Source organism: Acanthochromis polyacanthus, chromosome 24 (genome assembly GCF_021347895.1).
Source record: "Acanthochromis polyacanthus isolate Apoly-LR-REF ecotype Palm Island chromosome 24, KAUST_Apoly_ChrSc, whole genome shotgun sequence".
In the NCBI taxonomy this organism is placed as follows: domain Eukaryota; kingdom Metazoa; phylum Chordata; class Actinopteri; family Pomacentridae; genus Acanthochromis; species Acanthochromis polyacanthus.
The window spans coordinates 103101-247279 of record NC_067136.1 but is presented as its reverse complement, the minus strand read 5'-3'; the positions used below and the strand labels follow the sequence as shown (position 1 = coordinate 247279).

Genomic DNA, 144179 nt, shown 5'->3' with positions numbered 1-144179 from the left:
TCACTGCGGCTTCTTCTAGCCTGCGGTTCTCACTGTACCTCCCGTCAGGCGTGATGATCCCGAGTCTCTCTATCGGCTGATCACCCGTGCTGTGGATCCTCGGTCAGAAGGGCTCGTCCTTTTCCTTCCCCAATCTCTGCAGCTGTGGACCCTCGGTCAGAAGAGATTCGCCCTCTCTTCCCCAGTTTCCACTGAAAGGCTCTGGCGGTTGATTCTAGGTGTCGGTCTGGACCCTCAGAATCTTCTTTTGGGCGCTTCTCTCTTAGTCGTAGTCAAGCCCTGCCCAGGGACGCCATGTCGGTCAGTATCATCTGACAGGAGTCCCTTTTTAGCGTCTGTCTTAGTCGAGCCGTGCCCACCCAGGGACGCCATGTCGTTCAGTATAGCCTTCTTTAACCCTTGCCTCAGGTTAAATCAGGACCAGCTCTCCGTTTAAAGGGTTAGATTCTATCTGCCTATTAGTATTCCACCTAACAGGTTTCAGCAGAATAATTAAGCTGGTGTCGAGGAATACTCGCCTAGGTCCTAACTGTCTTCTTCCAAACGTCTTACCCCTCTTACTCCAATAAATACTCTCTTACTAAGCAGCCCACCTAAGTAGTAGAATTGATTTATTGACCACGTTTGTTAACGACAGCTTTCCTCTTAAAACTGTGGCACTTGTTGATATTCCTAGGTTCGTTTTAGAGGTTTGGAAAACTAACCTCAGGGGTAATGTTTAAATAACTAGTTGGATTAAAGTAACCTTTAAGAACCATTAGATTTAATGCACACAATCAACTTAACTTTTTACCACTTTGCAGAATAGGTGAATCATAATCATTTCATTAGACTTCTCTTTAAATGCAATATAGCGTTTTATTAAGCAAGTTTTAGCAAGGGCACAGCATCAATTCATGATTAAACAATTTAATTATTTCTGATTATTTCAAACTAAACTAAACTAAGCTGAGCGTACCTAAGAATCTTCTCTAATTAGTAAATTTAGGAGAGAGAGCGGACAGCCAGGCCTTAGCTGTCACGCCCGGTCTTCACCTGCGTCTAGTTGAACTCCTCCGTGGACCAGCAGACTCGGTACGAAGTCTTCTTTGTGGGCAGAGGGTGTTCTTCATAGGCAGGGGGAGTGGAGAGGTCCCGATAGCCAATCGTTGGTCTGGCAGTTATCTTTAGTAGCAGCTGGAACACAAGTGCGGGCGTCTCAGCTGTCTTCTCAGTCGGATGGTGGTGGTGGAAAGCCCCCGTCTCATCAGGCTGCGGTGGGTCACTGGGTCTTCCAGCCCCTGGAGTGGAGCAGCCCTCTGCTGCTGCCTCCTGTGCCTCTCTGGATGCCATGGGTGCTGTCTTCTCTTCATCTCTTTGGAAAACTGCAGACCTCTCAGGACTCTCCTTTCAGCAGAGTGTGGTCCTCGCTTGTTGAACAAAGTCAGAAAAAGACTTTGCCTCCAACGATGTTCTCAGCGATCTCTGGAGCCTAAGTCCTGCGTTGTCTTCACGTCTCTTGGGCAAAAGGGTCCGGTGTCGACTCTTCAGAACTTTGGCGATGCTCTCCGGCAGCTCCGGCGAGCAGCATCTCTCCCCTCCGGGGGAGAACTCCCAATTCAGTGTCTCTGACTCTCTCTTTTATAGTGTCATCCTCTAATACACACATCTCTGGCTAGGTACGCCCCTGACACCGTCTAACTCATGCAATCAACTTGTTATCACATACATCAGTAATACAGAAATCATGTTTTTCCAACAAGTACACAGCATCCACCTTCCGTTGTTAACACACACACACATTGCTTGAGACATGTTGCCAAGACCATATTTGGCCACAGGACTTCCTCAATGTCCTCCTTTCTGCAGTGTCATGGTGACTTCTGCTTTTTGCCCTGCACACAACTCAGAACAGCACAGATTACTTCAAGTCAAAACTCACTTAGTTACACTGAATCACTTCTTTAAATCATTTTTCTTAGCATGATCAAATAACTTATTTTAAATCATTCTCTTCTATAGCAATCATCATTTCCAGAATATATATCAGCCTATTAAAATCATTCTTGCATCAAGCATAAGCATAATCATGTGGTTAACTTATATAGTTTCTCATTTTAACTTTTCATTGGTTTGCTTAAAGCTTTTATTTAGGTGGTGGTTGCTCCTGGGATCTCAAATAACTAGGCCCCACTTGACAACTGCAATAGTCTAAAATTATGTGAAAATGCATTTATATAGATTTAGTGAAATAAATAACCTCTGCCTCATTACCTCTAGAAACAGGAAACACACTGCAGCTCACTGACAGTAAAATAATTAATCTCTCTGATGCACTTTGAAAACAGAAGCATACAGAAACATAAAGAAGCCTGGAATACTTTATGCTCTCCTGCTGTGTGGTTAACTAGCAGATATAACTGATGAGAGGTCTGTTAGAGTCAGACACACACACAGGATGCTCACTTCACTTCATCAGTCATCTAGAATACACCGTACGCAAACCAATCCTGCTGCAGAACCTCCTCACCATCAGGACCATCAGTTGCTGAATTTCTCCCTCAGGTCTTCGGTTTCTAGACTAACAGCGCTGAGCTACAGGGAACATCTGGACACATCTGGGCAGTGAGGGACATCTACATAGTATGACTGACCAACGGTAGACCTGAATTATTATAATCATTATGAATGTTTAATTTATTATTTTGGGCCTCAAAGACTTTTACACACACACTTACAAATAAAAAATTAGATGAAATGAAATTTTGAAAAAAATCTTTGACAAAAGGGCACTTTGGGCATTAAGGGGCAAAAGGGGCAGATGCTTTAGCCCCCTTTGTCCCCCGAACGTGCCTGCCAGAAGATGGTAATAGCTCATATACAGAAATGTGTAGCACATTTAGGGTAATTTATATTATTCTGTATCTGGAACTCTGACTGCATGTGTACGTGTTCATACACCTGTGCAAGAACACTGCCATAAAAACATATATGATGATTATTTTCCACTGAGTATAACGTATGAACGTTTTTTTTTTACACAATCTGATATGTTTCCATGATAGCAACAGCAATGATGATGATGATGATTATTAGCACTATTATTATTGTTATTATTATTATTATTACTATTACCTGTATTATTGTTATTAGGGTGTGAGCATCGATTGGTGCAAAGACCCTGTTTGAAACCTATGGGTTTCTTTTTCTTAATATTCTTTCTTTGGCAGACTTTTCATTTGGACTTTTGAACGCCTGAAATTACTTGAAAACGTGTGAAACTTTGCACACTATTTATATCTATGCACGGTGTGCATTGTGTGCTGCTTTTTTCTTCATAATCTTTTTCTATTTGCTGCTGTTACACCATAAATGGTGGGAAAAAAGGTTGGTAGCAGTACTACCTGGAGTACTGATGTAGACAGAAACAGAAGCAGCAGCTCAGAGTTCATGGAGGACTTTAGTGGTTAAACTCTTCTCATCTGGATCAACTTTAACTTCTCTCTTCTTTCTTCTTCAGCTCAGGAAAAAATCACAGCTGAAGTTGGACAGAATGTCACTCTACCAAGTCAAGTTCCCAACAACATCAGTGTCAACAACATCAGAGCTGTAGAGTGGAGCAGACCTGAAATGGATCCAGAATATATTCTTCTGTACCGAGATGGACGCTTTGATCCAGACAACCAGCATCCATCTTATAAGAACCGGGTGGATCTGCAGGACAAAGAGATGAAGGACGGAAACTTTTCTCTGATTCTGAAGAATGTGACGATGAACGACACTGGAACATACGTGTGTCGTGTTTTTGAGAAAGGAAAGATTGAACCCATCAGCAACATCACCCTGGAAGTTCATGTATCAGGTGAGTTTGTGTTGAGAGTTCAGTTTGTGTCTCTGATGAAGCTGCTTGGTCTCAGATCAGATGTTTGTGGTTTATAAAGATGTTGCTGATGAGACTTTGGAGAAAACAGCTGATCTGACTGATGTTCAAACACCTGATATCTCTGATATTTCTGATATCTCTGTCTGTAGGAGACAAGGGTGGAATCACTGGAGATGGAGGAGACAAGGATGGAGGAGACAAGGATATAAACACCAGAGATGGAGGAAACAAGACGGGAATCATTGCAGGATCAGTAGTGGGTGTGATACTTCTTCTTCTTGCTGTGGCTGCTGCTGGTTTTCTGATCTATAGACGATGCATGAGGCAGAATGGACACCACCAAGTTCCTCCTGATGAAGCAGCAGCTATAGAGATGTTACCAGTTCCTGAACAGCATCAGAACCAACCAGAGCTTGTGTAACTTTGATGGAAGCAGCAGCAGCAGAACAAAGAGAATCCAGGTGTGGACCAACCATGTGGTCTCTCCTTTAACTGCCACCTTATAGTGGTGGAGGGTTTGTGAGCTCAGAGGATGCTGGGAGCTCTGCTGTCTGGAGTTCAGCTCCTGCTAGGGTTTCCCATGACAGACTGGTCCCAGATGATGAGCCAGACTAAGGGCAGTTTTTAAAATAGTTGAGGATTCCTCCCTGGAACGTTTTAATGGTCGTGTAGAATATTTTCAGTGGTCAGTTAACAGACTTTTAGAAACAGATCCTGAACTTTCTGAACCCGGAGCGGGGAGGTGAGTTTGAAATGCATGCTGTCTTTCAAATGAATCATCATAATTACTCCATTTATAAGAACCTAAAACTGTCAAAACAGAAATAATCACCTGAGTTTGAACTTTAAGATGGTCCTTGAACTACTCACCCATCAGGATATGTCAACAAATCTGACACAAAAATTCTGGTATTTCATGAAAACAGGTTAGATGAGTAACAAACATAAAGGATGACAATAACTAATATGAATAACAATGACATAAATAATACAGACTCAACTGTAATAACAGTGATATGAAAACTACTCAGAGTTTAGATCTAGATTGATCCTGTGGATTGTTGCTGCTGCTGCTGGTCTTCATCAACTTTTCTGTTGCTTTGTCTGGAAATAAATGTGTTCCAAAGCTCTGCATGTTAGAACCTGATGAAATGTTGTGGATGTAAAGTGTTCTGTCAGATGAGATCAGAAGCAGATAGAAAAGTTCTGATTGTCCAGAATGAAGCAGAACTGATGAACAACTTTAGACTGAACTGGTTTGAATGTTTTATCTGCTAGCAGCTCTGATGATGCTCTGAACTGTTGTACAGGATAAGCTAATTTGATAGATTTTGTATATTTTTTATACTGCTGAGTATTCAGTGAGTTTGATCTTCATACTTTATCATGTTTAGTTGTTCATCTGCAGATAAATGTAGTCCAGTGAAACAACATTGTTACTGAACTGTGGTGGAGGTTGAACAGAATAAACAGAACTTATACAAAATATGTTCATACTATAGAATACAAATAATGAACTCTACTGCTGTTTTTGCACTTTGGCTTTGATTCTAAACTGTCTGATTCTCTTAGTTCTTGTCCTTGGACAAAAAAGTTGAATCGAACCAGTGATCTGTGGTTCATTATAATTTCTATGTAGAGTTTTAAAGCTGGTTTCTTCTCTGCAGAAGTGATCATAAAGGTTGTTTCTCCAGATTCTGATCCTGCTGCTTCATGTCTGACTACAACCTGTTGAACTGGTTCACAACAAACTCAGACCAGGAGTTTCTCTACAGGATCAGTCCACAGAGATTCTAGAAAACCACTAATAATAGAAGAAGAAACAGCAGAAACGTCTGATTCCACTTCTCTGCTGGTGGTTGAACTGACCATGTGTGACTGGTTGTTGTGTTTCTCCATAGATCTGATTAGTGTAGAAAACATCCAGACTGTAGTTTACCAGAACTTCCTGCTGCTCTGTAGAATCTGTTTCTACAACCAGAGACTTTAGAGACAGTCTGTCTGAACACAGATCATGTTCCTCTGGACACACCATGCTAAAGATAAAGAGAGTTTAGGTTTATTATGAAAGTTTAGTTCCTCTTCCTGTAGTTCAGCTCTGAGTTTTGAACACAAACAACAAACTCTGGAACCTCATTAAATGTTTTGAGTTTCAAATGTGGATGTAAACTTTCTGATTTGTTCGTCTTCCTGTCTATTATCTTCTTCCTGATCTGATTTTCTCTGTCAGGTTGAATCATCTTCTAAAAACTGTAAATAACCAGAGATGAATGAAGACAGAGAGCAGCAGCCTCCATCTTTACTGAGCAGAAACCACAGCAGGAACGTTTAACGTTGCTTCTTTCAAACATCCACTTACAGAGAATTCATCAGAGACCAGATTTGCTGCAGGTTGTCTGAGTTAAAGACTCAGAAAAGGTCAATTTGATTCAACCTCATTTAGAACTCTGCCTCATGAAGCAGGTCTGTCTGAAAGGACTTCTATCCCAGAGTTAGACTTCCTGTGAACAGCAAGTCTAACTCTGTACTTCCTCTGCAGCACAGCTCACACATCTGGACAACAACCACACAAGCACCACTTAAACCACAAAAGCCCAGAGTCACAAAGAACGGATCATCAACACATACATGCAGTTTGTCTCCATAAACCATCAGTGGAGCTTCACTGGACCCCTGATGGAGACCTACATCACCCACAGACACACAACATGAGTCCACAGACACACAACTCTAACACACAGACACACAGAATGACTTCAGAGAACCAGTCTACAGTAAAATCCCCACCAGGAGATAAAATGACTCCAGAGCCTCTAAATGAAACTCTACAGGACGTTACTCAGAGGTCTCACAGCGCCCTCTGGAGGCTTCCAGCTGCTGTTACACATCTGCTGTAGAACTCCATCAGACACACTGATGGATTATTGTTTATTTGTTTATGATTATTTACATTTTGTAGCATGCAGACAGATGTTTAGGGATGTTCACATGAAGGTGAATAAGTATCCACACTGGTGATGTCCTGGTAGACAGCAGGACAATCATTGCTGCTATTTACAGTAAATAAAGAACATTAAGTGGGTCAATATATAATTGTGGGACTTTTAGAGTTTAAAAAATTCTGGAAATATTTTTTCTTCAAATATATTATTATTTATAAACATTGGCCCCAAATTTGCTGATTTCAAACGATAAAGCCGTATGAGCCGTTATAACGAAGCTGAAATTACGAAGCTTTTATCGGGGCCGTGTACCGTAATAACACGGCCGAAATTCACAATGGTGGACATCTTCGACAATGCGACCTCGCAAGGCTTGACCGATATTTTTATGGATTAGGTGGTTTTAGTATATGTACTTCTCCAGAAACATGGTCCTGTAAGGGTTAACACATTATTTTAGTCAACTATGTTATGGACAAAAACTGTAAAGTTTTAACTTTGGGTAAAAGTCAGATATTTAAGCAAATCATTGTTCTAGAAAGAATCTGTGCCCACTTACAATTTTAATTATAATCCACAATTATTAAAGAAAATGCACTTTTTTTGCATTAAAACTCCTAATTTCACAGAATGCAGTGAACAGTCCAGATACTTTCTCCTAAACTCCTGAGATTCATGACAATTTTCTTGATTAAATTATAGTGAGCTACATGTTTCACAGCTACCAAGTCTCTAGGTTTAGGGAACAATTAAATTTTTTTATAAACATAATGGTATCATAGTTGACAAAAGTGACACAGCTGACTGGACATGAAAATATTTAATGATTTATTTATCAAATATAATCATGAACTATATGAATTATTATTGTATGTTAGCAAACTGCATATTCTGTCTCTTAGTGGATTTAATTAAGACCTTCTGATATCATTGTGACATAAACAAATAACACAGACTCAGAGTAGTTCACATGGATCACTTACAGTTTTATTAACTTACACAGACACTGTAAACTAAAACAGTGATCCTAACCTACAAAAAACAACAACGGGATGAAAAACTGCTCACACAAAAAGCACTCTGTAAGCTTTTTTGAAAATACTGTTTTTTGAGCAAAAACTAAAAGTGTATAACACTGAGTAAAAAAGGGTGCTCTGTTGTGTCAAAACATTTAACAAAATAAGTGTGCTGCACTGTTCCAACATTTTCAAAACAAAACAGTGAAAACCGTTATATCCTAACTACACTAATACAGTGGATAAGGAAAGTATTCAGACCCCTTGAAATGTTTCACTCTCTGTGTCATTGCAGCCATTTGCCAAAATCAAAAAAGTTCATTTTATTTCTCATTAATGTACACTCAGCACCCCATCTTGACAGAAAAAAACAGAAATGTAGAAAACTTTGCAAATTTATTAAAAATAAAAACTGAAATATCACATGGTCAGAAGTATTCAGAGCCTTTGCAGCGACATTCATATTTAACTCACATGCTGTCCATTTCTTCTGATCCTCTTCCAGATGGTTCTGCTTCTTTATTGGAGTCCAGCTGTGTTTAATTAAACTGATTGGACTTGATTAGGAAAGGCACACACCTGTCTATATAAGACCTTACAGCTCACAGTGCATGTCAGAGCAAATGAGAATCATGAGGTGGAAGGAACTGCCCAAGGAGCTCAGAGACAGAATTGTGGCAAGGCACAGATCTGGACAAGGTTACAAAAGAATTTCTGCAGCACTCAAGGTTCCTCAGAGCACAGTGGCCTCCATAATCCTCAAATGGAAGAAGTTTGGGACGACCACAACTCTTCCTAGACCTGGCCGTCCAGCCAAACTGAGCAATGGTGGGAGAAGAGCCTTGGTGAGAGAGGTAAAGAAGAACCCAAAGATCACTGTGGCTGAGCTCCAGAGATGCAGTCAGGAGATAGGAGAAAGTTCCACAAAGTCAACTATCACTGCAGCCCTCCACCAGTCGGGGCTTTATGGCAGAGTGGTCCGACGGAAGCCTCTCCTCAGTGCAAGACACATGAAAGCCCGCATAGAGTTTGAAAAAACACATGAAGGACTCCCAGACTATGAGAAATAAGATTCTCTGGTCTGATGAGACCAAGATTGAACTTTTTGGTGTTAATTCTAAGCGGTATGTGTGGAGAAAAGCAGGCACTGCTCATCACCTGCCCAATACAATCCCTACAGTGAAACATGGTGGTGGGAGCATCATGTTGTGGGGGGGGGGTGCTTTTCAGCTGCAGGGACAGGACGACTGGTTGCAATTGAAGGAAGCATGAATGCGGCCAAGTACAGAGATATCCTGGAGGAAAACCTCTTCCAGAGTGCTCAGGACCTCAGACTGGGCTGAAGGTTCACCTTTCAACAGGACAATGACCCTAAGCACCCAGCTAAAATAACAAAGGAGTGGCTTCAGAACAACTCTGTGACCGTTCTTGACTGGCCCAGCCAGAGCCCTGACCTAAACCCAATTGAGCATCTCTGGAGAGACCTCAGAATGTCTAACCAACGTTCACCATCCAACCTGACAGAACTGGAGAGGATCTGCAAGGAAGAATGGCAGAGGATCCCCAAATCCAGGTGTGAAAAACTTGTTGCATCATTCCCAAGAAGACTCATGGCTGTACGAGCTGAAAAGGAGCTTCTACTCAGTACTGAGCACAGGGTCTGAATACTTCTGACCATGTGATATTTCAGTTTTTCTTTTTTAATACATTTGCAAAAATTTCTACATTTCTGTTTTTTTCTGTTAAGATGGGGTGCTGAGTGTACATTAATGAGAAATAAAATGAACTTTTTTGATTTTGGTAAATGGCTGCAATGACACAGAGAGTGAAACATTTCAAGGGGTCTGAATACTTTCTGTACCCACTGTATATCATTTAATAAAATTGAAACTGAAACTCTTTTATAAAGATATTGTGGAAACATAGTTGACATGTGATAAAGCCACACTTGACTCACACACTATTTTATATTGAATAACTCAGAAAGAGGAGAAAGAATTGTCGCACTCCTCCAGCCCTCTGATCTGGCTAACTGTGCTCAGCTGAGGAGCTCAGCTTAACTCTGTGTACAATCACTGCAGCATTTAAGCTGGCCTCTCTGCACTACACTCTGCCGGTTCATTGCTCCATATCCCACCATCCATGCTACGATGCACTCAGCTGTCCCCTGCACTCCGGTCACCACCTCTTGCACGCTGCTTCCTGGACACAAGCTTCCCGTTGGACTTATTATCTGTTCCCCTGCCCTCGTCACGTCTCCTTCTGCTCCCTCCATTCTGCCCGCTTCTGCCTTCCTCCCATGGACACATGAGTCTCCTCTCCCCTGTTAGTTTAGTTTCATTTAGTCCTCGTTTCGGCCAACTAGTCCGCCCTTAGTGAGTGTAGTTTGTTTAGTTTAGCCCCCTGTTCTGTTTAGTGCCTGTGCCTCCTGTATGGAGAGCTTTTGTGTTTCGTTCCTTTATTAAAACCTTATTCATTTATCTACCTGCCTGTCTATTGCCTGCTGCTTGGGTTCACCCGCCCCGTTGTATGACAAGAATAAACCTTGGAGTCTTCCAGTCTTTACTTCAGGAGGAAATGACATCATGTGGAGCAGGTCATGTGATCTGGAACTAACAAACTTCTTTGAGAGGTGTTTTTATAACGGGGGACTTAGTGGAAAGGGATTTCTGGGACACAGATACAGTTTGTTATTTTCCATATAAAATGTGATATCTTGTCAAAAAAGAAAAATCTGTCATGATTATCCAATCCTTATCCAAGTTTTTACATTTCAGTGTGTTATTATCAAAGTTTTTTTATGTTGTAGTCCATATTTCATTGGGCTAATGTCTAGATTGTTACAGTTTTTTACATTGATATCAAGGCGTATGATGGTCTTGATGTAGTAAAATCCAGATGTTTGATGTCTAGTGATTGGACACAACCCTTTGGGGGGTTTTCTGGGCATGACCAACTGAAAGGAGACCCCAGGATGAGACTCGATCTCTCTGGAGGGACTACATATCTCATCTGGCCTGGGAATGGTCAAAAAGAGTCATTCCATGTCAATTCAACAAATGCTTGTTGCACCACTTTCTCAGATCCTCCCAAAATTTTTTTTGGGCTTTATTTGGGTAATTTTATGAACAAATGCAAAGTATTATGGTTATAAACATACAGTATAAGCAGTAATGATCTAATCTAATACCCATAGTCAGTCCAAACTTAATCCTCGCCTATGATTTTAGGGTTTTAAACTACTAAAAAAAGCAATTTATACTCCTTTTACATGGTCAGAATTTTTTCCCCTTCCAAAACTTTTACCCTTCTGGTGAGAAAAGTATAGAAATGAATGAAAATAAAAAAATACTGGACTGTGGAATTTCCCAAAATATCCTTATTATTTCATGGGCGACTTTATTTTGGGTTTTTCATGCCTCTATTTTAGGACTTATTCTTGTGAAAAGACATTGAAAGAATGAATTTTCTTCTTTACTAATGAAAGTTGCATAAGGTAAAAGTTTTAAAACATTAAAATAAAGCTTATTTATTGATTTATAGGCTGTTGAACTCAGGTGTAGACCCAAAATAGCCTAACTTTAGGCATTAAAAAGTGCATGTGGGATACATGGTACGCGGTTCAAATTTTTTTTGGAGGAACTAGTATGTGTGAAGTATGTGTGAACTTACTTTCATATTTGTTTCTTGTGCCAAAGATGAGCAACTGCTGAATCAATTTACTATACATTTTGATCCTCGTTTTTGTTTTTAGGAACCATTTACATGACCAACTAAAGATGAAAGATGAATCTGAAGCATCAGCATCGTAGTATAAGTTACAAAGGGCATATCTGAAGTTAATTATTATATAGACATTGTTTTTTCTTTCATACAGTAACTGAATAAGAAGAAATGGCATCACTCCCAGACTGCATTCTCAGGACAGCCTCGGTATCGTATTTGACTTATCAGCTGAATTTGAAGATTTGCAAGTGAAATTCATGCACCCAAAAGGTCCCAGCAAGAAGTTCACATGGCCTAGAAAGGATGACGTAGTGTGGGTGCCTACAGCCCACATCCTCTGTCCAATCACTGCTCCTTCAACACGCCGTGGTGGACAGTACCACATATCTGGTGCAGATGATGGCCTGATTTCAGAGAAATTCAAGCAGTTCAAAGGACAGAAATAGTGGTGTGATAAGTTGGGGACAAATTACATGTTTTACATGGGACCTAAGGCAATATAACTCATTTTAACTGCAATATATTAGTTAGAATTCCTAAAAAAACGCCTATAAAACATAGTGCATTTCTTGGTTAAATTGGCCATGAAGGATTCAAGAAACAATGTTGATACTTCAGATATCAATTATTCGGATGTTTATTGTTATACAGACAAAGTTTCATGTTTCTACTCCGTGTCCCACATTGGTTTCTGTGCCAATATATGTATGGTGTTTTTCAGTCTGTTTCATAAATAGGCATCGTTTTGAGGTCTAAGGAGACTAGCTAGCTCTTGGATATTTTTAGGTTAGAGAGAACTTTTAAGGTACTTTGAGATTTTTATAACATATGAACCTTGTTACTTATTAAAATTTGTGAAAAAAATGCCTAAATTCTTGAAAAATGCCATTTTCGCCAAATTTTTAAATTGCCCTGTACCACAGAGAAATGGGTATATTCATTCCAATTTTTTTTTCCTGCTCTATTGTTAAGGTGTTTGAACCCTTCAGATCACTTGTAAGTCTATATCATCAGTCAGTTCCCAGTATTATCTTCCTAAATCAAGCCTTTCTACCTAACATATCAATTTCCGAGTGGAAAAATAGGGATTTAAATATTTTATAACTTAGCAAATAGCAATCATATGATGTTAAAACTTTGCAAGTAATCTATTCTTATGTTGGGATAGTTAAAAAAAAAGTTTGGAGATGATCAGAGGAGGTCATGCAACAAAATTTCCTCAGATTTGTTGAAATGAGATGGAATGACTCAAAAGCGTTGTTGGGGAGATGTTCCCAGGGAATGACCTCCTTCATCCCTGGACAAGAGGACTTAAATGATGGACTGACTGACCAAATGTATGGAACAACAAGCCTCTGTGATCAACAAACTTTTTTGTGCTTTTGATGTGAAACCAATGAACTGTTGGAATTCTAAACCTCACCACACATCCCACTGATACTTCTGTACTGAACTAAATATTTAAAGTCCCCCAGTGGACTTCCATGTCCACATTCAAGAACCCTTGTCTCCATCCATCCATCCTCTATACACCACTTTATCCTCATTAGGGTGGTGGGGGGTGCTGGAGTCTATCCCAGCTGACTCGGTGAAGGCAGGGGACACCCTGGACAGGTCACCAGTCTGTCACAGGGCTACATATACAGACACACAATCACACTCACATTCACACCTACGGACAATTTAGAGTAATCAATTAACCTCAGCATATTTTTGGACTGTGGGAGGAAGCCGGAGTACCTGGAGAAAACCCCCGCATGCACAGGGAGAACATGCAAACTCCATGCAGAAAGATCCCAGGCCCAGGCCGGGATTTGAACCGGGGATCTTCTTGCTGCAAGGCGAAAGTGCTAACCACTACGATACTGTGTAGCCCTTGTCTCTAAACAATGTAAACAAAACATTCCAGAGTTGTCTGAACTTGTTCAGGCCTGAAGAAGAGAAATTACACTAAGAAGGCATAAAAAGTCTTAAGAGCCTTCTGCCCGCATCCTCAAGATAAAGTTCACCCAATCACTGTCATGGAATTTCATCTGATTTCAATGTTCCACATTCAGACGGAGATACAGAATAAACTATTTCTCTGAACAGCTGCACCTCACAGCTTCATCAGAATCATCAGCAAGTGACTTTACATTGGTGTTCATGGATTAAAGTGTGGCTGTTGTTGGATATTTGTACCAAAGTGTTGATCAGAGGAAAAAGAAGAAAAAGAAGACGGTGAAATGGTCACTGGAACATCTGCGTTATCCTGTTGTTTGGTCTGTTCCTCTGAAGGTGAGTTAATCATGTTCATACATTCAGATCTAATATTCAGGAGGTTGCTTTAAAAAGACACATTTTAGAAACTTGGACTTTTCACCTTTGCGTTTTCTGAGCATGTTGATGATAAAAACAGCAGCGTTTGGTTTATCAGTCAGTCATCAATAATCAACACATCTCATGTAACCAAGAAGAGGAGGAGATATCAGCCCAGGTGTGTCCTCTAGATCTCAAAAGTGAAATGATTATTGTCCTCCTGTACTCATGAAAATGTGAAGTCACTTGATTTCCAAGAAGTATGGAAATAAAACTCCGCCCTTCAGATCCCTCAGTGTTTACATCAGCGCCGCTTTTCTCCCGTTTCTTTACGCTGCTGCACCTCACGGCTTCATTTTAAATATCAGCTGTAAATGCCGATAAATTTCTGATTAAACTTTGTTTTGTTGTTGGATATAGTTCTCGGTCTAAGTGTTGATCAGAGGAAAAAGAAGAAGACGGTCAGATGGTGGCTGGAACATTCCTTTTGTTCTCTCTGATCATCTGTTTCCTGGTCTGTTCCTGTACAGGTGAGTTAAACATCTTCGTATTTTTAGAGGTTGTTTAGTAAAGAAAAAAATGTAAAAACTTGGTGTTTTCTCCTCTTTGGAGAAAAGACTTTAATACAACAATACGTTTTGAATTTGTGGGTGTGATCGTTGTAAAGGCTTCTATTGTTCATCGTAAACAGTGAACAGTAATAATGAACAACTCTGACTGCCTCTTTTTATGTTTAAAGGCTGTGAAATGTTTCTGTTTGTCCAGATTTCTGCTGTTTTATCAATCAGAACTAAACTGTTTTAGTTGTATTCCATTGTTCTCAAGTGCTCAGCAGAAAGTTAAAAGGAAAAGCTGACATTTGCTCCTGAATTAAAGACTTATAACATAGAATGGATGATTTAATGCTGTAATGGCAGGAAGATCAAACATGGATGTTTTAAAGGGAAACACATTTTCACTTTTAATGTCCTGGAAGTCCAGACAGAAGCAGAATCAGCAGCTCAGAGTTCATGGAGGAGTACAACAGAGAACAAATGATGACTAATTTCAGGCGGATTCTGAGTCTAAATAATTTAAATAAACAGGATGTGACTATATTTTCAAGTGTTATATATTTAAATGTTCTCATAATTCATTAAATTGTGCTCTGATATCACAATAATCCCATTCAGACCAACTGATTAAATCCAATCTGCTGATTGTTATTGTTGTTATTGAACTGGTCCAGAGAAGGTGATGAGTTCAGCAGAAATATGAAACCGGGTAAAACCCACTGATAGGTTCTGAGGGAAAGGAGGCAGGGAATTGTTTTTGATAAAGGGAGGTTGTCAAAGTTTTTCACCACCCAGTACTGATGTTTATTTCATGTTCTTCTCTCTGTAGTTTATAACACCATGTTGAATGGATGGTAAAAACACAGCAGTGCTTTGGTTGATCAGTCATCAACAATCAACACGTAACCAATCAAAGCAGGAGGTATCCGTCTACGTGTGTCCTCTAGATCTCAAAAGATAAATGATTAATGTTCTCCTGTACTCGTGAAGGCTGAAGTCATGAGATTTATAAGAAATAAAGAAACTCTGTCCTGCAGATCCCTCAGTGTTTTCTACATCAGCGCCATATTTCTCCTGTTTCTCTACACAGCCACACCACACAGTTAAATACCAGCAGGAAACACCATTAACTCTTGTTTTCTGATTAAACTTTAGCCTAAGTGTTGATCAGAGGAAGAAGAAGAAGACGGTAAAATGGTGGTTAGAACATCTTTCTGTGTGATCGTCTGTTTCCTGGTCTGTTCCTCTGAAGGTGAGTTAATCATGTTCATACGTTCAGATCTAATATTCAGGAGGTTGTTTTGTAAAGACACATTTTAGTCCTTTTGTCTTTTTGTTCTCTGAGCTGCTGAGTCTCCAACAGACAACCCAGTTTCTGGAAGTTTCCTTTAACGTTTTCCTGGTTGCACTTTTTATTCTGACATCATGTTGTGTCAACCAGCTCCAAGGAGTTGATTCAGGTTATAAACTGTGACGTTCCAACAAACAGCCTCAAACCATTCCAGCTGTAAACGTGTAAAATCTGGGCTCAGAGGGAACATTAGTTCTGGAGTTAGAACTTCTTCAGGAAGGAGGTCGTGTTGATTTTAGCGTCATTTTCTTCCACCAATCTGTGGATCAATGTTAGAAACTGTAGAAATAATGTAGCTGGAGTCCTGAAAGTGAACATTGATGTGAACATCTGGTCTCCAATGGTTCAACCTGCTCTGATAGAATAATACAGACCAGTTCTATGATGGTGGACGTCTGCTCAGAACCTGATTCCACCAACAGAAAACCTTTATTTTCAGCCTCACAGGATGATTTGTTTCCTGTCATTTGGCACCAATAGGAGCTTTAAAGTGGATCTATGGTTCCAGTCAGACACTTTATGAGAAACAAACAGTAAAACTACATTGTTTTTGTATTAATGTCCAATATGAGGACAGTCATTGAGCAGATCTGATGGTGAAACCGCTCCAGTAGAGTTCTAGAAAACTGTTACTGGGCTGAAAGAAAACCAGGATTTATAACTCAGAGAGCTGCAGATAATCTGATAAAATGTGGTTCCATAAATAATAGTTTATATGTTAGACATAGTTTTACTTGTCTCTGATTTGTTTATTTAAATCTATTTTGAACTACCTGGAGTACTGATGCAGTATTAGAAGGTTGGTAGTAGTACTACCTGGAGTACTGATGTAGTATTAGAAGGTTGGTAGTAGTACTACCTGGATTACTGATGTAGTATTAGAAGGTTGGTAGTAGTACTACCTGGAGTACTGATGTAGACAGAACCAGAGGCAGCAGCTCAGAGTTCATGGAGGAGTTTAGTGGTTAAACTCTTCTCATCTGGATCAATTTTAACTTCTCTCTTCTTTCTTCTTCAGCTCTGAAAATCATTCCAGCTAAAAAAATCCCAGCTGAACTTGGAAAGAATGTCATTCTACCAAGTAAAGTTCCCAACAACATCAACGTCAACAAGATCACAGCTGTAGAGTGGAGCAGACCTGAAATGGATCAAAAATACATTCTTTTCTACCGAGATGGACACTTTGATCCACACAACCAGCATCCATCTTATCAGAACCGGGTGGATCTGCAGGACAAAGAGATGAAGGACGGAGACTTTTCTCTGATTCTGAAGAATGTGACGAAGAATGACACTGGAACATACGTGTGTCGTGTTTTTGAGAAAGGAAAGATTGATCCCATCAGCAACATCTTCCTAGAAGTTCATCTATTAGGTGAGTTTGTGTTGAGAGTTCAGTTTGTGTCTCTGATGAAGCTGCTTGGTCTCAGATCAGATGTTTGTGGTTTATAAAGATGTTGCTGATGAGACTTTGGAGAAAACAGCTGATCTGACTGATGTTCAAACACCTGATACCTCTGATACCTCTGATACCTCCGATACCTCTGTCTGTAGGAGAAAAGGATAGAAACATTAGCGATGGAGGAAAGAAAGTTAAAATCATTGTAGGATCAGTAGTAGGTGGGATACTTCTTGCTGTGGCTTCTGTTAAACACCATTTCAGCTTTAGTATTTTTGTAAAACCTCTCTGTGTCATTCTTCCTCCTTATAAACACATTGTAGCTGTGAAAATTCTCCACGTTCGCATGCACCGTTTATACAAACTTGGTGATATAATCCTTGAAACTGGTGTTAAAACACCTTCACTAAATTTAATCGTTTATGTGGAACATTAACATGGAGGGACTAAAATAAATACAGCAACCTTGGTAAGATGTTCATTTTTACCACATTTATTCTATCACTTAAATCAAGCAGATATTAGACCATCTCTGAATATCTGTTTTAATTATTTGATTAATTGGGTTACAGTTGAAATCGTATAGTAAAAGATGGGTCTTTAGATAGAAATATTCCTAGATAATTTTATTGGCATTCCATTTTATATCACACTTACGTGCAGTTTCAGCAGAAGGTGTATGGTTGAAAAGTAGTATTTGGGTTTTAGAAATATTTAATTCATACCCTGCATACACACTGTATTTATCTAAAAGCTCCACTAGTTTGGGTAAAGATGTGTTAATATCTTGAAAATACAACAATATGTCATCTGCGAATAATCCAATCTTCTGTTCCCTTTCATTGATTAAGATCCCCTTCAATTCTTCTGTTTGTCGTATTGCCTGAGCCAATGGTTCAATATATAACGCAAAGAGAATGGGGCTCAATCCACAACCCTGCCGACAACCTCTATCGAGTTCAAACCGATCTGTCAGAGATCCATTCATTTTTATTCTTGCAGTTGGCTTTTCATATATTGTTTTTATACCCCGAATAGCTTCTTTTGTCAGGCCAAATCTCTCTAATGTTTGACATAAGAACTCCCAATTAACCCGGTCAAAAGCCTTCTCCACGCCAAGGCTGATCAAGGCAGCTTTAATTTTTTATTGTTTATAGTATGAACAACTTGCAGGCTTCTTCTGATATTATCTTGCGTTTACCTACCAAATATAAAGCCTGTCTGATCCTCATCTATGATATCGGAAATAAAAGTTTCAAATCTTTTGGAAATGATTGAAGTGTATAATTTATAATCTACATTTAAAATTGAAATTGGCCTACAGTTGGCACAGTTCTCTCGATTTTTATTTTAATGATATTATGGCTTCTTTCCATGATGGCGGGGTCCGACCTTCTTTATGAATATAGTTTAACACTCTAAGAAGGAGTGGTTGCAGTTCTTCCTTAAACATCTTATACCACTCACAAGGAAAACCATCAGTACCAGGGGTTTTGTTGTTTGCAATTTCAGATTTTGAATTTCCTTTTGAGTGTCTTGATCTTTTCCTAACTTGAATCTGTCTTCTCGTTCCTTTAAATCTTTAATCAATCTATTATATGCTTCAATTCTAATTTTCTTAATATATGTTGCCTTGGCTATTTATTTTTCTCTTAAGCCTGCCTTTAGCGAGTCCCACAAAATTGCTGGGTCTACCTCGTCGTTGTCATTTTCTTTCATAAACATCTTAATTTCTTGCTTGACATAGTTAACGACTAATTGGTTATTCAGCAGTCCCACATTTAGTCTCCATACGATATTTTTAGGGCTATTCTCTAAATTGATGGTTAAATAAACTGCACTGTGATCAGAAATGTCTGCTACCCCAATCCTACATTCACTCTTTCTGTGACAGTCTCCTTGTCTCATTATAAAGTAATCTATTCTTGAATGAACCAAGTGAGGAGAGGAGTAGAATGTGTAGTCTTGTATATTAAGATTAAAGTTCCTCGAGAACGAGATACTGTGAGATCGCGAGATTCTGCGAGAGTGACGAAAATTCAACATGGCGGCCCCCAGCTGCTAGATTAGAAGTAAACAAATCGCCGTTTTCTCGACTAATTTATATTAAAAAAAACAACCTAAGTAGCCTGCTCAAGATCGCAGAAGTAGTGCTAAAGGCGGAGGACCTCGAGAGATTTATCGACGACTGCTTCATCCGGTGCTCGATGGAAGAACCAGCCACCCAGACCCCAAACCCAAACACGAGGAAGAAGGCCGACTCCGCGACTGACACACAAGACCTGCAGACCACGGATATCCAGGTAAGTGTTCTCGAATCTATTAATAAAAACTCGATATCCTTGGTCTGCTTCACCAGGAGATTAAGGACCTGAAGACAACCCTGGAGTTCACTCACCAGCAGATTGAGGACCTGCAGAGAGACAACTCGGAACTCCGGTCCACGCTGACAGCCGTCACTTCAGAGGTGAGTACACTTAAAAAAGAAAACAAAACCCTGAAGGAGACCGTCCTGGACATTCAGTCGAGGAGTATGCGGGAAAACCTGATCTTCTCTGGCATCGCTGAATCCACACCGGATAATCCAGAGTCTTTGGTTAAAAACTTCATGGTGTCAGCGCTTAAAATCCCTGCGGACACGGTTAAAAACATCACTTTCCACCGCATCCACCGGATTGGACCCCGAGGAGGAAACCGCCCCCGTCCTATCGTCGCAAAGTTCGAGCACTTCCAACAGAAAGTGCTTGTAAGGAGCAAAGGACGGGAGCTGAAAGGTACACACGTGGACAAAATTGTTGGTACCCCTCAGTTAAAGAAGGAAAACCCACAATTCTCACTGAAATCACTTGAAACTCACAAAAGTAACAATAAATAAAAATTGATTGAAAATTAAATAATCAAAACAGCCATTACTTTTGAATTGTTGATTAACATAATTATTTAAAAAAACAAACTAATGAAACAGGCCTGGACAAAAATGATGGTACCTCCATAAAAGATTGAAAACTATTTGACCAGAGTGACATGATTAACTCAGGTGTGTCATTTAATTGACATCACAGGTGTTTCCAAACTCATAATCAGTCAGTCTGCCTATTTAAAGGGAGACAAGTAGTCACCCTGCTGTTTGGTGAAAAGGTGTGTACCACACTGAACATGGACAACAGAAAGCGAAGGAGAGAATTGTCCCAGGACATCCGAAAAAAAATGATAGACAAACATCTTAAAGGTAAAGGCTATAAGACCATCTCTAAACAGCTTGAAGTTCCTGTGACAACAGTGGCTCATATTATTCAGAAGTTCAAGACCCACGGGACAGTAGCCAACCTCCCTGGACGTGGCCGCAAGAGGAAAATTGATGACAAATTGAAGAGACGGATCGTTGGAATTGTATCCAAAGAGCCCAGAGCAACCTCCAAAGAAATTAAAGGTGAACTCCAAGGCCAAGGTACATCAGTGTCAGATCGCACCATTCGTCGTTGTTTGAGCCAAAGTGGACTTCATGGGAGACGACCAAGGAGGACACCACTGCTGAAAAAAACTCATAAAAAAGCCAGACTGGAATTTGCAAAAATGCATGTTGACAAGCCACAAAGCTTCTGGGAGAATGTCCTTTGGACAGATGAGACCAAACTGGAGCTTTTTGGTAAGGCACATCAACTCTATGTTCATAGACTCAAAAACCAAGCATACGAAGAAAAGAACACTGTCCCTACGGTGAAACATGGAGGAGGCTCAGTAATGTTTTGGGGCTGCTTTGCTGCATCTGGCACAGGGTGTCTTGAAAGTGTACAAGGTACGATGAAATCTGAAGACTATCAAGGCATTCTGGAGAGAAATGTGCTGCCTAGTGTCAGAAAGCTTGGTCTCAGTCGCAGGTCATGGGTCTTCCAACAGGACAACGATCCAAAACACACAGCCAAAAACACCCAAGAATGGCTGAGAGAAAAGCGTTGGACTATTCTAAAGTGGCCTTCTATGAGCCCGGATCTGAATCCCATTGAACATATGTGGAAGGAGCTGAAACATGCCATTTGGAGAAGACACCCATCAAACCTGAGACAACTGGAGCTGTTTGCTCATGAGGAGTGGGCCAAAATACCTGTTGACAGCTGCAGAACGCTCATTGACAAATACAGAAATCGTTTAATTGCAGTGATTGCCTCAAAAGGTTGTGCAACAAAATATTAAGTTATGGGTACCATCATTTTTGTCCAGCCCTATTTCATTAGTTTGTTTTTTAAAATAATTATGTTAATCAACAATTCAAAAGTGATGGCTGATTTTGATTATTTAATTTTCAATAAATTTTTATTTATTGTTACTTTTGTGAGTTTCAAGTGATTTCAGTGAGAATTGTGGGTTTTTCCTTCTTTAACTGAGGGGTACCAACAATTTTGTCCACGTGTGTACGTCTTACGGAATGAATGACCAGTTTCCCAGAGAAATAAACGAGAGGCGCAAAGTTTTATACCCCATCATGAAAGAACACAGGCAGAAAGGTAAACGGACTGCACTAGTTGTAGACAAACTATACATAGATGGGCAGTTATTTCGGGAAACTTCCATTACCCCCTGGCTCTTCTAATAATAATAATAAGAATGATAATAAAGACTTAAACACTTAGTATACCACTTATTAATTTAGTTTAGAAAACGTAATTTAAAAAAAAAAAAATCAAAATCACATGAATGTAAATATGTCACCCTCCCTATCTACACTCCCCACTGGAGAACCCCCTCCTCCTCCTTTTCTGTCTCTCCCTCTCTATATGTTTCCCTTTACCCCTCTCCCCCTCTCACACACTCACTCCCCTCATTTTCACTTACACTCTATGTACCCCCCATGTTTATTGTGCTTCTATGTCTTACAATGTGTTTGTTGATAATGTTTCAGGCAATGTTGTGCTATTATATAATGTATATATAGATCCTGAGTTGCTATGTGCATCGCTCTCCAACGCCCACAGCTCACAGACAGCAACAAACAGCTCACAGGGACACACACAGACGATACTCTATGTTGCGATTTATTCAATGACTGAACTTCTCTCTCTATGTCCAAGTTAAATATTGTAGCCTGGAATGTTCATGGCATACGCTCACAAACAAAAAGAGTTAAAATTATGGATTATGTCTCTAAATTAAAAGCAGATATTTTGCTCCTCCAAGAACGCATTTAGTAGAATCAGAAGAAAAATCTCTATTAGATAGTAATTATAATATCCTCTTTTCATCTTGTTATAACAAGAGACAAAGAGGGGTCTCTATTCTAATCCATAACAGAGTACCATTCACTTTAAATAGCACAATAACAGACTCAGAGGGCAGATATATTATTATCCAGGCAACAATCTTTAATAAATTATATTCAATTGTTAATCTGTACGCCCCAAATAATGATGATCCAGCCTTCTTTCATGTGGTTTTCTCCCACTTAGCAGACTTATCTGCTAACTCAACAACCATTATCGGTGGCGACTTCAACATAGTATTAAACCCGTCACTAGATCGATCTCATAGTCCAATACATGCAAAACAACCACAATCAGCAAAAGTCATGCAGGATTATATGAAAGATTTTGGACTAGAAGATGTCTGGAGACTCAAAAACCCAACAAAGAGGGACTATACTTTTTTCTCTCAGGTGCACCAAACATTTTCAACAATTGACTTTTTCCTCTCAAATAACTCTATCGCACACAAAGCTATTACTAAAATTCACCCAATCATTATCAGCGACCACGCACCAATATCTCTCAGCCTGCAGACAGATTCCATCCCTAAACCTCCTCAGACATGGCGCCTAAACATCTCTCTACTCGAAGACCATGAATTTGATCGAATAATAAGAAGTGAGTGGGCAGACTTTCTAAAAAACAATGACTCCAATGATGTATCTCCATCTTTACTTTGGGAAACTGGAAAGGCCTTAATCAGAGGCAAAATAATATCGTACTCCTCGTACAAGAAAAAAAAGGATCAACAACTACAGGAAGAAACTGAGGAAAAAATTAAAGAACTTACAGACAACTATGCAATAAATCCAAGTGATCCATTATGGTCTGAACTACAAAATGTTAAACTAAAACTCGATAATATCTTATCAAAGAAAACAGAGTTCCTATTACAACAGCTGAGATATAATAATTTTGAACACAACAATAAATCAGGAAAATTTCTTGCGAACCAACTCCAGCGCAATAAAGAAAAATCCTTCATAACAGCAATTCAGGATCCCTCAGGAAAATACACTCAGTCACCCCAGGAAATTAATCAGACTTTCTATAACTATTACCGGAGTTTATACTCATCTACAGTCAACCCAAACGAAGAAGATATTCATAACTTTCTTGACAATCTAAACTTGCCCGAATTAACATCAGATTACAGAGACACACTCGATGCTCCATTGTCTATCAAAGAGTTACAGTGTGCATTAGACAGTGTGCCAGCAGGCAAGGCACCTGGTCCTGATGGCTTCCCTACTGAATTTCTTAAACAATTCTGGTCAATGTTAGCACCCCTGTTCTTCAGGACAGTGACAGAGATTAAAAATAATGGTTATATAAGTTCACATATGAATACAGCTGCAATTAAATTATTATTGAAACCAGACAAAGACCCTACACTTCCCTCCAGCTATCGACCTCTGTCACTAATCAACACTGACATCAAAATTATCTCAAAAGCACTCGCCTCTAGGTTGGAGAAAATTATCCCGTCAATAATCCACCATGATCAAACAGGTTTCATAAATGGCCGACACTCCACCAACAATATCAGAAGACTTCAAAATCTAATCTCTCTGACACAACACCACAATAAAGAAGCTATCGTTATGTCACTGGATGCAGAAAAAGCCTTTGACAAAGTCAGTTGGTCTTTTCTCTTCGCTGTGCTTCGCAAATTTGGATTCGGAGAGTCGTTTATCCAGTGGATATCAGCCCTGTACTACTCACCCAAGGCTACAGTCACCACTAATGGAATCACTTCACAAAGTTTCAGTCTGCAAAGAGGAACGAGACAAGGATGCCCACTCTCTCCTTTATTGTTTGCGATTTTTATTGAACCATTAGCAGCAGCTGTACATCAGAGCAGTGATATCAAAGGTATCTGTGCTTTGGAGACTGAACACAAAATTAACCTATACGCAGATGACATTTTACTTTACCTACAAGAACCGAAAACCTCAGTGAAGGAAGTATTTAACCTCATTACAACCTTCTCACATCTTTCAGACTACTCCATCAACTGGTGAAAATCAATCATATTACCTTTAACAGAAAACTCATGGAATCCCACAGTCCAAACCTCGAACAATTCTATTCCTACTGGCAACATCAGATATCTGGGCATAAATATTTCCTCCAAACTCTCAGAGCTAGTTCACCTGAACTACACCCCACTTTTGGACAAAGTCTGTGATGATCTAAGGCGATGGAATAACCTCCCCATCTCCCTTTTGGGACGATTAGCTACGGTTAAAATGAAAATATTACCTAAAATCAACTACCTCTTTTCCATGATTCCGTTTAAACCCACATCAAAGTGGTTTCAATCGTTAGACTCTGCCATTGGTAAATTCTATTCAAAGAACAAAAAGGCTAAAATCAGTCTGGCCACCCTCCAGAGGAATAAATCAGAAGGGGGACTGGGAGCCCCCAACTTCATGTATTATTACTTAGCCAACCAACTTCAGTATATCACCAAATGGATTCATCCACATGTAGAATATAACTCCTGGCTGGAACTAGAACAGTTAGATTGTAACCAGATCAAAATCTCTGACCTGCCCTTTATCACTTCTGCCCTTAAACATCACTCCTGCTTCAAGAACCCAATGATCGCCTCCACCTTGTCTGCTTGGTGGAAAACATTGGAGGTCACAGGCTCCCAATTAAAACCCAGCATACTGTCCCCAATCTGGCATAACCCTGATTTTGCAAACAATAAAAGAGCTCTTTATTTCAGGACGTGGGCAGAGAGAGGAGTCACCCACCTCCACCACCTTTTTGATGATAACATATTTAGGACATATACAAACTTATTCCAAACATTTGAAATAAGAAATGGAAACTTCCTCCATTACCTACAGGTAAAGAAGACGCTTACAAGTAGAATTCCATCGCTTCAGTCTAATCCACAGCCAACTGATTTACAGCCACCTGAATTTGTCAAATATATTACGAAACTGTCTCCAAGAAACAAAAAGAACCTCTCAAAAATTTATAGTTTACTCTCAAAGACAGATTCTATTCACCTACCAACTCATTATGGGAAGAAGACTTGTCCAAGTCCTTTGAGTCTGATTTTTGGACCCAGATCTGTGAAAACACATTTAAAATGACAAAAAACACCAACTTACAACTGATCCAATTTAAGGTTCTTCATAGAATGCATATAACCCAATATAAATTATATAAAATGGGCTTCTCAAACTCAGACACATGTACTCAATGCACCCAAAACATGGCTGACACATATTTTCACGCTCTTTGGCTATGTACACCTGTCTATCAATTCTGGGCACTAATCACACAGAAACTCTCCGATATTTTGGGCTGTGGGATTCCACATTCCCCGTACATTTGCCTAATTGGTGACCTAACGCTAACAGCCTTACCGGTTATCCACTTCCCACCCACACTTGCAGCTATCGCCATTGCCAAAAAAACTATTTTAGTCAACTGGAAAGATAAGAAAGCCCTCAACATCATCCATTGGCTGAACCTCCTCACAGAACACATTTCACTGGAGAGAATGTCTGCTACCTGGAAAAAACAATTGGACTCATTTAAAGAAAAATGGTCTCCATTTATTAATTCGTTAAATATTACCCTATAGCTCCTGCTTGTATGTGGGCGTATGCCACTGCCTCCATTATTTAAAAAAAATGGTAATACCTGTTCTGTCTGTGCGTATGGTCTAACTTTCCTCTGCTTTATTTCAGTTTATTAACACTCCAATTCTCAAAGATTGATAGCACCATGGACTTCAAGACCGTATGCATGCACCGGTGGTGTCCTTTCTCTATGGTTCCCGGCTTTGCTCTCTGGCTCTGCGGGGTCGGGGTGGCTTGTGCCCCTCTCCCTGGTGTTGGACGTCTCGGGTGTCTCCCCCATTGAGCTCTGGGTCTGCTGGGTCTGCACGCTCTCCCTGGACCTCGGGGTGTCGGCGGCTGATCTCCTCTGGGGCGCCTGGCTGGTCCTGGGGCTTTGGGTGGGTCGACCCCTCCGTTACTCCCCTGTCCCTTCCTGCTCCGCTTCCCTCCTCCTCCCTCCTCTCCTGCCTGCCCGCCGCTCCTCGCCCCTCTCCCTCTCCCGTGGGGGCCGGTGGCTCTCTGTGGGCGGGCGGTCTGGTGCGGGGGCTGGGTGTTCTCTCTGGGGGGTGGCTCTGGCCCACCTGGGCACAGGTCTTGATCCTGGCCTGCGTGCCCCCACTGGAGTCCAGTTTCTGCTGGCTGGGGGCCTCCGCCCGGGCCTGGTGCTGTCCAGGGGTGTGGTGGGGTGGGTGGGGTCTCGGGGGCGCTGCGGGGTGGGCGCCCTGCGTCCTTGTCGTACTGGCTCCTGGGTGGGCGTGGCGGCTCGCGGCCCTCGCTTCCTTGTGGCGCGGCCTGGTCCCCCCTTCGGGGTGGGGTGCCGCGTGCAGCAGACCTGTGTTGGGGCTATGGTGCCTGCCGGGGCGCTGCTCTGATCTGCAGCTCCCGGGGGGTTCTTGTGCCGGCTGGGCCAGTTGGTTCGTGTGGGCCCTCGTGTGGGGTGGTGGGGTGCGGGGGTTTGGTGAGGGCCGGGGCGGGTGGGGTTGGGGTTTGGGTGGCGGGTGGGTCCTCTTGCCCCGGGCTGCCTGGGTCGGTTCTGGCGTGCTGGGGGTGTCGGTAGCTGCGCCCTCTTGTCTTCGGGGTCCGTGTGGTACACGGTGGCCCCGGTTGCTCTCTGGGGGCGCTGCCCCGTGGCTCCTCAGCCTGTGGGGGGGTGCCCTGTCGGCCTGGCACTGCATTGCTGTGATGGCTGTTCTGGGCTTCGGGGTCTTTCACACTTGCATGTGCATGTTTGCTCAGGTCCCACCAGCTCCTGTCGAGTTCCGCTGTTGAGCAGTGATGGGACCCGCCGGAATGTGCTGAGACTCTCTCCAGAGTTTAATCTCACACTAAACCCTCTCTCCTTTTCTCTAGTATCTTCCTCTAGTATCTTCTGGCCTATTCCACTCTATACTAACATGACACCCACAACTATGGTGTTCAGTACTGTCTGGCTAATTATTCACTTATTTATTTATTTATTGTTTGTTTGGTTTTCTGTTCTCTTGTGTATGTGTTTGTTTGTTTGTCTTATTGATGGGTAATTATTCGTTGGGAATAACACAACACCGGATATTCTTCAGCTGTAATAGCACCACTTGCTAGTCCCTGTCCCTGTCCATCCTCTCTCGTCCTGTCCACCCTTTGTTTCCCCTCACATCACCACTGAGGTGTAGCACTGCCCTCCCTGGCTCTTAAATAGGGTAATGTAATAAAAAGTGTCAGCTTAGCTTTCAGGGAGGGCTGATGATGGTCACACGCATGCACCAAATAATAAGATATTTGGCTGCAAGACTAAAATATGCATTAATCTCATAAAGTGTTGACACCCCTTCCATGGAGTTAAACAATGAGAATAAATGCAGACAAAAACCAAAAAAAAAAAAAAAAAGATTAAGGTTCCTCCACACATCCACCATGCCAGTTTCCTCCAAAGTTCTGTTGATTAAATTTGTGAATTTTTTTTTGCTCCTGTTGTTACTTGTCGCATCCCATTTCAGATTTAAGACCATATTCCAGTCCCCTTCACACACACAAATTCCTTCAGCTTCTGCTGTCACCGTATCAAGAAATGTTTTGTAGAATGAGAGTTCACTTTCAGGTGGAGCATAGATGTTTACAAGCGTAACAAGATTATTTTCCACTTTACCCTCCACAATGGAGAATCGGCCCTCTTTATCTTTTATTTCCTTCAAATTATCACATTTTATTTTTTAGAAATCAAGATTGCTACACCCCTTCTATGGTTTTGTGAATATGAACTGTAAAAAATATTATAGCCAAATTTAGTGAGCTTCTCATGTTCCTGGGGCCCTAAGTAGGTTTCTTGCAACATTATGATATGCATATTGTCCTGTCCTATCTTCTGCATCACCCTTGCTGGTTTGATTGGATTACCTAATCCATTAACGTTCAGTGACATTATTTTAAGTTTGTAAGTCTGCGCCATACACAAAGAAAAAAGATTCAAATAGGTTGCTTGTCTTAACTAACACATAAATCTCCACTTCAAAAATGAACCCCAAAATAAAAAACAGAAGCAAGACTAAACTTTGAGTAGAACAATAAACAAAATGAATAAACTCCCAAACTGGGGCAATCAATAGTGTCTCATTTTCACCTCTAATAGGTGAGGGGGGAAGCCTCCCTGTTATAATAGAGGGCCCCCACTTAGAACCAGTGAGTAACTCAATGAGTTTTTCCACTAATTCTACCTTTGGTGTTTTAACTCATTCAAGTCAGGCTAGATGGAGTACAAAGATAACATAACGACAACGCAAATCAGTGTTCTTCACTTACAAACGATCCCAAAACTCGTTAGATCAGATTATACTTATTCTTTATGATATCCGTGTCTCTCCACTCGGTCCTCGCATTTCAGGTAGCAGTCTTCCAGTGGAATTCCTGAAGACATTCCGTGCTCGCTTAGCTACATCCCTCTCTCCACATCGGTAAACGTGTTGCCAAGGAGACGTCTGCTCCAGGCTTCAGGGCAGCGGCGTGCTGCTAGTTGTTTCTTCGCCGGGATGGTCAGCAGGTAGGAATCCCCTCTGACGCAAATCCTTTTCAACTTCCTCCGCGCTGTTGTACATCAATGGGCCGGTGCTTCAATGAATGCGCATCCGGGTATATGGAGTCTGGAAGCGGATTCTCTTCTCTCTCAAAACTGCTTTGACTCTCTTATAAGCTTTGCGTTGCTGGATCACATCTGGCGTGTAGTCGTGGTCAAACAAGAGAGTGTTTTCCCCAATCTGAATCTTTCTTTTCCAGGCGTTTCGGAGAATGGCTTCTTTTACTCTATACTGTAGAAAGCTCACGACTATTGATCTCGGGGGTGCGTTGGAGCTCAGTTTTGGCCCAAGTGAGCGATGTGCACGGTGAATTTGAGCGTCGACTCCCTCATTAATCAACTTTTCATTCACCAATAACTTTTTCACAGACTGAATCATGGAAGAGCCCTCAATTTCCTCACGTACTCCATGTATCCTGACGTTGTTGCGTCTTGCTCTCCATTCCCTGTCATTAGCTTTCTCAATTAATAGTCTTTGTCCTTTAAGTGTATCTAGAAGTACTTCATTGGCAGCAGCTGACCATCTTTCCAAAACGTCAATGCGCAATGCGACCTCCCCGAGTTTATTGTCATGTTCTTGTAGCGTTAGCTTTGTGGTACCTAGCTGCTGATTAACCTCTTGTCTAAACTCCATTAGCTCCTGTTTCATATCTCTTTTGAACTCTTCTTTGAACGAGGTCAGGTCATAGTTGAGCTGGGTTTGAAGGCCACTTATCTGGTCGCTTGTATCTTTTAAGCTTAAGTAACACGTCATGACGAACAAAAATGTACCTGACAACCATGCTTAAAGTACAACAGGAAGTCCAACATTTGGAATTATGTGTCATATTTTGGATAATAGATAATGGATGGATGGAGTTTGGACGATTTTGGACCAATTTTTGCATATTATTAAAAGCTATCAGCTCAAGCAGGGTAACCCTGACAGAGATGAAATTTGGTCAGGATGTCCTCCAGGCATGGGTGGTCAAAAGTTATCAAAATGCTCCACAAAAATCTGAGGGCATGGAAACGGTGGCCAATGGAATTTCAGAAATTCACCATAAAACAGGAAGTGCTGTATAACTATCCTCTGCATGCTCCAATCTGTCTGAAACTTTACATGTGTGATCAGAGTCCAGCCCTGATTATTTCTACAGACCAATATACAGTCACAGTGATAGCACCACCTAGTGGATGGGTTGTCATGAAACAGGAAGTGAGTCTAAATAGATTGTACATGCTATAATCTGATTCAAACTCTACATGTTTGATCAGAGTCCAGCTTTCATCACATCCATAGGCTGAAATACACTCTCAGTCACAGCGCCACCTGGTGGACATGCTTGGATTAACTGATCAGCAAGGATGATAGGACCCGTTCAACGCTGCTTGCAGCTTTAATTTGACTTGTTTCTGATTTCTTTATTAAGATCTGTTTAATTTTTTATGACCTTGTTAACAGAGAGTCCCATAGAAACAGTGTGTTGGGAATGTTGGTAGTAGTACTACCTGGAGTACTGATGTAGTATTAGAAGGTTGGTAGCAGTACTACCTGGAGTACTGATGTAGTATTAGAAGGTTGGTAGTAGTACTACCTGGAGTACTGATGTAGTATTAGAAGGTTGGTAGTAGTATTACCTGGAGTACTGATGTAGTATTAGAAGGTTGGTAGCAGTACTACCTGGAGTACTGATGTAGTATTAGAAGGTTGGTAGCAGTACTACCTTGAGTACTGATGTAGTATTAGAAGGTTGGTAGCAGTACTACCTGGAGTACTGGTGTAGTATTAGAAGGTTGGTAGCAGTACTACCTGGAGTACTGATGTAGTATTAGAAGGTTGGTAGCAGTACTACCTGGAGTACTGATGTAGTATTAGAAGGTTGGTAGCAGTACTACCTGGAGTACTGATGTAGTATTAGAAGGTTGGTAGTAGTACTACCTGGAGTACTGATGTAGTATTAGAAGGTTGGTAGCAGTACTACCTGGAGTACTGATGTAGTATTAGAAGGTTGGTAGCAGTACTACCTGGAGTACTGATGTAGTATTAGAAGGTTGGTAGCAGTACTACCTGGAGTACTGATGTAGTATTAGAAGGTTGGTAGTAGTACTACCTGCAGTACTGATGTAGTACTAGAAGGTTGGTAGCAGTACTACCTTGAGTACTGATGTAGTATTAGAAGGTTGGTAGCAGTACTACCTGGAGTACTGGTGTAGTATTAGAAGGTTGGTAGTAGTAGTACCTTGAGTACTGATGTAGTATTAGAAGGTTGGTAGTAGTACTACCTGGAGTACTGATGTAGTATTAGAAGGTTGGTAGTAGTACTACCTGGAGTACTGATGTAGTATTAGAAGGTTGGTAGTAGTACTACCTGGAGTACTGATGTAGTATTAGAAGGTTGGTAGTAGTACTACCTGGAGTACTGATGTAGTATTAGAAGGTTGGTAGCAGTACTACCTGGAGTACTGATGTAGTATTAGAAGGTTGGTAGTAGTACTACCTGCAGTACTGATGTAGTACTAGAAGGTTGGTAGCAGTACTACCTTGAGTACTGATGTAGTATTAGAAGGTTGGTAGCAGTACTACCTGGAGTACTGGTGTAGTATTAGAAGGTTGGTAGCAGTACTACCTGGAGTACTGATGTAGTATTAGAAGGTTGGTAGCAGTACTACCTGGAGTACTGATGTAGTATTAGAAGGTTGGTAGTAGTACTACCTGGAGTACTGATGTAGTATTAGAAGGTTGGTAGTAGTACTACCTGGAGTACTGATGTAGTATTAGAAGGTTGGTAGTAGTACTACCTGGAGTACTGATGTACTATTAGAAGGTTGGTAGTAGTAGTACCTTGAGTACTGATGTAGTATTAGAAGGTTGGTAGTAGTACTACCTGGAGTACTGATGTAGTATTAGAAGGTTGGTAGTAGTACTACCTGGAGTACTGATGTAGTACTAGAAGGTTGGTAGTAGTACTGCCTGGAGTACTGATGTAGACAGAACCAGAGGCAGCAGCTCAGAGTTCATGGAGGAGTTTAGTGGGTAAACTCTTCTCATCTGGATCAACTTTAACTTCTCTGTTCTTTCTTCTTCAGCTCAGACAATGATCGGAGTTGAAAAAATCACAGCTGATCTTGGAGAGAATGTCAGTTTACCATGTAAAGCTCCCAACAACAACAAAACCATCACAGCTGTAGAGTGGAGCAGACCTGATCAGGATCCAGATTATGTTCTTTTCTATCAAGATGGATACATTCATCCACACAACCAGCATCCATCTTATCAGCACCGGGTGGATCTGCAGGACAAAGAGTTGAGGGACGGAAACTTTTCTCTGATTCTGAAGAATGTGACAAAGGAGGACACTGGAAGATACAAGTGTTATGTTTATGAGACAGGAAAGACGATTGAACTCATCAGCATTATCGACCTGGAAGTTCATGGTGAGTTTGTGTTGAGAGTTCAGTTTGTGTCTCTGATGAAGCTGCTTGGTCTCAGATCAGATGTTTTTGGTTTATAAAGATGTTGCTGATGATAGTTGGATTGGGTTCATTTTGTCGTTTATTACTATACGATAGTGTTACTTACTTAAACCGACAATTCAGTAAAGAAAAGTTGTATTACCTTTGCTGACATGTTTCGACAGCTTCTGCTGTCTTCTTCAGAGCATCATCTGACGTTTGGTGACGTGTCCTTTTTATCACGTGGTTGGTTTGACAGATCTTTCAGAATCTGTCAAACTGGCCATGCCTCCCGCTGTCCGGTGGTCTCTGGAGGATGGTGTCCCAGGTTTGAGAGAAGATGTAGGCCCCTTCGTCCCGGTTTATGGTGCAGCTTGCCCGAAAGTGAGCCTCCAGAGACCACCAGACAGCGGGAGGCGTAGCCAGTTTGACAGATTCTGACAGATCTGTCAAACCGGCCACGCGATAAAAAGGACACGTCACCAAACGTCAGATGACGCTCTGAGGAAGACAGCAGAAGCTGTCGAAACATGTCAGCAAAAGTAATACAACTTTTCTTTACTGAATTGTCGGTTTAAATAAGTAACGCTATCATGTTGCTGATGAGACTTTGTAGAAAACAGCTGATCTGACTGATGTTCAAACACCTGATATCTCTGATATCTCTGATATTTCTGATGTTTCTGTCTGCAGGAAAGAAAGATGGAAGAGACGAGACTGGAATCATTGTAGGATCAGTAGTGGGTGTGATACTACTTGCAGCTTCTGTTGGTTTTCTGATCTATAGACACAAGAAGAAGAATCCAGACTCCCCAGATCCTCTTGATGAAGCAGCAGCTGAAAAGATGTTATGAAACAAAGACATGAAAGTTTTTCTGAACAGCATCAGAACAAACCAGAGCTTGTGTAACTTTGATGGAAGCAGCAGCAGCAGAACAAAGAGAATCCAGGTGTGAACCAACCATGTGGTCTCTCCTTTAACTGCCACCTTATGGTGGTGGAGGGTTTGTGAGCTCAGAGGATGCTGGGAGCTCTGCTGTCTGGAGTTCAGCTTCTGCTAGGGTTTCTATTGACAGACTGGTCCAGAAACATCAAGTCCTCCCAACATCTCCATCATCTAGATTGATCCTGTGGATTGTTGCTGCTGCTGCTGGTCTTCATCAACTTTTCTGTTGCTTTGTCTGGAAATAAATGTGTTCCAAAGCTCTGCATGTTAGAACCTGATGAAATGTTGTGGATGTAAAGTGTTCTGTCAGATGAGATCAGAAGCAGATAGAAAAGTTCTGATTGTCCAGAATGAAGCAGAACTGATGAACAGAACCATAAAGTGAACTGGTTTCAATGTTTTATCTGCTAGCAGCTCTGATGATGCTCTGAACTGCTTTAAAAAAGTAAGGTGCAGTTTATATCATGTATTTTATATATTTTATACTACTCAGTTTGATCTTCATCCTATATCATGTTTAGTTGTTAATCTGCAGATAAATGTAGTAAAATAACATTATTTGTTACTGAACTGTGGTGAAGCTTGAATAGAATAAACAGAACTTCTACTGATAGAATGAACTGAGTTACTTCACAGAAATGATTGTTTATTTTAGAACAGACTGGAAATAATGAACTTTATTGCTGCTTTTTGAACTTCAGCTTTGATGCAATGATAACAAAGGTGTAGCTGTAAAATGATCACAGCCAGACTTTGGACCAGTTGATTGTTTCTGTATATCAGAAGGTTAATAAAGCAGTAAACCTGGACTATGACCTGGAATCAGTTGGATCTAATCGGTCCATAATAATAATGATAAAAGCTAACCAGCAGAATAAATTCCCCTCTGCAGTCTGACTTCAGATCACCATAAAACAGAATTCCTCTGACAGATGTGTGAGTCTGGTTCTGTTCTGGTGTCGTTATCATGACCTGATGCAGCGAGAATTCACAAAGAAACGACACAAAACTACACAAATCTCCTCCAGAAACTAAACAATCCTCTGCTCTACTGTTTTTAGGTTTACTGACTGAAAAAACTCCAGTTTGATGCATCTTAGTGTTCATCTTTCAGCTTAGAGTTCACAGTGGAAACCAGCTTATTTCTGATGTCCATCTGTAAAACACACGACAGCAGGAGATCCCTCACTGGCTTCCCACCACCAGAACAACCAGTGGACCTCACTGCTGACAGAACATCTGAAACCTGCAACAGCCCAGCATCGTCTGCAGCAGCTTTGTGGTCGTTCTTCAAGTCCAAAAGTCAAACTAAGTTCCTGGACTAAATCCATCTGAAGTCACATGATTTTCTAGAACTACAGAAATGAAGCTCTGCTCTCCAGGTCTGCTGTCCAACCACATCAGTTTGTTTCTGCTGTTGACAGTTTCAACACCTGTTGTTGAAACATTTCTTTAGTTTTTCAGTAGATACCATCAGCCTTAGCTCCACCTTCACCTCTAGTGGTTAAATATCTGGGACTCTCCATACTAGTTTTTAGAACTGAAGAAGCTGCTCTGATGAGAGGCAAAATGTCTTCAAGATCACAACAATAAGTCCAGTTTCCTGAACTAAACACTTCACTTTGACAGTTCAGTGTCATTAAATCATCCTGAAATCCTCCATGTGTTTTTAAATGAACTCGTCAGTTTATGGAACTTGTTTTATTACAGAAATAACGTTGAACCTGAATCCCAGAGAAACCATTTTACTGTCAGACAGCTTCAGTACAAAACTGCCAGTAAACAATATTAACGTGCGTTTTCTGATTAAATTCAGCTGTTGTTGGTGATTTACACCAGTCTAAGTGGAAACATTTTCGATGATATTTCTAAACAAACAGTCCATTGACTCAGTTCCAGCAGTTTATTTTTCCCACAAATTAAATGTGTTTGGCTGTTCCAACAATATCTCAGTAACTAGATGTGGCCGGATGGTTTCTCCCTCCTAGCCACTGTGTGGCACTGTGCTATTTCAATCGTCGCTGTGACAGCGGGGTGGTATCCGGCGCCGCTGCATATATATACACAGGTGGGTGGTTTCACCTCAGTCTCATGCTTTCTCTTGAGCTCTCCCCGTGGTGGTAACTGCAGCCAAGCGGGCTGGATCTGGCGTGATCAATCGGGACGCACATCATATCATCGGTACAGGTAATGGTAGTGATGGTCAAATGAAGCCCCATGAATCACTGAGGCTTTCCAGCCCATTGCTTCATTAAAAGGTTCACTACTCGAAGCCTCACTGAAACAGTGAATACTGCCATCTGGTGTTCAAATGAAAATATGACCTGAGCCGAAATTTGGTATGAAGATCTATGCAGTAACAATTAATATCGGATGCATCTATAGTATATGTACGTGTGCATGCATGTGAACACCCATGAAGACTCATGGCTTTGTTCTTAATCAAACCTGCAATAAAAGCAATACAAGAGTTTGCATTTTCATTCATTTTTATTTAAAAATAAAAGTTTCTCAAGTGTGGATGGGTTCAGTCGATTTCTTCGTTTACATAAAATTTCTCCTGCTTTTGAGAACACCCTCTCACAAGGCACAGAGGATGCTGGTGTTGACAGCCATGCTGTTGCTAGTCGATATAGATGCGGATACTGCGTCTTGCAGGTTTTCCAGTATACGAGTGGATCCTCATTCCTCAGAATATTTGCCTCTGCCAGGTAGCGGTCCAGCTCAATCGTTGCATCGGCAGTGGCGCTGGAGCTGCTCCTGCTGGTGGTGACTGATGTGTCCAGGAGCTGCCAAAGCTCACCTAATAACAGTCGCACATAGGGTGAGAAGGTTGGTTAAGACATTCAAAATCACAACACCAACATCATAATAGAGAATACAATGATCAGGTGACTCACCATGATTGGCTGGCGGATCCACGGGGACGGCTTGCAGGTTGGAGGGGGGAGACTCTCTCCTGATCATTTTGACACACTCATTTTTCAGTCTATTTATTGACTCTTGTGTTTTGCCAGGAGTTAGAAATCCAAGTTTTTTAAATCTCGGATCCAATAAGGTTGGCAGTGTGAGAGCACTGACTGATTCCAAGTTGTGGATGTGTTCCTTAAGGCGCCGGATGAGGTTGTCCCCCAGCTGCCTTGCAGTGGTCAGGGTTGGGAGTCTGCAGGAAACTGTATGATGCAGCATTTTCATGAGAGGGATCACTTTTGATCCAGACACCCTCCTCTCGCTAGAGACTTCAACTGTTGCCTGATGGAATGGCTCGAGAACATTCAGCACATCCTTTATTGCTTCGTATTCTGAAGCTGTTGGAGGTGCAACGTCAGTTTTTAGGGAGGCTAAGGCTGCTCCCACTGGCTCTCTGAGCTCATACAACCTTTCCAACATATGGAAAGTGCTGTTCCACCTTGTCTCAACTTCAGTTATCATTCTGTAAGGCTGCCTCCCCATTTCTTCCTGCACCTGAACAAGCCTTTCTTTAGCTGATGTACTGGATTGAAAGAGGGTCACCAACCTTCTGCATTTATGGCGCAAGTCATTTAGCCCAGGCACATCATCAAATGACTTGCGCACAAGTAAATTAATTGTGTGTGCAATGCACACGGTGTGTCTGATGTTTAGCTGTCTGACACACGCATTCATGTTAGCTGCTCCGTCGGTGACCACGCATTTCACTTTATCCGTTATGCCCCACTCCTCCATCAGCTGTGCATGCCCTGCAGCCAGGTTCTCAGCTGTATGGGCCTTCGGGAAATGTTGCACTCCCAGTAAGGAAGTGCAGAGCTGGTCCTCATCACTAATGTAGTGACAGGTCACCGCCAGATACGCATCCATGTTAATGGATGTCCACATATCCGACGTGAGGCTGACAGCTGCAGCCTTCCTGACCTGCTCCTTGGCCTTCTCCTTGGCCTCCCGGTATCTATCCTCCACCATTGACTTCAGAGCCTGAAGGTGAAAATCAGAGTTGTTATTCTACTTACTTAAATAAAAATTACATTTGGCTCTGTTCACACACCTTTCTGCTTGGGAGCACATAGTTGGGATCCAGTGCATGAACAAGCTCCCTGAATCCCGCATCCTCCACAATTGAGAAAGGCTGAGAGTCCTTAATGACCATGCCGACCAGAGCCTCATCCACCAGCGCTTTTCTGGAATCTGTAACATTTAATGCTGCCTTATAGTTGGAGTCAAACACCAGATTTAGTAAATATGCAATAAATAGTTCCTGTTACTTTGGCTTGTCTCTGGCCTGTTGGCAGCCTGGGCATGCTCATGCATGGCTCGATAATGGCGGATCATTGAGGAAGTATTATTGCTGTATGTGAGCTGTCTATCACACACCAAGCACCTCACCTTTAATAAAATCATACATATTGTGACTGATAGTTCACTCTATGGCAAGTATACAATAATCACTAGATTCCAAGAACTTCCCAGTGGGAGGTTCCACACAAACAAACCTTATTATGAGCAGTTTGCTCAAAATACTCCCACACAGGTGAGGACTTCCTCTTTCTAGCTGGTTCCATCTGTGAAATGGGGGATTTGCAGCACAACAAACAAAAATGAAACTGGGGGGAATGTGAATTCACTTTTAAGTGAGTGACTTTATCATCACCTGACACAAGGCCCTGCTGTAAAACTATGTGAGTTCTTGACATGGAAGGTGCTGTAGAGAAGTTTGACTGCAGAAGAAGGTGCACACACCAAACAGAGGAGTGAAATCATTGACAAACTTAATAAGTGACACACATGCACACACAAACACCCATGATTTCACCCAACTCACAAACAGGTGCAAAAGAAAAGTATATATATGTGTAATAGCTCACGTCAAAACCCTAGAATTGGGAAAATAATCTACACTGCTTCTACTCCTAAACCACTACCTCTCTACTTCTCAAACTATTATCTACTATCTCTATTTTTACTCTGACTGACTCTCTAACCGCTAACTCACTCTCTCACAAACCACCTGACAACTCACTACAAACGCCGACACAACCCACAGTGTCCCGCCAGATTTGAAACGCTAATATGAGGAAGCGATACGTTGAATGAACCAATGACGTAACCTGAGCAAACCGAGGCCTCGTTTGTCATCGGTCACGTGATTTCCTCGGACACGACACAAGCCTCGAAGCAAGGCTTCATCTGACACGCCCACTTTTGCTCGAGACACGCCTCGAAGCCTCAGTTCATTTGTCCCATCACTAGGTAATGGGCTTTTCCCCCTTCCCTTTTGTGATGTGCAGCGCATTCAGTGACAGCCTGCTTTACTTTGTTTAGTGACGCTGGGAGACGGGTCGCTCCGTTCAGCGTGCCGTGGGTGCTTCTGTGACGACAGGGTAAGCTATGCGGTCCACATTATGTGATCTGATGTGTCAACTGGTCCCTGATTTTGTGTGGTTGCTGCAGTTTATTTGCTGCTGCTGTCGTTGGATCTCCTCCTCCTGCATTGCTTCTACGCTGCGCCACAGCTAACCGGGTATGTATCGCTCAATGAGGAAGTGATCAATGAAGTCCAGGTGATGTTATTTAATGACAATTCTGCTTAATTGTCTACCTTTACTAGGTTGCAGGTAGACGTGTGGTTCATTGGACGTCATCGTTCCCTGGACTGGCTGCTGTCTCGGCTGTCTCGGTTCTTTCTTTCTTTTCGCCGGCTCTTGGTTGCGGCTCTTGTTCTCGGTCTGTTTGCCGGCTCTGTGATTGGTGCCGACAACTTGCTGTGTTTGACTGTGTTGGTGTGTATTTTCCATTAGGTTTACCGCCAACGTGTGTAGAGTTACTGCATTGTACTTTTTCTGTAAAAAACCTCAGGCTATGAGGATTATCATGCCTCATATGTCACCTGTGTTTTAAAGGTTATTGTGTGGAGTGAGTGAGTGTGCGTGTGTGTTTTTACTGTGTATATTGGTCTGGTCACCAGCACTGCTAAATCAGGAGTACTAATTATTTGTTTCTTTTGTGCAGGTTTGGTGAGCCTCGGTGGCAGTTTAATCCCTGGTGGTGGTTCACGGATCCCTTTTCGTTGGTGTGTTGTCACAGGTGTGATTATTTGGACCCCCTTTTTGTCTTCCTTTTGGTTATTTGTTTGCCTGCCGCCATGGTAAGCCAGCCTGCTCCCTTTATTGTTTAAGTTTAGTACTCCTGATTCTCTCTTTTAAACTGGTGGCTTGCTTTTTATATTTAATGCCATAATTAATAAAGAAATTGTTGTATTTTTGGAAACACCTCTCAGCCCAAGTGATTATGAACCTGTGTGCCTTCAGTGTTTAAATGGTCCTTGGTTGATCATGTTGAATTGAATGTCCCGGGGGTGAAATTCCCCTGGGTGGCGTTGTCGCAATATTTATGTGAATCCTAGCCATTTCTCCCCATTCTCCATTCCCCTTCCCTTAGAGCTCCCCCCCCTCGCCACGCCACATATAAAAGATAAAAATCTGAAATTTTCAGTTTTTTTTTTTCTCATCACACCATTGAAAAAGTTATTTTCACTGAACTTTAATAGATGACTGACCAGGTTTGATGTGTTAAATGACACAACTAAGATTATTGGTAGATAGCCTGATCCAAGTACAGCAGAGTGCTGGAGTTTAAATATAACCAGAAGATTAAATGACCTCATGTTTGTATCTGTTGTGTTTCCTGTCCAGATGTAGATTAATAAACTGTTCCTGTTAAAATGTCTTTCAACCCTCTGAACCCCAAACATCCTTCTAAAGTTAACAGAATGAACGTTTACAACACTGTGAAAAACAAAGAATCCTGTAGAGGTTTAACAAATAAATCTGGACACTTTCTGACTCGTTTGGACACATTTGAGTCATTTTGGACATTGTTTTGGTCATTTTTGGACAAATTCTGAATTATTAGGAACAATTTAAGTCATTGTAGCACATTTTAGTAATTTGGGGTAATTTATAGTATTTTTGTACAATTTTCAAAATAATTTGAACAAATCGTGTTTTTATTTTTGAGTAACTTTATCCAAATTTTGGACAAAGTTTGATTTATTATGGGCATGTTTTAGGAATCTTGGACCATTCTGAATGAGTCTAGACAATATCTGAGTCATTATACACAAATATTAGGAATTTTAAACATTTTAGTAATTGTGAAGAACTTTAGAGTCATACTGGAATATTTCTGTCATTGTGAAAAATATTTACCTCATTTTGGACAAATTCCGAGATGGTTTCTGACAAGTTTTAGTCGTTCTGGACGCTTTTCTAGTGAATTTATCACCATGTGGACATTTACAGCTGCTCTGATTAAACATGTTCTGGACATCAGAAGGTTTCTCCATCTTTGTGTGTTTTTCTGCTCTAATGTCAGTGATGAGGAAACAGTTAGTCCAGTGTTGAAGCAGAGACTCTGCTACCCCCTGCTGGCTGCTCAGCTCTCAGCAGCTCTCTGGTGTCTGAATGAACTGGAGCTCAGTTTCAGACTCTTTTCCTGCAGGCAGAAACCAGGTCTACAGAGTTGTTCTTCATTCAGGGCTTCACAGGAAGCAGCGTTCAGACAGACTTGTAAGAATCATGTTTATCATGACAGCTTTGAGTTTTTAGACACTTCTGCAGCTCTAAATTTTCTGTGATGAAATGCTAAAAACACAGAATCTTTGAAAATAATGAAACAACAATCATGATTTTTTACTGTGTTTATATTGCAAAGGTCTTTTGGTGGAAAATCAGCTGAGATATTTGGCCACAATGATCAGAAATATGAGAATCAGAGATTAAGGATAGAGTTGTTTCTGTTTAAAGATGACTCCTGGATAGAATTACACCATGAAGAATGAAGAACCAAGAAACTCTGAGAAAAGGTTGCTGAAAAGCATCAGTCAGGGCGATATAAAAGGACATTTAAAGTTCCTGAAGATCTGCTGGAATCCAGTTAAATCCATCATGAAGAAATGAAAAGAAGCTGGAACATAAATAAATCTGACGAGAGCAGGACGTCCTCAAGACCTGAGAGACCAGAGAGGGAGGCCACCAAGACTCCTATGACTCCTCTGAAGGAGACAGAGACTAGAGAGGGAGGCCACCAAGACTCTATGACTCCTCTGAAGGAGACAGAGACCAGAGAGGGAGGCCACCAAGACTCTATGACTCCTCTGAAGGAGAAAGAGACCAGAGAGGGAGGCCACCAAGACTCCTATGACTCCTCTGAAGGAGAAAGAGACTAGAGAGGGAGGCCACCAAGACTCTATGACTCCTCTGAAGGAGACAGAGACCAGAGAGGGAGGCCACCAAGACTCTATGACTCCTCTGAAGGAGACAGAGACTAGAGAGGGAGGCCACCAAGACTCTATGACTCCTCTGAAGGAGACAGAGACCAGAGAGGGAGGCCACCAAGACTCTATGACTCCTCTGAAGGAGAAAGAGACTAGAGAGGGAGGCCACCAAGACTCTATGACTCCTCTGAAGGAGACAGAGACTAGAGAGGGAGGCCACCAAGACTCTATCCCAGAAGAAAATTTTCTTGCTCAAGATAGTCTTTTCTTGAACTCTCGTGACAGCAAAGAGATCTCAATTGTAGATCTTTTTGAGATCACCTCAGTCTGATTTATTGCTCCTAAACCCCCTTAGGAGCAAAACTGAGATAATGTGAGACTGATGTTTTGAGACTTGTAGGAGAAATGTAAGTCATAGATGAGATCTTATCATTGCATCTTTATGATCTCATTCTTGTCTTGCTTATTGCTCCTACAACGCCAGGAGGAGCACTCAGGAGTTTTAAGAGAGATCTCAATTGCCTTTCGTCTTAAGATCATCTCAATCTAAACTAAGGCTCCTAAAACCCTCTTAGGAAAAAAAGGAGATTAAATGAGATCTCATCATTATATCTTTATGATTTCATTCATGTCCTGTTTATTGCTCCTAAAAAGTCAGGAGGATTTTTAGCGAAAAAAAGTCACAATTTTTTGAAAAGACAGTTATAAAAACAAGTTTCAACTTTGAACAAAGATACAAAATTTACAAGATTATTGAATTTACAACCCATCAAAAAAGCCCCTGCAACACACATTTGGGTTTTGACCTATCAGTTCAGAACCACTGGTTTAAAAACATGTCAAACAATGGTAAAAAAACAAAAAAAAACAGGACTAGTAAACAAGGGGCAGTTGTAAACACTATGTCTGAAGAGCCAGTCACTTTACTGACCTCTGACAGCATTTATTTATGCGTGCCTTTTTAAGCTTGGCCTCCTCTTCTGGTTTCCAGTTCTCCATCGTTGTACACCGCCTCATGTAGGCGGCAAACAAAACAAGGAAAGGGGCTTAGATTAATTTAGATTTTTTTTTCTAGCATATTCTGTCCAGGGCTGCACAGTGGATAGTGGTTAGCACTTTCACATTGCAGCAAGAAGATCCCCGGTTCAAATCCCGGCCTGGGCCTGGGATCTTTCTGCATGGAGTTTGCATGTTCTCCCTGTGCATGCGTGGGTTTTCTCCGGGTACTCCGGCTTCCTCCCACAGTCCAAAAACATGCTGAGGTTAATTGGATACTCTAAATTGTCCGTAGGTGTGAATGTGAGTGTGATTGTGTGTCTGTATATGTAGCCCTGTGACAGACTGGTGACCTGTCCAGGGTGTCCCCTGCCTTCACTAGAGTCAGCTGGGATAGACTCCAGCACCCCCCATGACCCTAGTGAGGATAAAGTGGTGTATAGAGGATGGATGGATGGATGGATATTCTGTCCACTTGGCTATCTGTAAAATGACTGTACTATACACAAATGGTTCCATCGAAGTGTATAATGAATGAATGAATGAATGAATGGTTTATTTCGGTTACAAAGATTACAGCAAACAATTTTTTTTTCTTCCTTCCCCTTCCTGCCCTTTTCTTCTCTTTCTCTTTCCTCATCCTCTACTCCTCTCTAAAAAAGATGAAAAAAGAAAAGAAACAAGCAAAAGAAAAACCAAACCTTCAGAAAAAAATAAAAATATATATATATACATATATATACATATACATATACATACACACGTGGACAAAATTGTTGGTACCCCTCAGTTAAAGAAGGAAAAACCCACAATTCTCACTGAAATCACTTGAAACTCACAGAAGTAACAATAAATACAAATTTATTGAAAATTAAATAATCAAAAACAGCCATTACTTTTGAATTGTTGATTAACATAATTATTTAAAAAAACAAACTAATGAAACAGGCCTGGACAAAAATGATGGTACCTCTATAAAAGATTGAAAACTATTTGACCAGAGTGACATGATTAACTCAGGTGTGTCATTTAATTGACATCACAGGTGTTTCCAAACTCATAATCAGTCAGTCTGCCTATTTAAAGGGAGACAAGTAGTCACCCTGCTGTTTGGTGAAAAGGTGTGTACCACACTGAACATGGACAACAGAAAGCGAAGGAGAGAATTGTCCCAGGACATCCGAAAAAAAATGATAGACAAACATCTTAAAGGTAAAGGCTATAAGACCATCTCTAAACAGCTTGAAGTTCCTGTGACAACAGTGGCTCATATTATTCAGAAGTTCAAGACCCACGGGACAGTAGCCAACCTCCCTGGACGTGGCCGCAAGAGGAAAATTGATGACAAATTGAAGAGACGGATCGTTGGAATTGTATCCAAAGCCCAGAGCAACCTCCAAAGAAATTAAAGGTGAACTCCAAGGCCAAGGTGCATCAGTGTCAGATCGCACCATTCGTCGTTGTTTGAGCCAAAGTGGACTTCATGGGAGACGACCAAGGAGGACACCACTGCTGAAAAAAACTCATAAAAAAGCCAGACTGGAATTTGCAAAAATGCATGTTGACAAGCCACAAAGCTTCTGGGAGAATGTCCTTTGGACAGATGAGACCAAACTGGAGCTTTTTGGTAAGGCACATCAACTCTATGTTCATAGACTCAAAAACCAAGCATACGAAGAAAAGAACACTGTCCCTACGGTGAAACATGGAGGAGGCTCAGTAATGTTTTGGGGCTGCTTTGCTGCATCTGGCACAGGGTGTCTTGAAAGTGTGCAAGGTACGATGAAATCTGAAGACTATCAAGGCATTCTGGAGAGAAATGTGCTGCCTAGTGTCAGAAAGCTTGGTCTCAGTCGCAGGTCATGGGTCTTCCAACAGGACAACGATCCAAAACACACAGCCAAAAACACCCAAGAATGGCTGAGAGAAAAGCGTTGGACTATTCTAAAGTGGCCTTCTATGAGCCCAGATCTGAATCCCATTGAACATATGTGGAAGGAGCTGAAACATGCCATTTGGAGAAGACACCCATCAAACCTGAGACAACTGGAGCTGTTTGCTCATGAGGAGTGGGCCAAAATACCTGTTGACAGCTGCAGAACGCTCATTGACAAATACAGAAATCGTTTAATTGCAGTGATTGCCTCAAAAGGTTGTGCAACAAAATATTAAGTTATGGGTACCATCATTTTTGTCCAGCCCTATTTCATTAGTTTGTTTTTTTAAATAATTATGTTAATCAACAATTCAAAAGTGATGGCTGATTTTGATTATTTAATTTTCAATAAATTTTTATTTATTGTTACTTTTGTGAGTTTCAAGTGATTTCAGTGAGAATTGTGGGTTTTTCCTTCTTTAACTGAGGGGGACCAACAATTTTGTCCACGTGTGTATATACATACACACATACACATACACATGTATATACACTAAGAATTTTTACACGTTCTGTAACCGAAAGAGGAATAGGCAGAAGCCGAAGCTTATTTTGCCTATCCTATACAATCCCTAGAATCAGCGAGCATTACAGTAATGCATGAAATAGAAGACACAAAGGATAAAAAAAAAACAAGATTTTACTCTGCATTAGCCTTCTTAGTTTTTTTTTTTTTAACATATCAGTCATTTACATTGTACTCTTTTATTATTGTCCCTTTCAGTGCTTTTTTAAAACTCAACAGAGAATTACACAGCTTCAAATCCTCACTCAGTCCATTCCATAATTTAACACCCAGATATGAGACACATCTGTATTTAACATTAGTTCTCACCTTACCCCTTTCAAAGACACTCAGCCCTCTTAAGTTATAATTTTTTTCTCTTAATTTAAAAAATTGTTGAATACATATAGGGAGACTTTTATTCTTTGCTTTAAATAGTATTTCTAATGTTTTTAAGTATACAATATCTAAAAATTTCAAGGTACATGACTCTATAAATAGTTTCTTGGTAGTTTCACATAAAGAAGCTTTATTTATTATTCGAATAATTCTTTTCTGAAGTTTAATGATAGGGCCTATATACGTTCTATAAGTATTACCCCAAACCTCAACACAATATGTCAGATATGGCATTATAAGTGAGAAATACAATATTATGCAGACCTTTGTTGTTCAGAAAATGGCTTGTTTTGTAAATAATACCAATACTTTTAGATAATTTCTCTTTTATATATTCTATATGTGGCTTCCAACTGAGTTTATGATCTAAAACTAATCCCAAAAATGTGGTTTCATATACTCTTTCTATTTCAACTCCATTTAATTTTAAGTGAATTTCACAATTATCCCTAACACCACCAAACACCATAAATTTTGTTTTAGTTTTGTTTAATGATAACTTATTGATATCAAACCATTCCTTTAATCTGATCAACTCCTTTTCTACCGTTATCAACAATTCTTTAATGTCTGGTCCTGAACTAAATAAGTTTGTATCATCAGCAAATGTAATAAATTTCAACTTATTAAGTGCTGTACCAATATCATTCAAATAAAGTATAAATAACTTAGGTCCTAATACCGAGCCCTGTGGAACACCACAACTTACTTTTCTAGAATGTGACATAGTATTGCTAAATTTTACATACTGAAACCTATTAGTTAAATAACTTCTTATCCAGTTTAATGTAACGCCTCTGATACCATAACGCTCCAATTTCTGCAGAAGTAAGGAATGATTAATTGTATCGAATGCTTTACTCAAATCCACAAAAACTCCTACAGCATATTGTTTCTCATCAATAGCTGTAGATACATTTTCCACTAATTCCATCACTGCTAAAGATGTTGACCGGTTATTCCTAAACCCATATTGGTGATCACTCAGTAACTCATACTTCTCTATAAAATCATCTAGTCTATTTGCAAACAATTTCTCAAGTATTTTTGAAAACTGAGGTAACAAAGACACCGGTCTGTAATTTCATAAGATGTGTTTGTCACCATTTTTATAGATTGGGACCACCTTAGCCACTTTCATCTTATCAGGAAATATACCTGCTTGGAAGGATTTGTTACATATATAAGTAAATGGTTTGAGGACAGAGTCCATTACTTCCTTTATAAGTGACATATCAATAGAGTTATCGTCTGTAGATTTTTTACTCTTAAACTTCCGGACCACTTCTAATACATCACTCTCACAAACTGCACCCAGGAACATTGAATTCTTAGTGTTGAATGCAAACTCATAATTATGGTCTACATAATTAATTTCCCTTGCTAAATTTGGACCTACATTAACAAAAAAAAATCATTAAACTCATTAGCAATTTCATCATTATTTTCAATTCTTAAATTGTCATTATTTACAAAAAATGATGGAAAAACATTTTGACTATGATTTTTTATGATACTATTAAGCACTCCCCAGGTACCCTTAATGTTATTTTTGTGTTTTAGCAGCAGTTGATCATAATAGTCTTTTTTATGCACTCTCATAATAGAAGTCAATTTATTTTTATATTTTTTATACTTGTCCTCCTTTTCCTTTGTTCTGTGTATGACAAATTCCCTATAAAGCCTATTTTTCTTTTTACAAGCTTTATTCAACCCTTCTGTAATCCATGGTTTTCCAGTCTTTTTACAATTTGGTCTACATTCGTTCAACGGGCAATGGCGATCATAAAAAAACAAAAAAGTATCTAAAAACGCATTATATGATTGATTGGTATCGTTCACATAAACTTCCTGCCAATCATGATTTATAAGATCTATCTTGAGTGCCATAATTGCCTCTGGTGTTTTTGTTCTAATTAAGTTACTAGTTTGTGTATTTGTTCCTACTTTTAACTTTTTATTCATTTCTAACACAGCAAAGACAGGCAGATGATCACTTACATCAGTCAATAATAGTCCACTAACTATTCTCATATCGATTACATTAGTGAAAATATTATCAATCAATGTTGCAGCATCTTTGGTTATTCTACTCGGTTTTACAATTAACGGATGGAGACTTAAACTAAACATAGTATTAACAAACTCTGCGGTTTTCATATGATCATTAGATTTTAACAAATCAATGTTAAAGTCACCATAAACCAAAATAGTTTTATCATTACGGTTTTCATATAATTCATAAATCTTCTTTTTAAACTGATCAATACATGACCCCGGTGTTCTATAAATGCAACTGATTAATATGTTTTTGAGTCTATCAACCTCAATTTCAATGGTTATACATTCCATCAAATTATCAATAACCATGGTCATATCTCCAATAACTTTACATTTAAAGGCAGACATCGCAAACAGGGCAACGCCTCCTCCCCTTTTATTGCCCCTGTTTTGCCAAAACATTTCATAACCCTCAAATCCATCCTGTAGATCTTTACCATCACTCAACCATGTCTCTGAAATTGCGACTATAGTAAACTTGTGTTGTAGCTGTTGAAGGTAATCTTTAATTTTAGAGAAATTGCTGTAGAGACTCCTACTATTAAAATGAATTACTGAGAACCCCTCCATCTTCACACTGGAATTAAACGTATCTTCTAAATAATATTCACACTTCATATCAATGTTCTGGTAGAAGTGGATCTCTGGATCAAAGTAATTTTCTAACTCATAAGGCCTGTGATCTTTAAGGTCAAAACACTTAGAATGTGTATATTCACACATTTTTACTGTGTCTGTCCCTCACAAGCAATATTTGGCATATACATATATTTCACAACAAAATGTCTAATCTCCCTCCACTATTCCACCTCCCCACCATTTGATTCCTCAGTTTCATTTGTATTGGTCCAGCTCTTTAATGTCTCTGACTACTATCACTCGAGCCTGTTCTGGTGTACCATTTAATCGTATCATTATCTTACAGTTCCTTGTCCAAGTGTCCTGAATCCGCTTTTCCTTTTTCAGGATTCTAGCTTGTCTTGCAATTTCACCATTTCTCTTCGTCAGATGCTCATTTACATATACCCCAGTGCCCTTCAATTTTTTTGCCTGCTTTAACACCTCATGTTTGTCTTTTCGACTCACAAATCACATGATGATATTGGACCTGTTGGGCCTCCTGTCTTGTCTTTGGGGTATTGTGTAGCAGGCAGCTATTTTTTGACTGTCTATAAAAATGTCTTTACTCCTGAAAAAGTTAATGACTTGCTGCTCCAGTGTGTGTAATTCACCTCTTGGTGCATCCTCACCCTCCTTATCACCTGCAGTGGTCCGGGCATAGGTACGGTGGGTTGTCTGAAGTCCAGATATCACCAGGTCATCCATCCTTGTGTACTGCTCCAGGTCCTCTACTCTCCTTTCAAGGTCTTCGATTTTTTTATCCTTTTCTTTAATCATTAATTCATTAATAATAAAAGTGCCAAAGAAAAATTCCACTCCATATTCACTGTGATACAGGACTTTTCTGTTTTACTCATCAGAAGCATACTTAACTCATTTACAAGGAGGGACACGCTATGATGCTGCTTTAGAGTCAAAATTCTGTAGGCAGTAATACAAATGGGTAAATGGATCACAGAAAATTAGCTCCCTTTTTTGCATCATGTGGAGCAGGGAAGCAGGAAACAAAATGCTGGATTTTTTTTTTTTGCCGTCCAAAAAAATCCCAACACACACACACACACACACACACACACACACACACACACTACTCAAACAGTCTTCAGCTGGCTGTAGTATTCAGTTGTTACCTGGCCATTGTCCTGCCTGATGCCTAATATTTTGAAGCCTCCATAAGGCACCTCCACAGGACTGATGTTGTAGCTGATGAAACAAGAGCCAGCCTTGAGGTGTTCAACCACACGAGGAGCTTGTCTCATATCCATGGCATGGCCGTAGCCAGGTATGAGGTCAGCGAGGTCCGGACCTCACCTATTTTTTCCGAGTTTTTTTTTTTTTCGCCAAATATGCCCAACTGAATAAAACATAAACTCATAAAAACTTGAAACCTCTCTGTGAAACGTGCTTGTAAATTGTGCTAAACATCCATGGGCTTTGTGTTCTGTTTGTGCCTGTGTGCGTGTTGCGGTGAAAAGCTGTTTGATCAGCTGATGCACGTACCCGCAAATGCGCCCTGTGACGCGCTTGGCAGCGGGCCAAACCCCGTTCAAAAACTAGTGTTTTTATTATGAGCACTTTGTAGACCACATCCCCGCCCATCTACACCGAGATGACCACAATATATTTTTTTAGATAATTCGGCACTAGTTCGGCCTGTCAGATCATCTGATCAAAGAGTTTAATTACTTTTATCCACAGCAGAGAGCGCGTCCTGCGCTTTTTTTTTTGATGAGCGCCTGGCTCATCAGACAACATACAATGTATGTTGAAGATATTTCTAACCTTTCCAGTGACGACTTGTGCCTGTGAGAGGTCATTCTCAGCCATGCGAAGACTTAAGACATGGCTTAGATCTATTATGTCCAACAACAGACTGACAGGCCTGGCGATGATGCATGTGCATCAGAAAGTGGAGGTGAACCGGGAGAATATCCTTCGACGGTGGGATGCCTCTGGTCACAGGAGGATTCAGCTAGCCTTTGATGTAAAAAGTTGATTTGTTTTTTTGAAAAAATATACATTTTTGTTTGGAAAATGATGATTTCACATCATTAAAAGATATTTAAACAACAAACATCTTGTGTGACTTGTAGCCTAAAAAAATATATAAAAATAAATATTTTTTAAAAACATTGAAAATTTTCGGCGCGCGCTTTGCGTGCGCATCATGGACCTCACCTATTCCAAAATCCTGACTACGGCCCTGATCCATGGTGACAACATCTGCAGCCACACCCAATGTGGTGACGTTGGCTCTCTGCAGCACCTCCTCCTGCAGCTCAACAGAAGTGTTAATTGTAGCGATATTGCCTTATTAAACGTTAATTTAATAAGTATGCACTCGTTGATTGTAGTTTTATTAATCGGGGCACCACCCGGAGTTAATCTACCGGGAAATTATAAATCAATCTTAATAAAAATATTATTAATGGATTGGAAAAATTTTGATTAGTTAATCAGTCTCATATCTGAATGTCGAGAATCCTCGAAAAACATTGACCCCAGTCAACACATATAAACGCAAAAGAGACTGTAATTGTGGTTTAAATGAAAGATATTTATTAACCAATATAATGATAAACACAGGAATTAATACAGTGACAAATATGGAATGAATAAATGCTGTGGGTGTATGTGTGTGTGTGTGTGTGTGTGCGTGGTGTAGGTGCGTGTGTGTGTGTAGGTTATTTATGCTTGCATTTCTAATCTGAGATTATGGCACTGAGTAATCAGACCGTGGAAAAAAAATCGAGGAGTTTAATAATTTGGAACATGAACGACGGGTAAGTGATCAAACGGAGTGATTAATATTAAATCAAGCTATTATTTTTGACATCAACCATTAGTTTAGATCACACGTCAGCTGGTCTTACTTTGCGTTGGAGAAGAGGGATCACACGAAGCTCAGAGACTGGGACGGGTTGCTGTGGCAACGGCCCTCGTTGAGTTCGAGAGTCGGCTCGGGAGCTGCGCTGTTTGGCTGCTATGGCAACGCTTCGTCGTCCTGTCTACTTCGAACCTCGCGTGTCCTAGGGGTCTGGCTTGATCCGGTTCGTCTGGTGGTCAGCTGGCGGTGGCGAGGGCTGAAACAGCCGGCGTCCTTCTGGGTTGATTTTGTCAAAAATAATTATTTGGAGGCTGAAGGCTCACGTTCTATTTCTGCCGGTCAGGTATAGGTGAGGGCCGAACAGACTGGAACTCTTCAGCGGGGAATGATAAAAGCGACGGAACAGAATCGAATTGGTTCCTATCAAAATTAAATCGTAAATAAAACAAAATTGTAGATCTGGTTGTTGGAGATGAGCAAAAATATCTATTCTGAACAAAAAGAAAAATTGAGTAAGAAGTTGTGGTTAACAGAGAGCCAGCCTCTATAACCGCGAAGTTTGGAAAGTGGAAAAAGAACAAACAGGGCGCGCCTAAAGAAAAAGGAAGATTCGCTTAGCGTAGTTTAAGATCGTAAGGGTCGAACAAGGCGAAAAAGAGGAAGAGGGCGAACAAAGAAACGTGAAGCTTCTTATAGTTTTGGCTAGAGGAGGAGGGTACCTAGGAGTTTAGGCGCGAGTCTGACACTCTGGGGGTCCCCCTCCCTGTGGGCTCCGGATGGGAGATTAGAGCCGATCAGATAGTGAATTAAAAATATTAAAACGCGCAAACAAAACGATCTGTTTACTCTGTCATAATCCAGGACACTACTTTTAACACAACCAAAGTGTATAACACGATAGAACATTCTAGCTACTAAAAATATGTGAGTTATTTGTTTAATCATAGGTTTGTGTACTCTATCTAATGATTATGTGGGTCACAGTGTACATAAGACAACATGGTGTACATAAGGAGGTAAAGAAACAATTTCCAACTCTTTTCGACCTGCATAAAACACACTTTTATGATTAATTTCAGTGAAATCCTTGATAATGTCATGGCATTCCGACGTCAATAGGGGGCAATGTTGAGCTGTGGAAGAAATGGGTTAGGCAGACAATAAACTTTCAGAATTAACATCTCAGGACAGAAATATGCTAGAGACGTCGGAGTTGGACTAACATGTATAACAAATTATTATTTCAACTTTGATATCTTCAAAATCACAAACAAAATTTCAGAAGCATGATTTTTAGAAAGAGAGTCCTTATTGGCATCAAACAGACTGAGTGTCTTTCTGCAGCCCTCCCGGGGTGACGGAAAGGTCCTTAGATATTTATGACTCTCAGTATCTGATCGTGAGGGAGAGAGACTGCATGGCGTCTGTGAAGATGAGTTCAGTTAATCAAAGAATAGGAACCAAAAGGGAATAAACAGTCCTTTAGATGCAAATTTAGGAAGGTGTGAAACATTTGTGTCCCCTTCCACTTCTCTGCAAGGGGTCTTAGTGTCTTCTGTGAAGGTAGGAATACAAGAAAACATGCAAATACAACAATCCATGTGAGAGTCTGAAAAAGGGGTTTTCTCTGGTCCGGTCACAGGTCACCGTAAATGAATTTTACGAGGGTTTTGGTGGAAGGTGCAGATGTCTCTGAAGCCATAAAAATCCACTTTGGGGCTCTTAGTTTGTTTGTTTAAGCTTTCTGAGAGGAGAGAACTTTGTTTTTCTTGTGGGATGATGTTCCTGTGGAATGTCTGGGGCCTCTTGAAGCTGGATGTTGACTACATAATCTTCAGTATTTATTTACAATGAAGAAAATAACACAACTAAATAAAAAGCATTAAATGAAAGGGCGTGTCCAAACTTATACAGGGTGACACAAAAAAACGAGAACTTTTTAACAATCCAATAAAACCAAGAGTGATGGAAGATAAATATTTTATTCATAGTAACTGAAACCTTTACACATGACATTTAGGAAACAATGATGGAATTTTCATTTTTTAAAAATGACTTCCTGTAGATGGCGTCCTCCTGTACGAATGCATTCTTGAAATCTGCTGCTGAGATTCCTCATTGACCGCTGCAACATCTCAGCTGGAATACTGTGAATTTCATCCTGAATTCTCTGTTGTAGCTCATCCAGAGTTCTTGGTCGAGTCGTGTACACTTTACTCTTGAGATAGCCCCAGGTAGATTTCAAGAATGCATTCGTACTGGAGGACACCATCTACAGGAAGTAATTTTTAACATGATCCAAAATTATCCAAATGTATTCGCTATGGAATTTGATAGGAACATGTATTTGGAAATGTTTGCATTTAATATTTACTGTTGACATTTATTCACCTTTTATGTATTTCACCACTGAAAATGGCTACTTTAGCACATCTGCATGCAGGTCTTATTTCATAGTAGTTGAACCTGAGAGAATATTTGACATTCTGAGAAAGATATCCACACATAATATTTGAGCAATAGGTTAAAAATCAAGGGAAAACCACTACCTGTAATGTTAGCAGCTAGCTTAAATCAGAGCTAGCTTAAATGCACGGTGGTTCAAAATTCACTGCCCAAAATGTAAAAAAAAAAAGATTGCTGATGATCTGTGCATCAAGGGTGTCAGTGTATAATGCTGCTGACAGTTACGTAACTAAAGTATCTGTAAGAAGCTCAAAACTTACCTCCACTCCATAACTTCCACTGGACAGTGTTAACAGGTGTCACTCGCAAAACTGCAGCGCGAACGGTCCAACCGATAAGGGGCGTGTCCCACAGCGACGACTTCTTATTATCAGGCAGCTCTGCAGTCCACCAGTAAATGGCTGAATCCCAAACCGCCCCCTACACACTCCCCCTCCACTACCGAGTGTCACTCCAAAAGAAGTCACACTCGCAGCTGTGGAGGGCACCTATTATTGAAGGGAGAGGGTATAAATACGATCGTCAGGAATGGGATGCCCTGTCGCCTCACCGGAAAAACGGAAGACGTCATCGCCATGGTAACACAAAGACGCCTACTGTCATGGCTGTACCGCTGTGGCACAGGTTGCAACTAACAAGGATCGCTGCTGCTTCCAGAAGACAAAAGCATCCCACTTTTTTCCCTCACATGTTTTCCAATCCGATTATCTGGAATTTCAAATCCAACAAATGAATAAATGAATTCTGTCAGTTGTGTTCAAATTTTAAGGTGTCAGGGGGTGCACAATTAAATCAAACGTCAGTAGAGAAGAAGATTTGTTTCTTTTGATTTATCTTTTTTCACCACTTTTTGTGATGTTCTGTCAGTGTGAAAAAGGCGTGGGAGAAATAATGGACGCATGTGGAACTCACATCAATATGTTGTTTCCTCCTCCATTTCTACGTTGCACTTCCTGAAAAAGTTGTCCAGAGTGAGCATCGATGCAGACTCGCTATTTAAGGGCTGAACAGTCCACTCTCCCTCCGCACTACGAGGTTTGGGACGGCCCTTAATATGGAGGACCCTCCGCGGGAATGCGCAAACGGAGGGGTAGTGTGTAGGGATAGTGTGTAGGGGGCGGTTTGGGATTCAGCCAATAAGTGACAGCCTACCTGACCAACAGGAAACTATGCACCAATTATGGGCCTATCATGAACCAACCTGCTCTCTGTGCCAGCTTCAAACTTGCTACTGCATTTTTTTTTTTTGCCCCAATGAGGATTTTATGTTCAATATCACTGTTATTTACTATCTCTAGTCTCATTTTACTTCTGATGGTGTTAATAATTTGGAAAAAATGGAATTTAAAAGTGAATTATTTTCTCTCGTTTTCTTCTCAGTTGCAGGGTTCAGTGTTATAATAAGTACAATGCAGACTTCGAAATACAGTGGTATAAAACTAGTCCTCTAAAATGAAAATATTCAATTACAAGTAAAAGTAAAGTAAAATTTGATTTATGAGATTTTATGGAGCTTCTGATCCATGTTCTGGAGACTTAAATTAGACTTATTTAGTATCAGGTAGAGATCTCTCCTTTTGATCAGAATAAGACACAGATGAGCTCTTTCTCCTGAGGTCACTATGAGAAAACTGAGACATAAATGAGAAGAATAATGAGATCTTGGGAGCCATAGCTGAGTTTTCTTTGAGCTCTTTCTTTGATCTCATGGTCTCACCTTCAAGAGGCTGAAATTAGATTTATTTGAGATCATATAGAGATCTCGTGTTTTGATCCAACATGAGATTATATGTGACTGTTTCTCCCGAGTCAAATTTGAGAAGCAGGAGAAAAAGCCTTTGGTCTCACCTTAGTATCAATAATATCTCATTTGTGTCTAGGAGAAATAAAAGAGACAACAATGATATCTCTTCTTGGATTTTGCTTTCCTCTGGGATGACTCATCTGAAGGAGAAAAAGACTAGAGAGGGAGGCCACCAGGACTCCTATGACTCCTCTGAAGGAGTCTAAGTGAACTAAGCCAACACAAAATCACTTATAGGAAAGAGAGACCACACATCTGTTGTCAGTGTGAGAAAACTTTCCAGACAACAAATAAAAAGTCATCTGGAGTGAAACCATATAGTTGTGACCAGCATGATGAAGCTTTCACTTCTGTCTAATGTCCATGACAACACACTGTCAGGCATCATGAAGAGATACTAAACAGTTGAGATCAGTGTGAGAAAGGGTATAAAAAGTAATTGGACAAACTCTTCATTAGCAATGTGATGAGAAACAGTACAGCTGTGATTAGCATGGGAAAGTATTCACTCAGTCACAAGAGTTCACCAACCACACTGAACTGAAACCACACTGCTGTGAGGAGCGTGGGAAGAGTTTCATTCCACTAGACGATTTAAAGAATCATGGAAACCGCCAAACATGTAGCGTGAAACCACTTTCCCTGTGAGATATGTAACAGGTCGGTCAGTTCCAATGCTGCATACACATATCACAAAAAAGTGCATACTGGAGAGATACCCTATAAATGTTAGCACTGAGAAAACATTTACAACATCATGCGGATTTTTCCTGAACATTTTACATAACATTTATATTTATCACAGTGCACAAGACCCCCCACCAATAAAAATTACATTTGCCACATGAATCATGATTTTAAAACGTTTTAATATAGCAATTTTGATAATGCTTAAGTGAGGACTTGTGACTCCTATCTCAGAGGTGGTTGAAGGATACTAATGTGTAACGTTTATTAAATCTATCCTAACACAGCAGAACAGAAGAACACAACAATCAGAGTATTATTTAACAGTAGATCATTCAGGTTAGTAGCACAACACATCAGCCATAATAATCTTCATGTAGAAACTATAGTACTGAGAAATAAAAGATCTGCTTTCATCTATTCCAAGAAATACGCCTAAAAAAGTACTCATTCTACTCATTCAAAGTTTCATTTGAATGCTGGAAATCAAAACCAAACACAGAGATGTACAAAGAGGCAACCAACAAACAGATGTAAGAAAAAATTTTAAAAAAAGAGAAGCAGAATGAACACAGACAAAACAAAGACACAAAAATATTTTAAACAAAAACCAAGAGACACAAAATTATGACAAACGGAGACAAAGAGATGGAATCATCGACTCCAAACTAACTGATGTCAAAGAAGTTGTCAGAGTTTCTGAATTTTGTTCAAAATGATGGACGGAAAGCGAGCTTGTGTGTCTTTGTGGTCATTTTGTCTTTTTTGGGTGATTTTGTTTATTTTAAGACTGCTTTGCGTCTCTTTGTCATCATTCTGTGTCCCGTTGTGGCAATTTTGTGTCTCTTTGTTGTCATCTTGCGTCTGTTTGTGGTGATCAGGGGGGTATTCCACGAAGCTGGCTAAAACAGGCTGGGCTTACGCCGGTAAGCGTGGCTTGAATAAGCGGCAACTTTAATCTCAGCTGCAAGTAGTTCCACAAACGAGGCTCAGCTGTTTTTCAGAGACGCTTATTCAAGCTGCGGCTGATCCAAGCTGCGGCTGAGTGTGCGTCCGGGGAGATAAAAAGCCCCGACGTGTCGATCGTCGAAATGATGATATTATGTCTAAAAACAGAGCAGAGACTTTCTCTTCTCACGGAGTTGTACGAGGACTACAGGGAGATTATCACAAGAAAAGGCAACACGGTTGATAAATAAAGCTGGAGACGCTGACTGGCAAAGCATTGCTGACTGTTTAAATGCATAAGTGTTATTTTCTTTTAAATGAAGCACTTAGTCTGAGCGTACACACGCACACATCTCTGAAAATTTAATTTTCAGAGGGCAAGTTTTTGACACTGATTAGGGATAACCCACAACTGCAGTGGTTGATGACTTTTTTTTCCTCACCCTGAAGTTTGTCACACTACTGTGGCCCAGAGGAGATCAATCTGATGAAATAAAGCTTTTAAAACCCATTGAAGACATTTTTATGTGTGTATAAACATACATATATATGAGAGAAAGAGGCTACAGCCTGGTTTTGTGTAATGTGATGGTGGTTTTCACTTTTTACTCTGGTAGGCCTAATTCATGTTCTTGATTTGACAAATATATATCCACCATAGATGAATAAAGCAGCAGGTAACACCTAAAACCAAAGTAGGAATACTTTGGAAAAAAGGGGCAACTTCATGTGGAGATGTTTCATCAAACACTCAAACTTTGAATAAAAAAGCAGAAAAAAACATGTAGGCCTACAGAGGAGATGTCATTTTTATTAGAGATGATAGTGCTACTGTGCCCTACATTTAAATAAGGGAGAAGACACAAATGAGCTGTACACTAAATAGTTCTCTCATCATTTGGCCTCACCTTTGGATTCTCATCATGATCAGATTGGACCGCTGGTAAAAGGAAGGTATTCTTTATGGAAAACTGTGGCTGTTGTGTCCTGCTTATTTTAACACAATCTGTGCCTGTTCCTGTTACGTGTTGACTGCACTTTGAGGGTGAAAGAAGACAGAAAATCAGATATTTCCAAGTATTTACCGCTGGTGGATTCCAACCCACGGCGCAATGAAAAGTGAAACCACATTTAATCTCCTTAACTACGCTCTAACCACTGAGCCACTGTGACAAAATGCGTAGTGTAATATGATAGAGTTTATTTATTTAAAAAAGGTCTCAATGTATGTCACCGAACAAGAACATCACTGATTACAGATCAAGATGAATTTAATGTGTAACATGCGGTTCACAGGCGTCTTTCTGAAGCTCGTCAGAACCTTCTCTGACATGGAGCTAAAGTAAGCTTGACTGTTAGCCTGCCCCGGACCAGGCTTGTCGCTCTGGCTGAGTTACCATGGTTACCAAGCCAGGCTAGCCCTAAGCCTTGTTGGTGGAACAAAACTCTCACTACAGTTAGCGAAGCTGACCGAAATAAGCCAGGCTTAGACCTAAGCCAGTTTCGTGGAATACCCCCCTGGTGTGTTTTATTTGCTGGTGTATGTGTTTTGTTCTGTCTTTTTGTAGGGATGACGTGTCTTTTTGCAACTGTTTTGTGTCTCTTTATAGTTGTTTTGTGTCTCTTTGTGGTGGTTTTGTGTCCCTTTGTGATCATTGTGTATCTCTTTGTGGTTGTTTTGTGTCTTTATGGCCATTTTGTGTGTCTTTGTGATAGTTTTGTGTATCTTTGTGATCACTTTGTGTCTCTTTATTTCAACAAAACAACAATCTCTTTGTTGTTGTTTTTGTATATTTTTGTGGAAATTTTGTATCTCTGTGGTGTTCTCTGTCTCTTTGTGGTCATTTTGTGTGATTTGTTGTGGTTTTGTATCTTTGTGGTTATTTTGTGCCCTTTGTGGTCGTCTTCTGTGACTTTGTGTCCATTTTGTGCCTCTTTGTTGTTGTTTTGTGTCTCTCTGTGGTTGTTTTGTGTCTCTTTGTGGTTGTTTTGTGTTTCTTTGTGGTTGTTTTGTGTCTCTGTTGTTGTTTTGTGTCTCTTCTATGTCGGTCTCAACTTTGTAAAACTGAGCGATGACCAACATGACATCACTGAGCCGCCTTGTCCTCAGGGGGCGTGGTCACTCCCCAGGGCATACTGGGTAAATACTGCGTTAGCCACTCCCCCCAGCTGCTCCTCGGCTCCTCTTGCCCTCCTCCCATCACCTCCCAGCCTCCCACCACCCAGTCCAGCTCCTCCCTGCCTCCCCCGGCCTCCCCTCGCTCCTCCCTCAGGATGATGCTGTAGCGCTTCCTGGACGGTCCTGCCCTCCTCCCTCCATCCTCTCTGGAGACCCGACACTGCTCCACCACATCCCTCCAGTTCTCCACCTCCTCCTCTCGGTTCTGCAGGCGGTATAGAGTCTTCCGGTACACTCCTCTCTCTTCGCCATCACCCTCTGCTGCTGTGGTGTCGCCTCTGTCTCTGTTGATGAACAGAACCGAGCGATACCGCGACGTCATGCCTCCTCCTGTCGCCTCCTCCTGCTCCGTCTGGCTGTACGTCACCATCATCACTCCGCCTCCGATTCTCCTCAACAGTGGCCGGTACAATCTCCTGTACCACACCAAAAGCCTCACTAGAGTCACCACCATGCATGCTGCCGTCGCTGCGCTCAACAGGAAGTAGCCGGCGAACAACCAAATGCAGAAAACCCCCGCAGCGGTTACTTTACGGCGCCACCGCTTACCGGATTCGGTGCCAGATCCCCACGATGGGGTCGACTCGATGGTCGTTCTTGTCGGGAGCTCCATCAACGTTACGGCTACTGGAGAGGGTTCGGTCGGACCTTCAGTTGACGTGGTAAAAGTGGAACGAGTAGAAAAGTCTTGCAGCTCAATGGATGCTTCCTGTGTTTCTTCCTCTAAGCCTGAATGATCGAACCATTCGATGAGTCTGGTGAAAGTTTGGTACCATGTGACTACCCTTGGGTGGTCAGTGTATACCTCTACAAATGGTGGTATAATGCTAAATGTGGGAGTAGTAGGACGAGCAGCAGCAGTAGTAGCAGTAGTTGTAGTAGTAGCAGTAGTAGTAGCGGCAGTAGTACTAGTAGTAGGAGCAGTAGTAGTAGTAGTGGCAGTAGTAGTAGTAGTAGTTGGAGGAGGAGAAGGAGGAGGAGAAGGAGTAGCATCAGCAGTAGTTACAGGAACAATGGTAGTAGTTGGGTCTTTCGGCTGGTAGAAATCTCCACGTGAACTCGATACTGTTGTAGGTGAACAAAAGTCTGATTCTTCCAGTTCGACCACAGGTTTCCCCTCGAGATGCTTTGGAGAGTCGCACACCTGAGAACAGAAACCCGAAAGGAGTAACTTACAGCATCCCAACAGAAAGTCTGAAGAAAAGTCTCAAGATGAAACTGATGCAGACTTTAGGGAAAATCTGAGAATACAGGAGGTCCTCGACTTACGTTCCTACAGAGCATCGTAAGTCAGTTTTTACCATAACTCAGAACTCCGTAAAAAAACAAACAAAGCTGTTCCGTGCATCACAATATCAATCAGTTCGTCATAAAGTCATGAATATCACCGACTTTCATGCACGTATGAATCATTTTACTAGAAGATAACATAATATTGTAACAGACTGACATTGTTGTTGATCTTTCAATGTTTATTGTTCAGTTCCAGATTTACCTAATGTCAGTGAACGTGCCATTTTCAGTTAGCTCACCTCAGAGAGTCAGCAGTAGAGAGAGCTGGGAACGGCGGCTAATTCTGGAGCTAAGTTATGGGGTTTTCTAGTTATTCTGGAGCTAAGTTATGGGGTTAGGTTAGGTTCAATAAACCAGCAGAGAACCAGATAAAGTCTCACTCATTCATCAGAGGGTCGCTACAATATGTTGACCTGTTTCTACAACTTGACCCATGTTGGTCGGTGTTTCTGTTCCCAGCGTTTTATTCTGTCTAATTTCATTTCCATGGAGACGGCTTTCCTTTTCTTTCAGCATCAGAAGAGTCTGACTTATGCTAGAAGCCATAACGAAGGACAAAAAGTTAGTGAATGTAGCAGAATCCAAGGTGGAGTACAACCGGAGAATGGAAACAAAGCCGTCTGATAGCACCGTGTGACGACGTATTCATCCGCTGTGCTCATCAACTAGTTCCATGTAACCAGTTCTGATGTAACGATGAAACGCTGTAAGTCGAGTACCTCCTGTTCTTGTTTTTACAATGTTTCAATGCAAAGTCAAACTTTTTTTGACTGTATACTTAAAGTAAAACCAATAATGATGCTTTAGATGATCATTTATGATCTATGTGTCGCTGCTGTGGAACTATTTCTGTCAGTAGAACCTTCTGGTTCCACAGGTGTTGAAAACGGTGAGAAGGTCGGAGGCCAACAACAACAGACATTATTACTTTTCTTGTTCTTATGTGGCATGGAACTAATAATGGAGGTACATTTACATCGACGTAAACTAACCATTGAAAAGGAAGTTCTGACGGTCTGATCCACTATAGAAGTGACTGCTGTTCTCCTTTGAGAATCTCCACAAACTCGGTATTCTCCACATCCTATAGGATATTAAACCTGCAAAGTGTTTTGCTCTGTCACTAGAAAAATATTTTCGGCAGTGGAATTAGTTCAACAATGATCTGATCAATGGAGTAAATAAAACCTGAGGCAGCAGATACTCGGTTTAATAAAGAAAACCCCAGTGATACGGTGGACAGTGTCATTTTTATTCTGTCTTGGTTTTCTCATATTATATTCAGTATTGCGTTTGTCATTTTCTACCTCGTATTTTGTTGTGTCTCTTTTTGTAATTTATGTTTCGTTTGTTGTTGTTTTCTGTCTAGTTTGTATTTTTTTGTCACCGCATACTAAAGATATTTAACTATTTCTGAGCACCTAGGAACAAAAATCCCCAAATATGAGAAGTCAAAGCAATAAAGCTCAGATTTCAGTCTACTTGTTCTGTCTTTACTTGTTGTTTGCTAGTTTATTCTGTTTGTGTGACCCACCACACTGTCCACGTTGCGACTAATTATAGGTCCATCCCTCACGTAGACGATGTCGTCGTTTTCCTTCAGGTAGCCGTGCAGATAATCGAGGGAGCAGGAGCAGGCCCAGGGATTGGCTGAGAGGTACAGGTAATTCACCTCCTCCTTCTCGCTGAACCAATCATTCGGCATCACGCTGATCTGAGACCAAACAGAAAAATCCTCCAGCTTTAGACCTGCAGACTGTCGCCCCCTACAGGTGACAGAGTCCACAGCAGCTCGTATCCTCAGTTTAGATCTGTTGATGTTTCTCACCTTGTTACTCTCCAGGTAGATGGTTTCTATGGCTGCAAGGGGGCGGAGCATGAGATCAGGAAGAACCTTGATGTGATTGGATGACAGGTCCAGGATCTGAGGGGTGAATGCACGAGAAAAAACAGAAACAGGCTAAAAAATAACAACTAACGGAAAATGAACACAAACAGATGGTAATTCACAGCAAACAGAGACACAGCGACCAGACAGACAGAAACAAGTCCAGTTGTAGTGTTGGTGGATCCCTCTGACCTCCAGCCTGCTCAGTCCGTTGAAGCTGCCGTTGTTCAGAGAGTTGATGACGTTGTTCCCCAGGTGGAGTTCAGTCAGAGCCGGACAGGCGGTGAAGGAGTCGGCAGGGAGGGACGTCAGCCGGTTGGAGCCCAGCCGGAGGACACTGAGGCTGGGCAGGATGGGAGCGACGCTGGGGGTCACGTCTGGAACCTGGAGGGAGAAATCACCGAAAGATCGACGTTAGCTGGTTTCACTGGGCTTTATTTCAGATGGACGGACGGACGGACGGACAGACGGACGGATGGACAGACAGACACCTTGTTTCCCGTCAGGTCGATCTCATGGATCTTTGTGAAGACCTGGAAGGAGGACCAGGACAGGCTGGAGAACAGGTTGTTGGGGAACAGCAGAACCTGAAGCAGAGAACGGATCTGTCAGGTTTCCACTCATCTCAACGTTTAACTGAACGTTTGTTTTTATTGTTCTGTCGAGGCTGAAGCTCTGCAGAACCCAGATAAGAAGACGTTTCCTCTGGAGGAAACTGTGCGGAAGAGTTTCAAAAGTACCAAAAATAAACACAGAAAGTGGAATTTCCTCGTCACTCTGAGGCGTTTAATTGTAATCATCAGAACTCATTTGTACCTGGAGATCATTAAAAAGATGGTTCTGGGTTAGCTCTTTAATAATTGCAGGTTTATAAAACATCTGGAGCAGCTGGTTGGGGAAAGTTTTGACTCAACATAAATTCTTAAGTATTTCAGGCTGAACAGCAGCAATAAAACATTTATAGATGAAGTTAAGCAGTTTAGAATTCATCTAAGTTACACTTTGCTCTGTTAAACTGAAAATAACTGTTAAGCTTCTCATTTTGTTTACAAATTAATGTAAAGGAAAGAACGGCACCGACTAGACCAGGGGTGTTAAACTCCTTCTAGTCCAGTTTGATCCAGTAAAACCACAGCATGATAACCTGTAAATAACCACAGCTCCTCATGGTTCCTTTGTTTTACTGCACAAATGTTCACATTTAAGGAATTATCTTTTTACTAAACATCATGAACAACCTGAAGTTCATGGAGAAAAATAAATTCAAGTTCATTATTTCCACATTACAACCTCCACATCACAGAGTGTCTACAAAAGAACACAACATTTAGTCACCTGGAGCTGAACCACAGAGGATTTACTTTATGATCAACATGACAAAAGACAGACAAAAAAGACAGAAAACAACAAAAACAAGACAAAATATTACAAAAATGAAACAAAACGACAAAAATGAGACAAAATGTTAGACAAAACAGTCAAAATGTGACAAAAAATGGACAAAACCAAGACAAAAAATGACAACAAAAGGAACAAAACGACAAAAACATGAGAGAAAAGTCAGACAAAAAAACAAGAAAAAATATTGGAAAAACAAGACAAAGCGACAAAAAAGAACAACGAAAAATCTCGTATTTTACTTGACAAAATATTAGAAAAATGAGAAACAAAATGATTAAAAATGAGACAAACGACATAATACAAAACAAAAACAGGCGAAAGTCATGAAGCGACAAAGAAATGAAAAAGAAAACACAAGCAAGACAAAAAGAAAACAAAACAACTGAATCATGAGACAAGCAACAAAAGGCAGACAAAATAAAAGACAAAAAACAAAAACGAGACATGAAACGACAAAAGAACAATCTGGTATTTTACTTTATGATCCAAACAACTTGTCATGGTCTAGAAATGATTTTAAATTTATAGTTTTACTAATTTACAATCTGCAGTTAATGTCTTCTCTGTAATTTTTACACTTTGAGGACCGGATTGGACCCTCTGGAGGACCACTTTTGGACCATGGGCCTCATGTTGGACACCGCTGATCTAGATCGTTTCATATTTAGGCAGAATTAATCTGAGGAACTACAGGAAAGTCCTGGATTCATGAGAACCTTCTGCAGATCTTCTGGTTGCAGATGTACCTGTGTCGTGGGTTCGAGTCCCGCCGGGATGTCACTGAAACCGGCCGCCGTGCAGTTCTTCCTCGGCCGGTGGTCTTTGTCTGTGTCGTCGTGGCAACCGGCCACCGCTGCAACCATGGCAACGTGGGACACGAGGAGGATGAAGAGCCTCATGGTGGAGCCTGAAGGACCGTCGGTCTGAGAATGAAGACGACAGAAGGAATTCACCGAGCATAAAACTGACGGCAGGAAGTGAGATAAAACTCTGAGTCCAGCTGATATCTGACCTCAGGGGACGTTCAGGAACTCTGATAAAGCTCCGACAACTCTGACACGCCTGCTGCCTTCACTGACAAACCGACCGATGCAGGAAACTGAAGGAAAACTTCTGCAGGAGAAGAAGCTGCTTTTTATTGACAATTATGTTTTATTAAATTTTACAATACATCAGTAACAAAAACAAACAAACAAAATGTCTGGGTTGCACAGTCTTAATTGTTTTGTATGTAGAATGTCCATTTTTTGTCCATTTGTGGTTCTTGTAATCGGTGGCTTAGTTTTTCCATGGTGAATACGTCCTCCATTGTTTCTTTGATGGGACAGTGTTTTGTCCCCATTTCCTTGTTCTACATTTTTTGCAGCCATTAACATTATCTTTATCAAATATTCATCACAGTCATGGACAGTACCATCATCAAACTCACATCAATAAAAGAATTCAGGTTTCATCAGGATCGTAAAACCAAGTACTTTTCTCAGGACATTAGAGATGATTTTCTGAAAGTTTTGGACATTTCCAGAAAACGTGTGAATGGTGGACATCTAATCCTCCACATTCTCTGCAGCATTTCTGATGTGTCTGTAACTGTTTACTTTTAGCTTTGGTGGAATAAAAATGAGATGTTTCCAGGTGAACTCCCTCCACATCAGAGCTAGTAGTCGTGTGATGAAGTTTCCACATCTTCAGCCAATCTCTCTCTTTGATTATTATGTTGAATTCTTTTTCCCATTTTGTCTTAACGTTTTTAGTTGTATGTTTGTCTGCATTTACTAAAGCTTTCTATAGAATAGAGATTGTCCTAACACTGCTGCCTTTGTGTGCTTTGGTCATTATTTGAACCATATCGCTCTCTTCCATGGAGGAATCTACCTGGAGTTCTTTTTTTATTTAGAATAGTCTCTCATTTGAAGATGTTTTCTAAAGTTGGTCATTTTGTTTCAGGTTGTGGAAACTCTCCAGCTTCCCATTATTCTCCAGAACACACCAAGCTGGAACTCCCCTATTGTCCAATATTTATAGCTTTGGTCAAATATCTCAGGCACACATTTAATATCATACGCTATCCATTTAAACTTTGTTGTTGGATTTTATGTTTCTTGAGCGTTCTAAACCAAACATTGAATGTATGAGTAGTTATTGAATGTAAACATATTTGATGTTTTTCATGGGTTTCTCTGTCACAGAGGAGGTTTTGAATTGGCTGTTCTAGAGTTCCTTCTCAACATCTTTCCACTTCCTGCTATAATCTGGATCACACCAACAGTATATGGATCTTAATTGTGCTGCCTGATCATATTCTTTCAGTTTTGGCAGTGCTATTCCTCCTTTCTCTTTGGGAAGCTGGAGAGTATCATATCTGACTCTAGGCGTCTTGCCCTGCCAAACAAACCTGGATATCTGTTTACATGGACTGTAAACCTGAACAGTACTGCTGACTTATACAGTGATTACACTGTACTGAAATGTGTTATCCAGTTAGAAGAACTCAATATTTTCTTTCTCTGAACCCCTTACACAGTTTTAAGTCTGCTTGACCCAGCATTTCTAAGTTCCCACAGCCAGTTTCATTATTACTTTGAAGCCCATAAGGAGACGTACAGTGACGTCATGACGCTGTCTTTAAGCTGACGTTTTTCTGAAAGTCTAATTCTGTTTGGCTGCTTGTCTGCTGGACGTGGAGTCATTTGTAAGCATGAAAAAGCTGCTTTGTTTAATGTAATTTAAGAATGATTGTGTTAAATGGCTGTGTTTTAACTACAGAAAGTTTATTCATTAATGCTAAATATCTGTAGGAAGTTTCAGATGTAGTTCTAGTTCACCGTCCCACGCCGTCTGCCATTTTCCTTTAACATGGTCGTGTTTAAGCTGTGAACAAGTTTAGCCTCTAACTGTCTCTGTCAGTCAGTGAATTTGTGTTCAGCGTGTTTTTAATCCTCATACTGTGTGTCCTCATCTGGTAAACATGCTTATCATATGTTATATATCTTACATATATGCACAGTGTGACCGCACCCTCAGTAAGTGTTTTCTGTTACTGTGGCTGTATTGTCGCATCATTTTTTAACTTCGCCTGCACTTTTACACCGTTTGGTTCTGAGTCCAGTGGTGAGTCGATGCACCATGCACGATTTCCAGATATGGACAGTCAAAGTCAGCCATTAGGCGATTGAAATTTCAGCACACTTTGACATTAATTTTCTCTGAAATTCTACAGTAAAATCAGGTGATATTGTGCATGGTGGTAGCTGGGATGACCCCTGACAAGCCACAGTGAGAGATCTTTGTCACCTCATAAGGATTTCCTGATACTGACAGTCAAAATCTGAAGAAGCAGTCTATATTTTCAGCAGACGTCTCACCCTGGTGATACATTACCGTATAACGCTAAATAGCCGCGTGACGTCCAGAGTGTGGGCGGCTCATTTGACCACAGTTCAAGTTTGAGGAAAACTGACAGCCGCAGTGCGCGCCTCATATGCTTTGATGTTTGTTTGTTTAGCCAGATAACCTTTTAAAATCACAAATACTCTGTTTTGTCATTTATAACACCACATTGGTGAGTTGTGATTAAAGACATTTTTAGCATATTTACTGTTGGTTCAGTTAATCATAAATTTAATCTTGTATTAGTTTTTTTTTAAAGCTGAAGTGGATGTGAAGAGGTGCACATCCAGAATCAAGGTGACCTACATGTGAAACATTACATTTTAAAGATAACTGTGTATAGATGCATCAGATGTGTCCTCACTGTCTCAGAGAAATGTTTTGAAATCTACAGTTTATTTCAGGTGTAACTTCATGGTCGGTGACACACAGACTCACAATGATTGCCATCACTCACAGCAACAGTGTGTGGACTTTCCCAGATTTACACACAGCTGTATGATCAGGTAAGTTTTATGTCAAACTGGTCTAGTTCAAGATCTGCAAAGAATAGAAAAGACTGAGTTTCACTCTTTCTCTTTCTGTCACAGCTTTGGCACATAGAAGGCCAGTCCTACACTGCAGTGGAATATGCAGTACGGTATAATATACAGAAATCCAGTGGATCAGGATGTGTACTTTTTTCTTTTCCTTCCATCAAATACCGGACATTGACATCAAACACACCACAGCTCTTTGGGCCCTTTCTGCTACCTGTGTGAAGGTGACCCAGATTTCTGCAGAACTTGGAATGAATGAACTAATCTATAATAAAATGTGAACAATCCAGTTATGTTATACTCCTAACATTGTCATTGATCGTCTTCTTTTAATGATTTTACAAAGTATCCTTTAATAAGCCATGTAAAAAAAAGGTTTCAGAGCGGTTAGTTAATGAGGTTCTCTGGAAGCAGTTTTGAAGGTAGCATTCATACGCTCCTCATCAAAATTCTAAGACCAGCTGAAAAATTGCAAAAAACATTTGCACTTTTAAGAATGTTCTAAGTAGAGCTTCAGAATGCAAAAAGAAGAAACGGGAGTGGGACAGAAAACATTTGAGTAAGCAAACAACCATTAAACTGAAACAGGCTGTTCATCAACTGATCAAACGTTTAAGACCATAGATAAAAAAAACAAACCCCTAGAATAGAAATAAAATGTTAAAAAAATGCCTCAGTAATGAGTAGCTGCACCGTTCTTGTTAATCACCTCCTAAAAGTGTGACGTGATGTCAGTGTTTGTGGGAGGCCAGTGGAAGTCCTGCTCCATGGAGGACATCCACTGTCTGGAACTGATGTCCATTTCTGTAACCCCCCCCCCCCCCCCCCCCCCCCATCCCCAAATGTTCTCAGTTGGACTTTAGATCAGGGAAACACACAGGGTGGTTCAAAGAGTGATGTTATTCCTCTGGAAAAGTCCTTTTCCAGGTGTGCATTGTGAACTCCAGTGTCCTGTTCAAACAGTCATTACCACAGCAGATGAAGGTCCTCAGTCCTGATCCAGGACTGATACCGGATGTCAGTCTGATGATAAAAACAAATGTTGGATTTTACACTCTGATACAAACAGTCCATTCTATTTTTTATTTCAGTTGTGGTTCACAGTGGTCATTTTGCAATTTAAAAATGTTTGTTTTACTGGATTTATTGTGGTCATTTTTCAGGGTCTAATTTATTTTATTCATTTTATTTCATTGTAGTATGTTCTTTTGTTTAAGGTTCAAATTTATTTAATCCATCAGTTAATCACAAATGGGTCATTTTTTCTCATAACTATTGCTGACTACTATTCTGTTTAGATCATCTCTTGATCAAGCCTTTCTGACAGTCAGTACTACAAAATAAGTAATAAAACTAAGTATGATTCCTGCTGATATTGTATCAGATGGATGTCAGTATGCTCGAGGCTGTAACATCGGTATCGTGTGGGAGGTGAAAATGTTGTCGTACCTCAGTCAAGAGGGATGCCTCCTGCAACATCTCCACTTATCCAGCTGCCGTCTGACATCTCTGCACAGCCTGAAGCTCCATTGAAGGAAGAAGCAGCCAGGGTCATGATGGTGTACTGCAGAGAACATCTCCTGTGGATCTCCTGCTCATTACAGTAACTTTGAAGCCATCGGGACTATCAAGGTCACATTTTTTCTCATCAGAGAATAAAACTTTCTTCCCCTTTCAGTTTCTCATGTTTGGTGCTCTGGTTCAAACTCCAAATGGGACTTTTTGTGGTGTTGAAGGAGTCGAGGCCTTTTTGTTCTTCAGCCTTCTGTGGCAGATACCATCTGATTATTGGCTTGCAGACTGCACCAGTAAAAATCTAAAATCGGGCTGATGATCGTCTTGGGTAACATCCAATCAGATCCTCTGGCTCAGAGCCGGTGAAATGTTTTTGAGTATACCACTGGACTTTTTTGTTCCATAACCCTCAGGATCTTGAAGAAGTTTAAACTGTCCGTCTTCCTGCATCAAACCTCAGCAGTAGTGGTGCACTGACAGAGGCCGTGCTTATGCAGCTCAACAATCCGCCTGCTTTCCAAGAGGGAAAGCTTCTTTGTCTTGGCCATTAGGAGGTCATGACAGATTCCTGACAGAAAATGACACTGAATCCACATTTTTGCAGAGATTTTAGCTTCTAAAGGCTGTGGTCTTAAACTTTTGATGAACATCCTCTTTCAATTCAAAAGTTGTTTGCAATAAATTGTTTACTCAAATATTTTTCGTCTGACTCCCATTTCTTCTTTTTGCATTTTGAAGCTCTGCTTTTAATATCAAACCGTGCAAAATATAAATTCTTGCAGCTTTTTAACTGGATTGTACCTTTGGTAGCGTACTAGTTGTTGAGTTTAACAGAAAATCCTGAACTGTACATTTTAGTCAATAGCTGAAGATGATCTTTAATAGAAATCCTTTATCTAGTTCCTTTCAGTAAATATGTGAACCTTATTTTATGTATATTTTAGGCCGAGGAGCGGGACGAGCCGGACATCACATCACTCCTGTTGCCCTCGTCATGATGGTCACTCAGAAATAGTCCCCTTCACTCCGGACAGCTTCTCCATTGTGGTGAAGGCAGCATGATGATGATGAGTATCCCACATTCTCAGATGCATTTACACTGATATTTGGGTTGATGTATGCACTGCATTTGGCCGACCCCTGCAAACTCACCAATACTTTTACATTCATCCAAAGAGCGGTGATGGGCCTTGATGATGGTAAGACACTAAAACCCTGCTTGGTCTACAAAATGACCTGCTCCAGTCAGAGTTGGCATTGTTGAAGGGTTGTAGGAGAACTACAGCTTTGCACTTTTTATGACTTCTTGTTAAAATCAGGGAAAAAAAACCTTTTACAGCAGTTGGATTGTTTGATCAAACATGTCTGCACTGCGTTGTTTTTGATACAACACAGTTGTGTTGATGCTGAAAAGTGTTTCAAACATGATGACTTCTTAAGTATCATGTTTGTCTTATCTCTATTTGACGTTACAGTGTTGGTTAAAAATGTACATTCTAATATGTGTTGGAGAACTTGGGCTGTTACAAATCAAGCAGTGAACCGATCAGTGGTGAGCTTTCTTATGGTGTTGTACAGAGATAAACATTTGTACAGTCTCACTGTGAAAACAACCACAGTTCATATGTTCAATTAAAAATGGACGTATTCATCAACAGTTTGTGTTGCTGTGGGTTTTAAAACACACTGTTTTGCTTACATGTTCTAAAAAACGGACAAATAAAACAAAGAATTGACCTGCTGAAGAGTTGTGTTTTTATTCAAGGCTGTTCAAAAGAAACGTATGTTCTGTTAAATTGTAGTCTTTGAGTTTGGAGTTTTAAAAATTCAAGTTTAGGTAAACAAAAATAATTAAGCAGGGAGTAAGATACATATGTTAATATAATCAGGTTCAATAAACTTAAAATGGTCAAAGAAAGGACAAAACATGTTTAACTTTTAGTCAATCAAAAGTTTATTAACAGCATACAACAATTATAAGCACACTTAACTTAAATACAACAATAATAAATTGGAAACTTTCAAGTTTGAGCAGATTGTAATCTTTACTTCACTATTGACTCAAAAATACTAGTTTGCCAACTTAAATATTTTTAGGTACTCGGTTTCCACAAACATTTGGAGTATTCTGAACTTATCCGGGTTTACAGTGTGCTGTTGGAGTGACCTCTACTGGTAGGGCTTGGAATAAAAACAGGAATCTCAGCAAAATGTTCATTTTCACTATTTCAATTCTGGAACTTAAATCTAAGGGCAAAGCAGCCCGTATTTCTGTGTCATTTAATATACTTTCTTGAATAATTTTGATGATTTAAATCTTGAAAGTTTTGTGTGATTTCTATCCCTAAGTATCAGATTGACTTCATTTCCCAGTTAAAGTTCTACTTTTATTTAATGTCTTCAGATGGTACATAGTTACATTTTAAAATGTGAGTTTCTGAGATATTTATTTTGTATCCTGACAAATATCCAAATGTTTCCAATAAGTTAATTAATGTAGGTAGACTGATGTGGTTGTTCCAGGTATGCTGTCACATCATCTGCAAAGAGAGCAATCTTATGTTCTGCTCCATTTATCAGAACTCCTTTGATGTCTTCATTTTGTCTTACTGCTTGTGCCAGGGCTTGGATACAGATTGAGCAGAGCGTAGGGAAAGCCCACAGCCTTGTCTTGTTGATCTTTGGAGAGTCATTTCATCTGGAACATTTCCATTGATTTTAATCCAGCCAGTTGGTCGGCTGTATAGTGTTTTAATCATTTGTACTGATCTATTATTGAAGCCCATTTTTTCTCAAACTAAATCTAGAAAGTCCCAGTGAACTCAATGGAACGCCTTTTCAGCATCTCTACTCAGTAGAACTGTGCTTTTTTCTCTCTCTGTGCTCTCTGTTTTATGTACACTTTTCCTGATATTATCATGTTTGTCTTCCCCACATAAACCCTGTCTGATCTTCATCACTTCATTCTGACACAAAGGTATTTAACCTTTTGGAAATGATTGATGTCTACATTTTATCATCAATATTTAGCACAGAAATGGGTCTGTAGTTAGCACAGCTCTCCTTATTTTGACCTGCTTTTGGAATAACTGAAAGCTGACATTGTGTTTTCTTTTCAGGTCCAGTTTACAGATTTCTAGAGGATTGTGACCAGTTCATCTTTGAATACTTTATAGCATTCAGCTGGGAAGCCGTCGCTTCCTGGTCATTGATTATCTTTAATGTTTATGGCTTTTAGTATTTCATCTTTTGAACTTTCTGCTGTTATTGATCATTTTGCTTTGTTCCTATTGATGGAAGGTCTGATGTTTTTTCCTCTTCCCTTGCTGAGGGAGGCTGAGTATAGAGGTTTTCATAAAACGTTTTAAAGATACTTTGGATTTCTTCTGGCTTATGGGTTTCTAGCTCAGTGTATGGATCTTTCATTTGATGAATTGTGTTTAACGTTTGCTGTTTTCTTAACCTTTTTGCTCAGAGTTTTGTAGATCTCGGTCCCGTTTCCTAATACCTCTGTCTAAAATAAATGTTTTTTTTCCATTTCCTCCTCTAATATGTTATTAATACACCTTTTAGTATCAAGAATCTGCTGATGAGTTTGTTGTTTTTGTTTTCAGGAATTGCAGTTCCAGTTCTTTGAGCTTTCCAGAACACTCCTCATCAGTTTGCATTTTCATTTTTTAATCCACACTGTTTCAGATCTTAATTTTCCTCTAATCACAGCTTTAAGAGCATCCCATGTGACTGTAGGATTCACCTCCCCATTATCATTATGTTCTATGTATTGTTTAATTTCTTTTTTTATTTCATTGTTCAAGATACCAACATTTAACCTCCATAAGGTCTGTTTCTTCCTGCTGGATAGATTAATTTTCATATATAAAGCGTTATGATCTGACACGTCCACACATCCAGTTTTGCATTCGTCCACTTTATGGCCATCTGATTAGTTTACAAAGAAATAGTCGATTCATGAATCTACTTTATGACTAGCAGAATAGTGAGTATACTCTTTTTTAAAGGGATTAAAAGTTGGCCACACATCGATCAATCCTACTTCCTCCACTGATAATTTTACAAATCTAGACAAGGACGTTTTATTTTTATGAATGCTTGTTGTGTCCAATTTAGGATTTAAAGTCATATTAAAGTCCCCTCCAGAAGAAGCTGCTTTTTACCAAGATTTTTATTCACAACAGAAGCTGCAGACGTTCAGATGGGAAAGTTGTAGACTTTACAGCATCTGGAGAGCTGTGTGAGGCGTTCAGGAACAATAGTAAATTATACTGTCTCCCCAAATGTGAGGCATTTTTGAATTTTAGGAAACAGGAGCATCCACTGCATGTGACGCATTTAGGGAACATCTGTAAAGTGTGGCACCTAATTGCGTGTGACGCGTTTAGGGAACATGGGGAAACTGTAATGTTTTCAGGTGTGTGAGGCATTTAGGGAACATAGTAAAACTATGGTCTGTCGATGAATGCGAGACATTTAGGAACTATATGTAAATAGTAGAGTCTGCCATGCGTGTGAGGCATTTAGTGAACATCTGTAAAGTGTAGCATCTATCAAGCTGTGTGAGGCATTCACGGAACATTAGCAAAATGTATAATTTGCCCATCATGTGAAGTGTTCAGGGAACACAGCTAAACTTTGCCTGTAGACGAATGTGAGACGTTTAGAGACCATCTGTAAACTTTGGATACCCTGCATGCGAGTCGTTTAAGGAACATTAATAATTTGTAGGGTCTCCCAATGAATGTGATGCCTTTAGGGAACAGTAGTAAATTGTAGAACCTACTGATGGACGAGATGTTTAGGAAACATCAGTAAACTGTAGCATCTTGTGCCCATGATGTGCTTCAGGGAACATGTGGAAACGGTAACGTTTTCCAGACATGTGAGGCGTTTAGGGAACAGTAAATCTTCAACAGTGGTAAAAATGATCATCTGCACGAGGCATTTAGGGGACATCGGTAAACTGCAATGTCTACTGATTTGAGATGTTTAAGGAACATCTGTAAATTGCAGCATCTACCGAGCTGTGTGAGGCATTCAGGGAACATAAGTGAAATGTAAAATTTGCTGCATCGTGTGAGGTGTTCAAGGAACATCGCTAAACTATGGTCTGTTGATGAATGCGAGATGTTTAGGGCCCATCTGTAAATACCAGCATCTGCCATGCATGTGAGGTGTTTAGGGAACATCAGTAAATTCTAGCATCTAATGCATGAGGCATTCAAGAACATTTGTAAAACGCATAATTCACTGCATCACATGATACATTTAGGGAACAACTAAATTTTATCGTATTTGATGAATGTGAGACGTTTAGGGGCCATCAGTTAACTGTGGAAAGCCTGCACAGGAGGCATTTAAGGAACATTGGTAAATTGAAGCATCTTCCGATGAACACGACGCCTTTAAGGAACATCGGTAAAGTGTAGGACCTAATGCATGTGAGTTGCTTAGCGAACTTAGCTGTGGTCTGCTGATGAACGCGAGATGTTTAGAAACCATCTGTAAATAGCACCATCTGCCATGCATGTGATGCCTTTAGGAAACATCGGTAAATTGTCGCGCCTACTGATGCATTTGAGATGTTTAGGGAACATCTGTAAAGTGTGGCATCTACTGAGCCATGTGAGGCATTTAGGGAACATTTGTAAATTGTAGTTGCTCTGGAGGCAGGTGAGGTGTTCAGGGAACATCAGTAAGCTCGAGGCATTCAGGGACCACAGTAAAACAGGAGTCTGGGTTTGATTCTTACTGACAGTTTATTGCCATCATGTTGTCTGCAGGTAGAGCCTGAGATTGGTTCCTGATACAACAAAAACAACAACAACAAAAACAAAAACAACCCGACAGACAGAAAAGCAACTGAGGAGCTCTGGGCCAATAGGAAGATGGCTACACCGTGATGTCATCATGTTCACGTCTGCCGAGCCTGGAGGCGACGTCGTGTCGTGACGTCACAGATTCTGAGGTTGCGATTGGAGCAGAGGTGCGAGGGAGTGGGCGGGGCCAGCGGGAAAACTGCAGGTTGCTGAGGCAACGACCCCCCCAGGCCCCTCCTCCTCCACAAGCCTCCAAACGAAAAAAATAAAAACTAAAAACGATTAGAAGAAAAAACAACAAAATCAGCTTCATGAAGGAAAACGAGTCAAAAGTAACACAAACACACACATAACAACACATTAACACACAGACACACACACCTCCTCCAGAAGAACCAAACATTAACGACTTCATAATAATTGTATTAATAGTAGTGATGATGACGTGATGACATCATAAAGCAAACATGTAGGCGGGGTTAAAATACTCAGAGACAGGAAGCCAATGAATACATGAGAAAGTAAAACAAACAGCCAATCAGAGGCCTTCCAAGCTGGAAATAAAAAAAAGAAAAAGATAAAAACCATAAACGAAGAGGGAACTCCATTTCCCATCAAGCCCGGTGGTGGCAGCAGGTTTCAGGATTGTCCTGTGATTGGTCGATTCCGGAGACAGCAGAGCGAACTAAAACTCGGCTGACGTCATGGTTCTCGGGCCAATCACCTCTTGTGTTTTCGATATCGTCGTGGTGACTCGTGTTGAGCTCTCCCTTCAAAATAAAAGTCTTAAAGTCACGGAGCCCGCAGACGCTCCATTCGTCATCTCCCACAATGCCTTGCTCTGAGTGGGCGGGGTTCAGACGACAGTGAATGCATCGTCACTCAGGGCAGGCTGACGCTGCATTCAGGGTGCCGCAGGAAGCCGAGAATCTGTGGAGAACATCTGGAAAACGGCGTCCAGAATCCCCGTCTTCCTGCGGCGCCCTGAAGGCAGCGTGGCGTAAAGTAGTGTCAGATCCTCACAGCAGGAAGTCGACATCAAACGTGTCGTAGTGTCTCGTTCTACTTCAAAGCTTATTTCAGGCGTCTCTTCTCTCACTACATTTCCCAGAAGTCCTTCCTAAACCACAACCTGTCACCATCCTCACACAAACAAGTCACTTCCCACATTTCCCACGATTGCCAGAGACAGTGAACTCACCGCCATTACGTTTCTTCAAAAATAAAAGCATCAAATATACACACAGCTCTTTAAAAACTGAAACGTCACAATCACCTCCTTTTCTTCTTCAGCTAATATCTCTGTGTTCCTGTAGGGGGCGCCACAGAGACGCTCTTTGGTTTGATGCAGCATTCAAGTCACACGGGACAGTCGATAGATAAATCGCTAAACTTCCGGCACGACGTTTGTTGCAGGATACAAGATAAAAACCATGTTTCACGTCAGCGTTAGCAGGTTTGTTTCTATCATCCTCCACAGTTTTGGTTTCAACCATCTCACATCTGTGTTGTTGTTTGTGGTGAACGCAAGAATAAAACAAAAACCATTATCTTCTGAGTATCACATCCACTAAACATGTCAATGTACAAACTGGGTTTCCCATGCAACATGAACGCCGCCTTGGCTAAGCTAACACTTCCACTTGTGCTAAACTAGTTGCCTCCTTTGCTCCCTGCTCAAGCTAATTGACTAGCCTGAAGCTAAAGTAGCATCCAGAACACTAACCAACTAGCCTGAACTTAATGTAGCATCCAGAATGCTAACCGACTAGCCTCAAGCTAACTTAGCATCCAGAACACTAACCGACTAGCCTGAAGCTAATGTAGCATCCAGAATGGTAACTGACTAGCCTGAAGCTAACGTAGCATCCAGAATGCTAACTGACTAGCCTGAAGTTAACGTAGCATCCAGCCACTGGAACGCTAACCGACATGCTTTACCCTTCATGCTAACAGAAGCTAATGCTCACAAAAAAGAGAGACCGATCTGACACCAGAATATCAACGAGAAGCTAAAATGTGCTAATAAATCCCGTTCGACAGCCTCAGACAAACGACGCAAAATTAAAAATATAAATTTCCTAAAACAGTGTCGCTATGGCAACAGCTAACTCGTGCTAAAAGCTAGGAGCAACCTACACAAAACACACACAGCAGGACAGAAGGATGTGTGTGACAGTAATGTAAAAGTGCTGAAACGCACACACACACACACACACACACACACACACACACACACACACACACACACACACACACACACACACACACACACACACACACACACACACACACACACACACACACACACACACACACACACACACACGCTCTCGTCGCTACAGCATCAGGATCGTCCTGTGTCCCCGCGGCCAATCAGACGCCTCCATGCATCAGATGGGCGTGTCCTTGTTCTGTTTGAGGTCCGGTGCGCTGAACTGCCGTCTCATTCTCGGTGGCGTGAAGCCCCACCCACCCGGCGGCGGCCCCGCCCCCAGCAGCATGTCAGCAGGAAGGGGTGGGGCCCCAGAGCGCGGCAGGCTGTGGTAGTTGGGATGAGGTCCTGGCTGGAATGGTGCATTGTGGGGGTTGTAGTAGGGGTGGTGGTGGTACTGATGGTGCTGGCGTTGATTATAATGGAAACCTCCGTCTCTGTCCCTACCCCCTCCCCCTCCTCCTCCTCCTCCTCCTCCTCCTCCTCCTCCTCCTCCTCCCCTCCCTCCTCTTTCCCCCCCTGGCCCGGGCGACGCCCCCTCCTCTGTCTGGGTCGCCCCTGGTGACCGTTGTTGCCCCCGCTGCCATGCTGCTGGTCGTTGTCATAGCTACCGTGAGCAGTGTTGTCCAGGGAGTTGCGGCGGTAGCGGCGCTGGTGGTTGTGGTTGTTGCCCTGGTGATGGTAGCCGAAGCCGCCCTGGTTGCCCTGGTTACGCTGCTGCCAGGTGCGGTGGGGACTGGGGGTGCGCATGCGAGGGGGTGGGGCTGGGAAGGGGAGGGGCAGGAGGGCGGGACCCTGTGGGGGAGGCGTGGAAGGGAAGGGCTCTCCCTCCCCCACGTCCTCCCTCGGCTCACCGTCGCCCCCCTCCCCCAGACCTAGGGCCTGCAGTGCGGCGCTGGCTGGTCCCCATGACAAACGGTGGGCGGGGTTACTCTTGAAGGGGAACTTGAGCTTGCACTCCTGGGGGGGGATGAAGCGTCCAGTACCGGGGAGGTGGACCGGGACAACGGGGGAGTTCTGACCTGCAGGAGGTGGGACCAGAACCAGAACTTTAGAACCTTCGTTGGCTTAAAACTGCCTTCGTTAGCTTTGAACAGCCTTCGTTAGCTTTAAAAACAGCCTTCCTTAGCTTTAAACTGCTGTTAGCTTTTAAAACAGCCTTCGTTAGCTTTAAACTGTTGTTGTTAGCTTTAATAACAGTCTTTGTTAGCTTGAAACTGCTGTTAGTTTTAAACAGCGTACATTTACTCAGAAGAAGGTTATTTACAGCTAGCCGCTGGTGCCATTGGCCAGTTCTCACCTTGGTTCTGGTTCTGGTTCTGTCCTCGGAGCTTCTTGGTGATGTTCTGCTGCTGCAGGTTCAGGATGCGTTGCTGTTCCTGCTTTAGCCAGCGGAGGCGCCCTCTCCTGAACGCCGGGTCCTCGTCCATCAGCCGCTGGACTCGGGTCTCCGGCTGGCCGTCATTGGCTCCACCCCCTTCCGTCTGGGGACACCCGCCTCCTTCGCCATTCACATCGTCGTCCTGGAGAAGAGAGGGGGTCAAAGAGGAGTTACTGGGATGACGGAGATCAGCTGACGGAGCGTGAGGTGAGGAGAGGACATACCTGGACGGGTATGATGCTCTCCATCTTGATCATCCGGTCCCTTAGAGCTTTGATCTCCTCGTCCTTCATGTTGTTCTGCAGCTTCACCTCCTGTAGACACAGCTCATGTTAGCATGCTAATACAATGAGGACAATACAACAACTTTATTAATCCCCGAAAGGAAATTCAATTCAAAATAATGCTAACGATAGCATGCTAAGACGAACCAACAGTTTAAATTCCAAATCTCATTTTTAAATCTCATTTAACTTTTAATTTTGTGTCTTGTTTGCGTAATTTTGTGTCTCGTTTTTGTCATTTTGTGTCTCCTTTGAGTAATTTTGTGTCTCTTCGGCATAATTTTGTCTCGTCTGCGTAATTTTGTCTAATTACTGTCATTTTGTGTCTCGTTTTTCTAATTTAACCTTGTCGCATAGCTTCCTAGCTGTGTGGTGTTTGTGTAGCCTCCTAGCTGCTAGCTGTGTGGTGTTTGTGTAGCCTCCTAGCTGCTAGCTGTGTGGTGTTAGCGGATGAACTCACCTCCAGGATGTCGGTCAGCTTGTCGATGTGAGCCTTCAGGTCGTACACCTTTCCTTTCTCCCCTGCCTCCCCCGTCTCTCCTCCCCCACCACCTCCTCCACCTCCTCCGTCCTCGGCCGGGGGGCTCCTCTCCTCTCCGATGCCAACCGTGTCGCACACGTCCTGGGCCACGGCCCTCCAGCTGTCCCTCTCGCTGCCGTCCTTCTTGGCGTACATCCGGCAGAGCTCCTTCATCTTGACGATGGACAGCGCTTCGATCTCCTGCCGGGAGTGACGGAAGTCTCCCAGAGCCACCTGAGGGGGGCGCCACAGGGCAGGTCAGACTCTGAGCTTATGTTAATTTCTTACTTTATGTCCGGTTTTAATTACGACAGCAGAAGGAAAATGTCAAAGTCAACTTAAACGAATAGCTAACCCTCTGAATTCTAACTAGGTTGTTTTTATCTCTCTCTTTACTCCTGTCTAATTTTTCCTCACTGTAGTTCAGTGGTTCTCAATTTTTTTCTGTCAGGACCCACTTTTTAGGACAAATATCTTTCATCCCCCGTGGGCTGGATTTGTGTCACCCCTGGTAAATATAATCAGAGACCAGACGGTGTCGTCATCAAGTACGCCGGTGTTCCAAATGCACATTAACGATGCGTTCTCCCGTTCTCAGGAGTCTATACTTGCATACTGGATATTGAGAAAGCTCAGGTTGTGTAATGCTGTGTAAGAAACACTGCTGTAGGTTAATTTTTCCTCACTGTGCCTGTCTCATTGCTGCAGTTTTATCTGTCTGTTGTTCAGTTTTGTCTCTTCGTAGTCGTTTTAGAAGCTGTTCCACCAGTATCTACTCGATTCCACTGTTTAGGTGTTTTCCATTATTGTTGAGTACCACCTCATTGTGGGTGGAGTTGTGGCAGCATGGCGGCCCGACCATGCAGTTAGCATTGATGGCTATCTAGCTAGCTTATTGTCTGCATACAGGAGACAACAACGTTACTTTCAAAATACACTTGTTTGTTTAAAGTGAGCTTACCACCAGTGGGATAAATAATGTAAAAGTTTCTTAAAGTCATGAAACACCCACTGGTTTTTGTGAAGGAGTCACTCTCGTGTGTCATCACTCCCTGTCCAATCAGTTTCCTTTACTCTGTAGACGTCACATTATCGGCTCCACTCAGCTCGCTTGGAAAATAGTACCTGATACCAGGTACTACACCCTGATGGAAAACCTCACAAACAGAGTTGAGCCAAGCAGGCGCTGGTGGAAAAGTACCATGTGTGTCTTGTTCTTGTTGTTTTCCATCTCGCTTATGTCAATTTTTTGGCCTTTCTGGGACAGTTTTTAAACTTTCCCTTGTTCTGTTTTTGATTTCGACTGTTTTGTTTTTGACGTTTTGTGTCAGATTTGCTAGTTTCCTCTCTACTCTGCTCATTATCTGTAGAAAGATGTTCCATCAGGCTGGATGTATCTCCAACAACCTGCTCCTCTGTTCTCTGGCTCTGCTGCATTTACTTATTCATCCATTAGCTTTGGTTTTCCTCTCACTGCCTGCAGTTCAACCTGTTTTGGTTTTTTTGTACAGAATCTGGTTAGAACCATTTATTTATGGCTAATAGAGATTTTTTTTAATGAATTTTCATGGTTTTAAGCTCAGATTTGTTTGAGTTTCTCAACAGAACAGGAAGTCACTGATGATACATTCAAGGACCGTTGGATTCTTAATGTTTCCATTGTTCCTGGCTGATTTTTTTCTGAAGAAAATATCTTATTTATTACAGGTTTTGGGGTTCAGAGGGTTAAAACCAGACAGATAAAGGGGGACGTTGTGTAAATGCGAGACCTCGTAGCAGATCTCCTTGACGGCCTGCATCCGGAGATCGTCCATGGTGACCCGTTTGGGGTCTTTGCTGATCCTCCTCCTCTGGGGGATCTGGTAGACTCGGAGAGGTTCCCTCCTCTTCCCGCTGCTGGGTAGACCACATCGCTTCACTATGGTCTGCACCTGGAACACAACACACAGAGACAGAGCTCATAGAACAGTTTAATCATGGACCATCAGTCCATCCAAGGACAGACGGACAGACAGGAGTCCAGGTGTACCTTGTTTGCAGGTAGTTTCTCTCTCAGGGAGGAGATCAGCCTCCAGCTCTCTTCACATGATCTCTTGTCGGAGTCGTCGCCGCTGTCGCTGTCTGCATACTGAAGATAGTCAGAGTTAGAGGTTCTATAGAGTCTAGTTCTAGGTCCTGTCTGCATACTGAAATGTGGATCTACCTCTATGGAATTCAAGGACCTGGAATGTTCTAAGTGAGACTAAACTTAAAGACTGGAAGCAGGAAAGGAGAACGTCCCCTGGAGAAAGTTCTAGAGTAGACCTACCGACAAATGTAGAAAGTTCTAGAGTAGACCTACCGACAAATGTAGAAAGTTCTAGAGTAGATCTGACAACAGCTGTAGAAAGTTCTAGAGTAGACCTACCGACAACTGGAGAAAGTTCTAGAGCAGCCCTACCGACAACTGGAGAAAGTTCTAGAGTAGACCTACCGACAACTGGAGAAAGTTCTAGAGTAGCTCTACCGACAACTGGAGAAAGTTCTAGAGTAGACCTACCAACAACTGGAGAAAGTTCTAGAGTAGACCTACCGACAACTGGAGAAAGTTCTAGAGTAGACCTACCGACAACTGGAGAAAATTCTAGAGTAGACCTACCGACAACTGGAGAAAGTTCTAGAGTAGACCTACCAACAACTGGAGAAAGTTCTAGAGTAGACCTTCCGACAACTGGAGAAAGTTCTAGAGTAGACCTACCGGCAACTGGAGAAAGTTCTAGAATAGACCTACCGGCAATTAGCGAAAGTTCTAGAGTAGCTGGGGTATTCAATTAAACGTCACTGACATCCAGCTATTAAAATTTCCTCCAAGTAAAAGGTCCAAACCAAAGTCCAGTTTGTGTCTTATAGCTCTTTTTTCTTAAATTAAAGAGGTCCCAGCCTAAAAAACGAAGGTCTGCACTTTAAGTGTAAAAGGTCAACATCTTCAGAAGACAATAAATAAAAAGTGTCTCGTTTAGGTAAAAAATGCAAACAGAGCTTTAAACACCACCTTTTTCTTCTTCTACTGCTTCATTCTTTTCTTAATGAGAGAAATGTGCATGTGACTGCTCTACCAGCATTTTCTGTCTTGGTTGGAATGGAGTCAGTACCATTCCCATGCAGATATGTAGGTCTTCATTGGTGAGACTACTTTTGTGAAAAATCTGGCACACACTGAAAGCTGGGCATTATCAGTAACATCTGTAGACTCATCAATGGCCAAAGACAGAACCATCACTCAGTCCGGATCTGGACGGAGGTCCGCCATCTGGTGATGCCTGCTCTAGCATTTTGAACAGGGGACGTTCTCCTCTATAGACTCCAAGGAACTGGAACTGGAAATATTTACAGTATGAAGGTAGAACTCTGGAGATGAAGAGCCAGATGTTCTGAGGAGGTTCTGAGGGGAACTTTGTCCAGATTTGCTTGGTTTTATATGAACATGCTGATTTATTCGTACCAGTCGGTGTTGCTCCAGCAGCAGGTCGGCCTCCTCCTTCTCTTTACGGTACTGAGTCTCCATATCCTGTAATCTGCAGCAACAACACACATACATCAAGTAAATAAGAGTCTGTTTCATCAAGAAATATATTATTTTTGAGATTTCAAATACGGCAAAACCCAGGTGAAAGAACCAACTACCATTAAATAATACACAGAGTTGTACTGTTTTTCTTCCCCCAGTCAACATGTAAATACGTATTTTTTTCCCACCTCTTCTCCATCTCCAGCTTGATGTCGATGCCTTGTTTCTCCAGCAGCTCCCTCTGGGCGTAGTTCCAGTCCTCTGGCTCCCCCTGCTGGTCGGCCGTGACGCTGCGCTCCCTCTCCAGCCTGGCCTGCTCTGGGTGGTTGAACCGGAACACGTGGTTCTTCCCCATCACTATGCGGTTACCTGGCAACGGACAGGAAGCCGAAATGAACACAAGTAAACGCCAACGGACACAAAACAAATCGCAACAACACACAAAGTAACTCAAACACAAAGACTAATAAAACAGAGAAAGACACAAAAGAATAAAAAGACACAAAATATCATCAAAGAAACCCAAAATGGTGAGAAAGAGATCACAATTGACAGAAAACTACTGAAAAGATCCCCAAAAAGACCAAAAACAGACAAACGCAAGTAAAAAAAGATACAAAATGATGAGAAAGACATTAAAACTGACTAAACAAAGATGCAAAAATGCCACAAACAGATGCAGAACAAAGAAAAACACCAGAATAAAATGTAGATTATTCACAAAGACGCAAAACGATTGCAAAGAGAAATCAAATAATTGCAGAGACATGGCATAACCAGAGACACACAAAATGATGAAAAAGATATTAAAATTGGTGAAAAAGATAGAAAAAAATAAACACAAACAGATGCAAAACAAAAGAAAAGACACGCAAAACTAATCAAAACAAACACCAACAGACATGAAACATTGCCAACAAGAGAGAGGAACGACCCAGAGAGACTCCCAACTGACCCTGATTTAATGGTTCTTTAGTCCTGAATATAATAATTAGTTAACGAACCTTGTTTCAGAACCACGGCTTCACTGATCTGCTTCCCGTTGACGTAGGTTTCTGCTCCGACCAGCGGCTCCAGAGTGACGACCACTGCAGAGAGACGAGCGGCAAACAACTTCAACATCTGGACCAAACACCTGAAGGACACCAAACATATGGAGGCCTCATCTGGAGATCAGGACCTGCTGCAGCGTCCGACAACGTCTAAGGAGTTCTGGACACATTTGTAGAGTCTCTGGACACATTTAAAGTCATTCTGGACAGTTGAGTCAATTTAGAGACCTTATGAGACATGTCGGTCAAGTCTCTAGTTATTTTGGACAGGTTGTAATGTATTTTCATACATTTTGAGTCATTTTGGACAAGTTTAAAATGATTTTTGGACCATTTTGTATTATTTTGGACAAGTTTCAAGTCTTTTGGACAGGGTGTTTTGGAGTTGAGTTAGGGACCTTTTGAGGCATGTCAGACAAGTTTTGGTTTTGTGACATTTAGGACAAGTTTCAAGCTTTAAATTATTTTGCACAAATTTATAATAATTCTGGACAAGTTTGAATCATTTTGGACAAGTTTTAGTCATTTTAGAGGTTTAAAGTTACGGGAATGTAACTTCTTCCCATAGTTATGGGAAGTTTGAGACAAGTTGGACAAAGTTTAGGACACATTTTGACTCGTGAACGTCGTTTTAGCCATTTTGGACTCATTTTGAGTCATTGTGGACACATTTTTTTTTTAGATGTTTTGAACAAGTTTCAAGTAATTTGTGACACATTTTAAAAAAATCTGGACATGCTTCTCGACTATTTTTAGTCACTTTGGACAAGTTGGTGTTGTGTCCAAATGTTGAGAGCTTAGCACAAGTTTGAAGTTGCTTTGAGTTATTATTGGTAATTTTGGACACATTCAGACTCATTTTGGCTCCACTTGGAGTCATATAGACTTTAATTGGAGTCATTTTGGTCCAACTTGGCGTCATTGGAGTCCCTTTGGACAGGTTCGGAGTCCCTTTGGACAGGTTTGGAGTCCCTAGGACAGGTTTGGAGTCCTTTTGGACAGGTTTGGAGTCCTTTTGGACAGGTTTGGAGTCCTTTTGGACAGGTTTGGAGTCCCTTTGGACAGGTTCGGAGTCCTTTTGGACAGGTTTGGAGTCCCTAGGACAGGTTTGGAGTCCTTTTGGACAGGTTTGGAGTCCTTTTGGACAGGTTTGGAGTCCTTTTGGACAGGATTGGAGTCCCTTTGGACAGGTTTGGAGTCCCTTTGGACAGGTTTGGAGTCCTTTTGGACAGGTTTGGAGTCCCTTTGGACAGGTTTGGAGTCCTTTTGGACAGGTTTGGAGTCCTTTTGGACAGGTTTGGAGTCCTTTTGGACAGGTTTGGAGTCCCTTTGGACAGGATTGGAGTCCTTTTGGACAGGTTTGGAGTCCTTTTGGACAGGTTTGGAGTCCCTTTGGGACAGGTTTGGAGTCCTTTTGGACAGGTTTGGAGTCCTTTTGGACAGGTTTGGAGTCCCTTTGGACAGGATTGGAGTCCTTTTGGACAGGTTTGGAGTCCTTTTGGACAGGTTTGGAGTCCCTTTGGACAGGTTTGGAGTCCTTTTGGACAGGTTTGGAGTCCTTTTGGACAGGTTTGGAGTCCCTTTGGACAGGTTTGGAGTCCTTTTGGACAGGTTTGGAGTCCTTTTGGACAGGTTTGGAGTCCTTTTGGACAGGTTTGGAGTCCCTTTGGACAGGATTGGAGTCCCTTTGGACAGGTTTGGAGTCCTTTTGGACAGGTTTGGAGTCCTTTTGGACAGGTTTGGAGTCCCTTTGGACAGGTTTGGAGTCCTTTTGGACAGGTTTGGAGTCCTTTTGGACAGGTTTGGAGTCCTTTTGGACAGGTTTGGAGTCCCTTTGGACAGGATTGGAGTCCTTTTGGACAGGTTTGGAGTCCTTTTGGACAGGTTTGGAGTCCCTTTGGACAGGTTTGGAGTCCTTTTGGACAGGTTTGGAGTCCTTTTGGACAGGTTTGGAGTCCCTTTGGACAGGTTTGGAGTCCTTTTGGACAGGTTTGGAGTCCTTTTGGACAGGTTTGGAGTCCTTTTGGACAGGTTTGGAGTCCCTTTGGACAGGATTGGAGTCCCTTTGGACAGGTTCGGAGTCCTTTTGGACAGGTTCGGAGTCCCTTTGGACAGGTTCGGAGTCCCTTTGGACAGGTTCGGAGTCCTTTTGGACAGGTTCGGAGTCCTTTTGGACAGGTTTGGAGTCCCTTTGGACAGGTTCGGAGTCCTTTTGGACAGGTTCGGAGTCCTTTTGGACAGGTTCGGAGTCCTTTTGGACAGGTTTGGAGTCCCTTTGGACAGGTTCGGAGTCCCTTTGGACAGGTTTGGAGTCCTTTTGGACAGGTTCGGAGTCCTTTTGGACAGGTTTGGAGTCCCTTTGGACAGGTTTGGAGTCCTTTTGGACAGGTTCGGAGTCCCTTTGGACAGGTTTGGAGTCCCTTTGGACAGGTTTGGAGTCCTTTTGGACAGGTTTGGAGTCCCTTTGGACAGGTTTGGAGTCCCTTTGGACAGGTTTGGAGTCCTTTTGGACAGGTTTGTGGTGACCAAGGTCTTGATTTGTGGTGAGATGAGGCCTCCAGGCTGCCTGGTCTGACGTGGACAACCACACACGATGGGTGAATTTACAGTCAGACACACAGTAGAGAGGATGTCGGGGCGGGGCGAGGGGCACAGGAAACATGAATGAGCGGGTGACGTCACCATGGCAACTAGTAGCAGTGACTGTTGAACGATACCTGACAGATTTCCTGGCAGCTTTTACAGAGAGAAGAAGAAGAAAGAGTCACTCACTGGACACACCCACACAAAGCAGCTGTTTGAACATCTGTTTAACCCTCCGAACCCCAAAACAATAATATCACTGAAACAAGACAACTTTTATCAGACTGAAACTGTAAAATGTGCTGAAAAATAACAAAATATCAGCTTAAATTTGGGATGGTTAAGAAATGAGTTCTGGAAAATTTCAAGACATTTTGGACCAATTTAGAGTCACTGGAGACGTTGTTTCAAGAGATTTTAGGCAATTTTATGGACTTTCTGAACAATTTGCAGTCATTTTGGAGACATTTAGAGTCAATTTCCACGAGTTTCAGCTCAGTTGGGACAAGATTTTCAGCCATTTTGGGTAAATTCTGAGAAATTCTTGACAGTTTCAAGTCATTTTGAACCAAGTTAGAGTCACTGCAGTCACTGTTTAAAGACATTTTAGGCCAATTTGAACAAAATAGTAACTTTGGACACATGAGCAATTTTGGACATGTTTCAAGTCATTCTGGACAAATGTCGAGCCAATTTGGCCGAATTTGACTTATTTTGGACACTTTCGAGCCATTTTTAACCAATTTAGAGTCATTGGAGTCGTTGTTTAAAGATATTTTAGGCAATTTTGAGGATTTCTGAATGTTTTGTAGTCATTTTGGACAAATTTAGGGTCAATTTTGACAAGTCTGAACTGAGTTGGGGCACGTTTTTGGCCATTTTGGATAAATTTTGAGTAATTTTACAGAGTTTCAAGTCATTTTAGACAAATATCGAGTCAATTTGCCCAGGCTTTGAAAAAGCTGGAGCAGGGTTTTCATAATTTTGGAAAAAAAAAAAATTGGTCTTTTGTGTTGATTCTGAGTGTTTTGGATGAGTTTGAATCATCTGGACCAATTCTGAGTCACTGGAGTCATTGTTTAAAGACATTTAAGGCATATTTCAGACTTTCCAGACAAATCATAGTCATTTTAGACAGATTTAGCATCCATTTTGCCAAGTTTTAACTCACCTGAGACAAGTTTTTAGCCATTTTGGATAAATTATGAGTCATTTTGGACAGTTTCAAGTCATTTTGGACCCATTTAGAGTCACTGAAGCCATTGTTTAAAAACCTTTTATGCAAATTTGTGACTTTTTAACCAAATCATAGCCATTGTGGGGATGCTTGTCTACAATTTTCAGTCACTTTGTACAAGTTGGAGTCGTCGTGTAGAAATTTTGGGATGTTTTGGACAAGTTTTATGGAATTTTAGTCAAAGTTTACATCACTTTGAACACAGAGCAAGTTTGGACGGTTTGAGTCAATCTGGAGACATTCTGAGACATGGTGGGGAAATTTTAAATAATTTCAGACCGGTTTCTAGTAATTTCAGACAACTTTAAAGTCATTTCAGACAGGTTTCAGTGATTTTTGTTTTAAATATATTTTTGGTATATTTTGAGCAACGTTATGTTTTAGACAGGTTTTAGTCAATTTGGATAACTAAAATTTGTGATATTTATAACGTTTTGGACAAATATCAATACCTATGGACACATTTACTATCATTTTGGATGAACTGTAAATCATTTTGGAAAGTCTACAAGTTTTTTTTAGACATTTTGGAGAATTCTGAGTCAATCTGAACATGTTTCAGAACACGATTTTTGTCATTGTTGACGAGTTTCGTGTCATTTTGCAAGAGTTTGGAATCATTTTTGACAAATCTAGAGTCACTTAAGTTGTCATTTCAAGCCGCTTTAGGCAACTTTGAGACTTTATCATCATTTTAGACAAAAAAACCCACAAAAACCCATAAACTGCTTGGAGTTCGGAGAGTTAACGCTTCATAACTTCTGAGGAAAACATCACAGAACTGAATTTCTGCAGACCTTTATTGTGTTATTGTGTTTATTTATTAGGAGCTCAGACTCTCAGCCACTCTCACTCTGCTCAGTCCTTAAAGAACATCTGAGTTCAAAGAAGGACGAAAATCTGAAACAGACAGACGGTCTACAGACAGACAGACGTCTCACCTTCTCCCTGATCATTGGTCTCACTGACGAACACACAGTGGATCTCCTTTATGAAGTGACCCGACAGCTTGATGTCCACGTCCTGCTGTCCAACCCTGAGACACACAGGACAGATTTTAATAACAATAATAATAATAGGAGAAGAAGAAGAAGAAGAAGAAGAAGAAGAAAAAGAAGTAGTAGAAAGAGGACATGATTTTCAATCAAACTCCTGAATGTTGGAGCTGCTCTGACCGTCTCAGGAAGAGAAGACCAGAGTCAGAAGAAGGTAAACTCATGTGGACGACTCACCTGGTGAATCCCTCCTTGATGTAGTAGAGGAGACACTCGGACATCAAAGGGTCTTCATTCAGGTTGACTAGATGAGGTGTCTGCAAACACACGAGGACTTCAAATGATTCATTTCTTCATCACTGGAGGAGCTTAAACACACTTAAAAACCAGTTTCCCGTCTTTACGAGCCGTTCTGCAATGAAAACTGTGTTCCAAATGATTATGCACGTAGGATTTCAGTTAAATAAACATTTGGTTTGTGGTTTCCAATGAAACGTTTTGCTGTCTGTTTAAAAGACAGGTTTGATCGTTAATTCGGCAGGTGAGCCTAATTAAAGGTAAACCACTGAAGGAGGACGTTCCACATTATCAAGCAAGTCACGGGTTTCAGATGAAAAGCATGAAACATTGCAACGCCTTGCAAAAGGTACGAAAACATTGGAAATTTCACTACAACGTAAGAGAGATCACCTGACTGTGAAAAGATACATGTGTGATCCTTCAGAGGTTTGCAGTTGTGCTTAAAGCTGCATTTTCACCACCCCTAATCAATGCTCACAAGGATGAACAGTGGGCTGAGAAATACATGAAGACCAGCCCTGTTCACTGCTGAATGCCGTGCTACACTGGATGGAGCTCTGGATGTCTGTTGGATGGCAATCGTCCCAACAAGGCTGCGTCGTCAGCAGGGAGGTGGTAGAGTGATGTTTTAGGCCGGAATAATGGGGAGTAAGCTGGTATGAGAAACATGAGAAAATCATGGTGTGGTCACCATCACCCCCTGACTTCAACCCTACTGAGAACCTATGGAGCTTCCTTAAAGGTCTCTCCACACACTATGCGTTCTTCTAAGTCCACAGTTTTGCTACGCTGAACAACATGATTCTAATAATCTTTGGGCACAACGTGAAGTTTGCTCTGTGCAGATGCATGATGAAAACGCAGCTGAATCTCAACCTACGATGTACGTGAGTCGACGTGAACGAAGAATATAACGTCATCAGCGTGTGCCGTTCAACCATGAAAAATAAACAACCGAAGCATAAACGGAGCTCCTACAATCACAGAGAAACTAGCCAAACATGAACCCTACAATCACAGGGAAACTAGCCAAACATGAACCCTACATTCACAGGGAAACTAGCCAAACATGAACTCTACAATCACAGGGAAACTAGCCAAACATGAACTCTACAATCACAGGGAAACTAGCCAAACATGAGCCCTACAATCACAGGGAAACTAGCCAAACATGAACCCTATATTCACAGGGAAACTAGTCAAACATGAACCCCACAATCACAGGGAAACTAGCCAAACATGAACCCTACAATCACAGGGAAACTAGCCAAACATGAACCCTACATTCACAGGGAAACTAGCCACACATGAACCCTACAATCACAGGGAAAATAGCCAAACATAAACTGTACAATCAGAGAGAAACTAGCCAAACATGAACCCTATATTCACAGGGAAACTAGTCAAACATGAACCCCACAATCACAGGGAAACTAGCCAAACATGAACCCTACAATCACAGGAAAACTAGCCACACATGAACCCTACAATCACAGGAAAACTAGCCACACATGAACCCTACAATCACAGGAAAACTAGCCACACATGAACCCTACAATCACAGGGAAACTAGCCAAACATAAACTGTACAATCAGAGAGAAACTAGCCAAACATGAACCCTACAATCACAGGGAAACTAGCCAAACATGAACCCTACATTCACAGGGAAACTAGCCAAACATGAACCCTACAATCACAGGGAAACTAGCCAAACATGAACGGATTTAATTTTCATTTATGTAATAATATAAACTAAGTCATGTGGCCACTATTTACAGCAGTGTCTGTGTGTTTAGTAGCCGCTAATGCTAGGTTGCTAACCAGGGAGCTGCTATATCCTTCCACGCTTCATCCTTTTCTGTCCGGTTGTGGTCCAAGCAGGAGGACATGTCCAAAAGGCTACCATGCTGTGTTTTCTGTTTAAATCCCACATACTTGTTTGGATGCATTTTGTCAAATCATCTATCTGGGTTTATTGATCAGCATGTCATTTCATACTGCATTTCTATTGGTTAGTTATTTGATGTAGGTCGCACCCTAAATTTCTGACAGTCAGAATTTTACGGCAGCTTGTCTTTGGTCACCATGACGATGGCCGTCCTTGAACCTGTATCACAGTGTGACGTAGGACCACTGATTTAGAGCCCAGACCAAAGATATCGCCACCATTCTCTCACTGTTGGTATCTTTCATCTGGGACAGCTGAAAGTCACTCATTGTGTAGAGACCTTAAGAGGAAGACCTATCAGGATGGGCGCCAGTATACCTGAAAACAGCTGCTCTGGGAGGCAATTCTGGTCAATTTGAGTCAATTTAGGACAAAAAAATAGAACTAAAAGGACTTCTATGTAAAGTCAGACAGATGGACTATTTAAGACTGTAAAGCTTGTTGTTGATGTCTATCACAAGTGGGTCGATTTTGGCAAGGAGGAGGAGAAATGATTTGTCAATGTTAGCTCCCTGAGACTGTTTTTAAATAGAAAACTCCCCCAAAAATAAGTTGAAATGAGTTTAAAATGACAAAATGCAAACGAAATCCAGGCAGAAGCTCCATATGGACTCTCAAGCTCAATGGAGGGGAGAGTTGTGAAGGTGACATCCAAGAAGGGCTCCTATGATAACGTGTAACTTGACCTGTAAAGATGTTTCTGATTGAAAGAGCATTTATCTTGAGAAAAAAAAACATCTCCCAATGTAGAAAATATTACAGATTTCCATTTTCAATTCTTTACAACCTGTTGAATGCTCTGAAACTCTGTTGTGCATAATAATTTGGAACGCTGTATTTTGAGTTAATTAAAAAAAAAATACTGTCGTCATCATCTGAAGTTTAGTTTAATAAAATCCTGATTAAAATGTAACAGTTGAGGATAAAAAAAATTGTACCGACGGTCATTTTTAATGACAATATAGGAAATATGGAAAAAAAAATCTACATATACATAATAACTTGGAACACAGCCTAAAGAACACCACAAAGCGTTTTCAGACTTTTAAAAGAGCAGAGTGTTTTCAGGATGAATTCCACACGATAGATACAGAAACAGGAAACAGGAAGTGACGACAGAGGCAGTAAACTCACCCCTTTAGGAGAGAAGACGCCCAGAGTTCCTCCGTCTTCCTTTATGGAGACGCCCATCTCAGCCAGCAGGGCCTCTCTGGGAGGAAACACACAGAAATCATCCACTAGGTGTCTCACCGCTTCATAATCACTTTTTCTGTGTTTGTAAATCTCTCTACTCATCCAACGAGTTTTTGTTGTCGTCACGAGAAGACCCAGAGATTCCTCGGCCGAGGAATCTCTGGGTCTTCTCATGATGACAACACGACGCTATAAAAACCACATTAGCTTTAACTTCCGATAACGTACAGTTTGTGATTTCAGAAGCACCTCAGGTCGGTTTGAAATCAAAGAGTTTGGGGAAACTTCAAAACTTTTATGACAAATTTAGAGTTAGTGAAGTCAATCAAAGATATTTTAGGCAATTTGGAGACTTTCTCAACAATTTGTAGTCATTTTGGACACATTTAGAGTCAACTTCCACAAATTTCAACTCACTTTGGACAACATTTTAGCCATTTTGGATGAATTTTGAGTAATTCTGGACAATTTCAAGTAATTTTGGACCAAATCAGAGTCACTGGAGTCATTGTTTCAAGATGTTTCAGGCAAATTTGAACAAAATACAGTTACCTTGGACACACTGTGAGCAATTTTGAACATGTTTCAAGTCAAGTATTAAGTTAATTTGGACAAATTTGAATAGTTTAGGACACTTTCAAGACATTTTTAACCAATTTAGATTCACTGGAGTCGTCGTTTAAAGACATGTCAGTCATATTTGAGACTTTCTAGACAAATCCTAATAATTTTGGACACAATTTTATGGACTTTCTGAACAATCTATAGTCATTCTGGATATGTTTAGAGTTAATTTCAACAAGTTTAGACTCCGTTAGGACAAGGTTTTAGACATTTTGGATAAATTATGAGTAATTCTTGACACGTTCAAGCTATTTTTGATCAATTTTGAGGTACTGGAGTCATTATTTAAAGACATTTCAGGCAATTTTGAGACTTTCTGAACAATTGGTAGTCATTTTGGACACATTTAGGGTCAATTTGCTCAAGTTTCAACTCACTTGGGACAAGTTTTCGCCATTTTGGATGAATTCTGGACAGTTTCAAGACATTTTGGACCAACTCAGAGTCACTGGAGTCGCTGTTTTAAGACATTTTAGGCAGATATGAACAAAGTATAGTCACTGTGGACAAATATTGGGTCAGTTTGGACAGGTTTGAATCATTTAAGACATTTTCATACCATTTTGGACCAATTTAGAGTCACTGGAATTGTTTAAATACATTTTAGGCAAATTTGAGACTTTCTAGGCAAATCAGTCATTTTGGACATATTTAGGGTCAAATTTAGACAGATTTCAATCATTTGGGACACTTTTGAGTCATTTTAGGCCATTTTAAGAATTTCTAGATAAATCATCATTATTTTGGACACATTTAATACAAACACAACAACCACCCATGGAAACAGAAATAAAACACCAAAGTCAGAGAGTTACCTCTCCAGACGGATAGATTCAGTCTTTCTGAGCTTCTCCTCCCACGTCTCGTTTAATTCTGCGATTATTTTCTCAGTTTCCTGCGACAGAAGAACAGAGATGGCTCGTTAGCGACAATAAAACAGTAATTCTTTATCTGAAACATGAATTTTGGACAAATATAGTGTCAATTGGAACAAGTTTTAATGAAGCTGGGGCAGAGATTTGTCATTTTGGAAAAAAACCCATTGGTCTTTCAGGGTCATTCTGAGTCTTTTGGACAAGTTTGAATTGTTTCCGACACTTCCAAGTCATTTTGAACCAATTTAGAGTCACTGGAGCTGTTGTTTGACGACATCTAAGGCAAATTTCAGACTTTCTAGATAAATCATCGTTATTTTGGACTCATTTAAAGTGTATTTTGACAAGTTCCAACTCACTAGGGACAAGTTTTGAACCATTCTAAATATATTCTGAGTAATTTTGGTCAGTTTCAAGTCAATTTGGACCAATTTAGAATCACTGGAGTCATTGTTTAAAGGTATTTCTGGCCAATCTGAACCTTAGCAGACAAATTATAGTAATTCTGGACAGATTAAGAGTAAATTTTGACACGTTTCAACTTAGCTGGGAAAAGGTTTTAGCCATTTTGGATAAATTCTGAGTAATTTTGGACAGTTTCAAGTCATTGTGGACCAATATCGAGTCACTGTCATCATTGTTTAAAAACAAAGGAAAAAGAACAAAGGATAGTCACTTTGGACACACTATGAGCAATTTTGGATGCGTTTCAAGTCATTTTGGACAAATATAGAGTCAATTTGGATAGGCTTTAATTCAGCTAAATCACATCTGAGCCACTTCTGACAAGTTTTGAGATGTTTTGTGTCTCAAATCATTTTTGAATCAATTTGAAGACCTTTAAAAGCATGTTGGACAGGCTTCAGGTTATTTTGGTGAAGTTTTAACACATCTTGGGCAGATTTCTAGTAATTCCAGACAACTTTAGAGTAATTTCAGAAAGGATTCAGTGATTAATTAATTGAGCTCAAAGTGTTGGAGCTAATTCAAGACCGTTTCCAGTCTGTATTTGTTCAATTTTCTCTTAAACTGACCTCATTTTTTCTCTGTTAGCATCTCCTGTTTGTAATGTGATCATGAACACACAGATAAATATCACAGATCGCAGTGGAACTGAAGAAAACCTAAAAAAAGACTGATTCTTGTTCTGAGAGTTATGACTCTCAGAAAATGCGACTCTCATCCTACCATCAGTCTCTCAGCTGCTTCCTCTTTGCTGATGGTCTCCGTGGCGACCGCCTCTTCCCCCTCCTCCCCGTCCTCGATCAGGTGATTGGGGTCGGCAGGTACGACATCACCTGCAGACGAAGGTTCAGCACCTGGACAAGGAGAAGAACGTTCTAATGACTTTAAAGTTTAAAATACGCATCCTTTTATAGATTAGTTTTACTTGTATTTAGTTCACTATTGAACACACCTGGAGGGGCGGAGCCATTATTAGACACAATCCCATTGGCTGTGAGGGCCAGCTGCAGGGGGGAGGGGGACACACCTGGAACAGCCGCCAGACCGTTGTTGTTGACTTCAGGAGATACAGGAGGAGGAAGAGGAAAAGGAGAAGAAGAAGATGAAGAAGAAGGAGAAGGAGGAGGAGGAAGAGTAGGATAAGGAGAAGAAGGAGGAGGAGAAGGAGGAGGAGGAAGAGTAGGATAAGGAGAAGAAGGAGAAGAAGAAGGAGGAGGAGAAGAAGGAAAAGAAAAAGATAGAGAAGAAGAAGGAGGAGTCAGACTTCATTTATAACAGGTTGGAATCTGAGTAATGCAGGTTATGTAAAGAACAGTTTGTAAAAATCTACACACACAAACAGTAACACACACAAACAGACACACACACACACACACACACCCAGCCAGTTGCTGTTGTCTGTAAATAACTAACATACTAAACAAACTGCATGCCGTGCATACCGAGTTCTAATAAACAACACGTGCTTCAGTCTGTCCTCCATGACGGAGTCTGATCCACAGGTTCTACTCTGTCTAATGTGTATTTATCACAGGTTCTACTCCATCTATTGTGTATTTATCACAGTATTTCGATTGTACTGTGTTCCTAAATAATGAATAAATTCTACTGGCATGGTACTCCATGTGATGGGACGATACTCAGAGAGGCACCAGAGAGTATATACCAGTATAAATACATATATATACCAATAAACACACTAACACATTATATAAATGTGTATATAACTATATAAGTGCACACATACCAGTACATTTAACACAAAAAAATGCGTATATACCAGTATATTGACCACTATATAAACGCATATATACCAGTATATTAACCACTATATAAATGTGTATATAGCAGTATATTGACCACTATATAAATGTGTATATACCAGTATATTAACCACTATATAAATGTGTATATACCAGTATATAAATGTATATATACTGGTATATACCAATGTATATATAGACCACTATGTAAATGTATATATACCAGTATAATAACCACTATATAAATGTATATATACCAGTATAATAACCACTATATAAATGTGTATATACCAGTATATTGACCACTATATAAATGTGTATATACCAGTATATTGACCACTATATAAATGTGTATATACCAGTATATTAACCACTATATAAATGTGTATATAGCAGTATATTGACCACTATATAAATGTGTATATACCAGTATATAAATGTATATATACTGGTATATACCAATGTATATATAGACCACTATGTAAATGTATATATACCAGTATAATAACCACTATATAAATGTATATATACCAGTATAATAACCACTATATAAATGTATATATACCAGTATAATAACCACAATATAAATGTGCATATACCAGTATATTGATCACTATATAAATGCATATATACCAGTATATTAACCACTATATAAATGCGCATATACCAGTATCTTGACGACTATATAAATGCGTATATACCAGTATATTGATCACTATATAAATGTGCATATACCAGTATATTGATCACTATATAAATGCGTATATACCAGTATATTGACCACTATATAAATGTGTATATACCAGTATATTGACCACTATATAAATGCGTATATACCAGTATATTGACCACTATATAAATGTGTATATACCAGTATATTGACCACTATATAAATGTGTATATACCAGTATATAAATGTATATATACTGGTATATACCAATGTATATATAGACCACTATGTAAATGTATATATACCAGTATAATAACCACTATATAAATGTATATATACCAGTATAATAACCACTATATAAATGTATATATACCAGTATAATAACCACAATATAAATGTGTATATACCAGTATATTGACCACTATATAAATGTGTATATAGCAGTATATTGACCACTATATAAATGCGTATATACCAGTATATTAACCACTATATAAATGTGTATATACCAGTATATTGACCACTATATAAATGCGTATATACCAGTATATTGACCACTATATAAATGCGTATATACCAGTATATTGACCACTATATAAATGTGTATATACCAGTATATTGACCACTATATAAATGCACATATACCAGTATCTTGACTACTATATAAATGCTTATATACCAGTATATTGACCACTATATAAATGCGTATATACCAGTATATTGATCACTATATAAATGCGTATATACCAGTATATTGACCACTATATAAATGCGTATATACCAGTATCTTGACTACTATATAAATGCGTATATACCAGTATATTGATCACTATATAAATGCTTATATACCAGTATATTGACCACTATATAAATGCGTATATACCAGTATATTGACCACTATATGAATGCGTATATAACGTATATTGACCACTATATAAATGCGTATATACCAGTATATTAACCACTATATAAATGCGTATATACCAGTATATTAACCACTATATAAATGCGTATATACGAGTATATTAACCACCATATAAATGCGTATATACCAGTATATTGACCACTATATAAACGCATATATACCAGTATATTAACCACTATATAAATGTGTATATAGCAGTATAATGACCACTATATAAATGTGTATATACCAGTATATTAACCACTATATAAATGTGTATATAGCAGTATATTGACCACTATATAAATGTGTATATACCAGTATATTAACCACTATATAAATGTGTATATAGCAGTATATTGACCACTATATAAATGTGTATATACCAGTATATTGACCACTATATAAATGTGTATATACCAGTATATTGACCACTATATAAATGTGTATATACCAGTATATTGACCACTATATAAATGCGTATATACCAGTATAATAACCACTATATAAATTATATATACCAGTATAATAACCACAATATAAATGTGCATATACCAGTATATTGATCACTATATAAATGCATATATACCAGTATATTAACCACTATATAAATGCGCATATACCAGTATCTTGACTACTATATAAATGCTTATATACCAGTATATTGACCACTATATAAATGCGTATATACCAGTATATTGATCACTATATAAATGCGTATATACCAGTATATTGATCACTATATAAATGCGTATATACCAGTATATTGACCACTATATAAATGTGTATATACCAGTATATTGACCACTATATAAATGTGTATATAGCAGTATATTGACCACTATATAAATGCGTATATACCAGTATATTAACCACTATATAAATGTGTATATACCAGTATATTGACCACTATATAAATGCGTATATACCAGTATATTGACCACTATATAAATGCGTATATACCAGTATATTGACCACTATATAAATGTGTATATACCAGTATATTAACCACTATATAAATGCACATATACCAGTATCTTGACTACTATATAAATGCGTATATACCAGTATATTGACCACTATATAAATGTGTATATAGCAGTATATTGACCACTATATAAATGCGTATATACCAGTATATTGACCACTATATAAATGTGTATATACCAGTATATTGACCACTATATAAATGTGTATATACCAGTATATTGACCACTATATAAATGTGTATATACCAGTATATTGACCACTATATAAATGCGTATATACCAGTATATTGACCACTATATAAATGTGTATATAGCAGTATATTGACCACTATATAAATGTGTATATACCAGTATATTGACCACTATATAAATGCGTATATACCAGTATATTGACCACTATATAAATGCGTATATACCAGTATATTAACCACTATATAAATGCACATATACCAGTATCTTGACTACTATATAAATGCTTATATACCAGTATATTGACCACTATATAAATGCGTATATACCAGTATATTGATCACTATATAAATGCGTATATACCAGTATATTGATCACTATATAAATGCGTATATACCAGTATATTGACCACTATATAAATGCGTATATACCAGTATCTTGACTACTATATAAATGCGTATATACCAGTATATTGATCACTATATAAATGCTTATATACCAGTATATTGACCACTATATAAATGCGTATATACCAGTATATTGACCACTATATGAATGCGTATATAACGTATATTGACCACTATATAAATGCGTATATACCAGTATATTAACCACTATATAAATGCGTATATACCAGTATATTAACCACTATATAAATGCGTATATACGAGTATATTAACCACCATATAAATGCGTATATACCAGTATATTGACCACTATATAAATGTGTATATACCAGTATATTGACCACTATATAAATGCACATATACCAGTATTTTGACTACTATATAAATGCTTATATACCAGTATATTGACCACTATATAAATGCGTATATACCAGTATATTGACCACTATATAAATGTGTATATACCAGTATATTGACCACTATATAAATGCGTATATAGCAGTATATTGACCACTATATAAATGTGTATATACCAGTATATTAACCACCATATAAATGCGTATATACCAGTGTTGTCCAGCAGCTCCTGCAGGCCCTGGGAGAACAGCAGGTTCCTCAGTCGTTCCACTTCGTCCTTCAGCTCTCTGATCAGTTTGGCGTTGGGATCCTCATTGATGACGGCGTTGCAGCGGATCTGTTTGGCGCGGTCGGCATACCTGCAACCGCAACAGATCACATCAAACCGGGTTTATCTCAGCCTTACAAAGCATGATGACTTCACCGATGTGACCAGACGGACCTCAGAGTGCTCAGTGTCTCTTCGTAGTTGATGTCAGCAGGACTTAGAGCAGCGATCATGGCCGTCCGAGAGTTTCCTCCTGGAACACATTAAACGTGCTATCAGCGTCTTTGTGATATGCTAATGCTAACAGCAGTTCAATGTAATTTAAACATACTGTTAGCATCTATGCTAATGCTAATAATAGTAGTCTTGGTGTTGGTTCTGGCAACAGCAGATCACACTGGTACTACTAAGGCTGCCTGAAGTATTTCTGTTTGCGTTTCGATAGTACGAACACTACTCTTTATCTCTGACACTACGTGTGCTACTCTATATTTCTAATACTACAAGTACTAATCTATATTTTCTGATACTATGAATACTACTCTATATCTCTGACACTACTAGTACTACTCTGTATTTCCGGTACTACCAATACTTCTCTGTTTTTCCGGTACTACGACTACGACTCTGTATCTGCGTACTGACCCAGGTTTTCCTTCAGCAGCCAGGTGAGAACAGAGTCTCTGTAGGGAATGAAATCACTTTTCCTCTTCTTACTGCTCTGCTGCAGAAGAGACACGACAACTTCAGATTTTACTGCAGTACAATAACAGGTACTTTGTAGTACTAATGTGTGGACGTACCATCTCGGCCAGAGCTGATATGACTTTTCCTAACGTGGTCAGAGATTTGTTGATGTTCGCTCCCTCCTGAAGGATGAAATACAGGAAATATTAGATAAAAGCAGTAAGCGGCATCAACAAACTGTTCAATTTGACGGGGTTTTTATTTAGTAAATTATGCATATTCCTATGTGTTTCATCTTACTTCCTGTTCTAAATGATGGTGCTTTTATTTTGAAGGACACTAGCTCCCCTCTGAGGTCGGTATTTGTGTAATATTGTGTAAATAAAGTATGTTTGACATAAACCTTTAGAATGTTGTGAAGTTTTCAGTGATCGGATGATTGTTCATCTGTGTGCTACATGCTAAATGCAATGCTAACATTTCTTTGTTTCATTTTTTATTTAGTCTGTAACGGGTTCTTCTGGGATTCAGATCATCTAAGGCGCTAATCATCAGTTTAAGTGTCAGACCATCCATCTGGTTTCTCTTTAAAACTCAGAAATTATAGGATTTATCAGAACTAGAACTAAAAACTACAAAAACAGTGCTATTTTGGCGTCTTTCTGTGACTTTTGCAACATTTCTTGTCATTTTTATGTCATTTTGTGATTTGTTACTTCTTCTTGTCTCATGTTTTTTCTTTCTGTCATTTTTGCTTCTTTTGCTTTTATTTCTTTTTTCATTTTTACTTTTTAGTTTCATTTTTGCTTATTTTAGCTTCACTTTTGCTTATTTAGTTTCATTTTTCTGTCACTTCTACTTCCTTCAGTGTCATTTTTGCTTCTTTCAGTGTCCCTTCTGCTTATTGTTTTTTGCTTCTTTTATTTACATTTTTGCTTCTTTTTGTGTCATTTTCAATTCAGTTAGTGTAATTTTTACTTCTTTTTCTGTGATTTTTGTGTCTTATCTTGTCATCTTCACTTCTTTTTGTGTCATTTCTGCAATGTTTTAGCTCTTTGTTTTCCTCTCTCTCTTTAAGGCATTTCTGTTCTTTCACTTCCTGTCTTTTTACTTTTTCTTTCTTCCTAATTTCCTCTCTTCTTTTATCCCTCCTTCTTCCTTCCTCTTGTTACGCCTCTCTTCCTTCCTCCCTTGTCCTTCTTGTCATTTCTCCTTTGTTCCCATCTGCTTCTATTTCTTTAACCTTGGTGAAAACGCCCAGAATCTAGAGCGTGAAGCTTCAGAACATGCTGACGTCTGACCTTGAGTCGAGTTCCTTTTGCTCCAGAAGAATCTGCTCGCTCGCTTCCTGCCAGGTCCACCAGACTGATCTTACTGACCTGAGGAGAAAGAGTCACAGTTACCTCTGAGTTCAAATAAAAAAGAAAACGTCGCTACATGACGGCTACGTTCAGACCTTCTCCGTGTCCAGGCTGGTCATCTGGTCTCTGCGTTTCTGGGTGAAGACGATGGTGAAGACGGCGTGGGACCTGGACGACGTCTCGTTCATGTTGGTGGCTGCGACCGTCCTGCAACACAGAACCAGAACCGTCAGAGTCGTGGACTACACCTCCCACAATTCCTTAGACTTATTTTAACAAACACTAAAGGTGATTTACTGTCTGACCTTCATGCTCATTTAGACTTTCACCAGCTGCTCACTTTGTTTAACTTTCAGTTTATTGACTTTGTCTTGTGACATTTAGATAATCAGCTGACACTAATCTCATCTTTCAGCTGCTCTCACCGGCACTTTTTAAACAAGTTAACAGCTTTACACATTTAAGAGGTTAAACTGCAACTGTCAAATGAAACTGCAAGAAACAAAACTGACAGAAAAAGATGCAAAGAAGCAAAAAAAGAAGAAGCAAAAATTCACAAAACATAAAAATGACAGTGAGATGCAAAAATGACCAAAAAGAAGCAGGAATGACACTAAAAGACAAGAATGACATGAAACATTGCAAAAATAACACAAAAAGACACAAAAAAGACAAAAAGATGCAAAGATGACACTAAAAGAAGCAAAAAATACATGAAACATTGCAAAAGTGACCCAAAAAATGACACTAAAAGAATCAAAAATAACACAAAAATGAAACAAAAAGATGGAAAAAAAATCACCTAATGAAAATGAAATGAAACATTATGACATTAAAAGAAGCAAAAATGACGATAAAAGACACAAAAAATGACACAAGAAGATGCAAAAATGACACTAAAAGACACAAAAAATGACAAGAAGATGCAAAAATGACACTAAAAGACACAAAAAATGACACAAAAAGATGCAAAAATTCACAAAACATGCAAATGACATGAAATGTTGCAAAAGTGACACACAGAAGCAAAAATGACACAAAAACAAGCAAAAATCACAGAAAAAGATGCTTAAATTCACAAAATAACATAAAAATAACACTAAAAGATGCAAAAATGACCAAAAGGAGCAAAAATTCACCAAACAAGATTAAAATGATGCGACACATTAAAAAAGTGACATTAAGACACATAAAAAGGATGCAAAAAGAAGCAAAAGTCACAGAAAGATGCAAAAAATGGCACTAAAAGTAGCAAACACGACAAGGTAAGACTCAAAAATGACCCAGCAGACCTTGTTGTTTAGCTCTCAGTGTTTTCTGGTTTTATTCTGGTTCTGGATCACCTACTGGACCTTGTTGTTTAACTCTCTCAGTGTTTTCTGCTTTTATTCTGGTTCTGGATCACCTACTGGACCTTGTTGTTTAACTCTCTCAGTGTTTTCTGGTTTTATTCTGGTTCTGGATCACCTACTGGACCTTGTTGTTTAACTCTCTCAGTGTTTTCTGCTTTTATTCTGGTTCTGGATCACCTACCGGGCCTTGTTTCCGGCGTCCATCAGGTCCCGGATGTCGGGGAATCCGGTCACGGCCAGCTTGGACAGGTCCTCCACGTAGGGCCCCAGGATGGGGTGCTCTCGGACCCTCAGGGTGCCCTGGGACTTGGGGTTGAGGAGGTCTCGGACCCGCTCGCAGTAGATCTCCATGTAGGACACCTGGAGGGGAGGCAGCCAATCAGCACTCAGCATGGGAGAAGGTGTGTGAATGTAAGCAGGTAGAAGGAGGAGGCAGGTTTACCTCCACAGAGTAGGTCAGGTCAGGGTCGGAGTTCTCTCCTGTCCTCTGGAACAAGTCCTCACACAGCTGAGGAGACAGAACCAGACATCAGAACCAGGAAGTGACACGTTCAACAGGTGAGTGCTGCAGTATTTACCTGTGGGATGATGCCCTCCTGACCAGGCTCCTGTTTACCCATCATGGTGTAGCTTTTACCAGCTCCCGTCTGGCCGTACGCAAAAATACACACATTATACCCTGGAAAACAGCAGTAATATTAGTATAAAATACACACATTATACCCTGGAAAACAGAAGTAATATTAGTATAAAATACACACATTATACCCTGGAAAACAGAAGTATTATTAGTATAAAATACACACATTATACCTTGGAAAACAGAAGTAATATTAGTATAAAATACACACATTATACCTTGGAAAACAGAAGTAATATTAGTATAAAATACACACATTATACCCTGGAAAACAGAAGTAATATTAGTATAAAATACACACATTATACCCTGGAAAACAGTAGTAATATCAGTAAAAATAACAATGAAAAGGTCGATTATTGTGCTAAGCTTTAGCAGCCTTTACCATCGCTACCGTTAGCATAGCAGCATCAGGACTATCAATATAATCAGAGTCGTCATGACTGGTATCATTAGCATCATCCCCATTAGCAGCATCAGTGTTCATTTCATCAATTAGCAGCATTAGCATCATTAGCATCATCACTACTAACAGCATAGTGCTCATTTAATCAGTTAGCAGCATTAGCACCATCACCAGTTGCACACACATCAACATTAACACGTGTGAGGTCATTATTAGCAAGCACAGCATCAATGCTTGCATCTGAAACATTATCATAAGCATCATCTATTGCATCAACAACAGTCACATTAGCCTCATGGTTGCGTTCATTAGCATCTGCAGCATCGTCAGAAGTAGCACAGCCAACAACATTAACACCTGTGGCATCATTACCAGCATGTGTACCATCGTCAACAAGATAGTCATTGGTTCTAGCACTTGTAGCATCCTTGTATCATTAGCATTAACACTGATACTTGTGACATCATTAACGACGTAGCATTGTCGCAAACGTCTGAAACATTAGCATTAGTATTATCAACACCAGTCTTAATTTGTGGTACCACTAGCAAGTGTGGGATCAATACCAGCTGCATCAAAATTAGCATATGTAGCATCACCACTACTTAATTTGCATCAAAATTAGCAACTGTGGCATTAGAATAGTCTAATTAGCATCATTATGGACACCTGAAATATCTCCATTAGCATTTGTAGCATCAACATTAGCACTTGTAGCATCAACATCAGTTGCATTAGAAGTAATATCCGTAGCATCATCACTGACGTCTGGAACATCGCTAGCCCAAGAATTTGCAGCTTAAACATTAGCATCTGTAGCATCCACACCAATCTCATTAGCATTATTATTGGATTCTGTAACATGATCACTAACATCAGAAACATCATTAACATTAGCACATGCAGCATCAATACTGATTTCAGTTACATCTACAATAGCATCTGTAGCATCACCAGCAGTCACATTAGCATCACGGTTATGTTCTTTAGCATCATTTCAAACATCTGAAGCATAATCATTAGTGTTATCATCTGTAGCATCAACAACAGTCACATTAGCATCACGGTTACGTTCTTTAGTATCATTGCTAACATCTGTAGCATCAACAACAGTCACATTAGCATCACAGTTACGTTCTTTAGTATCATTGCTAACATCTGTGGCATCCACAACAGTCACATTAGCATCACGGTTACGTCCTTTAGCATCACTGCTAACATCTGTAGCATCAACAATGGTCACATTAGCATCATCATTACATTTTTTAGCATCATGGTTAATATCTGAAACATTATCTGTAGCATCAACAGCAGACACATTAGCATCATTGTTACATTCTTTACCACTGTGGCTAGCATCTGAAATGTTATCACTAGCGTTACCATCTTTAGCATCACGACTGGTTTCATCTGAATTAGCACTGGCATCTGCAACATCAACATTAGCCTCTACATCATCAACATTAGCCTGCGTAGCATCAAGTTGAGCTGAAGTTACGATCAACATCTGTAGCATCAACATTAACATTTGTAGCATCACCATTAGCATCTGTAGCATCTCTAGCATGAAGCATCATGTTAGCATCTTTACCTTCGAATGCGTGCAGCAGCATCTCCTCTCCGATGTCCTTGTAAACCTGCCTCTGGGATGCGAAGCTGGGATCCTCGGTCTGCTCATAAACACACACATAAACACACTCCTGGTTCACAGATCCTGGTCAGTATGAATGTTTGTATCGAGTGTGTGACGGTGTGTTTGTGTGATCACCGTGGTGTGCGACCAGTAGGAGTAGTCGAAGGTGAAGTTCTTGGCTCCATCTTTGGCCTGTTTGGGGTTGGAGATACCTGGAGAAGAAAAAGAAGTCCCAGCTGAAGGTGATGACATCACACACGTTCAAGTATCTGTGTAGCAGAGTTCAGCCGGTGGCTAAAAACATATGTCTAATAATAGCCTGTGTTTATATAGCAGCAGGGTCAGAGGTCACATGACGCCCAGAGGCATTCTGGGAGAGCTGAGGCCTGATTTACTGCACCCCAGAACCAGCATTCTGCATTAAGATCAACTGGGGTTGTTAGCCTCGAGCTAACACTGGCTGTTTCTCTTTAACTTAATCATCATAGCAATCATTCCTGCAACTTTTAGTGCCATTTTTGCAACATTTTGCATCATTTAGCATAATTTTTAGCATCTTTTAGTGTCATTTTTGCAACTTTCGGTGTCACTTTTGCTACTTTTGGTGTCATTTGTGCATCTTTTGGTGTCATTTGTACAACTTTTGGTGTCATTTTGCAACGTTTAGCATGAGTTTTAGCATCTTTTAATGACATTTTTGCATCTTTTCAGTGACATTTTTGTTCTTTTAGCATAATTTTTGCACCTTTTAGTGTCACTTTGTAACATTTAGCATATTTTTTTGCATCTTTTCTACTCTGTTAGCATTCTGCACTAAGATCAACAGGGATTGTTAGCCTCAAGCTAACGGCAGCTGTTTCTAACTTTAGCTGAAGTTCAAAGCACAACTTGGAGTGATTTTACTCTTGCTGTTTTCAAGTTGAACATCAGCAGTATTTTTTTTACATTTTAGAATATTTGCAGGAACCATAGTGACATTTTTCACACTTTGACAGAATAAACAGACAAAAACAATCATTCTATTTGGAATAAACTGTAAAGTTACTGGAGACCAAAACAAGAAGGTACATTAAGTGCCGTATTTCATTCATGAATCATTTTTTTCCAGATTTTTTCCCAGACATGCCAGCTGCACTGATGTGATTAGACAGAGCTATAAACATAGATCATCACCACATTTAATACATAACCTCTCATTTAATAGTCTCCACCATTTTTGCATCTTTTAATCTCATTTTTGGAAGATTTTGCTTAATTTTTTTGATCTTTAATGTAATTTTTGCTTCTTTTTGTATCTTTTTTGCTTCTTTTAATCTCATTTTTGATTCTTTTGTATAATTTTTACTTCTTTTTGCATCATTTCCGTGGATTCTAAGGTCATCTTTTCATTTCTTCAGGTCATTTTCGTGCTGCTGCAGGTGTGTTGCTCTTACAGGTAGAGTTTCCCTGCATCTGGATCACACATTTGGCGTTGCGTCCCGTCTCTCTGGAGTTGAACGGTCGGACTCGGACCGCCACCTTCACCGATGCACCCACCATCTTCTAGCTCCGCCCACTCCGCCTGAGGACAGCCAATCAGAGAGCACACGGTCAGAAAACAGTGAAATCAACAGACTTGTCCATTTAGTGCATCCAAAAAGAAACGGAGAAAGAAGAGACAGAAAGAAAAGGCTCAGTAACGGTGAACAGAGGATGCATTCAGCAGGGTGAAACATCTTTCTACAGCTGACAGGAAAATGATCTCTTCCTGTTATAATTACTGGCATAAAACATTTCAAGGTACTAACACAAATTCACTTTGAACCTGTTTGGAGACATTCTGTGGATGAAGAATAAATTCATCCATATCAAATTTTGAGATTTTTTAGTTTGTTTTAGTGTCCTTTTAGCTTCTTTTACTACCACGTTAGCTTGTTTTAGTGTCATTATAGTTTCTTTTAGTGTCCTTTTAGCTTCTTTCACCATCACGTTAGCTTGTTTTAGTGTCATTGTTTCTTTTCGTATCATAATAAATGTCATTTTAGCTTCTAGCATCATTTTTAACTTCTTTCTATGTCATTTTAGCTTTATAAATGTCATTTTAACTTGTAGTGTAATTTTTGCTTTTTTTAGCATCATTTTAGCTTCTTGTAGTGTCGTTTTGGCTTCTTTTAGTGTCATGAACCACAGTGAGTTGTAACGATTCAGAAGTTAACGTTCCTTCTGTTTCCAGCATCCCTTCTTTCCTTCTTTAATCAGAATAAACCCTCCCTCCACCTTCTCCCTCCACCTTCTCTCCTCCCTCCATCCCTGGTTTTGTGGTTGAACCTCCTCTTTTCCACGTCTCCTCCCTCCACTTTATGACTTTCATTCCTTCCCGCTCTTTTATTTCTTCTCCTCCTCTTTTTCCAGCTGAGGTTTTCCTCCCCCCTCACATTCCTGCTCAACTCTCCTCCATACATTTTCCTCTCTTCTTCTTCTCTTTCTTTAAAAGCTGCTTCTTCTTCTACCACATTCCTCTATCTGTTGTGTTTCCTCATTGCCGTGGAAACCAGAGCAGCCTCTTCCTGACCTCCATGTTTCTACGTTTCCTCTCTGAGTGTGTTTCTGTGTGTGTTACTGTGTTACTGTGTGTTTCTGTGTGTGTGTCTTTCTGAGTGTGTTACTGTGTTACTGTGTGTGTTTCTGTGTAATTAAGGCCTCTGTTCTCTGTAATGAAAACATTCCAACACTCTGAACATTCATCTGAAGTCAGCAGACGTTATTTTTCCCAGCTGATCGATCGACCAGTTTGTAAATTATTGATCTGAATCTCTAATTATTATCTTCAGGTTTTTTTCTCGTCTACATCCGTCTGGTTTCTCTTAATAAATGAGTTTCTGTCTGATCGATCCAAACAAAGACCAGAATGAGAATCTTTTCTGTCTGTTGGTATTAAAGATAGATGCACTTGTCCAGGTCACGTCTCATTAAATCACGACATCAGAAACTTCCTGTGTTTCCATGGCAACTACAGACGACACACCCTCATGTAAACATAAACAAATAAAGCCTCTGACCGCAGTCACACCTGGACAGGTGAAGCAGAGACGAACACGGCTCATATTTAAATGTTTACATTCACAGCAGAGCAGAGAAACAAAGATTTACTTAATATTTTACGTTTTGTCGTTTTTGCATCATTATTGCTTCTTTAAGTTCAATTTTTTGCTTCTTTTTGTGTCATTTTTGTTTCTTTTCTGTCATTTTTGATTCTTTTTGTTTAATTTTTGCTTCTTTTTGTTTAATTGTTACGTCTTTTAGTGTCTTAATCTCACTTTTGCCATTTTTGGTGTCCTTTTTGTATCTTTTAATCTAATTGTTGCTAATTTTGCATCATTTTTGCTTCTTTTTGTGTAATTCTTGTCTTTTTGTGTCCTTTTTGTGTCTTTTTGTGTTATTTTTGCCAATTTTTTGTGTCATTCTTGTATCTTTTAATCTAATTGTTGCTACTTTGTGCATCATTTTTGCCACTTTAATCAAATTTTTTGCTTCTTTTCCTGTCGTTTTTGCCAGTTTTAATCTAATTTCCGCTTCTGTTAGTGTCACTTTTGCGTAATTTGTGCCACTTTTTGTGTCACTGTTGCCTCTTCTGATCTCATTCTTGTTTCTTTTTGTGTAATTTTTGCATCCTTTAATTTTATTTTTGGAACATTTTTTTTTTTAGTTTTGCTGTGTTTCTTAATTAAATGTAATCTAAAGTGCTTCTGATGAAACACCCGGACAGTAAGTTTATGTTCAGATAAATGCTGTGTTTTAGGTGATTTTCTTAAAGTTAGCAGCAGGTCTTAACTGGCTCAGTTTATCTGAAACGTCTGGCGTGTTTCAGTCCGAGTTATTTCTCTGAATGAGTTCCTCCTGACCTCATTCCTGATTTAATCTGATTTCTGCTCGTCACAAACGGTTTGCTGCTCAGCGATCTTTATTCCTTTATTCAGATGAACAATCACCAAAACAAATCATCTGATGGCTTCAGGAGCTCGTCTGAGTGGAAACACAGTTAAATCTGTCACCTTTTAACAAAGCCACTGAACTAAACAAGTTTTCAGGAAACGTTTCTGGAACGTTGCTGCACATTTCAACACATTTCTTATTATTAACAGTCATTTTTTCTGATTTTTGAGAGCATTTCATTACAGATTTCTGTCAGACAGATTATCAATTTTAACATTATCGTTAAAATATTTTTCATTTGGACATTTTATTGATATTTATTAAAATTGTGAGATTTAATGTTACTACTATTTTTATAATATTCCTCAGACGTGCTATTTGTCCTAAACATTTTAAACATGTTATTTTCAAACATTTCTACACGTGCTGTTTTAAAATATTTTTATATAATAATGATATTTTGTTCATATATTTCATTTCATTCATTTTTTAATTTTTTTTCCTTCTTAATTGTTTTTAAAATAAATATTTATCTGATTTTTTTATTCCCACAGACATTTATTAATATTTTTTAATTTTTATTCCCTTCATACTTTTGGGTGTATATTTTTGTCTTGTAATTTTAAAAACATCCCTTTTCTTCCCTGAACATTTATTTTTCTGAGCAGTTAAAAAATGTTCTTCCCAGACATTTCTGCAAAATATTTGTCCTGATTTTTTTAAATCCATTTTTAAAAAAATATTTTGCCCTTTTTGCGCATTTTTTACAATGTTTTTGTATTTAAATACCGTAATTTTATTTTCCTTTAAAATGTATAAAATAATGTTTTTGTATTTTTCCCTTAAACATAAATACTACTAAAACAACAATAACAACAGCAATAACAATAATAACAACAAAACTAATAATAAGAATATTCTTTTTAACTTGACATATATGCATACACATACATGTACATGTGTGTGTCTATGTGTGTGTGTGTGTGTGTGTGTGTGTGTGTGTGTGTGTGTGTGTGTGTGTTCTTGTACTTGCTACATGGTGAGTACCATTTTCTGCATTTAACTATCAAAGTGAGGACATTTTTACAAAGTGAGGACATTTTTACAAAGTGAGGACATTTTGGCCGGTCCTCACTTTGAAACAGCCATGTTTGAGGGTGAAGACTTGTTTTTAGAGAACAGGTATGAATTGAGGTTTGGTTAGGGTTAGGGTAAGGATTAGGGTTAGGCGATCAGTTGTGATGGTTAAGGTTAGGGTAAGGCTCTAGGAAATGCATTACGCCTATGGATGTCCTCACTAAGATAGAAGTACAAATGTGTGTGTGTGTGTGTGTGTGTGTGTGTGTGTGTGTGTGTGTGTGTGTGTGTGTGTGTGTGTGTGTGTGTGTGTGTGTGTGTGTCACAGTAGAGATGGCAATTCTCCTAGTAGAGATTGCGATTGACATCTCTACTGTGACACATATATATGTCTTTTTTTTTAAAAAACATATTTATATATTTCAAGGCATTTCTTTCCATCTTGGACATTTAAAATTTTCAGGCATTTAATGATAAACTTATCAGTCATTTTAAAAACAGTTTTCATTTTGGTGTCTTAATCTCACTTTTTCCACTTTTTGTGTCATTTTTGCGACTTTAATCTGACTTTTTCCACTTTTTTCTTCATTGTGTGTAACTTCAGCGTCTCTCCCTCGGCCTTCAGCCTCCGTCGGTGGAGCTGATGAAAGCTGGAGGATCATTGTGTTTCTACTGTTTGTTCTGTCAACAGACTGATGGTGGATCAGATAGAGACTGTACTCTGATCTTATTGTCTGAAGCATGAGGTGAGCAGCAGAGCGCTGACTTCACTGCACAGGCATCCACACACACACACACACTAACACACACAGTAACACACACACTAACACACACTAAAACTCTCTGTCTGCCTGTAGCTGAACCGGTTAGCTCAGCTGCTGCTAGTCAAACTAACCAGCTGTTTAAACACATTTTTCAGCTTCAAAGCAGCAGATTCCTGCCGTCGCTTTCTCTTTTTTCTGAAACCAGCTGGAGGCTCTGCCAGCCAATCAGACGCCTCGGCCAGGCACAAATTACACAACAGCGGGCTGGGAGGAGGATGGAAATGGACGGTGTGCTGAGCTGCAGTCAGACGTTCTGCTAACGTGGAAATAAGCCGATAAACCAGCAGAAACAGCGCTCTGACAGAGTTTATTCAACGTTTACTGGACGCTTAGTCGACTCCACACTAACAGAGACGTCAAACTGGCAAAGAAAACGTTAAATATGGACAGAAAAATGTTAAAAAAACAGAAAGAAGTGTCACAAAGAGACACAAAGCTACCAAGATGGGACAGAAAACCAGCAAAATGTGACAAAAACAGTCAGAAATGGATTCTGAACGACCACAGAGACAGAAAACGATCAATGTGAGACACAAAATGACACAAACTAGGCGAAAAATAACCAGAAAGACACAAATTATCAAGGAAGAGACACAAAACTAAACAAACTGTCCCAAATGTGGCACAAAACCACCAAAATACAGCAAAATATGACCAAAAAGTGAAGCAAAATTGACAATAAGTGTCACAAAATGGTCAGAATGTGAAAAAAATAACCACAAAAAGACAAAACGGCAACACGGAGACATAAGAGCATCAAAACCAGACAGGAAAGGTCCCAAATGTGGCAGAAAACCACCAACATGGGACAAAAACTCACCACAAAGAGACAGAAAACTATTAATATGAGACACAAAATGACAAACATTCTGCCAGAAACAACCATAAAGAGACAAAGTGGCAAGAAAGAGACACAAAACCACCAAAACCAGACAGAAAATCTCCCACGTGACAGAAAACCACCAAAATGGAACAAAAAATAACCATAAAGAGACACAAAATGAACAATATGCAACACAAAATGGGCAAAATGGACCAATAACCAACCTAAAAGACATGCAAAATGACAAACATTAGACAAAAACAACCATTAAGAGACAAAGTGGTAAGAAAGAGACGCAAAAATCATTAAAACCAGACAGAAAATGTCCCACATGTGACAGAAAACCACCAGAATGTAAAAAAAAATAGCCATAAAGAGACACAAAATGAACAATATGCAACACAAAATGGACCAATAACCAACCAAAAAGACATGCAAAATGACAAACATTAGACAAAAACAACCATAAAGAGGTAAAGTGGCAAGAAAGAGACGCAAAAACCACCAAAACCAGACAGAAAATGTCCCAAATGTGACAGAAAACCACCAGAATGGACCAAAAAACAGCCAAGAAGAGATGAAAATGACCACAAATACACAGAGAATTAAAAATATAAGACATAAAATGGGTAAAATGGGACAAAAAGTAAACAAACACTAAACACAAATGACAAATATTAGGTAAATAATACCGATGAAGAGACAAACTGCCAAGAAAAAGACACAAAATAAACACCAGGTGTCACAAACTGACCAGAAAAAATAACCACATCTGGCAATAAATACAGAAACTGACCAAAACCAGACAAAAAATGTCCCAAATGTGACACAAAACCAGCAAAACGTAACATAAAACGACCGCAAAGAGACACAGAATGACCACAAATACAGACAAAACGAAAAATATAAGACATTAACTGACAAAAACAGGACAGAAAACAACCACAAAGAGACAAACGGTCAACACAGAGACACAAAATCACCCAAACCAGACAGAAAATGTTTTGTGTAATAATGCTTCATAACCACAGCTCGTTTTTATCCACTATTTCTTATTTTACATCTAAAGCAGCCGTTTAACCACCAGGACGTCTGAGGAAGCTTCACATCACATTAATTACTAGTTCATTTGTGTTTTTATTTTAAATCAACTGAATCTGTCTGCAGATTTTATTAAGATTCAGATCAGTGATAAAAACAGTTAAAAAAAGACCTGAGATAAAATAAATAAGTCACAGATAAATACTGGAGCAGAGAATGAGCATAAATAAGTGAAAACAGAGTCAAAAGTAAGGAGTGTTGATGTCGTTTTACGCCGTAAGTCAGAACTCACATCCGTACATAAACACAGCAGGTCCTCGACTTACAGCGTTTCATCGTTACGTCTGAACTGGTTACTGGAACTAGTTGATGAGCGGATGAATACGTCGTCACAGCGCTATCAGACAGCTTTGTTTCCATCCTCTGGTTGTTCTCCACCTTGGATTGTTCTACATTCTCTAACTTTATGTCCATTATGGCTCCCAGCATAAGTCAGACTTCTGATGCTGGAGGAAAAGGAAAGCGTCTCCATGGAAGAGAAACTAGAATAAAACGGTGAAGAACATCTTCTCCCAGCAGCCCAGAGTGGACAACAACCACAGCAGGAAAGGTCAGGAACCGTCTCTTTATTTATCGTTACTGAACAGAGTTTTATGTCCTAGATCATGATTATAACGCTGTGATAGAGGAGCAGGGACAGGACTATTGATTATTGATCAGAACCTGATCAGATCAGAGGAGACGACTCAGACTGACGGCTGCATGTGGACGGATCAGAGGAGGAATGTGATAATGAATGGTCTGCACACCACACACACTAAAACACACACACACACACTAAAACACACACACTAAAAAACACAAACACACACACACACACACACACACACACACACTAAAGAGACTAAAGAACACACAGCACCTCCCTCTTCCTAAAGATAGCCGACAGCCTCTGAAGAACATTTTAACCGTTTGATCACATGACAAAGAGCCTCGTGCTGCCTTCAGGTGCTGCAGGACGGACGTCTAGTTTCACTGCTTGGACAAAAACTGACCACAAAGAGACAAAGTGGCAAGAAAGAGACGCAAAAACCAGCAAAACCAGACAGAAAATGTGCCAAATGTGACATAAAACCACCAGAATGAACCAAAAACAGCCACAAATACATGTGAAACTGTCAACACCTGTCAGAAAATGGACAGAATGGGACAAAAAATAACCACAACTAGCAATAGAGACAGAAATTGACTAAAATCAGACAGACAACACACTAAATGTGACATAAAACCACCAAAATGTGACATAAAACGACAATAAAGGGACGTAAAATGACCACAAATACACAGAAAATGGAAAATATGAGACACAAAAAGGCCAAAATGGAATAAAAAATAACCACAAAGGGACCAGTTGGTGAGAATGAGATGGAAACTGATCAAAACCAGACAGAAAATGTCCCAAATGTGACACAAAAACACCAAAATGGAACAATACAGGAAAATAAAGACACACAAAAATACATACAAAATGAACGTCTGTCACAAAAAGGTGAGAATTTGACAAAAGCCGACCACAAAGAGACACAAACTGACAAACATTCTGCAAAAAATAACCATAAAGAGAAAAACTGTCAAGAAAGAGATGCAAAAAAATCACAGAAATCAGACGGAAAATGTGCCAAATGTGACATAAAACCATCAAAATGGACCAAAAACAGCCATAAACAGATGTGAAACTATCAATATGTGTCAAAAAATGGACAGAATGGGACAAAAAAATAACCACAAAGAGACAAAATATCAACACAGAGACACAAAACCTATAGAACCAGACATAAAATGTCCCAAATGTGACATAAAACCATCAAAATGGACCAAAAACAGCTAGAAAGAGACACAAAACAACAAATATGTGACAGAATATGGGACCAAAAGAACCCCAAAGAGAGCAGCTGGTGAGAATGAGATGGAAACTGACCAACACCAAACATAAAATGTACCAAAGGAGACACAAAACCACCAAGATGGCACAAAAAACACCAAAAAGAGATGCACAACGAACAACACTAAACACAAAACAACCACAAAGAGACCAGTTATCAACACAGAGACACAAAAAACACCAAAACTACATAAAAAATGCCATAAAGGTGACATAAAACCTCCACAAAGGGACAAAAAACGACCATAAAGAGACGTAAAACGACCATAAAGAGACGCAAAACGACCATAAAGAGACGCAAAACGACCATAAAGAGACGTAAAACGACCATAAAGAGACGCAAAACGACCATAAAGAGACGCAAAACGACCATAAAGAGACGTAAAACGACCATAAAGAGACGCAAAACGACCATAAAGAGACGCAAAACGACCATAAAGAGACGCAAAACGACCATAAAGAGACGTAAAACGACCATAAAGAGACGTAAAACGACCATAAAGAGACGCAAAACGACCATAAAGAGACGCAAAACGACCATAAAGAGACGTAAAACGACCATAAAGAGACGCAAAACGACCATAAAGAGACGTAAAACGACCATAAAGAGACGTAAAACGACCATAAAGAGACGCAAAACGACCATAAAGAGACGCAAAACGACCACAAAGAGACGCAAAACGACCACACACACAAAGAACAGGTCCAGAGATGCCTTCAGGTGCTGTGGGAAATACAGAAGTAAGAGTCTGTTTTAACTTTAAATCTACAGAGGAGTTCATTTATTGGATTATTATCAAACATTTGGGTGGAATTGGGAGAAGACTGTCTTTTTAATTTTAAATATAAATATTGTACCAAATGAATCCGTTAAGTCTGGAAATATTTGAATGTTTACGTCTCTTAGAATCTAAATGAACTTTTCAGACACTTTATTCTCTGTAAATATATTTTATGATGTTTACTTTTAAGACATTTTCTGATTTTTGTGTTTTTTTAAGCTTCCGCTAATTTGAAGAAACTTTCCTGTTTGTTAAATGTTTTTTTTTCCTGAGAGTTTTTTGACATTTGGTTCAGATTCTGAAGATGTTAAATTTAAAAGTTTGCGTCGATTTCAGGGCTTTAAACTCTAAACGTTTTTCTGACATTTATCTCTCTAATAAAACAGATTCTTGTGGCGCTCCAGGAGCAGAGAATCGGTGGTTCACGGTTCCTCCTCGTGTTTAATCTGTGATTTTAACGCTGATAAACGACGTGACGAGCAGAAGATCAGGATCAGACCAGCAGCAGACGAAAGACGCTTCCTCTGGTTTGGTTCATTTCCAGTTAAACCTCAAACTAAATCAGAATTTCATGAAACATAAAACAAATGTCAGAGAACATACACACATGTAAGAATATTTTGAGGGGAGAAAAACAAAAAATATAAGAAAAATGTCTGAAAATTATAAAATGTAACAAAATGTCAAAAAAATACCACATCTCTGAGGGTAAAAAAAAGAAGAAAATGTCAGAAAATTGTCTAAAAATAATTTAAAAATAAAAACATCTAAATCAAATTTAATAAAATATTATTAAAATGTCCAAAATTAAATCAATTATAAAATTCCTGAGAGGAAAAGAGCAAAATATAAGAAAAATGTCAAAATAATTGCATGAATTTGTAAATATAACTCATCAAAAAACATTTAGACAAAATGTGAAATATAAAATATTATTTAAAAAATCTGAGGATGAAAAAATGAAAAAAATGTCAAATAATGGTTAAATAAATACAATAAAATGTTTAAATAGAATTTTATAAAACATTAACTGTCAGAAAATATACATATGTGTAAAAATAAAAGGAAAAAATAAATAAAAAAATAGATAAAAACTGTCAGAATATTGTTGGAAACATTTAAATAAAATTTAATAAAATGTGCAAAAAATCTCTGAGTTAAAAAAATTTATAAAATGTCAGAAAATTGTCTAAAAATGTTTTTATAAAAAAAATAAATAAAATTAAATAAATATCAAAATGTTAAAAATACATATTAATAAAATCTGAAGGGGAAAAAAGGAGCAAAATAAATGAAAAACGTCTGAATATTTGCATAAACTTTTAAAAAGAATTTATAAAAAAATAAACAGAAAAATCTAAAATATCATTCAGAAAATTTAAAGGGGAAAAAAATTATGAGAAGTCCCCCCAAAAAATCAAAACACATAGTTAAAATTTTAAAAATCTCATTAATACACAAAAGAAAAATGTCAGAAAAGATGTAGAAACTTTGAAGTTAAATTCCAGAAAACATGAATTAAATGTTCAATAAAATGTTCATAAAAAAGATTAATTCAAAGATATAACTGATTTAATTTCTACAGTGAAACTTCAGATAATTATGGAGTTTTTTCTGATTATTTTCAGACTAAATGTCAGATAATAATCCAGTAAATCATCAGATAATAATCCAGTAAATCGTCAGATAATAATCCAGTTAATCATCAGATAATAATCCAGTAAATCATCGGATAATAATCCAGTAAATCATCGGATAATAATCCAGTAAATCCTGTCCTGTCGTGGTCATCAGCTGCTCTGTCGGTTCGTCTACTTTCTGTTTGTCAGATAACCAGTGTGTGTTTGGTTCAAGGTTCACCTGCAGACGACACGTGACTCAACGTTCCTCACCTGGAGAACACACACCTTCATCTGCCGGCTTTATGAGGACGATTAGTGTCTGACTGAAGTCTAAAGGAGCCGAAACGTCCTCAGAGAGACGCCATGAATCACAGAGGTCCTCACAAGGACACAACACACACACTAAACACACACACACGCTAGAATCACAACAAAAAGATGCCAAAGAGCAACAAAAAATGTGAGATTATGAGAAAAACAAGCAACATTTACCACAAAAAGACAACGTCACGACAAAAAGCCATTAAATTACCACAAAAAGTTACAAAAAGTCACAAAGTTACCACAAAAAGACACGTCACGACAAAAAGCCACTAAATTACCACAAAAAGTTACAAAAAGTCACAAAGTTACCACAAAAAGACAACGTCAGGACAAAAAGCCACTAAATTACCACAAAAAGTTACAAAAAGTCACAAAGTTACCACAAAAAGACACAACGTCAGGACAAAAAGCCACTAAATTACCACAAAAAGTTACAAAAAGTCACAAAGTTACCACAAAAAGACAAAATCCCAACAAAAAAGATGCCAAAGAACCACAATAAATGTGAAATTGTCATAAAAGCGGGTAAAAATTACCACAAAGTCACTAAATTAGCACAAAAAGACATTAAATTATCACACAAATGTACCAAGTTAACACAAAAAGTCCCAAAATTAACACAAGAAGTCACAAAAATGTACGAAATTACAACAAAGTCAAACAAATGTACTGTTACCACAAAAAGTCCCAAAATTAACACACACACACAAATGGTAGAATTTCAACAAAAAGACGCCAAAGAACCACAATAAATGTGAAATGAGCACAAAAAGTCACACAAACACACTTTATGAACACAAACACTCCATGATGACTGTAGTGTTACTGAATAACATCAATCCAACAACATGCAGCTAAAAATACACACTCACACTCTCTAACACACACACAGACACACACACTCACACTCTCTAACACACACACAGACACACACACTCACACTCTCTAACACACACACACTCAGACACACACAGAGACACACACTCAGACACACACTCAGACACACACTCGGATAGCTGGCATTCTTTTAGCGCTTCATGCTAACTTTAGCTGCAGAGAGCAGAGCAGTCTGACTACGACAGGAGGAGGACTGGTTGGTCAGTCTGAAGACACAACAACAACAACACAACAGTAAACAACAACAGTAAACAACAACAGCAGCAGCTGACAGCTCCAGGTGAACCTGCTCTGAATGATCCAGTTCATAGATTCAGTAGAAAATAACTAATAAATCTGATTCTTCTCTGTCTTCCTTCAGCTCTGCTCTCTGATGTTTGATTTCCTTTTTTAACCGTTTTTCTGCTTTCATCTGATTTTTTCTCCGTTCAGGCGTAAAGTTTTCATTTTATGCTGCTTTAATCTGATCGGATGAATAAAATTAAAGGTAAAACCCGGACTTACTGCATTAAAGAGATTTAAAACACAGAAAATAAATATAAGAAATAATAAATACAGAGAATAAAACAAGGAAAGTGTTAATGTGAGTAGAATTATTAAATAAACACAGAAAATAAATATAAGAAATAATAAATACAGAGAATAAAACAAGGAAAGTGTTAATGTGAGAGTAGAATTATTAAATAAACAGAAAATAAATATAAGAAATAATAAATACAGAGAATAAAACAAGGAAAGCGTTAATGTGAGAGTAGAATTATTAAATAAACACAGAAAATAAATATAAGAAATAATAAATACAGAGAATAAAACAAGGGAAGCGTTCATGTGAGTAGAATTATTAAATAAACAGAAAATAAATATAAGAAATAATAAATACAGAGAATAAAACAAGGGAAACGTTAATGTGAGAGTAGAATTATTAAATAAACACAGAAAATAAATATAAGAAATAATAAATACAGAGAATAAAACAAGGGAAGTGTTAATGTGAGTAGAATTATTAAATAAACAGAAAATAAATATAAGAAATAATAAATACAGAGAATAAAACAAGGGAAGCGTTCATGTGAGTAGAATTATTAAATAAACAGAAAATAAATATAAGAAATAATAAATACAGAGAATAAAACAAGGAAAGTGTTAATGTGAGAGTAGAATTATTAAATAAACAGAAAACGCCTCCAATCATTTCTGATTTTACAGTTTTTATCATTTTAAACTAAATATTTATTGAAAAATATTCAAACATCATGTAAATATTTCCATTTTAGTTTGGACATTTTGATTTTATTGAATTAAATTTGAACATCCTTTTGTTTTGCTTTTTTTAATTTATTTTGAAAAACATTTTTTTTCAGTTTTCTGAGATTGTTTTATTTTAAATTCGTTTTTGCTTAATTATTTTTATTTATTTATTTTTTTACCATTTTTGACATTTTCTGACATTTTTTATAAATTTTTTTTTAATTTTTATTAATTAAATTCTATTTCCAGTTTCTATTTTTCTCATATTTTGCTCCGTTTTTACCCCAGACATTTTTAAAAATACTTTTTGACGTTGTTTATTTTATTAAATTGTACCTGAACATCTTTCTGTTTTGATTTTTATTTTTTAAAACATTTTTAGAATTTAATTCTTTTTAACACTGAGAGATTTGACTATTTTTGACATTTTATTAAATTTAATTTCAATATTTCAAACAATTTTCAGACGTTTCTGTATTTTATTCTCATCAAAATATTTTTATTTCTTGGTATATTTTTACATTTTGTTTGTATTTTTATGAAACTTTAGAGGATTATGTTTGTTGTTTTTAACCATCAGAGATTTATTCTTTTTTTTTTTTACATTTGATTACTTTTAAACTCAGATTTTATTGTTAATAAATACATTTTTAGATATTTCATGAAGTTTTACTGAAATGTTTCTACCAGTTTTCTGACATTTTATTCTTTTATTCTTTTAGATTCATGTAAACTCCAAATTCTTCACTTTAGAACCAGAAAAACATAAAAATGCGAAGTTTATCTGATTTTATTTTATAAAATTTGATATGAAGTAAACGATAACCATAATTATGTACTGAATTAAAAATCCGTTTTCACAAGTTTTCCTGTTTTAACGTCCAGGTTTAGTTTTGATGTTTTAAATCTTTTTTTTAAGTTTTGTTTCATTAATATTCTGTGTATTAGTTCATTAATATTCAGAGTTTGTTGGGTAAATATTTCTATTTTCTGCATTTACGTCCACATTTCTGTGGTATTTAGACTGTTGATATTGTGGTGCATTAATATTCATTAATATTCATGTTTTTAATGTTTGGTGTTTTAATATTTCAGTTTCTGACAATGTGGTTCTTTAATACAATGCTTTTTAAAAGTGTAAAAATTAAGGTTTTTCAAACTATTTGAATGGATTAAATTGAAGTTTTTAATGTATTTATGTGTTAAACTGAAGTTTTTTCATGTTTTTCTGGATTACAGGCCAGGTTTAGGAGTTTCTATTGATCAGTGTGAAGGTTGTTAGTATTTAAGTGTTTTATCGAAGTTTTAAAGTATTTTCTGTGTTTTATTGAAGTTTTAAAGTATTTTCTGTGTTTTATTGAAGTTTTAAAGTATTTTCTGTGTTTTATTGAAGTGTTGACGTATCTTTCTGTTAAATTGAAGTTTTCTAAAGTTTTTTTTCCCTTCTAACCGGATAAATCCGGAAAACCGTTAATCTGAGCTGCTGCAGTTTAGCTCCCGGTAGACGGTCCACCGGGCTACAGGTGTTTCTGGTCGTTACCGGAGGATGACTCACCTCTACCGGGGAAACTGTCTCGTGGAGGCCACGCGCTGCTCCGGTCACAGGGCGTCCATGTCCCGGTAAACGGAACGACGAACGGACGGTGGGTCCCGCTGCCGGTCCTACGGCTGGTTCCGGTGCGGGCCTGTCGGTACCGGGGTGGGGGGGAGCTGGGTGGGGGCGCTGCTGCGTCCCGTCAAACTAAAGTTATCCTCCGGTCTATCCGGCTCTTTCCCGGTGTACCGGCGGCGGCGGCGGCTCCCTCACAACTTTTCTCCGGGCTGACGTCACCGTCCGGTAACGGCGGCCGTCGGCGGACGGAGTAACACGGTGAACCGGGGCAGGAAAGTTGAGGCCCGCCGGCAGGGCGGTGAATCACGGCAGGTCCGGTCGCTGAAACTCGGTAATCCGGCGGCTGGACCGGCGGCAGGCGGTCGGTGAGAGGGCCGGCGGCGGGGAGGGGGGGTCTACCGGAGCACCGGCACGGAGCGGACAGGTTTAACGGAAAACGGAGGACAGGAAAGACCGGAGGGGGAGGACGGGCTGGCCGGTGGCCTGGCCGCGCGGCGCTGAGTGCGTGTGACTACGGGCGCGTCCCCGTGACGGAGCGCAGAGCCCCGCCCCTCCTGCTGTGGGTGACCGCGCACTGCTGCTGTGATCTGGCAGAGAGATCACTCCTCTTGGAAAACTGAGACCGAAAATAACTGAACGTCAGTATTACTAAACCAAAACTACAATAATATGAGTATTAATGCATCAAAACTATAATAATATGAGTATTAATACACCAAAACTGCACTAATATAAGTATTAATACACCAAAACTACAACAATATAAGTATAAAACATGACAACTACAATAAATGAATATTACTATAACAAACTACAATAATATGAGTATTAAAACACAAAATCTTCAAAGACTCAGTACATGAAAACTACAAAACTGAATATTAATACACCAAAAGTACAGTATTCTGAGTACTTACGACAAAACTACAATAACATGAGCATTAATGCACCAAAACTACAGTAATCTGAATATAAGGTTGTACTATTTGTACTGCTAGGTTGTAGTATTTCTACTGCTGCTTTGTAGTATTTCTACTGTTCGGTTGTAGTATTTCTATTGTCAGTTTGTAGTAACACACACAGAAACACACACTGAAACACACATAGAAACACACACTGAAACACACACTGAAACACACACTGAAACATACACTGAAATACACACAGAAACACACACAGAAACACACACTGAAACACACATAGAAACACACACAGAAACACACACAGAAACACACACTGAAACACACAGAGAAACACACACTGAAACACACAGAGAAACACACACTGAAACACACATAGAAACACACACTGAAACACACAGAGAAACACACACTGAAACACACATAGAAACACACACTGAAACACACACAGAAACACACACTGAAACACACATAGAAACACACACTGAAACACACACAGAAACACACACACAAACACACACTGAAACACACATAGAAACACACACACACACACACACACACACGGAAACACACACACTGAAACCCACATAGAAACACACACAGAAACACATAGAAACACACTAACACACACTGAAACACTCACAAACACACACAAACATAAACACACATAAACACGTCTATGTGTTAACTGTGGCCCACTCTGAGGTGATGAATCTTCAGCTCCTCCTGCTGGATAGAACTTTAACTGCAGTTTGTTTGACTTCACCACATGTTTATATGTAATATGTAAACCAGCATATACATATTGTAGCACTGAGAGGCGACTTAAGGCAGGAAATGACGAGGGATCTTGACGTTAACACACCAGGCTTTATTGTCTCTACCACAATAAGCACTCCAGAACTCACACCTACCGGCTCGCAGGCCAAAGTCACTCCTCCCACAACCCCCCTGAGCCACGGCACACATCAAAACAACGAAACACACAGACTGAACTCAGAACATAGAACGTGAACTAACCAAATGCAACCAGGAATAAAAGAACGTCCCAAACACACAAACAACCCCATAAACAAACCCCAAAGAACACAGAATTTCCCCCATGATGCGTAGTGGCCCCCCTACCCGGAACACAGTCACAGCAGCAACCACGGCCACTACAATATATATACACACATGCAGTGTTTCCTCTGCATTCATTCAGGAGTGGTGGGCCGGCATTCCTAAATCCTAGTCGCTGCTCCTTCAGTTTTCCTTTTTTTTCTTAATTGTCTCAAACACACCATCGCCATGTCTCCACCTTCACAGCAGAGTCCTGCACTGTGTTGGGTACTGGTGAGTACTAAGGTAAACTACAGATAAGTATCTTTCTCAGTATCTACTCTTTGGTACATCGGGTTACTATGACGTTAATTACTTGAAAGTGACGTCACATCAAGCATCCAGGCAGCAGGTCAGTCAGAGAAGTGTCATCTTGGAAAATAAGGCAGCGGCTTACTGGAGAAAAGCCATTAGCTTAAGATAACTCATAACAGATTTTACAAGCTAAACAGACATTCTCTAAATATTGGTGTCTAGCTAACGTTATGTAGCATATCGGTAGCTTCAGGTAATTGGGCCCGGTGCCAACTCAGTGTCTAACGTGAGTAAACTATTGATAGCATTAAGCTAATATCTGCATGATGTAACTGCTGACTGCAATTTCAGATGAGTTTGTTCAAATATTTCTTTTTTAAGTTACATTTAGCCTTTAAAAAGCTATTTTTAACTGCACGTTCAATAAATAGGTTGTACAAGTAAAATCTGAAGTCAAGTGTGGGGTCGGCATAGCTCAGTGGGTAGAGTGGCTGTCTTGTAACTGGAAGGTTGCCGGTTCGATCCTCGGCCCGTCATGCTCATGTCGAGGTGTCCCTGAGAAAGACACCAAACCTAATTGCTCCTGGTGGGTCGTGGTTAGCGCCTTGCATGGCAGCTTCTGCCATCGGTGTGTGAATGTGACGTATAATGTAATGCTATATAAATAGTACCATTTACCAAGTGTCATTTGTTTACACCACCACAACTCCCCGGAGAGCCTGTTGCTGCTGCTGAAATAAATCCTAGAGGAAACACGTGAGTAGAAATTCAGTTTCATGAGAACTTTATATTTGAGTGAAGATATGCATTTTTCTGTCGATTACTTAATTATAATGTGTACCATCTTGTGTTTCTGTGTGTAATATCTGACTGTTTGTAGGGGATATTTCATCTTCATGCATTACTTTAATTTTATGTGTAATATTTGACCACCATGTTCACAGCTGAACCTCACACAGTCTCTGGCTAAAGTCTTGTCACATGAGGACAATGTCACTTAAAATGGCGTACAACTGGATTTAAAATCAATCAGTGTGTCAGGAGAACTCTCCAGTGGAATCCTGACTTCTCCAAATCAACACTCAGAGTCGTCTCTCAATTCAAAGCAAAGTTTGACTTGTAGAAATCAGTCAACATGAAGACAGCTCAATCTGGACAATGACTGGTGAAGGTGGAAAACAGTGTAGCTTTTATACAGGCACATTAGCATGGATTTAATGTTGAGGGCTTTCACCGTAATACCTTGGTGCAAAATGAAACCATCACGGGGTGTCCAGATGTTCATAGCTGGGTAGAGTTCAGAACATCTGGTTTTACAAGGACAAAAGTCTGGTCCTGTCTTTAAATGATTCAACCAATCACAGATTAGAACTTCACCTGTGGCAGATACTGTAATTAACTCATATCCAGGTGTTATAAAAAGAACCCCAGAACATCAGACCTTCATGTGAAGTCCATCCTGTCCTCTGACAACATGCTGAAGATCCAACCAAAGACCATCAAGAACCTGAAGACCCAGTCTGCTGCTGAGGAAAGAGGACATCTTTAATGCATCCAAATGTCAAGTGGAGAAGATAAGAAAACGATCTGAAGAAGCTGGTGACGTTCGTGACAAGCCCAGGTCAGGTAGACCCATTAGAGAAGACTGTTTGTTGCTTCGATGGCCCAGGATCAGCCACTTATCAACTGGTCACCAGAAACCCCCATATCTACTAGAACAGGCAGTGGACTCCATGGACGAATCAGTGCTCAGAAACCAGTGTTGAACAGAAGACAACAAGAAAATTGTGTTGCATTTGACAATGGAAAAGTGTCAGAAGATCGATTTTTTCTGATGAATCATGCATCCCAATCAACACAAATGCTGCAGAAGACCTGATCGAACCCACATGGACCCAAGATTCCCCAGAAAACAGCCAAGTTTGGTGGAGGAGAGGTCCTGGTTTGGGGTGACTGTCACAAGAACAGACAGGACTCGAACAGAGAACCACGCTACCGAGGCAGAGATGGAATTGAAAGATATTTATTATAAGGCAGAGGAGGGTGGAGATGGTGGATGACTGGCCGGAGAGTGAGTCGGAGGGAATGGGAGTGAGTCCGGATGGGCAGAACTTGAGCCGGGGATCAGCGGCTGTCACGGTTCCGTGAGGAGGGGGGAACAGAGTGCGGCGCTGGGCGATATGGGATCCCTGGCTGCAGGTAGCAAGTCGGGGAACGAGGAACCACTGAGGAAGGGAAAACCCACAGGGCAGGAATGAGCCGTACAGAGGCGATCTAGGCAGGTTCGGATCCAGAACTGGGCCGAGATGAAGCAGGTGGGTTTGGAGGTGTCAGGAGGAGGGGGAGAAGGGGTCAGGCAGGATCTCTGAGGGAGCTCAGTCCAGGAAGGGGTTCCAGCAGGGTCCAATAGGCGGAGGTCCGGGCAGTCGGTTCTGGCAAGGCAAGGAGGAGAAAACAGGATTAGTGAAGAATCACTTTTACTTAAGACGAGAAGGCTAGAGAGCTACTGACTGCATACGTCGAGTACAACAATCTGGCAGGGTTTGGAAGGTTCAGCCGGTCTTTATTGCAGAGGTGTAATTAGTGGAATGGATTCCAGCTCCCCAGACTCCGGAGATGTGACTGATTGTCAGAATGAAGACAGCTGTGGCTTTGCGTCACTCGGTGCCCTGCTGGAACGAGAGGGAGAGAGAACTAGGAGGAGAGCAAAGGAGAGAGATAGATAGGATGGGGGTATTAGGGGGTGTCAGGTAGGAATGGGGGTGAGGGGAGAGCCCTGACAGTGACATCCAGTATGGAGATGTAGGAGAGATTTGCAGAGTGGATGGAAACATCAACAGCCTGAAGCATCAAGAAGTTCTTACTGCCCGTTACATCCCAAACCACAAGATAGAGTAAATACTTCAGACTCCACATCAAAGTTCCTGAGAGCAAAGAAGGTCCAGATGGTCCAGGATTGGTCAGCCCAATTACCTGACATGAACGTCTTGAAGCATGAAGAGTAAGATGCAAGCTTGGAAGATGAAACCGTAGCATCTTGATGAACTCTGGGAGTCCTGCTGTTCCAGGAGACTTCATCAGTGAGTTATTTCAGTTGTTGGGGAGAAGTAGGGATGGAGTCGTCCAAGCACATGGGACTCATAGACGATATCAATTATTTTTGTGGTCTTAATGTTCTGATGTTATTGTGGCTCAATGATAAATGGAATCAATGATAAAACTCAATGAATGATGCTAAACTTTATTTTGGTAGAACAAGCATCATCTAGGGGGCTTTGACTTTCATATAAACATTTCTGATTTCAATTAATCAGCTATGAGTCAAGCTGTTATTTGTTGTTCCTACAATGTGGACAAGACTTTTGTCAGAGAATGTATTTGTGATTTAAACATCGGCATCATATATTTATAAAGTAAACCTGAGATTAATGTGTTGTGGATGGAGATAAAACAAGCTTCCTATAGGGACTACTTTCACAGGCGGATGGATCCACATCTCCAGCAAAACAATGAATTCAATGTGGCATCAAAGGTTAAAAATCAGTGAAATATTAAGAAGTTAGAAAGTGTTCAAACTGTGGAAATAAGAGCAATTTTGTATTATATATATACACACGTGGACAAAATTGTTGGTACCCCTCAGTTAAAGAAGGAAAAACCCACAATTCTCACTGAAATCACTTGAAACTCACAAAAGTAACAATAAATAAAAATTTATTGAAAATTAAATAATCAAAATCAGCCATCACTTTTGAATTGTTGATTAACATAATTATTTAAAAAAACAAACTAATGAAATAGGGCTGGACAAAAATGATGGTACCCATAACTTAATATTTTGTTGCACAACCTTTTGAGGCAATCACTGCAATTAAACGATTTCTGTATTTGTCAATGAGCGTTCTGCAGCTGTCAACAGGTATTTTGGCCCACTCCTCATGAGCAAACAGCTCCAGTTGTCTCAGGTTTGATGAGTGTCTTCTCCAAATGGCATGTTTCAGCTCCTTCCACATATGTTCAATGGGATTCAGATCTGGGCTCATAGAAGGCCACTTTAGAATAGTCCAACGCTTTTCTCTCAGCCATTCTTGGGTGTTTTTGGCTGTGTGTTTTGGATCGTTGTCCTGTTGGAAGACCCATGACCTGCGACTGAGACCAAGCTTTCTGACACTAGGCAGCACATTTCTCTCCAGAATGCCTTGATAGTCTTCAGATTTCATCGTACCTTGCACACTTTCAAGACACCCTGTGCCAGATGCAGCAAAGCAGCCCCAAAACATTACTGAGCCTCCTCCATGTTTCACCGTAGGGACAGTGTTCTTTTCTTCGTATGCTTGGTTTTTGAGTCTATGAACATAGAGTTGATGTGCCTTACCAAAAAGCTCCAGTTTGGTCTCATCTGTCCAAAGGACATTCTCCCAGAAGCTTTGTGGCTTGTCAACATGCATTTTTGCAAATTCCAGTCTCGCTTTTTTATGAGTTTTTTTCAGCAGTGGTGTCCTCCTTGGTCGTCTCCCATGAAGTCCACTTTGGCTCAAACAACGACGAATGGTGCGATCTGACACTGATGTACCTTGGCCTTGGAGTTCACCTTTAATTTCTTTGGAGGTTGCTCTGGGCTCTTTGGATACAATTCCAACGATCCGTCTCTTCAATTTGTCATCAATTTTCCTCTTGCGGCCACGTCCAGGGAGGTTGGCTACTGTCCCGTGGGTCTTGAACTTCTGAATAATATGAGCCACTGTTGTCACAGGAACTTCAAGCTGTTTAGAGATGGTCTTATAGCCTTTACCTTTAAGATGTTTGTCTATCATTTTTTTTCGGATGTCCTGGGACAATTCTCTCCTTCGCTTTCTGTTGTCCATGTTCAGTGTGGTGCACACCTTTTCACCAAACAGCAGGGTGACTACTTGTCTCCCTTTAAATAGGCAGACTGACTGATTATGAGTTTGGAAACACCTGTGATGTCAATTAAATGACACACCTGAGTTAATCATGTCACTCTGGTCAAATAGTTTTCAATCTTTTATAGAAGTACCATCATTTTTGTCCAGGCCTGTTTCATTAGTTTGTTTTTTTTAAATAATTATGTTAATCAACAATTCAAAAGTAATGGCTGTTTTTGATTATTTAATTTTCAATAAATTTTTATTTATTGTTACTTTTGTGAGTTTCAAGTGATTTCAGTGAGAATTGTGGGTTTTTCCTTCTTTAACTGAGGGGTACCAACAATTTTGTCCACGTGTGTGTATATATATATATATATATATATATATATATACATACTGACAGTGAATAGAAACTTTGAGGTAGAAATGTACGCAGAATTCTACTTGTAGGGGGGTTGTAATGATTCATTGTGGATTTACTGATGATCTAGTGCCCTGGTAGTTGAGATAATGATGAGTTGTCATTTTGTCATGATTCATTGCACATGGGTTGGTCACTTTGCAAAAGTGAACCAAATACACACCAAGCAATACTCAGTGAGTATCTGCACAATGTGAGAATGGGTTTGAAGGCCTATATAAAGGCCCAAAAAAGGCCACCATTGTTAGTCCAGTGAACAGCATCATGCCGCGTCTATCACATGAACAACGTCTCCGGGCACTGGGTATGGTGGAGGCCGCTTTGAGCTACAGTGATGTATCCAGGCGTATGGGCTGTTCCCAACCCACAATCAGAAGCCTGGTCCAAAGCATGCGCCGACGGATTGCTGCCTGCATCCAAGCAAACGGAGGCCGTACTCGGTATTGACTGTTGTGACTTTGTGTTTGGCAGGTGCCGTTTTCTTTTGTGAAATTCTTTATTTTGAAATCATTCTTGAAATTTTAGATTTTTGTTTCTGTATGCCAATATGCTAAACAAATGATTCATATGAAGAAAATCCAGTTTCGGGCTTCAAAATAAAAATTATGTTGAAAAATTTGGTCTCAAAGTTTCTATTGACTGTATATATATATATATATTACAATTTTGTATAACATTGTAAAATAATGACATTTTCAGATCATTTGAATGAAGTAAATCCATAAACAGCCTTAATTTGATATTACCCGTGATTTAAAAACAAGAAAAACAATGATTTACCATTTTCATACTTCATATACATAACAGCAGTTGAGTGTAAAATAATGATTTTTATGTGGATTTAAATACAGAACATCAAGTCATGACTATTTACAGTTTTGGTCAACATGTAAATTTGCATTTTTTTTCTGTGATGTCACTGGTTATTATCTTTAGTTTAACAAAAAATGGTAAATCTGTGAAATAATAAGTCAGTAGTTAAATAAACACAATTCCATGTTGTATTGTTGACAGTGAATAACCACAGTGATCCTGCAGAGGGCAGCGTTACTCTGTGACACCGCTGCTCACCAGCCGGGACTGAAATACAAGGAATCCTCTCTGCTTCAGAACGTAAAGAGATTATAGACCTGAACTTGTATGAAGACCAAACAGCAGTTTAACAGAGGAAACACACAAAGAAACACAAAAACACACAAAAATAACCACAAACCCAAACAAAAACACCACAAAGGGACGCAAAACAACCACAGAGACACAAAACAACCACAGAGACACAAGTAGTCCACAAAGAGACACAAGTAGTCCACAAAGACACACAAAACAACCACAAAGAGGCACAAATCGTTCACAAAGAGACACAAAACAAGCACAAACTGACACAAGACAACCACAGAGACACAAAACAACCACAAAGAGACACAAAATGTCCGCAAACAGACACAAAACAACCACAAAGAGACACAAAACAACCACAAAGAGACACAAAACAGAGACAAATAACATCAAAAAATGCACAATATCTCCAAAATTCTGTATCCTTGTAATTGTTTTGTGTGAGTTTGAGGTTGTTTTGTGTCTTTGGTCATTTTTTTGTCTCTTTGTGATTGTTTCGTGTGTTTTTTTTGCAGCTGTTTTGTGTCTTTCTGGTTGTTGTGTGTGTGTTTGTGGTTGTTTTGTGTCTCTTTATTGTGGTTTTGTGTCTCTTTGTGGTCGTTTTGTGTGTCTTTGTCTATTACGGAGCACTGAAGCTAATAAACAGTAAAGCTGTTTTCCATCTTCTGTATCTTCATTGACACCTGGTTCCTTCCCAGAGGATAAATTAGATTTTAGGTTTCAGTGTTAGTCAAACATTGTCAGGCGGTGTTCCTCCGTCTGAGCCGGTTCAGTCCGGTCCTGAAGGAGCTGCCCCTGGTGGCAAGCAGCGAGGCGTCTCTCATGCTGTCCCTGAAGGTCCTGGTAGCGTAGTAGTAGAACAGGGGGTTGGCCACGCTGTTGGAGGCAGCCAGGCAGAGCGTGACCACCGTGGCCCTCTGCAGCCGCAGCGTCACGCCGCAGCTCCAGCCACCGCAGACGGCGTGCAGGTGCAGCGAGCGCACCGCGTGGTAGGGCAGGAAGCAGACCAGGAAGGTGGCCGTCACCATGGCGACCAGGTGCACCGAGCGCAGCCGCCTGCGTCTGCTGACGCCGGTGCCACGGGGGGCGGAGCCAAACATCAGCCGACGAACCAGGTCGCTGTAGCAGCTGATGATGGTGAGGAAGGGGAGGAGGAAGCCAAGGACCAATCCCACGTAGTTCAGGATGAGGATGCGGGACCAGGAAGACGGAGTGGACGGCTCAAAGCAGCGCGGCACCCCCTTCCTGTCGACAGCAGAACCACAAGTTTAAGACATGAAGGAGTGTTGACAGGGAAATACAAAGGAGGAAACAATTGTAAATGTAGGAAAAAAGATTTTTAATTCATTTATTTAAAGGAGCTTTGTTATTTATGGTTTGACGTCATCTCTGCTTCAGAAAACAGATTTTAGACATCTGAACTCGTATTAACACCAAACAACAGTTTAAACAATGGAAAACACACAAAAACACCGCAAAGACACACAAAATGTCCAAAGTATCTGTCTTTGTAGTTGTTTAGTATCTCTTTGTGGTCATTTTGTGTCTCTTTCTGGTTGTTTTGCAGTGGTATACACAGACACCAGATGGGGCTAAAGAACCTGCCCCTGGCCCTCAGTATCAAGCAGGTGCCCTCCACATCTCAACTATTAAAAACAATTAAACATTAAACACACACAGATGCAGACACAGAGGCACACACACACGACCCGTGCCATGCCACGACTCGCCCCACCCTATCTCATAACATGAACACGAGGAGTGGACACATGTGTGGCAGCAGCTGCACAGCCCACAGGCATCTCCACCCTGACTGTAGCCACCAACCAGGTAACACCTAAATGAATCCAGTTATTGTTCATAAACCTCAGTTGAAACACAGTGTATTTATCTGTCTCTGTTGTGAAGTAGCCTGTCTCATGCAGCGCTAAACAATTGTGCCTAAATTAGCCAACTGCCCACCTGCTTAACAAGCTGGACTACCCATAATAATAATCAATTAATCAACATAACGTGACGACGATGACCACACAATCAGTGTCATGTTAGCACAGTGGTGTTGTGGTTAGTACTTTTGCCTTGCAGCAAGAAGATCCCCGGTTCAAATCCTGGCCTGATCCTGGGATCTTTCTGCATGGAGTTTGCATGTTCTCCCTGTGCATGCGTGGATTTTCTCCGGGTACTCCGGCTTCCTCCCACAGTCCAAAAACATGTTGAGGTTAATTGGTTACTCTAAATTGTCCGTAGGTGTGAATGTGAGTGTGATTGTGTGTCTGTATATGTAGCCCTGTGACAGACTGGTGACCTGTCCAGGGTGTCCCCTGCCTTCACCCGAGTCAGCTGGGATAGACTCCAGCACCCCCCATGACCCTAGTGAGGATAAAGCAGTGTATAGAGGATGGATGGATGGATATATTAAGGCAGCCAGTGGTTCTACACGCCACACAAGGTGCCTTTTTTTTCCACTGAGCACCTGCCCACAAAATGTCTGTGCACGCCACTGTGGTTTTGTGTCTTTGTGGTTGTTTTGTGTCTCTTGAAGTAAATAAGACTGACCTGTGGTGTCACCCCATTGGACAGGAATGGGGCAGAGGACACGCCCACCAGCAGCCACACTCCTAGACAGACCAATAAGGTTCGAGTGGGCGTGGCCAGAGTCCGGTGACGGAGGGGGCGGGCCACAGCCAACCAGCGGAGCATGCTCAGTAGAGTGAGGAAGAGGATGCTGGGGAGGAAGGACGAAGCTTTAGTGTGTGTGTGTGTGTGTGTGCGTGTGTCTGTGTGTGTGTGTATGTGTGTGTGCGTGTGTGCGTGTGTGTGTGCGTGTGTGTGCGCGCGCGCGTGTGTGTGTGTATATGGCGTCAGAATCGATTCAAAACAATCAAAGCAACTCGCAGCAACGTTTGTGTACATGCATGATTATTATGTTACGCGTGCGTGCGTGCGTGCATTGTAACGTGCAGGTTGTATTTCACGTTCAGTTGATAGCTGCGCACGCTTTTTGAAACGATTCTGACGCCATAGTGTGTGTGTGTGTGCATGTGTGTGGTCAGGTGCTGGCTATACTTGTGGGGACTAAATGTCCCCACAACTGTAGGAAAACCGAAAACAATGTCACTTGTGGGGACCTCATTTCAGTCCCCACAAGTTTAAACAGTGTTTTCTTGGTCATGTTGTTGTTACTGAAAAAAGTAAAAGTGCAAAAACGTTTCTTGAGGGTTAGGCATTGTTTTGGTCTGGGTTAAGGTTTAGGGTTAAGGTTAGGGGTTAGATATGAATGGGAGTCAATGGTAGATCCCCACAATGATAGCAAGACATACTGTGTGTGTGTGTGTGTGTGTGTGTGTGTGTGTGTGTGTGTGTGTGTGCGTGCGTGCGTGCGTGCGTGCGTGCGTGCATGCGTGTGTGTGTATGTGTGTGTATGTGTTACCTGGTGTACAGGTTCAGGTAGAAGCCGAACACACACAGTCTGCACAGCCAATCAGAGAAGATCCACTCCCGCCCCCGATGTAATAAGCCAATCTCAGAGGGAGGGTGAGGGAGAAGCTGCCGTCTGATAGGGCGAGGTTCATCATGACCACGCAGGAGGCGGAGCTTCTGGAGGAAGATTAATAAATGGAGTCAGAGGCTGAGATGATAACCGAACTACAGTCAGGAGATCGTTTAGAGATGCTGACATCTATAGAAGTGTGATCTCAGTTTGTGGAAATGGACCTTTATTCATGACGTCATGAAAATGAGCCAATGGGGGGGTGTTGATGTTGATATACTGTTTTTGTTCTGAAATTATTCCAGTCTAGCACTGGGTGTCCACACCAGAATCTCACCAGAATTTTTTTTTAAATTAATTGTATTAAATTTAAACGTGAATAATATGGTGCACTTATTGATGTGATGCAATGTAGTTGTTCTGCTTAGTAGAGCTATGTAAATTATATTGCTAAATGGACTGATGTAAAATGTGACACAGCAAATGGAATTGGACATGTTGACTGTCTGATTGTGAAGGTCTGACAGTAGTGAGAAGTGTGTTTTATTTTATTGTTTTCTTATTTGTTATTGTATTAGCACTGTTATTTATTAATGTTATAGGGACTGCAGATGGAAACTAGCTAATAAGCTATAATCTGGTGCAGCACATCTCTGACTCATGTGAGCTTAATGTTTCTGTACATTGTCCCTTAAATAAAGACTAAACTAAACTAAACTAATCGCTGTGGAATTCATCTCTGACAACAGGTTCTGTGCCCAGGGTCACCCAGAGAAAGGTATTCAGGGACTAGCCACCAAAAGAAATGTTGCAATGTACTGCGTGTCTGGTGAGCACTAACATGCTATGCTAGCACCATGAGTAGACGGGCTGCTGCTGGTCTTGGCTAATTTTGACTGTGATGAAAAGAATTATCAACTGTGGGAGGCAAAATTTTTGGGCCATCTTCGCTTACAAGGGCTTAAGGACATTATTTTAAATGAACCCACTGATGGAGATGAAACGCCGGGAAGACAAGGAGCAAATTTCAACGCATACGCCGAGCTGATACAGTTTCTAGACGATAACAGTTTATCACTGGTGATGCGAGAAGGTGCAGATGAAGATTCTGAGAGGCTATTATGCAGGCAGTGGTAAACTTTGTAAAATAAGCCTGTCGACTGAACTGACTTGACTTCATAAGTCTAACCATGAGAGCAGAATACGTTCTACGAGCAGAGACAGTCATCACAGCGCTTAGAAATGCTGGAATCAGAATCATTCAAACCATTCGCTATTCATATCACGCAAAGTGAGGTGGAAATATCGTTCGCTGATTTCAAAACAAAACTATGGAGCTATGACGACACGGAGAAGATGCGCTACAGCTCCAGATGACAACGTGATAAAGGCGCGAATGAGGCTGAGGGAGAGATCCAAAAATGACCGGGGCGCCGAAAGCACGGACATCGTGTGCTACAGATGTGGTCTAAAGGGACACAAAACCAGAGTATGTCAATGGAAGTAACACACCGGGACGCAACCTGTAGGCGGAAACAGCAGCCAGACGATGCCAGGAAAGTTTCTGAGGAGAGATGCAACAGTGGGTATGGATTCCCGATGAGCGATGGAGACGCAGAGAGCCATCCAGGGCTTATTGTCAACGAGAAAGGTCTAATGGTGGAGTCAGGAGCAAGTTCGCATATCAGCAGGGATATACCAAAGTTTCTACAATGATTTCAAGCTCCAGACGCACTGCGTGGAAGTAGCTGATGTCATCAGATGCAGCGGAGTGGCTGAAGGCAGAGAAAACGTGGAGGTTGGTCTGATGACAGCAGAGGGCAGCGCCACAACACCACCCTGAGGAATGTACATCCCTTACCACAAAGAGACACAGAACAACCACAAAGAGACACAAAATGACCACAAAAGACCGAATATACACTTTATTGATTTTACATTTATATTGTATGTCTGATTGAATTCATGCACAGAAGACAAATAAATGTTTCTGTTACTCACTACCAGTGGCGGCTTGTTAATAGGGGGCGCTAGGGCGCCGCCCCCATCAAGATTTTGTGAAAAAGGTATTGACTCAGTAACATAAATACGTATTTAAAGTAATTAACACATCTGCACGTGTTCACTCATACAATGGGTCTCATTTTTATTTTTTTAAGCCTTTCCATTCATATTGGGTTTTTTTCGGGGTTGTTTTACACGTTTCAATAGCGAGGGGCGCCTGGGTCCGTGTACGTCGCCGTCATTCTATTTTCGATTTGGGGTCAAAACACCAAAAACGGATAACGGCCGTTTCCCGTTTTTCGTTTTCAAAATAAAAATCAGAAAACGGAAAACCAATCCGTTTTCCGATTTTCTTTTTTCAATAAAAACGGATATCAAAAAACAAATTAGAAGTTAAATTTCATTTTTTGATATCCGTTTTCTAACTACACTTTTTCAAGACAAACATCCGAAATGACGACGTACACGGACCCACTCTCCTAGAACCAAATCAAAACATAAATGTTGTTAACCCTTTAAGCTGCAGTCAATTCCAGCCATTTTCAGTACAAAAAATCGCTAATATTCTATTTTTAAAAAAAAAAAAAATGACGAGACATACAGGAATATTGGACGGGCATCGCGACGTGCATTTCCTTGAAACGACCGTTCTTGGTAAATATACCGACTTCAAGACATGTTTTGGACGAAATATTTTACTGACTTGTTTTGTCTGGATGTCCAAGGTTGGATTATGGCCGTTTTTTGTGGAATATTTTCATCTGTGTGTAATAATGAACCCGGAAATGTGAGTCGCTCTGTGTACGTTGAAGCCGTGTACAGAGAAAGGATGGATGGATATTCGTTGTTTGTCGGACAAATGTGTTTATATTACCCGCTGTGGTAATCACATCTGAAAGTGGTTTATACCGGCGGATTCATGAGAATCTAAGCTTTCCATCGGTGTATAGTGTTTATATAATCACGTTTGCAGCCGTCGGACATTCTTTAAATTCCTATGCAAATTAGTAAGTGTACCGCCGGCGGTACACTGAAGTTTTTAAACTGCACAAACACATAGTGCTTCTCTTACATGTTAATAAGCTTGGTGGTAGGGTCCATGCAGGGATCTTACCCTTAACCCTGCCCTCACAAGCCTTGACATTTCTTGATGACAGTTAGCCGGTCATCATTTTGCAGCCAAATGATGATCCAGTCTGGAAGAACATTTAATGTTGAAAATTGTGTATTCTGAGCTAGAGCACCCAGAAGGTGGCGATGTTCACATTATTACTATGACATTCAGATATAGTGGATGAGATTGTTCACAAAGTATATAAAAACGAGGCATGCAATTATGATAGACCGCTTCGGCAGTGCTGTTCTGACTATTACATTTATTTCTTAAGTCACCCTGCTAGTCCTGTGAATAAATAAGACAGCAGTGAAATCCATTGTACCCGATTTGCTTGCCCTTTGGGGTAACTCTTGTAATATTGGGCTATAAAAATAATAAATAACGGATTGGTTTTCCGTTTTCCGATTTTTGTTTTGAAAACGAAAAACGGGAAACGGCCGTTATCCGTTTTTGGTGTTTTGACCCCAAATCGAAAATAGAATGACGGCGACGTACACGGACCCGCCTGCCAAATGAGCGTGCATGTACATTCTAAAACTTTTGGCTTTCATGTGACTTAATACTGGTCTCTAATTGGTTACTTAAAGATTGTCCTCCAGGTGCAGCTCTCCGTCTCTGGCGAATCGCGCGTTTGGGTGGTCATTTTTCATCTGATCTGATTGGTTCATGATACCTGTCAATCAAAGTCACCTGGCAGCGTACACAGACACATACAGACAGACAGACCACAACAACAAGACAGAAGATGATGGTGGCAGCACAAGAAAATTTGGTTGTTTCTTTACGAAATAATCCTTTTACGAGGCGTTCTGGAGGAAAAAAAAAGGATAAAGGAGGTAGGACCTGAGCAACCTGATTTACAAATCCAGCAGCAGGCAAGTGACCGTGGACGGAGTTCCACCCGGGGCTTCTCCCGCCTGTGTTATGCTAAACACAGCTGGCTAGCTGGATGTGAAGTTAGCAATGCTCTGTATTGCTTTCCCTGCTTGCTTTTTCAAAGTTTTGGCACTGAAGTTCTGTGGACAACAACGGGGGTCAGAGACCTGAAACATCTCTCTGAAAAATGCAAACGGCATGAAGGTAGCCGTAGCCACCTTGACAACAGCATGAAGCTACAGTTTTTGGCTGTTAGCATTGCTGAACAACTAGATGAGGGCTACAGAGTGGCATTAGAAGGCACAATGAAGAGGTGACAAAAATCATCACATACTGTCCAGGATAATAGACTGTGTGAAATTTTGTGGGGCCTTTGAGTTGGCTTTACGTGGCCATGATGAGAGTGAGAGCTCTGTTAACCCTGGGATATTTCGTGGGTTGGTGGATTTTGTTGCCTCTCTGGATGGAGCTTTGAAAGAGCACCTTGAAACTGCCACTGTTTTTAAGGGTACTTCAAAAACTGTCCAAAATGAGCTCCTGGACTGTATGTGTCTGTTGCAAGGGAGCAAATAATTAAAGAAGCCCAAAAGAGTGTTTTTGTGTCAATCCAGGCAGATGAGACAACAGATATTTCAACACAGCACAACTTGTGCTTGTACTACGCTACATTGATGACAAACAGTGTGCAGGAAAGATTTTTTGAATTCATTCCTCTGCAGTCAGCTACGTCTGAGTCCATTGCTGCTGCATTAACAGAGCGTCTTGCTGCCATCAGTCCTGAGGATCAGAAAAGGAAGCTAATCTGCCAGGCGTATGATGGAGCCACTGCAGGTGTTCAGAGGAAAATCAAAGATGTGTACCCAAATGCCCACTATGTCCACTGCTATGCACACCAACTCAACCTGATCATGCAGCAGGCCACCTCTCACATTTCCAAGGTGAGAATTTTTTTCTGACCTGGGTGGATTTGCCAGCATTTTTTCCAGATCAGCCAAGCGTACAGCTGTTCTTGATCAAAATGGTGGCCCATAGACTGCCAACATCCAGCAATGTCAGATGGAACTTTTACAGCCGAGCCATCAACACTGTTTGAGCACAGAGAGGATCTCATTCAGTGTTTTGAGAACATACGAGACTCAGGTGACTTTGATGCCAGACCATCAGAGAGGCAGGAGCCATGGCCATGCTGCTGGAACATCAGGACTTTAAGTTCTTTCTGGAACTTTTTCACCACATCATGCACATGTGGACCTCCTCTATGCCAAGCTCCAGAAGAAGAACATAGATGCAGTCCACATAAAAGTGAGCATCCAGCAGTTTGAACAGGACATGGAAAACATCAGGTAATAAGTATTCCTGTCAGTAATATGATGGAAAAGAGACTTGTTTGTGAAATGACAGATTTCAATCAGAAAGTCACTGATAAATTTGCTGGCCTGAAGGAGAGGAGAGCAAAATTTATGTTCACGTAATTGTTTTGTTGTGTTGTAATGCCCGTCTGCTAGTGCCCCCCCCAAAATATTTTATCACCAGCCGCCACTGCTCACAACATGAGTAGTTTTTTCATCAAGTACTTTTTTACTCTTACTCAAGTAATTTTTTAAATGACTACTTCTACTTGAGTCATATTTTTCGAAAGTAACGTTACTCTTACTTGAGTAAAAATTTTGGCTACTCTACCCACCTTTGCACAAAAGACACAAAATGACCACAAAGAGACACAAAATGACCACAAAGAGACACAAAACGACCAAAAAGACACACCATATTTGACACACCACACTTAACTTGTGGTCAAGGTAAGTATTTCTAGAAATGAAAGCATGTCTTTAACCAGTAAATATCAGGAAGAACTGAAACTATGAGAACAATGAAGCTGTGTTGAAACCTGAAGAGCAGCAGGTGACAGACACATTCCAGGAAGTAGATGGGCTGTAAATATTCTGCAGAACAAAGCTGGGACTGTGAACTCGTCTGAACACGTCGTTATCAGGAGAGAATTATTTAAATTCTCTGGCAGCATAAAGGGAGCAGTCTGTCAACACGCTTTATTCTGCTGCAGCATCACGTCTCACTGATATTTTTATTATAAAATATACATTTTTTAAACTACAGCTACATGTTTGTTGTGATTTATAAAAATACAAATATTGAGACTTTTATTAATATTTGTATTCTAAATCATAGGGACGCCTTTGACATAATAGAAATTAAAGTTAATAATAAAATGTACATTTTTACCCCCACTGTTGGTATGTGTGAGTTTATAGAAAATGTGCTGTTTTTTAGTTTCATTTTAGAATGGATGGATGGATGGATGGATGGATGTTGTCCTGTGCATACAACCTTAAAAAAGTAATTAATTAAGTAATTAATTAATTTTTACCTTAGGAGCAGCTTTTTTCCTTTTTAAAACAATAAATTATTTTACTGTTAGTATGTCATTAATTAGCTAAGCATTATTATTATTATTATTATATTATTAATAATATAATGAAAATTAGAAATTCTTTAGTTTTTTTCTGTTCAGTATTCTGTTATATTTATTTTTTCCACTATGAAAATAGTAGTCATGATAATAATAATAATAATAATAAGAAGAAGAAGAAGAAGAATATGCTTTTATGATTTTTTAAAATAAGATTTTAATGATTAGAAAATATCCTGTTTTTTATCATGTTTATTTTTTACTACATATACATCTTTTAATTAATAATTTAATTCATTTTTCTCCTATTGGCAAACATTTTTAAAAATCTAAATAAAATATTTGTTTCCTGATTTTTGGTTTTCCATTAATTTATCACATAAGTCATATTAGATTTAAATTATATTTCTATAATTAATTGACAGAAAATATTGTGGTGTTTTTATTTATTAATTGTTATTTTACATTAGATAAACATTTTTAAAAATAAAACAACTTCAGCTGTCTTTTTCTGTAGATAAACCTCTTCAACAATAAATATTTTTAACACAAATGCACCATTAATCTATAAAAAATGTTTTGATTCAGATTTTAAAACACAGAAGATGATTGTTGTTTGTTGTTTGTTTGTTTGCTTGTGTTGTTTGTTTGTTGACACCTGCTTCCGCTCTGCAGGAAGAACACGGCCAGCGCCCCGACGTTGCAGAGGAACGCCACAGGAAACACCAGCAGGTAGGTGAAGGTGTACGCCTGGTACTTGAAGGCATCGTCATCGTGGACACACGCCATCAGCGACTCCGCGCGACGGAGGCGTTGCCGTCATCTACAAAAAAAACAACAAACAGGAAGCTGCTGCTGTGGCGTAAACAAAGCAGAGGTCTGAGTTTATTCTGTTTATTCTGTTTAACGGAGGAATGTAAATCATCAACTAATAAAGTCTGAGGAGCAGAGAGATGAAAAAAAAACTTCCAAATTAAAACCGCAGTGAAACTTCACAATTTTTACCTTTTTGTGGTCACTTTGTGTTCATAAATAGTTGTTTTGTGTTTTTTATTGCCATTTTGTATTTATAAATAGCTGCTTTATGCCTTTTTGCGGTCATTTTGTGTCTCTTTGTAGTTGTGAATCAGCTAACAAAGCTAACAGAGAGCTAATTTAGCCTGAAGAGTAAATGCGCTAACATGTAATGTTTTGTTGTTTCTAAAATGCTAGAGTTAAACAGGTATCATTTAAATTAGACCTGAAAAACAAATGATCTCAATCAATACATTAAAAAATTTGTACAATATGGCTACAAGTGCAAATCATGCTAATAACGCTAGCAAAGCTAACTAACTAGCATCATTTAGGGTTAGAAGATATTTCCCTCTTGTTATAAAAGTCCCTCTTGAATAAAAGTTAACATGAGACTTTTGTCACTACCTCATGTGACACATCACTAAATAAAATGCTCTATTTGTTTTAATATTGTTGTGTAACTTGCTATCTGAACCAGCTAACAATGCTAACAGCTGGCTAACATTTGACTTTCAGACTGAGTAGTAAATTAGCGAATGTGGATATAATTGAGTATAATGAATTTCATATTACAACAGAAAATAGTAATATAAATATACTGAAAACAACAGCACAGTGTGGCTAAAACTGCCTGCCATGCTAATAACATTAGCAAAGCTAACTAGTTAGCATCACTTAGGTGAGCAAATATTCACTCTTGCTCTGTTCTTGAATAAAAACATAAAAAACAACACTAAAATAAAATGGGTTCTACTTGTTTTAATTTAATTGTGTTACTTGCTTACTCAAACAGCTAACAATGCTAACAGCTAGCTGACATTTGACTTTCAAACTGAGGAGTAAATGAGCTAATGTGGAAGGTGATGCTAATGAGATTTAAATACATGATAACAGTTGAGTAGAATTATGTGTTTATTACAGCAAAGGTAATGTAGATAAACTGAAAAACAGCAGATAACAAAAATTGTAAAGTATACAACCAACTTTGATCACTTTCACACTATTTTTCCCATTAAAAGTAACAGCTATGCTACAGCTTGTTATGCTAAAACCTAGCTTGTTTGTTTCACAGGTGATCCACATGTTCAGGAACGCAGCAGCTGAGACAGTTTTATTGGTTTAATTTACACGTTTGACTGTTAAAAACCAAACAAACGTTTGTGTAAAAGCGTCCTCTGGCTTTTCTCCTCCCAGCAGCTGACTGAGGACGATTTTTGTGAGATTTTCCCACACGAATCCGCCCCCAGAAATAAAATACTGAGTAATGCAGCTAATGTTGGAGGATAGTTTACTGTGATGCTTGACCTCCATGACCCCAGACTAGCTTCACTCTAAACACAGCGACAGATGAAAAACCAAAAAACTGAAGACGGTGAATCATAGCCAAACTGCTACTACTCATGATCTTAAGAAACCCAGGGAACACTGGTTGTTGTGTGTCTCTTTGTGGTGATTTTGCGTCTATTTATGGTTGTTTTCTGTCTATTGGTGGTTGTTTTGTGCGATGTGGTAATTTTGTGTCTCCTTGTGGTTGTTTTGTGTCTCTTTGTGGTTGTGTTGTGTCTCTGTGGTTGTTTTGTGTCTCCTTGTGGTTGTTTTGTGTCTCTTTGTGGTTGTTTTGTGTCTCTGTGGTCGTTTTCTGTCTCCTTGTGGTTGTTTTGTGTCTCTTTGTGGTTGTTTTGTGTCTCTTTGTGGTTGTTTTGTCTCTTGTGGTTGTTTGTGTCTCTTGTGGTTGTTTTGTGTCTCTGTGGTCGTTTGTGTCTCTTTGTGGTTGTTTTGTGTCTCTTTGTGGTTGTTTTGTGTCTCTTTGTGGTTGCTTTGTCTCTTTGTGGTCATTTTGTGTCTCTTTGTTCTTATATTTAGCTTTAGCTGTTAAAGTTTTTTTCATTAATACACAAAACATAACTTTTACCATTAAAGTTTCCACACAAACACTGAATGCTCCAGTTCCTGCTGACAAAATCATCCAGATAATGGACAGAGAATAACAACAACAACAACCACACAACTGGAGCTGGTTTAGATGTAACCCAGCAGCAGAGACACTGCTGATGAATCCTCCTGTGCTCGTCTCCATTTAAGGCTTCAGAGGGAATTCAACCTGACTCTGATCTAACCCGAGTTAAAGGCGTCACTCACCGTTCATGTCGTCGCAGCTCTACCTCCGTTCATCCGTCCGTCCGTCTGACTTAATCCTCTCTCCATCTGAGCTCTTCTTCCTTCTCTGACAGTGTTTGTGGGTGTTACGTTCACTGGAGGTTTTCCATGGAAGCAGCTATCTGGGCAGTAAACCAACTGCTGCTCTCATACATTCACTGCAGCACCAGGAAGCTCTGAGCCTGTGAACCAAACAGCGTCCAAAAATATGCGAAAATCATCCACAATTACCCAATAATTGTCCATAATGACTTAAAGTCTGTCCAAAAGTACTCAAAATATGACTAAAATGCCCATGAGTTGTCCACAACAACAAACATCTGTCCCCAGTGATGTGGAACTTGTCCAAAATGATTCAAACTTTGTCCTTAGTGACCTGAAGCTTGTCAAAAATGAGTTAAAATTGGTCCAAAACGACAAAAAATTGTTTAAAAGTATTCAGTGTGTTGCAAAAATACACAGAATTTGTCCACAGTTGTCTGATAATTGTCCAAAATGACT

The 144179-nt window shown here is 40.0% G+C and overlaps 3 protein-coding genes and 4 long non-coding RNA genes across 11 annotated transcripts; 2 read left to right on the top strand and 5 right to left on the bottom strand.

Moving 5' to 3' along the window:
* Positions 1-4153: 4153 nt before the first annotated feature.
* Positions 4154-33587, bottom strand: LOC127532628 (uncharacterized). The gene is made up of 2 exons (XR_007940152.1): positions 33442-33587; positions 4154-4361 (listed from the first exon to the last, which is right to left on the bottom strand). It is a non-coding gene; the product is annotated as an uncharacterized LOC127532628 (long non-coding RNA).
* LOC127532648 (uncharacterized) lies at positions 16540-31945 on the bottom strand. Of its 2 annotated transcripts, none has more exons than XR_007940179.1 (4): positions 31886-31945; positions 31671-31799; positions 31284-31498; positions 16540-16608 (listed from the first exon to the last, which is right to left on the bottom strand). It is a non-coding gene; the product is annotated as an uncharacterized LOC127532648 (long non-coding RNA). The 2 variants fall into 2 exon arrangements; XR_007940180.1 differs by lacking the exon at positions 16540-16608 and adding an exon at positions 31021-31111.
* Positions 30502-31945, top strand: LOC127532634 (uncharacterized). Of its 4 annotated transcripts, XR_007940160.1 has the most exons (4): positions 30502-30621; positions 30923-31008; positions 31267-31438; positions 31697-31793. It is a non-coding gene; the product is annotated as an uncharacterized LOC127532634 (long non-coding RNA). The 4 variants fall into 4 exon arrangements; XR_007940159.1 differs by lacking the exon at positions 30923-31008; XR_007940161.1 differs by lacking the exons at positions 30502-30621; positions 31697-31793 and adding an exon at positions 31869-31945 and having other exon boundaries at positions 30809-30965.
* A 25397-nt stretch (positions 33588-58984) lies between the features above and the next one.
* LOC110945518 (platelet glycoprotein Ib alpha chain-like) lies at positions 58985-65598 on the bottom strand. The gene is made up of 6 exons (XM_051944759.1): positions 64405-65598; positions 62749-62844; positions 62450-62641; positions 62198-62293; positions 61904-62083; positions 58985-60220 (listed from the first exon to the last, which is right to left on the bottom strand). The coding sequence occupies exons 1-6, from the start codon at positions 64555-64557 to the stop codon at positions 58985-58987; spliced, it is 1953 nt and encodes a 650-aa protein (XP_051800719.1). The 5' UTR covers positions 64558-65598.
* A 9259-nt stretch (positions 65599-74857) lies between these two features.
* Positions 74858-122409, bottom strand: LOC110970056 (kinesin-like protein KIF1C). Its single transcript, XM_051944559.1, is given in 29 exon segments — positions 74858-77685; positions 77688-78173; positions 78452-78674; positions 78757-78846; positions 79277-79570; positions 81106-81267; positions 81366-81464; positions 82818-82890; positions 83072-83252; positions 83888-83971; positions 88697-88791; positions 88988-89067; positions 92134-92209; positions 93633-93712; positions 94881-95011; positions 95110-95214; positions 99647-99795; positions 99879-99957; positions 100350-100428; positions 100508-100573; positions 101693-101770; positions 101848-101959; positions 103286-103464; positions 103547-103612; positions 103683-103783; positions 105742-105820; positions 105919-105995; positions 107217-107344; positions 121831-122409. Coding segments are annotated over 28 exon segments (3786 nt in total). The 5' UTR covers positions 107323-107344; positions 121831-122409; the 3' UTR covers positions 74858-77329.
* Positions 84766-86646, top strand: LOC127532625 (uncharacterized). Its single transcript, XR_007940148.1, has 6 exons — positions 84766-85314; positions 85505-85735; positions 85820-86113; positions 86177-86323; positions 86366-86407; positions 86450-86646. It is a non-coding gene; the product is annotated as an uncharacterized LOC127532625 (long non-coding RNA).
* A 7763-nt stretch (positions 122410-130172) lies between the features above and the next one.
* Positions 130173-141293, bottom strand: LOC110972194 (cysteinyl leukotriene receptor 2-like). The gene is given in 5 exon segments (XM_051944758.1): positions 130173-131830; positions 133146-133314; positions 134020-134098; positions 134101-134186; positions 141163-141293. Coding segments are annotated over 5 exon segments (966 nt in total). The 3' UTR covers positions 130173-131329.
* Between the last annotated feature and the right edge of the window lie 2886 nt (positions 141294-144179).

Excerpts from the sequence above, each read along its gene's own strand:
- LOC110945518 (XM_051944759.1), bottom strand. The coding sequence starts at position 64,557 with ATGAGGCTCTTCATCCTCCTCGTGTCCCACGTTGCCATGGTTGCAGCG. Across the intron at positions 62,845-64,404 it reads GACTCGAACCCACGACACAG|GTTCTGCTGTTCCCCAACAA; the intron begins GTACATCTGCAA and ends TCTCTGCTTCAG. Across the intron at positions 62,642-62,748 it reads TCGACCTGACGGGAAACAAG|GTTCCAGACGTGACCCCCAG; the intron begins GTGTCTGTCTGT and ends TTCTCCCTCCAG.